At 44.8% G+C, this 111,318-nt stretch overlaps 1 protein-coding gene across 1 annotated transcript; it reads left to right on the top strand.

Annotated features, from left to right (window-relative positions):
• The first annotated feature begins 17,770 nt into the window (after nt 1-17,770).
• Nucleotides 17,771-95,441, top strand: LOC144892176 (uncharacterized). The gene is made up of 5 exons (XM_078777439.1): nt 17,771-18,264; nt 20,893-20,898; nt 89,832-90,091; nt 90,297-90,309; nt 94,604-95,441. Exons 1-5 carry the CDS (start codon nt 17,771-17,773, stop codon nt 95,439-95,441), a joined length of 1,611 nt encoding a protein of 536 aa, XP_078633565.1.
• Nucleotides 95,442-111,318: the final 15,877 nt, after the last annotated feature.

The following is a 111,318-nucleotide window of genomic DNA, read 5'->3' as shown; positions in this document are numbered from 1 at the left end:
AGGGATATGGTGTACCTATTCTAAATCGGGGTACACACCGTGATCATTCATCCCAGCAAGCTGGTACTCAATTTGCAGACCTCGGAAGGATGACAGGCTGAGTCAACCCCCCTGGCATTAATTCAGTGATCGACCGGGATTCTAACCCAGGATCCTAGGATCCCAAGCCTGCACCCTAACCGCGAAGCCAACACCAGGTTTGAACATGTAAGGTGAAGACCTTACATTTGAATGTAGATGCCACACTGGTTAGTGACCCTCTCAGACCACTGCATTTTTGATGAACCCACTCAGTGCACATTGTACATTGAATGGAGTTCACTCCGACACCCTTCCTGCATACAGCACACGGCCCACTTCCCAGTTCTTTCCACCTCACCACATGCTTTACCACTTGCCATCACCTTAGTCTTTCCAATATTCACCTTCCGACCTTTTGTCTCCATACATTCCTTAAACTTGCTCATCTTTTCCTTCAGTCCATCCATACTTTCTGCAATCGACACCAGATCATCTGCATACAACAACTCCCACGGTAAACCCTCCTTTACGTTCTGAGCCAGCACCTCCATCACAGCTACAAATAGTAGTGGACTTAGTACCAACCCCTGATGCAGTCCCACCTTCACCTCAAACTCACCACTGTTCCCCGTCCTTCGTCCTTACAGCTGTGCGCGCTCTTTTGTGCATTGCCATCACTACTCTGAGCAACCATTCCTCCACTCCTAACTTCCTCAATGCCCATGTCAATACTTCGTGTGGAACCTTATCGAATGCTTTCTCCAGATCAACAAACCCAAGAAACAACTTCTTCCTCCTCTCCATGTACTTCTCCTGCAACTGCCTCACAATAAAGAGCGTGACTGTCGGTCCTCTTCTGGCATAAATCCAAACCATTTCATCGATCTTCACCTTCTTCCTTATCCTCCTTTCCAACACCCTTTCCAATACCTTCATTCCATGCTCCAATACCTTTATCGCTCAGTACGAGCCACACTCCAGAGGGTCACCTTTCCCCTTGTATAGAGGGACGAGGGTACTCAGTTCCCAATCCACTGGGATGCGGCCTTCTTTCACCACCAGATTACAGATCTGTTATTCTCTTCACGCCCCAACTTCCTGCTGCCTTCAACATATCTCCCACGATTCCCGTCGGCCCTCCCGCTTTTCTACTCTTCATTGCTTTTATCGCTTCCTCAACTTCCTTCTCAGTTATCTTCTCTGCCGGTCCTAAAACTGGGTTACTCTCTATGTTGCCATCCCATTCATTCTCTGTATTCAACAGCATTTCCATATATCTTTTCCATCTTCCTTTAATTCCATCTGGGTCCACAACGATTTGTCCCACTTCATCCTTCAAGCAACTCGGCCCCATCACATCACACCTCTCTTTCGCTATCTGCTTTGCAATCCTGAATGTCGCTCTCTGACCTTCTTCCGAATCCAAGCGTTCTCCGAACATTTTCCAACATGCCTCCTTCGCCTTTGCTACCTCTTTCTTTGCAGCCTTCTTGGCTGCCTTATAAATTTCATGCTTTGCTTTTTCTGCGCCCATACCCTTCGCCTTCTGCCACTCCTTGAACTTCTTCCTCTTCTCGGCAATCCTCTTTCCAACTTCATCATCCCACCACCATGTTTCCGAGTGCCTCGGTGGTCCTTTTGTCCATCCACATACCTCACCAACGACTCCCAACAGACTAGCTTTCATTGACATCCAACGACTTTCAAGCTCAACCACATCATCCTCTACCCTCTGTGTAAAATGGGTGTCAGGCAGTAGGGATCCGGACTCTAGCGGACACTCGGTGTCCGAGGGTGTTAGATCGACACCGACTGGGTGCAAATTGCGCCCAGCATTTGGATTAAAAAAATTTTTTTTAGTTGGAGGCGATAAAATTTGTATAGTCAATTGGGCGTGCGAGACGCAACATCGCGTTTTCGAAAAATTATAATTTGCTTTTCTGAGGTAAAATTAAATACGCGCGCGGGAAAACGACTTCCTCACCGCGGATGGAGGAAGGGAGTGGTATGGATGAACGAGTTGGGGATGTTGAAGGCTATGTCTGGATGGGAATCTTAACACCCAGCGGTATGTGGATAACATCCTGCGACCTCATCTGCTGCCATTCCTGCTAGACCACCCAGAACTGAGAACCTTTCAGCATGACAATGCTCGTCCCCATGCTGCTCGCTTTACCACTGCATTTCTCCAAGGCGAGAACATCAACACCATGCAGTGGCCTGCGTTCTCCCCTGACCTGAATCCCATAGAGCACCTGTGGGATGAGCTTGGGAGACGCGTAGTTGGCAGGGCCAGGACATGGGCAGAGCAAGTCTGGATTAGAATTTCTGGGCCTTTTATATAATTACAATTTAATTGTGCATATGTATTTCTCCCGGTGCGCCTACATGAAAAGTTAAATCACTTTTTAATTTTCATATTTAAAATCAACCTTTCTGTCAGTTGTCAAGATGGTTTTAAGGCAGTGTTGTTATAATAATAGGAATTTATATCACGTAAATTGCAGGGGCCTCTAAGCGCTTAGAAAAGAGAAGAAAGCCAACGAGATGAATATACAAATACAAATTATACAAGAAGAAAACCTAAGATATAATCAGATGTCGGCATTTTCAAATAAATGAGTCTTTAACAGAGATTTGAAAATGTTCACATTGTCGGCTTTGTGTGCATGCATGCTAGTCAAGAAAGTAAGACGCAAGAGAGCAAGGTAGTCCAGAAAATGATAGGCACTTCCTGGCCCCTCTTTCCCTTTTATTCCTTTTCCCCCTCTCCTCCCTCTCCTCCCCACATAAAACTACATTTCTGAACAAAGATTATTGCAAAAAACAAAATCCGATTCTTATCTTGGACGAAGAGAAAATCATATCACAAGCGAGGGGCACGGTGCAAATCACAAATTACACAATGTAGGCACTCAAATTTTGTACTCGGTTACGCACAATGTATACACACTAGCGGGCAGTGCACTAGTGCGTGGCACAAACAATGGAAACAAAATGGCTTCTCATTCCGGGTGTCGTAACTCTCTCTATGGAGGGACTCCAGTATACCTTTCCCCTCCCTCCTCAACCTTCCCCTTCCACTCCCCTCACTCCCTTCCTCACGCCTCCCTCTCCTGCCTCCCCCCACCCCCACCCCCGGCAAGGCCAGGTACTCCTGTTAGTAATCAATAAAGTTAGACTAGAACAGCACTTGATAGAGCGTATACCTCCGCCAGGCTAAACAGTTTATCTTTCATATCCCAATGATAGGCCAGATATACATTCGGACATGAACCAAAATCCAATCGGCTTGTTCTTGCCTCCTGACCAACTCATCCACCACGTTTTTGTTATAAGCCGTCCACAACTTTTTGAAATATGACGCTATATAGTTTTTGGTTCCATCATTCAATGGTGAAGATTTTTTTTTTTTTTTTTTTTTTTTTTTTTTTTTTGTATACAAGATCGAGGCTCGTGAAAGAGCGAACATTAATCACACAGAAAGACAAACCGACACATAAAACATATAACATCGGGAGCGGTAGACAAGATGGGGAGAGAGGTGGAAGGACACAAACACAACATTTGAGAGCAGGGACCGAGAGACATGGAGACATCGAGAGATCTGAGAGAGGGCGAGGGCTTTGGGGGGGGGGGGGCATGGGAAGGGGGCGGTGGGAGAGGTATAAAACATATGGACACTGCCAGGACTTCCAGGAAAGAAGTTGGAATTTCAAACAAGGTGGATCTGGGGTGAATTAGCGGGGGTAGAAAAGATCAAGGTTTTGGATGGGGGAAGATAAGAGATGGTGGTGAACAGCTGTTTTAAAGACCTGGAGGGAGGAGTGGGATTGAAGGGAGTGAGGGAGTTTGTTCCAGAGGCGGGAGAAAAGAGGAATGAAAGAGTGAAGGTGAGCAGAGAGCCGAGATTTCGGCAGTTTAACCATCAGAGGGTTGCTGGCAGATCTTGTGCGACCTGTAGGAATATTTGGGGGACAGAGCACAGAGAGAGCTGGGAGTGCAAGGCCGGAGAGGAGTCGGAAGAAGACAGAAAGACCGCCTACCTGCCTGCGGTGAGTGAGTGAAAGGCCCTCAGAGATAGCTTCATCGCGGGAGATTCCAATAATTCTGAAAGCTTTGGTTTCAACAGCGTGAAGCCGAGCTAGGTGTGAGGCAGGAGCACCGGCCCATAGGGGAGAACAGTATTCCATTGAGCTGCGGATGAAAGCCTTGTATGTGGTGAGGAGCTCAGGTGTGCCGAGGAAGGACTTCGCACGATGGAGGATGCCCAGTCGGCGACTGGCTTTGGAGGCCAGCTTGGAAATGTGGTTTTCCCAAGAAAGATCATGGCAGATAGTGAGACCCAAAATCTTGAGCGACAGAACTTCTTGGAGAGGATTGTTGAGAAAGTAGATGGGAGGGTTGTCCAGTCGATCTTTTCGGAGAGATATAGTAAGAGTGTGAGATTTGTCAGGATTGAAAGACATGTTCCACTTGTTTGACCAGTCTGTGATTTTGTCCAGGTCTTCAGAGAGTGAGGAGGCAGCAGACTGCCGATCTGAGGGAAGAGGAATGGAGCGGCAGAGAGTGGAGTCATCAGCAAAGAGATAGAGAGGATTTTCGAGAGAGTCAGAGAGATCATTGATGAAGACCAGAAAAAGCACGGGGCCCAGAACACTGCCTTGGGGAACTCCAGCCTGAACAGGAAGAGGAGATGAGAGAAACCCATTCAGGGCCACACGTTGACGACGACTAGAGAGGAAGTCCGCCAGCCATGCGTGGAGATTTCCATGGATACCAAAGGAGGAGAGTTTGGTGAGCAGAGCGGGGTGCCAGACCGTGTCGAAGGCACGTGATATGTCGAGGGAGACAGCTCTAATTTCCTGTTTGGCATTGAGGACCTCCATCCATTGTTGAGACAGCAGAAGCAGCATGTCCAGAGTAGAGTGACCTGGTCTGAAACCAAATTGATGATCAGAGATCAAGCCATTGGAGAAGAGGAAAGATTTCATATCCGAAGCAATGATGGATTCCATGACTTTGCTGATAATTGGGAGAAGGCTGATTGGTCTGTAGTTGCTAGGATCTGTTTTTGCACCTTTTTTGTGCAAAGCGGTGATGTTGGCTGATTTCCAAGCAGATGGCAGTTGACCTTGAGCAAAAGAGAGGGTGAAGAGAACAGAGAGAGGGTGAGATAGAGCAGCAGAGCAGGATTTTAGGACCCGTGGGCTGATGCCGTCGGGTCCAGTTGCAGAATCAGAGTCGAGGGTTGACAGAAACTTTTCCACCTTGTCAGGAGGAAAGGACACGGAGTCCAGGAGCAGCAGGGTACGACTGGGTATGGTGGGTACAGAGAGGGATGGGTTTGGGACACAAGATTTAGAGGCAAACACAGAGTTGAGGCATTCAGCTTTTTCACGTGCGGAGTCAGCTGTGTATCCGTTTGAGGTAAGGGAGGGGATGGAGGGGGAACAAACACCAGAAACGGATTTGACCAGACGCCACCAGGATTTGGAAGAGGGAGACAGATAAGAGAGTTCGGTCTTGAGAACGGAGAGATATTGTTTCCTGGCTCTCCTGAGGGTGGACACACACTTGTTTCGGGCTTTGTGAAAGGAAATGAGATTTCCTTCCGTTGGATTTGCTTTCCAGGAGACGAAGGCAAGTTGTTTCTGGGCAACAGCCTCACCACAAGATTCCGTGTACCATGGACGGGAGGAAGGGTATGACAACTGAAGACGAGATGGGATAAATCTGTGCATGAGAGAGAGCAATTTACTTTGGAAGAATTCCCAGGATGAGTTGATGTCAGAGGTGGTAGAGATGGGAGACCCGTCCAGATGATTGATTGCTGCTTGAAGACCGTGCCAGTTGGCCTGAGTGAAATGCCAGACTCGTCGACGCTGAGCAGGCTCCCTGAGGATGGTCAGAGAGATGTCCACTTTAACAAGGACATGATCAGATGATCCGATCGGAGCAGAAGAAGAGCAGCAGACATTTTCAGGGAAGTTAGTCATAACCAAGTCCAGAAGAGAAGATGTTCCGTTGACTGAGATCCGGGTCGGGAAATTGACAGATTGTGTCAGTCCCAGTGAGTCGCAGAAGTCCTTTGCTGAGGAGCCATGGCTGGTGAGAGAGGTACCCACACCCAGCCAACTGGCATGATGACAGTTGAAATCACCACATATGAGGAAGAGAGAGTTGGGATGAGTAGATAGAAGTTGGTCCATATCATCAGACAGCGAGATGTAGATGGAGTCATCACCGTTTGGTGGACGGTACAACACACATATGAACAAGAGGTGGGAGCGATGGGGAAGCCGTAGCCAGAGGTATTCCTGGGGGTGAGGTGGAGAGAGTGCAGTGCAGGGCGAGTGAGGAAGAGAGTTTTTGATAAAGATAGCAACCCCGCCTCCAGGACGAGGCTCAGGTCTATCATACCGGAGGAGGGAGTAGCCCGGGAGAGATACTATGGAATCAGAGACATCATAAAGGAGGAAAGTTTCTGTTAAGCAGATCACGTCTGGTTTGACAGAAGCAACCTGTATGGAGAGATCAGTTAAGTTTGAACGAAGGCCCCGGATGTTTGAGGTCCATACCGTTAATGAAGAGGAAGGGGGAGCATCAGATACAGAACAGGGGGGAGGAGGGGTAGGGTAAGATGTGGAAGAGGTGGAAGAGGTAGGGAGAGCTGTTGAAGGTGTGTCAGAGATTTCAGAATAGCTCGGAGAAAGGGAAGGATGGGGCGGACAAAAGGTTTGATGGTGATTGGGTGAGCCACAATGAGGTGTTATTTGAGGAGGGGGAAGAGCGAGGCAGAAGGTTGGGGGAGATGGAGGTGAGAGTTTGAAGGGGGAAGAAGCGGGGAGGACGCTTTGAGGAGGGGGAGTGAGAGGGGGGAAATTGAGAAGCAATGAGGGTGGGGAGATTTGAAGGGGAGGGGTGAGGGGGGAGTTTGGGAGGGAAGGGACAAGGGGAGGGATTTGAAAGGGATGGGATATGGGGGAGATTTGGAGGGGAGGGGTGAGGCAGGAGTCTAGGAGGGGAGGGGCGAGGGGGCGTCTTGGCGGGGAGGGGTGAGGGGGTAGTTTAGGAGGGAGGGGGCAAGGGGGGAGATTTGAAAGGGATGGGTGATGGGGAAGATTTGGAGGGGAGGGGTGATGGGGAAGATTTGGAGGGGAGGGGTTATGGGGAAGATTTGGAGGGGAGGGGTGAGATTGGATTTTTGAAAGTGTACGATTTATGGGAAACGAACATTTATTGCAAAATGAGTTTTTTGTGACCTTCGAGTTAAAAATACGTTTAAGGACGCTGGATGGAGGATAGAGTGCAGGAGAGTTTAGGGAATGTAGAAAAAAGGCACTATAGGAGATGGGTATTTTTTTGGGGATGAATTGATTTGGTGAGCATGTCGAAAGCAGCCTTTTAAAGAAGAAGAAGAAAAAGGTGTTATAAAATATGACGGAATACATAACTTGAGGGGAAAGTGTAAACATTGAAGGTTAATGAGTGAAAACTATCTGGGGAAATGGGGGAGAAACACGTGGTCGAAGAACGAACGAACGAATAAGAATGAATAAACGAATGAGAACAGAGAAGGAAATGTTTTTTTTTTTTTTTTTTTTTTTTTTTGAGAATACTTACAAAATCAAAAAATTCTCATGTCCGGATCCATATTGGGATCTTCACCAAAATTCTTCTGTGTCAAACGCCCAAATTATCCATCACGTTTCATCCAAATCCGTCCACATCTTTTGAGATATCTTGTTCACAAACAAACAGACAAACGTTGTGCAGAACATGATACTTGTAAGGTCCACCCCACCCACCAAAAAAACGTTGCCAAAGAAACATCAAATTGTTCATTTCATTAAGACTTAAATTGATGATCTTCACGGTTAAGATGGCTGACTTAAAATATTAGGGTCCTGAGATCGAGCCCCTCTCAAGACGATGAAGTAACACCAGGTGCATTGACTCAGCCTGTGATCCTTCCGAGGTCAGAATTCTTATGAACAGGACAAAGACATTATGGGACATCACTGTACTTTTTTTAGGAAATACAAACATTGCTAGAAAAGGATCAACATCATTTTTGTGATTTGAACATTGGCGACTCCAATATCCTGAGCTATGAGGGTTGTTTAAAAAGTTTAACAAACAAATGACAAACAAAATAGAATGTGTTAGCAAGATTAGTCGAGTAAAGAGACATCGATATAAACCAAGAAAACACACCTCAAAGAATACAGCAATAGAGATAATTGTATTTTGTTTTTTTAGAAAAATAACCTGCCTGACAAATCCCGGGTCATTATGACCCATTAATGCATTAACGTGACGTTTTTTTTGGTAAAAAAAAAAAAGAAAATTCCCCAAATCCTGAGACCAAAAATAAAATAAAAAACCCCCCACATACACAGGAACATTTAGTACACTTCATTTTGAAACATTCATGAAAGGATGTGCATATAAACCTTTATGTAACAAATTGACGTACTCGGGAGGTCAATACGTTCCCCTTTGGTGGGTCGCGCCTTTTAGCACACAGATGTGACCGAGTGAAATTATCCGAGTGCTCAGGCAATCTTACACATCTCCACTTACGATACACCGTGTGCAAATAGATGCCAATCCAGCAATACAATGCAAGTTCAAAAATGAATGGGCCTTAAACTTCCTGATAACATTGCGTACGGTGGACACAGGAACATCAAGATCTCTGGAGATGGATGTGTAGCCTTGAGATTGTCCATGCTTGGCTACAATCTTGTGTCTGACCTCCTCAGACAATTCTCTGGTTTTCTTTCTTTTCTCCATTCTCATTGCAATCCACACAGTGACACAAACCAGCAGAATGACTCCTTTTCTCTATTCAAACTGGTTGAATGAGTGATTTTTATATTGCAGGCACCTGCATCTCACCACAGGTGAGTTCAATTCCAAAGTAAAGGAGAATCACCTGCTTGAAATCTAATTATTTCTATCAACTTCTGAAAGGTGCCAATAATATTGTCCAGACCATTTTAGGATTTCTGTGTGGAATAAGCTAAGATTTAGTAATTTTTTCAGCATTTTGGGGTTTTTTTCCACTGGAAACCAAATAAATACAAATGTGGATACGAAAAGATTTTTTAATTTGAACAATTTTCTGGAAGAGATGGTGCATTATTTGAAAAAATGCAAGGGTGCCAATACTTTTTAGCCGAGTGAGAATGCCAAATTCTGAAGCCTTGGCCTAGTGTCATTTGTGCTTATATCTTCTTTATTTATGGGACATCCTATGGACATAAATGAACACTATTTTACTCTGAGCAGGTTGCACATCATGTGCAGCGAATTTCACCTTCCTGCACCTTGTAATTATTATTATTATTTTTTTTTTTTAACGCTTTTGTACAATGCCCTTGAGGCTGTTTGCAAGCCACCGTCTACAAGTCCAATACAAGAGATATAAGTACTCTTAATGGAAAATGTTTTTTATCTTTTTATATTTTTTATAATCTAATTTTTTTTTTATATGTAATAAATATTTTAAAATAAATATTCTTTATGGAAAACACACATTCGTGTTGAAGTGTTGGCCTTTAAAACCTACCTTTATGAAGGAGGACAGACACCTGTACAAACACACAACTGACATTGGGTTTATTTGGTAGATATGTTTATTTATAAATGTTATTTTATCATATCAGAGCGTTTATTAAAGTCACTTTAGTTGTTCACCAATCCCTGCAATAACTTTTTAAAAGAGAAAATTTATATTCGTCTTTTATGTTTACGAGACAAGTGTGAAATGTCATGGGACGGACATACAAGTAGGAAATGAAAATGTACTGATCGGGGTGAACAGCTGCAGTCCCATGGGTTACTATAAAGATATATGTTCTGCAGGCTGGTCAGGTGGCTGGGGCAAGCTTAAACAATGCCAACAACCACAAAATGCCAACAATACAAAAATGCCAACAAAAAAAGCAGCAACAACAACAACCACAAAATGACAACACAAAAATTTCAACAACAAAAGCAAAAGCAGCAGCAGCAACAACACAAATACTGCCCTGTTATATCAACTCGAAACACACAATTGAAAGGAACAATACCAAAGCATACAACAACACAAACAAATTTCCAGTCCATTCTGTAATCATTTTCATTGCTCTCCATAATTTTTATGCCAAGATACAATCGATTGTGAGTGGATCAAAGAAGTGGATCCAACCTCATACCAAATGGGACAGCTATAGTTAAGTGATGTTTCCTGAAAGGGGAACTCAAACGATGAGACTACCTCGACGATCATCTATCCCTTGATCCTCTAAAAAATAGATATGATGTGTCTTTTTCCGATTTATAAAGTGAGCCACTTTGCTATTAAAAGGCTAAATCTTCTTCTTCTTCGTAAGGGGGAGGAGGTTTCGAATTAATTTTTTGCAGAGGTTTTTCCAAACAGCGAAAAAAATTCGAATTTCTGCAAAAAATATACCGTGTTGATGCATCTTTGGTGTACAAAACATTTGGAACACCTTCCTCATATTGAGTTGCTACCTCTTTTGTCCTCAGAACAGCCTCAGTTCGTCGGGGCATCGACTCTACAAAGTGTCGAAAGTGTTCCACAGGGATGTTGGCCCGTGTTGACTCCAATGCTTCTCAAAGTTGTGTCAAGTTGGCTGGAAGTGGATCTCTACTCGGAATAGCTCATTCCATCTCATCCCACAGATGCCCAATTGGATTGAGATCTCGTGACTGGGCAGGCCACTACAGTAAGCTGAATTCACTGTCATGTTCGTGAAACCATTCCTGGACAAGTTGTGGCATGGGACATTATGCTGCTGAAGAAATCTATTCGCAAATGGATACACTGCTGCCATGAAGGGATGCACCTGATTGGCAATGATGTTCACATATCTTGTGGCATTCAAACGTTGCTCCAATTTTATCAAGGGGCCCAATGTGTGCCATGAAAACACACCCCACACCATCACCCCATCACACCACCACCACCACCACCACCACCACCCTGCAATGTTAGTCCAGTCAATATACAACAAGACCCACCACTAATTGCAACAGAAATGAAACCTCATGTATCTGTCGAAGATAAGTCAACCTTATAACATACCAAAAGTCTTGTAAAGTCTTTGGAGTCGAACATGGTGTATTTCGTGGATGAAAGTTGTCGATTTTAACTCATTTTCCATTAAATTGCCGAATTTTCAGATAGGCACAACTCGACCAATTTTCAAGATAAACCAACAAAATCACCATCTTTCCCTAGGTTTTCAGGGGCAATCTTTCATATGAACCACCTTTAGAGCCCATTTTCCCCACAGAGCGGGGGTTGGCCTTTTTTGGGCACCGTGGTCCCCTTTTTGAAGCAATGTTTTATGGCCCTTTTTTGGGCACCGTCGTCCCCTTTTTGAAGCAATGTTTTATGGCCCTTTTTTGGCACCGTGGTCCCCTTTTTGAAGCAATGTTTTATGGCCCTTTTTTGGGCACCGTGGTCCCCTTTTTGAAGCAATGTTTTATGGCCCTTTTTTGGGCACCGTGGGCCCCTTTTTGAAGCAATGTTTTATGGCCCTTTTTTGGCACCGTGGTCCCCTTTTTGAAGCAATGTTTTATGGCCCTTTTTTGGGCACCGTGGTCCCCTTTTTGAAGCAATGTTTTATGGCCGGATGCCCTTCCTGGCGCCAACCCTGTTCGTCGCCTCTTGCGATACACAGGGAATTACCAGTGAACTGGTACTCAATTTGCCGACCTCAGAAGGATGGCAGGCTGAGTCAACCCTCCTGGTGTTAATTCAGCGATTGACCGGGATTCGAACCCAGGATCCTCGGATCCCAAGCCGGCACCCTAACCGCTAAGCCAACACCAGGTAATCTTTTATATCGAAGTACAAAAAGTAGTGTTGGATAATTCCTTATGCCATATATGGGGGTACCCTTACCCCAAACCCGTTGCTTCACAACTCAGAATTGCAAATGTGCATAACTTCTCAACCATTCATCATACCCCCAAAAACTTGGTGTCTTTACCAATGTTTCTGGAGTCAACCTTTCATTTGGAAACATTTGAAAATACTTTAAGAGTCTTCTAATGCCCGCATTCGGGGTACGCCCCCCCCCCCTTCCCTGAACTTTGACCAGCATCCCAGAATTACAATATGGCATAGCTTCTCATTATTAGTCCCCTACCGGTGTACACCGGAGGGGACTATAGGTTTGCACGCCGTCCCTCCGTCCGTCAGTCTGTCAGGCCGTCAGTCCGTCACGCAAAGAACAGCTTTCCGGACTTTTTTTTCTAAAAGCTCAATGCTAATGATTTCAAACTTGGTACATGGTTTCCTCATGATAAGTTAGATCAAGTTCGAACTTCACGACGTTTCGATGATTTTTAACAAAGTTATGGCACTTTGAACTTTGGGAATTCTGATGATTCTGATGATCCTTAACTCAGTGCCATTTTAAGTTTTAATTTCCTTTAAAAAAGATTTTCTCTGCAATAATAATAGGACCGATTGAGATCAAATTTTCACCCTAGGGGGGGACTTGGTCTGTAGAATATTTTAATGGTAATTATGACGTCACAGGTCACGTGGTTCGGCCGCCATATTGTTTTTCGTGAAAACACAAAAACTCCCTTTTTCTCTGCAACGGCTGAACAGATCGAGGCCAACCTTTGCAGGCAGAATCGCATACCCATGACGAACAAAAACGTCACTGAGCATGACGTCATGTGTCACATGGTTTCAGAGTTATGACGTTTTTAAGCATGAACCTTTAAAACCGAGCTCCTCCGTCATTTTTGATCCAATCAAGGGGAAACTTCACAGATCTGTTCAGCCTGTCAATCTACTAAAATGTCCTTTTGGAATTTGCGATAGGGCACGTGGTTTGGCAGGTATCGTTAATTAAACGAAAATATTTTTAAAAATGGATATGTCTTGTTTATTCTAGAGTTCTCCTCAAGCCGCACCGCGCGCCCTCAGCCTCGTCTCGCGAACGTAAAAAGCGCGACACAGCGCGTGCTTTTGGGAGGGGCGGAGCCAAGCCGAGCAACATATATATATAATATATACACATCGATCATTGATCGTGAACCGGAAAATATAATAAATTACTGATATTTAGCGACTCGAAAGGTTCTTTATCAACAACTTATCAACAACTTATTTTGTCGTGCTTCTGCTGACCTGTCTGCAAGGTGTATAAATCGAAGTCCCGAGTGCGAATCACAGGTGAGCCCGTCCTGAGGTAATTAGCGATTGGGAACGATTCAGAACCTGTGGGTAATAACCTTTGGTAATTTCCCCAACAGTTTTCCGGACGAGATACTGCCGGTAGGGGACATGTATTGCAGCGCAATACTCAGAATGCTTGTTTCATCATATTCCACCCAACCGAGTTTTTTTACCAATGTTTTTGGCATCATTCCTTTCAATGGAAACCGATCTGAAGGTCCTAAAGTGGCCATGAGTAGCATTTTGTGGGGGTAACCGAAAGTGCACGAACCACTAATCAACACTAAAGCTCATCGAAGCTCAGAGAAGTACCGCTCGAAAAGTCACATTTCACTGCCACTGTCCTCGTTATCATCCAAGTCATTAGTCGACATGTTTTGACAAATTCCTTTGCATCCAGAACAAGTACCTGAACATTCCAGTCCCTGTCGGCGGCACCCACACCGTAATGTCCCACAGCCAGTCTTGCAGGAGCATCTCACACGCTCCAGAAGTGATTGAGGCGCAGGGCCAAAGTCCGAGTTCACTGGTTTCAATCTTCTTTCAGAAAGCTTCCAACCCCAATCTTCAGCCTGCAAAGCATTCCCCTGCCACTGTTGGACCTGATGGAACACTCTGAGGCTGTGGTACTTTGTTGCTGCAGACGTTGGTGGCAACATGTTGAGGTGGATGGCCTTTTTTCTGGTGGTGACAAGCTCATGGAAGCGGTGCTATGTCATGGTATCAAGGTGGTCAGTCTGCTTCCCTTTCTGCACGATGGTCATGGCCTTCTCACCATGTTAGGAATGCACTTCTTTATTCCAAATGCAATGTTTATGAAGGTACGGTACCTGTGTTACTTCTCCCAAAATTAAACATGAAATTGATCAGTTTGATGTTTTTCTCAGAACATATCACAGTCTCTGGCAATCGTCGGTGAGCACATCCTAACATTTTGGAGAGGAAACGGACCAGGTAAGTGTGAACACACATATGGACACACAGAGCCCGGATCAGTGTTATGTTATTAGATAGATGGTCCAAATATAGGTGATTCACCTGTTGGGTCAAATCAGGTCTGCATAATTCACCTGTTGGGTCAATTCACGTCTGAGTGATTCACCTTGTTGGGAATAATCAGGTCTGAGTGATTCACCTGTGAGATGTCATCAAATCAGAATGATTCACCTGCTCGGTATCATCAGATCAGAATGATTCACCTGCTCGGGATCATCAGATCAGAATGATTTACCTGCTCGGTGTCGTCAGATCAGCATGATTCACCTGATAGGTATTATCAAATCAGAATGATTCACATTCGAGGTATCATCATGTCAGAATGATTCACCTGATAGGTATTATCAAATCAGAATGATTCACATTCGAGGTATCATCAGGTCAGAATGATTCACCTGATAGGTATTATCAAATCAGAATGATTCACCTGCTTGGTATCGTCAGATCAGAATGATTCACCTGCTCGGGATCATCAGATCAGAATGATTTACCTCCTCGGTATCATCAGATCAGAATGATTCACCTGATAGGTATTATCAAATCAGAATGATTCACCTGCTCGGTATCATCAGATCAGAATGATTCACCTGCTCGGGATCATCAGATCAGAATGATTTACCTGCTCGGTATCGTCAGATCAGAATGATTCACCTGATAGGTATTATCAAATCAGAATGATTCACCTGCTCGGTATCATCAGGTCAGAATGATTCACCTTATAGGTATTATCAAATCAGAATGATTCACCTGCGAGGTATCATCAAATCAGAATGATTCACCTGATAGGTATTATCAAATCAGAATGATTCACCTGCGAGGTATCATCAGGTCAGAATGATTCACCTGATAGGTATTATCAAATCAGAATGATTCACCTGCTTGGTATCATCAGGTCAGAATGATTCACCTGTTGGGTATCATCACGTCCAAGCTGCTTCCATGTTTCACCCAAAGACTTCACCAACATGTTTTTTGGTATAAAAACTCCTGAGGTCCATGATATGATGAGGATGAACTTTGGTGTTTTTCATTGTGGTGTAGCCACTGATCTTGTTCCTTTCATTTGTGGGTATTTTATGTTTTTACAACACCTGGTGGAAGGTCTTTATTCTTCTTGTGTTTTCTTTAAGTCTTGACCCAGTCACGTGACCAGCCTTCAGTACACCTGGCTTTATAACATCCAATGGGCCCGCATTCGTCCCAGCAATGATTATCTGACCCTCTGGATTCACAAAACACACAAAATCAACAATAATGATGTTTAAAAACTACAACATTATTATTATCAAAATCAGGACAACTACAAAAGCCAATAATCCCCAAATATAAAAACAAATAATCAAAACAACAACAACAACAAGCATTTTAAGGCCATTTTCCCTGCTAGAGCGGGGGTTAGCCTTGCGGTCCCCATGACAATCTTCTCCATCTTGCCCTATTTTCTGCATCTCTCCTTGTTAACCCCCTTGCCCGCATTTCTTCTTCCACCATCTTCAGCCAAGTCTTTCTCGGTCTTCCCCGTCCTCTACTTCCTTCTACATTCATTTCCATCACTCTTCTCAACCAGTCACTTTCATCCTTCCTCAACACATGACCAAACCATCTCAACCTGTTCCTCTTCACAGCATCAATCACAGGCTCTATTCCCATCATCTTACGCAATTCATCATTTGTCTTCCTCTCTCTCAACGATACTCCACACATCCACCGAACCATTTGCATTTCCACCCTTTCCAGCCTTCGTTGCTGCTCTACGTTCATTACCCATGTCTCGCTCCCATAAATCATAACACTTCTCACACGTGCAGCATACACCTTTCCCTTCAGCTTCAACGACACTACCCTCCTCGTCAGCATGCCAGTCAGTTCCCGAAACTTCTTCCATGCACACCTCACTCCAGCAACCGTTGCCGAGTCTGATCCACCTTCTCCATTCAGCACATCTCCTAGGTAACAAAATGTTTTCACACCTTCCAGCTTCACGCCGTCTCCAACATCCAACTCAACATTTCCTCCATCTACAGCTCCCTCTTTGCACACCGAACACTTGAATGTAGCTGCCACACTGGTTAATGACCCTCTCAAACTACTACATTTTTGATGAACCCACTCAGCGCACATTGTACATTGAATGGAATTCACTCCGACACCCTTCCTGCACACAGCACACGGCCACTTCACAGTTCTTTCCACCTGACCACATGCTTTACCACTTGCCATCACCTTCGATTTTCCGATATTCACCTTCAGACCTTTTGTCTCCATATATTACTTCCACTTGTTCATCTTCTCCTTCAGTCCATCCATACTTTCTGCAATCAACACCAGATCATCTGCATACAACAACTCCCACAGTAAACCCTCCTTTATGTTCAGAGCCAGCACATCCATCACAGCTACAAATAGTAGTGGACTTAGTACCGACCCCTGATGCACTCCCACCTTCACCTCAAACTCACCACTGTTCCCGTCCTTCGTCCTTACAGCTGTGCGCGCTCTTTTATTCATTGCCGTCCGTGGCGAATCTGCATATGGCGATCCGCAAGTTTCACGTTTAGAAAGTAGAAACCATCCTGGCATGTCCTCATTCACTTGAACTCGATATCTCTTTTTTCATTCCAAACAACATAACTCCAATCACAAATTAAATAGCATTAATATAAAAAACAAGTGAATCCTCTTGGATTGCGCTGAGGTTCGGGCTTGGAATTTCTAGGAGGAAGTATAATTTGTATGCAATGAAAGTACATGTAATATGGGATCGAGTAAGATCGAGGAAGCTTCACCAGTGCGCGTGCGCGAATTTACGTCACGTCGGCAGCGAGAAGGCGTTCCCCAACACGAACCAATCAGGAACTGCCATGCCCACTTATATGATCTCCGAATTCCTGTGACAGGAATTAGCGTTACACTGGCTGGAAGTCAATCGCTAAAGGCGCTTCCTCAGCGCCAATAAACTTTTAACAACATTCGTGACATAAACAAATGTATAAATCCTGATGTGAAGTTCCGTACGGGTGGGTGAATACAATTACGAATTCAAAATCGTAATTGTTTTCACTCAATTCCAATCATCAATTGATACTTTAACAAAATACTGTTTTAAATGACGGTTATGTTTGGATATTATCAAACCCGCACATTGCCGTCATCTGTCCACTTCCACATTCGTGGCAGGTTCATAATTCTCATCAAAATCTAAGCAGTATTTGAAGAATTTCAAAAAAAGCCACATCACTTCATATCGGTAAATATTTTTCCATCGTGTTTGGAAAAACTGGAAAATTGGAAAATTGGAAAACAATACAGCCTATTTTACTCCAGGGGGTCCCAGGATTACCCCCCCCCCCCCCCAAAATATCGTTGCGATCGGTTCAGCTGTTTTTGCGGTACCTGGGAACAGACGGACAGATAGATATTTGGTGAATTATAGCAAGATTATCAAAAACCTTGAAAACTACAAAAGCCAAATAATCTCCAAATATAAAAACAAATAATCACTGAGAGTAAATAATTTAATGTCATTACCGGATGTACTTCAGATATATTTTGCTGTTAAATTTTGAGGTTACCAAACTAACAATCCTGGATCTGGACCAAAACCAGCTGAAGTCTCTTCCTAGTGGAGTGTTTGATAAACTAACACAACTCACACATCTGGAACTGGACCAAAACCAGCTGAAGTCTCTTCCTCGTGGAGTGTTTGATAAACTAACACAACTCACACGTCTGGATCTGGAGCAAAACCAGCTGAAGTCTCTTCCTCGTGGAGTGTTTGATAAACTAACACAACTCACACATCTGGAACTGGACAACAACCAGCTGAAGTCTCTTCCTAGTGGAGTGTTTGATAAACTAACACAACTCACACATCTGGAACTGGACAACAACCAGCTGAAGTCTCTTCCTCGTGGAGTGTTTGATAAACTAACACAACTCACACGTCTGGATCTGGACCAAAACCAGCTGAAGTCTCTTCCTCGTGGAGTGTTTGATAAACTAACCAAACTCACTAAACTGTTGCTGTACCAAAACCAGCTGGGCTGTTCCTGTCCCTTGTCTTGTCAAAATCTGTACGAGCTCCATTGCTCTGATCAAGAGTTAACTTATTCCCAAACAGCTCCTACAAATTATCAGGGAATCGCATTATTCCCATGGGATTAGGCCAGATTAAGAAAAAAGAGTTGGTGATCGTCCCCGCCCGACCCTACGAAACACACCCGACCCGAAACTTTTTTTTATTTTTTATTTTGAAAAAATCATTAAAAAACGATCTTTTCACAGTCAAATTTGGCGCCGTTCTGCACCGCCTGCGCAGTGCGTGCTGTGCAGTGCATGCTGCGCAGAGCGTCGCAAGTGCCTCGGGCAACTTCACCCATTTTACGTTAGCCATTCATGGCGGCTATTGTGTGAGATTTTTCCCGCTGAAATCTATTGATTCGTGCTGCTATGGACACCATTCTCTACAGCTGTGGAAGTGTGTTCACGGAGATCGACAACAATGGTGATGACGATCCTGAACAGGATACCAGACTCGCTGATCTTTATGTTCGTGCCAATCTGAACTGTGCTTCCCCTATATAACTAGCGTACGACTCTGCTGGCTATGAAATGCTCTGCATCCACTGTGGTACTGAGGAGAATTTGGTCGAAAAGGCAGGGCAATACCCTCATTGTAACATTTGTACTGCAAAGCCAGTACCAAAGCGCGGCAGAAATCTTGTTCAACATGCTCGATAGTTTCAAGGTGCCAAGGGCATGGTGTTTATCTGTTTTTCCGATGTCATGGTGGATATGCATGTACAGGTGTCTTGCCCTTTCACTACCAAGCTCAGCTAGGACGTTCAAATCATCCAAAATCACACAAACACTGTGTTTCATAGAGATTTGGGCAATGTCTGTAAATCTGTGAGATGAATGAAGAAATTAAATCATTTTGAGGAGAAAGGAGTCTTTATTTCATATTTTTCCATGTCAACAAAACTCAATGGAAAGTAGGGGAAAAAAAAAAAAAAAAAAAAAAACCTCCCTCCCTTCCCGAACTTTTGAGAAAAAAGGACGATCACCAACTCTTTTTTTAAATCTGGCCTTATGCACATTATGTACAAGTTATTTAAAGTACAAACATTAATGCAAAGCAATGTATGCAAAGTGTGTATGAAAGGAAGTCGTAACCCCCCTGTTGTATTTATGATTGAAAATAAAAGAGTCGGTCGATATGGAATTTCTTTATTTTAATTTTCCACAATTCCTCTCAAAATGAACTCACAAAATCAACAAAAATGATATTTGAAAAACTACATTATTATTACTGGTGAGGTACCCGTGCTATGCACGAGTGAGAGGCCAGAAGCAAACAGACAATGCAGAAACGGCGAATGCTAAAGCATGAAACCAAGAAATTCCACATTCCTGTTTTTTTTTTTGTATACAAGATCGAGGCTCATGAAAGAGCTAACATTAATCGCACAAAAAGACAAACCGACACACAAAACACAAAAAACAAGGGGAGCGGCAGACAAGATGGGGAGAGAGGGGAAAGGACACAAACACGACATTTGAGAGCAGGGACATCGGGAGGACTTGGGGGGAGGTGGGAGAGGAATAAAACATATGAACACTGCAAGGACTCTGGGGTGAATTACCGGGAGTAGAAAAGATCAAGGTTTTCGATGGGGGAAGATAAGAGATGGTGGTGAACAGCTGTTTTAAAGACCTGGAGGGAGGAGTGGGATTGAAGGGAGTGGGGGAGTTTGTTCCAGAGGCGGGAGAAAAGGGGAATGAAAGCGTGAAGGTGAGCAGAGAGCCTAGACTTTGGCAGTTTAACCATAAGAGGGTTGCAGGCAGATCTTGTGCGACCTCAAGGAATATTGGGGGGACAGAGCACAGAGAGAGCTGGGGGAGCAAGGACGGAGAGGAGTCAGTAGAAGACAAAGACCACCAACCTGCCTGCGGTGAGTGAGTGAAAGGCCCTCGGAGTTGACTACATCGCAGGAGATTCCAATGATTCTGAAAGCTTTGGCCTCAACAGCGTGAAGCCGAGCAAGGTGTGAGGCAGGAGCACCAGCCCAGAGGGGGGAACAGTATTTTATTGAGCTGCGGATGAAAGCCTTGTAAGTGGTGAGGAGCTCAGGTGTGCCAAGGAAGGACTTTGCACGACGGAGGATGCCCAGTCGGCGACTGGCTTTGGAGGCCAGCTTGGAAATGTGGTTTTCCCAAGAAAGATCATGGCAGATAGTGAGACCCAAAAGCTTGAGCGACAGAACTTCTTGGAGAGGATTGTTGAGAAAGTAGATGGGAGGGTTGTCCAGTCTGTCCTTTCGGAGAGACATTGTAAGAGTGTGAGATTTGTCAGGATTGAAAGACATGTTCCACTTGTTTGACCAGTCTGTGATTTTGTCCAGGTCTGCAGAGAGTGAGGAGGCTGCAGACTGCCGATCTGAGGGATGAGGAATGGAGCGGCAGGTAGTGGAGTCATCAGCAAAGAGATAGAGAGGATTTTCCAGAGAGTCGGAGAGGTCATTGATGAAGACCAGAAATAGCACAGGGCCCAGAACACTACCTTGGGGAACTCCAGCCAGAACAGGAAGGGAAGATGAGAGAAATCCATTCAGGGCCACACGTTGCCTATGACCAGAGAGGAAATCCGCAAGCCATGAGTGGAGATTTCCCTGAATACCATAGGAGGTGAGTTTGGTGAGCAGAGCTGGGTGCCAGACCGTATCGAAGGCTGATGCCATCTGGTCCAGTTGCAGAATCAGAGTCGAGGTTTGATAAAAACTTCTCCACCCTGTCAGGAGAGAAGGACACAGAGTCCAGGAGCAGTTGGGTTCGACTGGGAAAGGTGGGAACAGAGAGAGATGGGTTTGGGACACAAGATTTTGAGGCAAACACAGAGTTGAGGCATTCGGCTTTGTCACGTGCAGTGTCAACTGTGTAGTCATTTGAGGTAAGGGAGGGGATGGAGGGGGAGCAAGCACCAGAAACGGATTTGACCAGATGCCACCAGGATTTGGAGGAAGGAGACAGGTTTGAGAGTTCAATCTTGAGTGTGGAGAGATAGTGCTTCCTGGCACTCCTGAGGGTAGAAACACACTTGTTTTGAGCTTGGTGGAAGGAACTGAGACTGCCTTCAGTTGGATTTGCCTTCCAAGACGCAAAGGCAAGTTGTTTCAGGGCAACTGCCTCACCACAAGATTCAGTGTACCATGGACGGGAGGAAGGGTAAGACAACTGAAGACGAGGTGGGATAAATCTGTGCATGAGAGAGAGCAGTTTGCTTTGGAAGAATTCCCAGGAAGAATTGATGTCAGAGGCATTAGAGATGGGAGACCAGTCCAGTTGATTGATGGCTGCTTGCAGACCGTGCCAGTCGGCCTGAGTGAAATGCCAGACTCGTCGGCGCTGAGGAGGCTCTCTGAGAATGGCCAGTGAGATGTCCACTTTAACAAGCACATGATCAGAAGAACCGATTGGAGCAGAAGAAGAGCAGCAGACATTTGCAGGGAAGTTAGTCATAACCAAGTCCAGAAGAGAAGATACTCCATTGACTGAGATCCGGGTCGGGAAATTGACAGATTGTGTCAGTCCCAATTAGTTGCAGAAGTCCTTTGCTGAGGTGCCATGGCTGGTGAGAGATGAACCCACACCCAGCCAGCTGGCATGATGACAGTTGAAGTCGCCACATATGAGGAAGAGAGAGTTTGGATGAGTTGATAGAAGTTGGTCCATGTTGTCCGACAGAGAAATGTAAATGGAGTCATCACTGTTTGGAGGACGGTACAGAACACATATGAACAAAAGGTGGGAAGCCGTAGCCAGAGGTACTCCTGTGGGTGGGATGGAGAGAGGGCAGTGCAGAGAGAGTGAGGTAGAGAGTTTTTGATAAAGATAGCCACCCCACCACCAGGACGAGGATCAGGTCTATCGTACCGGAGGAGGGAGTAACCAGGAAGAGATATTAAGGAATCAGAGACATCTTGAAGGAGGAAAGTTTCTGTTAAGCAGATCAAGTCTGGATTTTCAGAAGCAACCTGAATGGAGAGATCAATCAGGTTTGAGCGAAGGCCCCGGATGTTTGAGGTCCATACCGTTCGTGAGGAGAGAGGGGGAGCATCGGGTGCAGGACAGGGGAGGGGAGGGGTAGGGTCAGATGAAGGGTGAGAGGGGGATGTAGGAAGAGCAGTTGATAGTGTGTCAGAGATCACAGAAGAGTTACAAGAAAGGGAAGGATGAGGAGGACGAAAGGTTTGATGGTGATGGAATGAGGCACAGTGAGAGTTTGTTTGAGGAGGGGCAGAGGAAAGTAGAAGGTTGGGGGAGGTGGAGGTATAACATAGGAGGGAGAGGAAGTGGGGAGGAGGCAGCTTTGAGAAGGAGGTGGGAGGAGGGAGAATTTGGGAGGGATGGTTGGGGGGGGAGATTTGAAGGGGAGGGGCAAGGGGGGAGTTTAGAAAGTGGATGATTAATGAAAGATGAACATATATAACAAATTGGGTTTGTTGTGATTTTCAAGTTAGCGATTCGTTTAAGAACGATGGAGGAGGGATGGAATGAATGAGAATTTAGAGCATGGAGTGATTTGGAATCATAAGAGATTGAATATTTTTTTGAAATGGAATGAGTTGAAGAGGAAATTGAAAGGAGCATTTTAAATAAGAAGAAAAACAGCGTGTTGTAATAAACCACTGAATAAAACACTGAAGGGGATAGTTGAAACATATTTAAACAGAACTGTGAAGAACAATCTTATATTCACAAAAATACCAATGGGGAGAGGAAGCCTAGAGCGACGACCACGAGTCACTTGAACAGGGCAAAAGGTGGAAGGCAAGGGGAAAATGGGGGCGGGGTGAGACAGCGCACGTGGGCAGAGGCAAAAGCACACGAGGAGAAAGGGAAATAAAAGTTTTTTGGTTTGTTTTTTGTTTGTTTTTGGGGGGGGGGTGTGGGGGTTACAACGTCAGACAAATAGTAGATGTTTGGTGAAGCTTGGTGGAGAAGGGGAAATCAAAAAAGCTAGCAAAACAGCGAAGGAAGGAACAACCTTCGACGGGGGAAGCCTGAGGCTGCAAGGCCTTGCTCGCGACGCGGCAAACAAACGATTAATTTATGAAAGATAAACACTGAGAAACTTCCAAGGGGGACACTATAAGTTCACACACCGAACGATAAATACAGTTTCGACAAAATACAATTGTGAACAGACTTAACTTTGAAAAACGTGGAGACCGTGTGGCCCGCCGAAAACCCCTGCCACCGTCTCCAAGATCTCGCGAGATCTCTCAAAGATCTCTGTAGCACCTTTAGTCACACATCAGACATGGACAGTAAGTTTGTGAAGGACTTCCATGAAAAACGGACCCGTTCACAAACAAACGGGTGCGTTCACGTATAGAAACATTGATCGTGGGTCCGTGGCGAATCTGCATTTGGCGATCCGCGAATTTCATGTTTAGAAAGTAGAAACCATCACGGCATGTCCTCATTCACTTGAACTCAATATCTCTTTTTTCATTCCAAACAACATAACTCCAATCACAAATTAAATAACATAAAAAAAATTAAAAAAAACTTTTAACAACATTCGTGACAAACAAATGTTGAAATTCTGATGTGAAGTTCCGTACGGGTGGGTGAATACAATTACGAATTCAAAATCGTAATTGTATTCACTCAATTCCAATCATCAATTGATACTTTAACAAGATACTGTTTTAAATGACGGTTGTATTTGGATATTATCAAACCCGCACATTGCCGTCATCTGTCCACTTCCACATTCGCGGCAGGTTCATAATTCTCCTCAAAATCTAAGCAGTATTTGTATAATTTCAATAAAAGCCACATCACTGTTCATATCGGTAAATATTGCTGCGGTTTTGTGGTTCTATAATAAGGGTTAATTTCCCCTCCTAGTTAGTTACACTACAACATGTAGCCTCGCAATAGTTCAGTTATTTCTTCGTAAATGTAAGCGTCGTCCTTTTCCTGTGTTAGTTTTGCGTTGAGTAGGCCAGTGAAAATTAGGTGCCCTTATTATGCTTCGATGCTTTTGGTTTTGGTGCAAAATACCATGAGGCAGGCCTGAACAAGTCGACCGAGGCCGAAGGAAGGCGGGGCAGGAGGAGTGGGAGTGACCGGTAAGAACGAGCCGCCAATTAGGGCTCGAGGGGAGTGGCTCACCACTGGTGCAAGAGGCGGGGTTTGGAACATTTGATGCGGGCTAGGGCGGGCTGATATAACCCTGTGCCCAGAGCCCCCCACGTCAGACCACAGAGGAGACACGCTGAGTTATGAGTTGAGAGTCAGAGCAGTTCGGGTGAGAAGAGTTACGAATCGGAGTTGTGAGAAGATGCGCGTGAGATTGCGTTGTGTCGAGTCATGTCGGAGGAACTGAATAACTCTGTGTATACGAACTTTTCCCTGTAGTCTAGTCAAATTTCTGGGAAACGTGAATTCATGAGGCATTTTTGAGTAAAAGCAAGCAAACCACTTTTTCTGGGGTAGTTTTTCGTGCTGAATACGAATCTGTTGTTTGCCAAGCCCAAAAATGCGTAATTAGGTCACTAATCAAGGTCAAAGGTCAATGAGTGCAAAATTCAAAATTTTTGAAAAAATGTTTTATTTTACATCACCTATCTGTACATTTCAATTATTTTACAGTATTTTGTCTGGTAAGGTTACTACAGCTTTTCACAATTATGAAAGTAAAGGGAATTGTGAAGGGAAAAAATCAGATTTTTGTGAATATATCCGTAATGAAGCAACTTTTCGTTTTTTGACATACTGTTTTAATTCACTTGAATTGTTGCCTTAAATACCATCAGTGAAGTGGTTTACCTGAGTCCTATATAATAGCAAGATTGTTTTCTACACTAAATGTCAATATTTGACTAATTAGCCACTTAATTAAGGCTAACGGTCACAAGGCGCAAAGTGCACTTACATGGCACAAGGCGCAAAATGCACTTCATGGCAAACATGTTTGGAGTGCAGGCAGTTGATCATTATCACATGTATTCTTAATTAATCCTGAATCAATTGCAGTCTGTCAGACTGATTGGCTGGAAGGAGGAGCCATCCAGGGGAATGCCAATTAGCTTAACTGTGTAAGCTCTGACCCCCCCCCCCCCCCTACTTTGGCCTGTTTCGACATGGTGTTTCACTGGCATTGCACTTGCAGGCCTCAGTGCAGAACTGTTTCCCCCACTTCCGACAAGAGCAACTATCAGAACTGCAACCTTTCTTGCAACCACACTCAGTAAGTTCTCGGCATCCCTTTGGAATTGACGGTAAAGTTGTAAGAACCGGTGACAACTTGTCATCAACGAGTTTCCATCCACAATCAGTCGGCGGTGGCAGATCTGTCATTGGATTACTGGCCTCTCTCCAAATGAAACTTTGGTAGTTTGCACGCTCTATGTGGAACTTTGCTGCATCACTAGATGGAGGTAGGGTCTCCGTTGCATGGCATTTGTTGAACAGTTTAATGCGGGCTTGATTACAGTTCTCAGATGGTTCCTTGTAGATATGGCAAATGAACTTTTCAGCATCTTCTGTGACCTTCTTTGATGGTGTCGGAAACTGCTGTTGTTGGATCTTTTCAACTGCTGTTGGTATATCCAACGTTGACGTATTGGATGGTTTGATGTCTCCAAGACCGCTTTCAGCAGATGGCCCCCTCTGCCAGGCAGCTAACTGAGTAGCGTGAAATGTATTTTTGCCATCTAGGGTAGAGTCATTGATGTCAATATTGTCGCCAGAAAAATGCACAAATCGTCCCGAAACCAGGTTGCTGGTAACAACTGCCCCAGTTTCTTGATCAAGCGCTTTCAGAGTGTTTTCAGCCATGGCAGTGTCATACCTAAGAACCCGGTTATAGCTGATTATGTGCCCAGCATTATGGAATAGCTCAACTAATTTCTTTGATCGAGTTGACTGGTGCAGCGTCATACCCATTCCAACGTGTTTAGGCGGTGCCTTCTTGTCTCCACATACACCATAGACCATGTCTTGTCCAATGCTAAGGACCCTTGTCTTCTTCACCCAACCAGTTTCAGACATCTCACTTTCGTCAAACTCAGCATCGACACTACTTTGGCCTCCAAGCAAGATATTCACAAACATGAGTACAGATGGTGGTACACTTGTCAACTCTGCTTTTTCGCTTACATCGCAACCTTCGAATGCAGGATGTGACATGATATCACTGCGGAGTTGCAGAGCAACGTGCACTAAAGACAGAAAATGATCATCCTGTTGTCTAAATATGGGAATATAGTCTGCACTGTTCTGACCGCACACCATTTCTGAAAGAGGTATGTGACTGAAATGTCGTGGAAGAAGCAAAGTTTGTTTCTCTGAAGGCGCCAAATTTCTTAGCACAAGAAATTCATAAATGTCCCCAATGCAATTCGACAAAGTTTCTTTAAAAGTCCCCAGTCTACTAAGATACGATGTAGGAATTGTGCCGTCGCACTCACTGGCTAACTCTTTGTACCTCTCGAACACTGCAGATAGTTCAAATACGTGCCCTTTCTCAGCAGAGTGACGCAGCTCTTGACACAACCATGATATCGCCATGTCTGCTGATTTGCTTTCAGTTTCCGCCCTTTTGACATCCCTAAAGAATTTACTAAGACAGTTAACATGGTAACATGCCTCAGCTGAGATTAAATCATTCTCATTTGCAGTACGGACTAAGATGTTATGTACAAATTTAGCTTTTTCCGTAATTTCATTACTCATTTTGAAGGTTGTGACACGACTTGTCTTCTGCTTCTTGTCAAAGTTCTGGCAGAACATACACAATGTCCAGTTCATCTTAGTAGTACTACTGCGTAAAAACGGACATGCTTCAGCCGAAACACTCTTTCTTTCAGGATCTTTTTCGTTTTTCGATTGTTCCTTGGCTAGCTTAGCATTTATTTTCCCCTTGTGTGTGTATGCAGAGTAACACAGCTTATGCCATTTAAGTTTGGGGAGACTTTCTGGAGGCTCTGCAAAGAGAGTCGAAAGCCTGTCCACGGCTGATCGAAATTCATAGTGTCTAAGTTTGCATCGGAGCTCGGTCGCCTCTCTGATGGCAGCAATACCCTGGTTTGTCTGGTTGAAAATCGTATCTTTGACCTGGCTAGTTCCCTGACAAATGATACAAAGTTCAAACGACACATCCTCACGCTGTCGCTTGAGGCTGGCAATAGGTTCCATGGTTGGCCTGAGGGGAGAAACAGAAACCAAACTAAGCACCAGGCACGCATGTTCTGACCATGAAAACTACAACGTTGTATGATATACTGCAACAGCCCTTAAATGATCGAATAAGCGCAGGCAGTGTTGGCCCGGGTTTTAATCTTATTCTCAAAGACACAAAGTAAAGCTTCTTCAAGACAAAACATCTAACCGATATCACGAATTCATTAGTGGTAGATGCATTAGGCACTCATCGTCAATGCCCATGCCCTGCCTGTCTTTTTGCTACTGTTAGGTAAATGTACATGTATGTAGGCCTGCCTATGATGTGAGATGTCAAGCATACATTACACATTTGTATGTACATGTATCTCACCAAAGAAGAATGCATTCCTTTACTTTCATTTGATTTTATATTTCATTTTTTAACAATCTTAAAAAGACCCTTACCTGTACTCCTGAAATGTTTAATGCCTGATGCCTAGGGTACGAACTAGATGGCTTATGCTAGGCTATTAGATTCATTCTTCATCATTAAGGGTCTATTGAAGAACACCCTGCTCTGTCTGAATGGAAATGATTTGACAAACATGGCAAATGCATTGGGGTCAGAAAGATGAAGCCACTTTCACTGTTGAGTGAAAGGGATGGTTTCAAGTGCATCTTGAAAGTGCAAGTAACTGTTACGTCATTGCAAGACTTTCGCACTCATTGACCTTTGACCTATGTTGTTTACCGGTGACATTTAGATTCTGTCTTTATAAAATCTATCTCTAGACCATCAATAGGAGCATAAAAACTCTGCCCCATTGTGCATTTAGAGGTTAAACTGCAAGCAAATTACGCAAAAACTAATTGTCGCCCCTTACAGAGATAAAGGCAAATGAGCATAGATGTGTCCTCACGTTTTCCTTTAAAAATAAGATTTTGAAAAGCTTTAGCAACCTTACTAGACAAAATATTGTAAAATAATTGAAATGTACAGATAGGGGATGTAAAATAAAGCATTTTTTCAAAAAAATTGAATTTTGCACTCATTGACCTTTGACCTTGATTAGTGACCTAATTACGCATTTTTGGGCTTGGCAAACAACAGATTCATATTCAGCATGAAAAACTACCCCAGAAAAAGTGGTTTGTTTGCTTTTACTCAAAAATGCCTCAATCATTCTATAAAGGCACATTTTCAGATTTTTTGACTAGACTACTGCTCCCCGTACTCCGCACAGTATTAATCGCGCTGTAAAGACGACCCGCACCGGGCCACAGACGCACGTATTTTCCTTCTGCCTGCCTTTGGGGATATACGCGCCACGAGGATTTTCCCACCTGCCTGCCTTCGCCGGGACACGTGCTGTGACCGCCAGGGGGCCACACCAGGTGAGCTGTTCCCAGAGCGACCGAAGTAGGCGTGCTTTGCGCATGAACTCCTCTTCCTCCATCTCCCTGTTTGTGTATGTGGGCCCATTGTCTGGGCTTTATACAGTCACGTGAAAAAGTAAGTACACCCCATGTAAAGTTTTGACTTTTTCAACATATTTCAACATACAGATATGTAGTCCATTGTATAATTTAAATAAACATAAATGCAAATTTCGCATGTGGAAAAAGGAAGTACACCCTTGGATCTAATAGGTGGTATTGCCCCCTTTTGCAGAAACAACCTCAAGTAGGCATTTCTTATAACTGTGTACCAGTCTCTGACATCGACTGGGAGAAATTTTTGCCCACTCCTCCATGCAGAATTATTTCAGCTGTGCGATGTTTGAGGGGTTTCTTGCATGCACAGCTCGTTTCAAATCCTCCCACAACATCTCGATGGGATTTAGACCCGGGCTTTGACTTGGCCATTCCAGAACCCTCCATTTCTTTCTTTTCAGCCATTCCTTGATGGATTTACTGGTATGTTTAGGGTCATTGTCATGTTGCAAGGTCCACCTTCAGTTGAGATTCAACTTTCCGACAGATGGCCTCACATTATACTCAAGCACCCTCTGGTACAATGAAGAATTCATAGTGCATTCTATGATGGTGAGCTGCCCAGGCCCTGATGCAGCAAAGCAGCCCCAAACCATAATATTTCCACCACCATGCTTTACAGTTGGTATCAGGTACTTGTGGTCAAATGCTGTCTTTGATTTTCGCCAAACATGTCTTCTGGTACTGTGGCCAAATAGCTCTACCTTTGACTCATCTGTCCAGAGCACATTGTTCCAGAAGTGCTGGTCCTTGCCCAGGTGTTCATTGGCAAACCTTAGTCTTTCCCTGATGTTCTTTCTGGACAGCAAAGGTTTCCTCCAGGCACACCTCCCATGGAGATCAAATTTGTGCAGCCTCTTTCTAATGGTAGACTCGTGCACTTTGACATCAACAGTGGCAAGAGCTACCTGTAGGTCCCGTGATGACATTCTGGGGTTCTTCGAGACTTCTTTCAGCATCTTACGGTCTGCTCTCAGGCTGAACTTGCTGGGGCGGCCTGGCTTGAACAAGTTGGCAGTTGCTTGGAATCTTCTCCACTTGTGGATGATCGTCTGGACAGTCGAATGATTTATTTCAAATTGTTTGGAGATCTTTTTAAATCCCTTCCCAGACTCGTAGGCATCTATAACCTTCTTTCTGAAGGCCTCAGAGCGCTCTTTTGATCTAGGCATGGTGACGCTGCACACTTCAACAACAAAGAGCAAACCAAACTAAATGTCTGAGGTTTAAATAAGACAGATCCCTCCGAGATCCTCTCTAACGATGTTCTAATCATTTGCACCTGAGCTGGTGCACCTGATTCTAATTTTAGGTATTTGAAGTAGTGACAAATGTAGGGGTGTACTTTCTTTTTCCACTTGCGAAATTTGCATTTATGTTTATTTAAATTATACAATGGACTACAAACGGTAAATGCTTCATGATATTTGTTATATTATATCACCTTTATCTATAAATATTGCTGAAATGAAGATCAAATAGCTGTATGTTGAAATATGTTGAAAAGGTCAAAACTTTACATGGGGTGTTCTTACTTTTTCACGTGACTGTAAGTAAGACTGATTAAGACTGCCCTGTGTCTCTTCTTCTTCCCAATCATTGTAAATAGTATATAAATCTGTTCTTCCTTTTGATTCGACCATCTTGTGTTTTCCATCATTGGCTTCGCATGGTACGAATTAGATCGCTCTGATCAGGTTCTATAAGAAAGGTAACAGCACGGGTCACGTGATACGCCATCTGCTTGGGCATACGCAATCACGCGTGGTTCGTGTGAGACTCAATCCCCGCTTCCACTGCGGCGTGGGTACTCAAGGTACGTGCGAAATTGTCCCGAGACCCTTTTCCACGTCTGCCCGGAAGTGGCGACTCAGTCTCGCGGTTTCGAAGACCCAGAGAGAAAAAGGGGCTTAATCTCCCCTTTGCAACGGGAACGGGCTTTGAAGACCCGCAACAATATTATTCCATCGTGTTTGGAAAAACTGGAAAATTGGAAAAACAATACAGGGATTTTACTCCAGGGGGTCCCAGGATTACCCACAAAAAATATCGTTGCGATCGGTTCAGCCGTTTTTGCGGTACCTGGGAACAGACGGACAGATGGACATTTGGTGAATTATAGCAAGATTATCAAAATCCTGGACAACCACAAAAGCCAAATAATCCCCAAATATAAAAACAAATAATCACTGAGAGTAAATAATTTAATGTCATTACCGGATGTACTACAGATATAATTTGTAGTTTAATTTTGAAGTTACCAAACTAACAATCCTTGATCTGCAGAACAACCAGCTCCAGTCTGTTCCTGATTCCATGTGAAACTTCGATAACAAACTCATTTGAAACTAGAACGGCACGCAGTAGAGAGCATACCTACGCCAGGTGAACAGTTTACGTTTTGTATCCCAGAGTTGCCCAGAAAATCACAATACAGAATCACATTGAATCAAAATCAATCACAAGCATCACCATAGCAATGAACAACACAATACCCCGGACTAGTGTTCACACCCCGATCTACTCTTTCAAAGGTTCGGCCGAATAGTCATGGATTTTATATGAACACCAGGCTTACAGTGGTTGGAGGAAGTCATAAGAAATGTTTCAATGTTTGAAGAGCTCTTAATCAAAGTTTTAATGATATATGATCTGGGGGGCATGCACCACCTCCCCACTCCCCACCACCCCCGCCCACCCCCATCATATATCATCACCCTGTTGTCATCGTTTCAGTTCCCCCCAATTATCAAGTGTGATAACTCGCCCCAACCAGATGTATGACGTAATATATGAACGTTCCCTAAAGGGTGTTGAAAGAAACATAACTGGCAAAGCCAAATGGAATTACATTCTACCTTTCAGAAGTGTAATTGTGGGTATAAAACACACCCAATATGTAGGATAAATATGTGAGGGACATACATACATACGGAGAGACAAACGCTGTAAACACAGAAACCAAACATCGACAACATAAAACATCGTTTGTTTAATCACCAATTTGCCAGTCCGAAAAACCTCTTTGCGAGTATAAAGAACAAGAAAAAGCATTAAAGTGTGGGTATGAATTTTGGGGTAGTAATATATAGATTCAGTTAGATCTGTATCGGTAGATGCTCCGATGATTGGGGGTAGGAGGAACCTTTTCGATGTACGTAAGTCAGGAACCTGTTCAGCCCGGATGTTGGATTAAGCTTGTATATTTGTGGTTATACGAGGATGGCCTTGTGCTAATTATCATAGGGATTATGCTAATTTCCCTGTTCGTGAGACCTTGTAATTTATCCATTGTCCCTTATGGCACTACACCAATAAACACTCGGCAGGCCTTATAGCACCACCCATACTAATTAAATTCCCCCCCCACAATAATACTCAGCGGATGTGCAGCCAGGAAGCGCCCACGCATTGTGCCAACATGGCGATAAAACATTGTTCAGGCCAGCTGAGGCCATGCCCACCTCGCGACGGATTGGTTGAGGGGTTTGATTGCGAGATCACACCAATGGTACGGAGGACCAATCGGCATGCAGCTGAAGCCCAGAGGCAAGAAGGAACCAGCTGATTCACCAAGGGGAGATTATATAAAGGGAGGGCATTCAACATTTTCTCTCTCTCTGCTCTCTTGCGTTGGACATTCTCTTGCTTTCTGACCATCGCTGGCCCTCCGATCTTGCCCTCCGCTGGTTCCCTTCTGCTTCTCCCTCGTGCTCTTGTGCTTGGACCGACCGTGTCGAAGACGCCACCGGGAGACATGCAGAGGCAATGGGAAGAGCCGCAGCCTGGGAACTGCGGTTCTCCAAGCGGACGATGCATACAAGGGTGGCTTGCCGCTGGAGCGTGACGAGGTTGGGGCGAGCGAGATGTCCGGTGAGGCCTTGCAGCACGCGAACGAGGCGGACTGAGGCCCACTTCCCGCCAACGACCGGGCGGTTTCTGCCAAAGCTCCGGACGAACCCCGATGAGACCGAGTGGTTGAGCTAAGCCCACACACACGACGCTTTTTTTTCATTTAAATTCTCGCATCGTGTGTGTTATCAGTCTGGTGTGAGGGATCCCAATTTAGGAGTTTAGTTCATTGCATTTCCTTTGTATTCCCGACATTCCGTTGTAAATAAATCCGTACATTATTTTCCCTATATGTTCTAAATCCGTTTGAGTTACTTTTTGCAGGATTGAAGACTGCTCGGCGGATCACGTCAGGTTAAAGCTTCCAGCTTCTTCTTCGTGTTTCTTCTGCCCGCGTGTGGATATAAAATCCGCTCTTGAACTGAACGCTTCGAAGTAACGCTCGATTGCTATTCGTGATTTCCCGTTCTTCACTGAGGGGAATCACAGGACAGTATGGTTTGTTCACACAACAGTTTGAATGGAAACATTTATTATTCTATGACAGTAGAAAATTTTTAGGACACGAAATGAGCAAAAAAATTATATATACAGTGCATTAGTGATATTTGCGAAGCAATAGAAAAATTTATAAAACAACACAGAATTGATTCACAAACAACAACAACCACATACACGATCACAATCGAGAGTTATAAAAGATATTATTTTATTTTAGACTTATTTTCATGTGTTTCACGTCTTGTTGTTTTTTAGGTGTTTGTTTGTGTTTCACAATGAATGAAAAACATAAAGGTGGAGTATGCAGATTATGATACATGACAGGTTCAACGATATGTTCGGCCTGAACAGCATAGGAATCAAAATGGCGGTGTGTGGAGTCAGCCGCCGTAATGACATCACATCACCCCTGTCATGTGACCAGATCCTCAGCTCTGATTGGTGTACGTTTGAGGATACACACATACATACATACATACATACATACATACATACAGACAGGCAAACACTGTTCTGGATGACTTTGCCCTATGGGCTATGCCGTAAAAAGGGGAGGGGTATCTTATCTCGGCCTAGCCATGGGGGTCCCTGGAATATTTTATTGGACACATGGGTGCCGTGGAGGCACAAAGGTTGACAAACCCTGATTAAGAGGATTCAAATGGTAATTCTGAAGTGTTGTAAAGGGTAATTCTAAAGGATTATAAAAGATAATTCTAAAGGATAATTCTAAAAGGGTAATTCCAAAGGGTAATTATAAGGTGTAATTCTAAAGGGTAATTCCAAAGGGTAATTGTAAAGGATAATTCTAAAGGATAATTCTAAAGGGTAATTCTAAAGGGTAATTCTAAAGGGTAATTCCAAAGGGTAATTATAACGTGTAATTCTAAAGGGTAATTCCAAAGGGTAATTATAAGGTGTAATTCTAAAGGGTAATTCCAAAGGGTAATTCTAAAGGGTAATTCTAAAGGGTAATTCTAAAGGGTAATTCTAAAGGGTAATTCCAAAGGGTAATTCCAAAGGGTAATTCTAAAAGGTAATTCTAAAGGGTAATTCTAAAGTGTAATTCTAAAGGGTAATTCTAAAGGGTAATTCTAAAGGGTAATTCTAAAGGGTAATTCTAAAGGGTAATTCTAATGGGTAATTCTAAAGGGTAATTCTAAAGTGTAATTCTAAAGGGTAATTCTAAAGGGTAATTCTAAAGGGTAATTCCAAAGGGTAATTCCAAAGGGTAATTTCAAAGGGTAATTCCAAAGGGTAATTTCAAAGGGTAATTTCAAAGGGTAATTCCAAAGGATTATAAAGCGTAATTGTAAAGGATTATAAAGGGTAATTCTAAAGGGTAATTCTAAAGGGTAATTCTAAAGAGTAATTCTAAAGTGTAATTCTAAAGGGTAATTCTAAAGGGTAATTCTAAAGGGTAATTTCAAAGGGTAATTCCAAAGGGTAATTCCAAAGGGTAATTTCAAAGGGTAATTTCAAAGGGTAATTCCAAAGGATTATAAAGCGTAATTGTAAAGGATTATAAAGGGTAATTCTAAAGGGTAATTCTAAAGGGTAATTCTAAAGAGTAATTCTAAAGGGTAATTCTAAAGGGTAATTCTAAAAGGTAATTCTAAAGTGTAATTCTAAAGGGTAATTCTAAAGGGTAATTCTAAAGAGTAATTCTAAAGGGTAATTCTAAAGGGTAATTCTAAAGTGTAATTCTAATGGGTAATTCTAAAGGGTAATTCTAAAGTGTAATTCTAAAGGGTAATTCTAAAGGGTAATTCCAAAGGGTAATTCCAAAGGGTAATTTCAAAGGGTAATTTCAAAGGGTAATTCCAAAGGATTATAAACCGTAATTGTAAAGGATTATAAAGGGTAATTCTAAAGGGTAATTCAAAAGTGTAATTCGAAAGAGTTATTCTAAAGGGTAATTCTAAAGAATAATTCTAAAGTGTAATTCTAATGGGTTCTAAAGGGTAATTATAATGGATAATTTTTATGGGTTATGAAGGGTATTTCTAATTGGTAATTCGCAAGGGTAATTTGGAAGGATAATTGTAAAGGGTTGTTAGCCGCGTCGCAGACGCTGCTCATAGAGTGCCCTCTGCTGTTGTTGTTGTTACCACTGCTTCTTTTTCTTCTTCTTCTTGTTGTTCTTGCAGAGAAGACAAAACCTCAAAGCTCCACCCATTCTGGGAACCATAGCTAAACCCATTTTGGGAGAGGCTTCATATAAACAAATATCCACCATTTTATTAACTCGCATAGCTTTGAGGCCTGTTTTGTAGGCCCGTGGTGTCTTCCTCTCTCACACAGTTTTATTTCAAATCAAATTCGATATATCATTTCATTTTTCACAGTCGCTAACATAGTTTTAGACTCGGTTGAAAAAAAACGGGAAGAAAATCCGATGAAGGTTGCCCTTTATAGAACGAAATGAATTCTCAAAGGCCTGTAACTTCAAGTCCATTGAGATTTTTTTTTTTTTATCGCGGCATGCTCAGTCATACACCGCCCGAAATAACAGATGGGAAAATGCCGAGATATATTAAAAATTCGTCCATTTGATGACAATCGTCACGATGAAATATTTAATTTATACGTTGTCACAATAATGTGCAGAGAGGAGCATAGCTTCGTTCACGTGTCGCCACATAGGGGAAATTGCCGAGATATATATTTTTTTTACATCGCGGCATGGTCAGTCATACACTGCCTGAAATAACAGACGGGAAAATGCCGAGATATATTAAAAATTCGTCGCCACACACGGGAAATTGCCGAGATATATTTTCACTTTGCACAAAAATAACATCAAGTAATCGAATCAATAGGAATGTCCTGTGCTTATAACATCGACGTTATAGGCACAGCTGCATCTACGCATTGTGTAACAACGACGCGGCTTTTGTTTTAATTAAAACTTTTTGTACTTGTTTTTATGGGTTATAAAGGGTATTTCTAATGGGTTATAAAGGGTAATTATAAAGGGTAACTATAACTGCCACTTTATAACTGCTGGCAGTGATCACCGATTTCCTCCGCCTTCCCGCTTTCATACAACCCTTTTTTGACACAACCCCGCTTTGACACAATCCCGCTTTGACACAACCCCGCTTTCACACAACCCCGCTTTCATACAACCCCACTTTCATCATCATTAAAGCAACACTGAAGAGTCACATGGCTGGAGAAGATGTAATGTCGAGCTTCTTATACTTCACATTATAACAACTGCAACTTTCCAGACCATGAACCAATCATACTGAAATTTTAAACGCTTGTTCCACTTGACGATATCTACATTCCATTTCAAGTTTTACTTTGATCAATCTGGTGGTTCAAGAATTTTTTTTAAATATATCTCCCTTCAATTTTTATTAGCCTGGTGTTGGTTTAATGGTTAGGGTGCCGGCTTGGGATCCTAGGATCTTTGATTCGAATCCCATTCGATCGCTAAATTAACGCCAGGGGGATTGACTCAGCCTGTCATCCTTCCGAGGTCGGCAAATTGAGTACCAGTTCACTGGTAATTCCCTGTGTGTCACAAGAGGCGACTAACAGGGTTGGCAGCAGGAAGGGCATCCGGCCATAAAAACATTGCTTCAAAAAGGGGACCAAGGTGCCGGAAAAAGGCCAATCCCTGCTCTGCGGGGAAAAATGGTCCCTAAAGGTGGTTCGAAAGGTAGTCCCTTCAATTTTTATGGCTGCCAAACCGAACAACCTATCATGTTGAAATTTTACACACTTATTTCACTTGACCCCTTCTTCATTACTTTCAGGTTTCACATCTATTAATAACACGGTTCAATAGATACAAGGTTTTTAAAATTGCCGTTGAATTAATTATTTATCGCTGCTAAAGCATGTGATCTGTCGAAAATTCCAAAAGGGCATTTTAGCACGAAAACATGTGGAACATACTTGTGAAGTTTGCACTCGAAATGATCAAAAATGAGGGAGGATGTAGGTTTTAACCCTTTGGGTATGGATGACATCCAGTGCCGCAACCCATGAAAAAGTTTTTTGTACGGTGACGTTACGACACGTCATCGACTATACCGATAAATAGATCGTCAGTACGTGGTTGCATTCCCGTACAAAAATGCCAAACTAATCCCGTACCGGGGGTATTTTTATCAAAAAAAATCCCGGACTCAAAGGGTTAAAGGTTTATGCTTCAAAAAATTATAGCTCACAAACCATGTCACCTACGGCGTCATCACCCAGGAACTATTTGTTTGTCATGGGTATGCGGTCATGCATGTAAATTTGGCCTCGATCTGTTCAGTCGTTTCATAGAAAATGGGTTTTTCGTGTTGTTTCAGGCTTCTCCCTTAAAACAATATGGCGGACGAACCATGTCACCCATGATGTCATTATTATTTTTCTTCTCCATCAATTTATACCGAGATGATGCTCAAAAAATTTCATCCTGAACGGATTAAGTTTTTTACTTGTCGAATTATGAAGTTTTTTCCAAGATGGCGCCTGTACCACGTGACCTATGATATCATAATTACAAGTAAAATATTCTGCAGACAGAGGCGCAAATTATGATAAAAATTTCATGTTAATCGGTGCAACTATTGCAGAGAAAATGATTTTTAAAGGAAATAAATCTGAAAAATGGCAGTGGCACAGTCAGTTAGATGGCCTGAGAAGTGTTGTGTTTCTTCTTCAAAAAATAACGACTTTAGGCTTCCAGACCGTACAACCAATCATGTTGAAATTTTAAACAATATTCCCCTTGATAACAGAACAGCTACATTACATTAAAGGTTCAGGTCAATCAATGCAGCGGTTCAAGACAAAGATTTTTTTAAATTTCCGTTTAATCATATAATGCGGCCAAACCACACGACGTGACACAAATTCCAAAAGACTATTTGAGCTTCCCAAAATGGGGAACATTCACTACATGCCCAAAAGTATGCGGACACTCCTAATCAGTGGATTCGGTATTTCAGCCACACCCATTGCTGACAGGGTATATATAATCAAGCACACAGCCATGGAATCTCCATAGACAAACATTGGCAGTAGAATGGGCTGTACAGAAGAGGTCAGTGACTTTCAACACAGCACCGTCATAGGATGCCACCTTTCCAACAAGTCAGTTCGTCAAATTTCTGTCCTGCTAGAGCTGCCTCGGTCACCTCTAAGTGCGGTTATTCTGAAGTGGAAACGTCTATGACCAACAACTGCTGAGCTGCGACGTGGTAGGCCACACAAGCTCACAGAACGGGACCGCCGAGTGCTGAAGCGTGTGGTGCGTAAAATTTGTCTGTCCTCAGTTGCAACACTCACTACCAGGTTCCAAACTGCCTCTGGAAGCAACGTCGGCACAACAACTGTTCATCGGGAGCTTCATGAAATGGGTTTCCATGGCCGAGCAGCCCCACACAAGCGTAAGATCACCATGCGCAATGCCAAGCGTCAGCTGGAGTGTTGTAAAGCTCGCCGCCATTCGACTGGAGCAGCGTAAACGCGTTCTCTGGAGTGATGAATCATGCTGATTGATTGGCAGTCCAACGGACGAATCTGGGTTTGGCGGATGCCAGGAGAACGCTACCTGCCCAAATGCATAGTGCCAACTGTAAAGTTTGGTGGAGGAGGAATAATGGTCTGGGGTTGTTTTTCATGGTTCCGGCTCGGCCCCTTAGTTCCAGTGAAGCAAAATCTTAATGCGACAGCATACAATGATATTCTAGACGATTGTGTGCTTCCAACTTTGTGGGAACAGTTTGGAGAAGTCCCTTTCCTGTTTCAGCATGTCAATGCCCCCGTGCACAAAGTGAAGTCCATACAGAAATGGTTTGTCGAGATCATTTGTCGATGGAAGATCTTGACTGGACTGGACAGAGCCCTGACTGCAACCCCATCGAACACCTTTGGGATGAATTGGAACGCCGACTGCCAGCCAGGCATAATCGCCCAACATCAGTGCCCGACCTCACTAATGCTCTTGTGGCTGAATGGCAGCAAATTCCCGCAGCAATGTTCCAACATCAAGTGGAAAGCCTTCCCAGAAGAGTGGAGGCTGTCGTAGCAGCAATGTGGCGACCAACTCCATACTAATGCCCATGATTTTGGGATGAGATGTGTGATGTTCGGGTGTCCACATACATTTGGTCATGTTGTGTATGTTTCAAGTTTCCACTTGATATCTTCAAAATTGAGGGAGAAGTTTATGCTTTAAAACGTCATAATTCCGAAACCTTTTGACCTACGACGTCATGATCGCTAAAATTTTTGTTCGTTGTGGGTATGTGATAATGCTTGCAAAGTTTGGGCTAAATCTGAAAGGGCTTTTCGTATTTTTCACGAAAACAATATGGCGGCCGAACCATGAGACGTATGACGTCAAAAAACTTTGGATTCTTATTTTTTTTTCACTTCGGTCATGTAAAAAATAAAATAATATTCGTGGCATTAAGGGTTCTATTTGTCGAATTCTAACCTCATAATGTCAGCAGCTTCAATATCCTAAATAAACATTTTTTCCGTCCCATTTCAGAGTTCTTGATAATGAGCCATGAATCAATTTTTCCATTCAGCCGTTTGAGATATAGCGGGGCTTCTCCGTTTTCGGAGAAGTTGAAGGTTTTTTTCTCAAGATGGCCCCATACCACGTGACGTATGATGTCATAATTAACAGTATAACATTCTACATGTATAGCCAATCACTTGGTGAAAAATGTCATGTCAATCGGACCAACGGTTGCTGAGAACATTCATTTTAAAGTTTTTGGACGTGAAAAACGGGTGGAAGAATAAGAAGAAAAACTATAGCAGAAACAATAGGTTTTCTTCCACACTATGGAGAGGAAACATAATTTGAAAGGGTAATTAATTCTAAAGGGTAATTCTAAAGGGTGATCCTAAAAGGATAATGCTGAAGGGTTTCTAGTTTTATAGTCTGAGGACAGTTATAGAATTTAGTGAAGGACACTTGCAGAATTTAGTGAAGGACACATGTAGAATTGAATGAAGGACATATGCAGAATTTAGTAAAGGACACATGTAGAATCTAGTAAAGGACACGTGTATAATTTAGTAAAGGACACTTGCAGAATTTAGTGAAGGTCACTTGCAGAATTTAGTGAAGGACACGTGTAGAATTTAATGAAGGACATATGTAGAATTTAGTAAAGGACACATGTAGAATCTAGTAAAGGACACGTGTATAATTTGGTAAAGGACACGTGTAGAATTTAGTAAAGGACACATGTATAATTTAGTAAAGGACACTTGCAGAATTTAGTGAAGGACACATGTAGAATCTAGTAAAGAACACATGTATAATTTAGTAAAGGACACGTAGAGAATTTAGTAAAGGACACGTGGAGAATTTAGTAAAGGACACGTGGAGAATTTAGCAAAGGACACGTGTAGAATTTGGTAAAGGACACGTGTAGAATTTAGTAAAGGACACGTGTAGAATTTGGTAAAGGACACATGTAGAATCCAGTAAAGGACACATGTATAATTTAGTGAACGACACGTGTATAATTTAGTAAAGGACACGTGGAGAATTTAGTAAAGGACACATGTATAATTTAGTAAAGGACACTTGTTCTTAAAATGGTGCAGTTATAACTGCAGTTTTACTCTCAAATATTTATTGGCAGTTTAAGTGAACTTTACAATAACTAAGGGTATGAAGGAGTGGCAAAACGTCACCAGATCTGCATCTATATTATAAAACAGGAGTGTCTGTCTGTCTGTCTGTCTGTCTGTTCGTCCGTCCCCAAAACACTCCCTCTGTGTTGGGGCGAGCCCCGCCAAACTTCCTGTGGAACGTTTTGGGGTCCCAGCGGATGTTCTAAGGTAGGAAGGAGGTTAAAAAAATTCCTCAATAAAATTATGATTTTGAAATTAACTTGATACGAATCGCCCGCGAATCCGGAAGTCGACAGATGACGGCAATGAGTTGGTTTGATAATATCCCAATACAACCGTCATTGAAAACAGTATTTGGTTAAACTATCAATTTATGATTGGAATGACGTTTGGGATTGAGTGAATACGATTTTGAATTCGTAATTGTATTCACCCAACTGCACGGATCTTCTTCACATCCGGGTTTAAATATTTGTTTTTGTCACGAATGTTGGTAAAAGTTTATTTTTTATATTAATGTTATTTAATTTGTGATTGGAGTTACGCTGTTTGGAATGAAAATAGAGATATTGAGTTCAAGTGAATGACGAAATTACATGAGGGTTTATACTTTCTAAGCGTGACATTCACGGATCGCAACATGCAGATTCGCCATTGACTGGGTATGGAACCATTCAAACGGGACATTCTTGGATCGCCATATACAGATTCGCCATTGACTGGGTATGGAACCATTCAAACTGGTACGTTTTTCGTGGAAGTCCTTCAAGAACCTGCTGACCTTGCTTTATGTTCGACTACAGGTGGCACAGGAATATGGAATTTATTGGTTCCATGGTTTAGCGTTCACCGTTTCCGCATTGTTTGTTTGCTTATGGCCTCCCACCCATGCATAGCACGGGAACGGTACCTCGCTCGTATATAATAGATAACCAATAATTAATTACCTTCACCACCAAAGGTGGATGTAGGTTATGTTGTCACCCCTGTCTGTCTGTCTGTTTGTTTGTCTGTCCGTTTGTGAACTAAATATCTCAAAAAAGTTTTGGACGGATTCGGACGAAATTTGGCAGAGATGTAGCGGATGTGACAAGGACTAAATGATTAGATTTCGGTGAAGATCCGGATCCGGCTACAATAATTTTAAAAGTGATTTGTCACCATTGAGCCAACCAGGTGGAGGTATACTTGTGAAGAATCAGCTCTTCGTTTGCAAAAGAAGTCCACAATAGCCTGGAATGGCGCAGCTTTATTAAAGACCAACTTATACAGATCCGGAGGAGACAAGACATCTACAGCAAGCTACAGCAAGAACATGCCAAGTCAAGCCTTCCTGAAAACGCATTGATTCTCATTCACTTATATACGAATACGATTATCAGAAAATCTCCGAGAGAACGAAGCGACTGGCGAGAGTCCCTCCCACCGTTATCATTCGGGGGAGTCAGCCCTTCCTTATCATTTGGACCAATTGTTTCTCTGGGCTCCGAGAAAACAGAAATATAACTCACAAAGAGGAGAGTGTATGCTTAGCCAAACAAACCCATATATTTTATGGGTTTGTGTACATGAGTAATCCAAAGCATGTTTATACAGAGTCATGCGTTGCTGAGATTAAAACAAAATATATATGGTTAACGATCATGTCATTCTACTAGCATTACGCAAAAACAAGCGCATGTGGGCGTGGTTTTACGACCAGCCTCGAAAAAAGCACACGTATACAATTTGTTCAGCATGACCTCAGCGAGCCTTTTCTCATCCAAAACTAAAACGAAGCAAAAACCCTTTATTAACTTTATGAAATAGCATTTTTAAACATCATATAAATCATAACACATTAGCACCCAACGTCTATAACTGAACTTTAGGCAATAACAAATCTACTACTTGACATTCCTTCCTCTTGTCTCGTCGAGACAAAGTATCTTAAGAGACAACGTGCCACATCGGGTTTTATTGAAAAATAATTGTGTAATGCGGGTATTGAAAAGATAATTGTGTAATGCGGGTATCTCCCAAGGGCATATCGTGCGCCCAAAGCGCCTCGCCCGTGCATTTGGCGAACGTGTCGTGTGGTGCGTGCTCGGAGCCTGAGGGCTCAGAACATGAAAGTCCATTAACGTTTCGGATCCACAACGAAGAGGTCTGGTCCAGATGAGGTTCTGCTCCGCCAGAGGGCCCATCACCTCCCCTGCGGAACTTGCTCCCCCCACCCTTTGCAGACCCAGTCCTTGCAGATCTTCGAAGTTAATCAACGATCATGCCCATGAGGTCCCTCACGTGCTGCTGTTCTGGGGAATACATAATATTGTCAGTATCTCGTGTCTCAATTTCCTGGTCAGGGTACAGAGCGTAAAAATCCGAATCCGAATCCGAATCACTTGAAGCAAAGAGATCCGAAACATGTGGGTCAAAGAGATCCGAAACATTTGGATCAAAGAGATCCGAAACATTTGAAGAAAAGAGAGGGACTTCCTTTATGTCAAAGTCTCCCATGGGCGCCTGGTCGGCTTGCGGGTCTAGGACATCCGCGTCGGGTCCCTCAACCGCCAGACCCAGTGTCGCAATCAGATCCATAGTTGGGTCGGAAGGGGGCGTGCAGCTGTCAGCTTGTAATACATAAGCAGCGTTAGCCAGTACACGCAAGGGGTTTATAGCACAAGTATCACAGTCATCACATACACCGTTACAGGCAGCAGCCAGTTCCCACATGGGATCCACACAAGTATCACAGTCGTCACAAAATTCAATACAATTTTCTGGAGCGCCGGTCGCAACTGCCTTGTTGAAGGACCCGTTCAGGTCGACGGCCTCTGTGGTCAGAACCATAGTCGTTGTCGGCGGCTTCTTCACTTTCCATCCTGTAAAGTACTTTCTCATACAGAGGAGGACTAGAGATTTCATTAGTGCCCCCCAAATTACTACCCCGATTATCACAGCCAGTGCGGTCAATAACCACTTCACTATGGTGCCCGTCCATCCCTGGAACCAGTCAGTGAGCCAGCTAAATGTATAAGAATTTTCGCGCGCGATCCGATCGATCGTCAGGGCGTGGCTAGTTTCCCTTAGTCTCACTTCTGCATCACCATTGTACGCATGTGAATTACCGTGTCCAATAGTATGTCATGAGCCGTAGCGGTGTCGTTTGCCACCTTTTCTAGGGCCAAAGCCAATTTGTCTATCCGGAAACTATCCATGACTGTGCCCGCTCCTGGGAAGAAGAAACCAAACACCTTTTCCCCTAGGCTCCCGTGTAGTTTAGTGGTTCCATCTTCGTTCATGACTGACCTCTTATAACGCCTGTCCAAGGACTTTGGGTCTAGCTCATCCAGTATCTCAACGTCAGGAAGGACTGAACCCAGATAACATGTGCCCCCCCAATTATTTGGTAAATAGGGGTAAGCCTTGTCGCCGCATATAAACATTGTCCCATGGGGTGGGACCAGGTGGGTGGATAAGCACTGGAGTCCCTTTACCACCCCATTAATCCTACTAACCCCCCTAGAGAATGTTATAGCCGTTATGTTGTGGTTGTGTTTATCTTGCAGTACTATTCGTAATGTAATCCCCGAGCTCCCTTGTCCCAGCTTCCCGGGGAGAGTGTAGGCGCATTCTGATTCTCCCATACGCAAGTGGCCGGAACCCTGGAGGCAGACCTTCCCTTTCTGTGGTTTGACCCAGACGGGGGCAGGCCTCTCGGCCACATGGGCAATCATTGACGGGCGATAATTAAATTGTCGATTGCAACTCTTGCCGTTGTCAACCCCTTCTCTTTCCAGCGTGGTGACTAAACATGGGGAATCGATAGGTTGTGAGCAGAGGTCATTGAGGGACAGAGGTAGCACTATCATGTGTATTCCTGTGGTGCCTGCTTGGGGAAAGCGCATGCACGACCAGCAGTGTGTCCTATTTTGAATTGTTGCCACTTCCCTGGCCACTTTCCAATATGTGTTTTCACCCTTCTTTGGGGCCTTATTCTGGGGTTGTGGCGTGAGTATGTATTCGATGCATGGTATGTAGTTCTTTTCGCCACCGGCCGCGCCAGGGGTCCAGACGCTGCACCGGACCTGCATAGTCATGCCTTTCTCTAGGCGCGTGCGTGTTTGTAGCTTAAAATCAGGGGTTCCCCATTTGTATCCTGGTTGGGCCAAGGTCTCAATGCTAGCTCGCCCGTTTTCCCGGAACTCTCGTACCTTTTGTAGTACAATGCCAACGCGTCCAGGCCCTGCCGACAGTGCTAGCCATTTTACGCTTACCCAATTTGTGTGCAGGGCTTTCTGTTCGAAACATGGTAGTGATACTCTTTGTCCCCATGTTACGGTGAGGTGTCGGGTTTCGTTTTCGCATCTATTGGAATCGGAGTTTCCCCTAGCTGCTGTCGCTATCAATAGTATTGTACCTATGATTAGGCCCATCCTTACTGTGTTCTGGGGGTGTGGTGTCTGGTGCTTGTATGGCCAACTTACAGTGCGTGGCGTGGATCCACAAAGTCTTGCCCTCGCAAAAGACTGCCGTTGGTGTAGTCAGCAACACCTGGACTGGTCCCTTCCACCTTGGTTCCAAGGCGTTCTTGCAGGTGAAGTGCTCCACGAACACCTGGTCTTTTTCCTCCGGTGGAACACCTGGTCCACAAGTCTCCTGGGAGCGCCTGGTCTACAGGTCTCCAATTCATAGATTCAATTCATTCAATTCATAGTTTCATAGAACACCTTTTCTCCAATTTCCTAATCCACTTTTTTTCAAGTGGATCCAATTTTATCCAATATTCAATTTTTAAATTCAATCCCATTTAATCCAGTCCAATTCAAATTAAATTCAATCCTTCTCTCAGCATCCCATTACCTGTTTCCTACATCAATAAAAATAAAATTATAAAATTAATAAAAAATCAATCATCTCAACTCTCAAATCGAATCAAAAAATAAAAATAAACGAAAATTACTTCAGCACAAACCACCATTAACCTCCATTAACACAAACAAACCACCATTAACCTCCATTAACCTCCCCCTATTATTTATTTATTTTCACGAATAAACAAATAATAGAAATAACCTGGTCTACTTCCAATTTCAATTCTGGTCAGTTCTGGTGTCTGGTCACACACAATGTTTTCCTCACCCACTGTGATTCGCTCAAAATAGATTCTCACTGTTATGTCTGAAATTCGTCTCATGAAAACCCATTCAAGAGTCCGGTGTGACAGACAGCCAAACACATAGACACGCCGAAGACCCCAGGGTACCCATCAAACTAGCTTGTCCCCAGATCGACAACACAGCGAAACATGTAAGTTTACTAAAATAATCACTTACTCATAACTAATACTCATACCACTAATTACTCATAATAACTCATAATTACTTATGTAATTACTCATGCCAATACTTACTCAAAATAATGTAATATCCCAATCTTCACCCTTTATGCAAATCGAAGCACCCCGGACAACCCACAACCAATATCAACCACTGTAGCCGCCTTCCCCTCCAGGCAGCCACACGCAGCCACATACATCTCCATCCACGTCACACAAGACAACAGCCAACGAGTGTGTCCACCACACAGAAACCTTTGGCAATGCAACAACCGAACTCCCAGACAACCAACAACAAAACCCAATCCATCTCCATGGCTCATCAAGCAGTTCCAACTTAATCCAGCTTCACATACCGATTTCCCCAAAAACTCGTGAAACTTCACCCCCATTCTGGAAAAACCCTGGACTAAACCCTGACACCCTAAATAACTTCAGACCCATCTCCAATCTACCCTTTCTGTCAAAAGTTTTGGAACGTGCTGTGGCCACTCAACTCAAACATCACCACTCTGCCAATAACCTGTATGAAACATCCCAATCCGGATTCTGCTCCAGCCACAGTACTGAAACTGTTCTCCTCAAAATCACCAGCGACCTTTTCTCTCCTCTGATGCCGGCAACCTCAACATTTTCATCCTCCTCACCTCAACGCCTCCTTTGACATCATCAATCACGCCATCCTCCTCACCCTGTTTAGACCAGCTTGTGCCTATTAAACCCAAATCAGTTCACTCCCAAGCTTCACATGGACCACCTACTACTCTCAAATTATCCACTCTGGCTCCGGAATCCCAAAAGCACTCTTCTCTACAATAAACAAACTAAATAAACAAACTTTACAACGTGAACAAACTCCTCAGCGCCCTGGATACCGCCACCTGTCATTCAGAGTAGACAACAGCATCTCCTTTCTGGCTTTCAGCATCTCCTTTCTCCTTTCTGGCATCCAAATAAAATTCTGGCTTCAAATCAACTTCCTCGAACTTAACTATGATAAATCTAAATTAATCTTCGTTTGCCCACAACCACTCATAACTTTGCCCCCCAAAAAACAAGTCACATTCTTTGTATATTGCCAACATTGTTCATCGTTTAAGTATCATCCAGAACTAAATTTTTTATAAACCATCAACTTGTAGATGCATTTATTTATATCCCATTAACCCAAGAACTCTCAATTGCTTGGTTATATTTTAGTAATGTCATATATCCATATTTCTTTTCCAAAATGTTCCTGATATACACATTAATCCCATCTGTCTTTGTTTCCAGATCAACTCAAATCAGGAAATCAACACAAATCCTTATTACCTCCAATCAATTCAAAATTAAATCAAACAATTCAAAACCAGATCGGATCAGCGATCAGAAATCACTTTTCCAATCAACACATTCCAAGCAACAATTCATTCAAAGACCAAGCTTAAAAACACAACTCTCATCTTACTGTGACAAATAAGCAACCAACCTACTTCACACTAAAACAAATAACTTTTCATCACCCCTTTCTTCTCCACCGCCTCTTACACTTAAACAGATCATAATTACTCACTCATACACTGTTGCCCATCACCCAGTTGCCCCAGACCCAAACACAGGTTTGAAATCCCAGTAGGTTGTTCTTCAATCCCAACCATCATGTGATCCCAACATCTCTCCATTTATTTCGTTCCTCATGGGGTTGGTGTTTTATGGCCTTTACCTCTTACCCAATCACACTGCACATTATTCCCCGTCCTTGATGGATAATTTTACATCCAGATGGGCACAGCATCCCATTTTTGGCGACCCAGCCCTAAAACAAGCCCCTGGACTCCTTGCAGGCTGGACCAAAACCCCCGGACCTGCCTCCATGGAACAATGACGCCTGAGCACTCAATTAGCCCTCCCAGTACCAAAGACTTACAATCAGACCGACAGACAGACAAATAACAGAGGCATGTCGCCAGCCCCAGCACAGGACATCACCTTTCCGGGCAGGCACGATATAATCCACAGCATCGAAATGCCAATGCAACACCCTGTAGACTGACTCCGCCTGTCGTTCTTCCAAGGTTAGTGAATTACCTCTGACCTTTCCCTTGCATATCTCGAACAAAGGTCAACTAAACTTTAAAAGGTCAAACTTCGAATTGGGGTAACCAGCGCTTTATTTTTCCGCAAATAATACAAGTCCGGCGTCATTCCCTGCAAGAACCACATCCAGACAGACAAATGACCCTTATTGAGGCTCTACATCGCAAAATGCTAGCTCCTACGAATCCAACAACCGTCACAATCCGTCCAGGAACTTCCGTACGAGGCGTGCTTCACAATGCAGCACCTCTCTACCTGGTGCACCTTTCGCACATCCCTCTACCCAAACTTCCACGGAGCCGCACGGCGGAAACACAGGTTTGTACCACACTTTAGTTAAACGACCATTGCCAGGATTCTCGGATAGACGTTTAATTTCACAACACACATGACAAAAATCCGATTTAAATTCAGAGATCGCCGATCGACCTGGCACAACCATCTCAACGCGACGACGCCACGCCGCCGCCCCCCCCGTCTTGGCGCGCACCCTCGTGCCTCCACACGAATCCCAACACTCCCTGCACGCCGCTCTATTCGCGTTCGCGGCGGGGTTTACATCGCAAAAAAACAGGATCTCCGACGCTTGACCTCTCTGATCCAAAATGCACTATATGACACCAATTCCAAAGGTGAGCTGCCTCAGCGATACATCCCACACATACAATACACAATATCTGCCATTGAATGAACTCTTCAATTCAAGTAAAACACACATATTGATTCGAATTCTGCAACCATCTCCAAGAAACCGCTTCATATCAACAGTAGATCGACAAGGGCACTCCGGGTGCTTTCCTGACCCGATTTATATCAATTCGCTTCCCAAACAACTCCCAAACAGATGAAAATCCGGACTCAGTTCAGGACCTCGCCTGTTCTCTCGGATAGACGTTAAAATGGACATTCCCGGCCTGAATTTCCCCCAAGTCGAGCAGATCGCTTACAAAGTTTCACACCGAAACCCTCTGCTTTGCACATGACACACAGACAAACACATTGGCCAGACACACACGTCAATTAACATCCCAATATACATTCATTCCTCATTCATATACGAGTGAGTCTCCCATTCTTCGCGCGAAACTCAGATCGACTCAAATCATGCCTTTCTCCAGCCACTCCCAAACAATCTTTGCTCATTCATGTTACGTCTCTCATTCAAGGAAAAGGATTTTTGGGACGGGTTTGGACGGGGGGTGGGTTGAGGTGAAAAAGGGGAAGGCAGGGCGGGGTGTTGGGGTGTTGCCTAGAGCCCCGGGACTGAGCTCAGGTCTTGGGGGGGGTGGGGGGTGTTGCCTAGAGCCCCGGGACTGAGCTCAGGTCTTGGGGGGTTGGGGGGTCTTGGTCTGGTATCTGGTCCAGCGGCATCACTCGCTGATTTACTTGTTTAACTACCTCCTTAATTGTTTTGTCCTGAACTTTGCTTCCTGAACTTGCTTCCTTTGGCTCTGAAGCTTCAAATTCCTACAATGCAGCTCCTGCTTCAATTTTCAATATTTCAAAACCTAACCTGTCCTTCTCACCCTGTGGCCACCTGGCCCATTTCCTGTGAGCTTATTTATTTTCTCTTGTCCACCAGATCCTGGCCTGCTTTATCTGGACCTCTTGTCTAGAACTTAGTCTAGAGCTTCCTGGCTTGACCTCGTAGTTGTCACTACCTTCTTGTCAAACCTACCTGGTACCTACGCATTTCACCCTTCCTGGCCATGTCCCTTTGGCCGTCTAAGTTTAGCCACAGCCCTTCGTTCCCTGGCATGCAATGGCATACCCCATCTTGTCTCTGGGCTGTTCCTTCCTGGAAAAATCTTGGCCACCTGGTTTCAACCTATGGCTGTCCGACCTCATTTTCCCCTCCTGGTGCTAACTGTAACTTTAAGCTTACTGTTAAGTCCTTACTTGTATCCTTACTTGTTTATCCTGGCTTTAACAAAGCTACGTCATTCTGAGGCCTAAATGAGCCTCTACTTACAATTTCTGTTCGAGTGCAGACAGCGCGGAAGACAAGGAGACTGAACCCGCTCGAAGGAGGAAGGTACGAATTTGGAATAATAGCCCTCTGATATAAAACAACTCCCACCTTTAATCAAATCAACGTGCCGGCGCCGGCCTCAAGCAGCCTTCCTCCTGTCCTTCGGGCTCCGTTTCCCGTCCTCCGTGTCTGTTGACACCCCACTCCTGGTACCATCTGTGAAGAATCAGCTCTTCGTTTGCAAAAGAAGTCCACAATAGCCTGGAATGGCGCAGCTTTATTAAAGACCAACTTATACAGATCCGGAGGAGACAAGACATCTACAGCAAGCTACAGCAAGAACATGCCAAGTCAAGCCTTCCTGAAAACGCATTGATTCTCATTCACTTATATACGAATACGATTATCAGAAAATCTCCGAGAGAACGAAGCGACTGGCGAGAGTCCCTCCCACCGTTATCATTCGGGGGAGTCAGCCCTTCCTTATCATTTGGACCAATTGTTTCTCTGGGCTCCGAGAAAACAGAAATATAACTCACAAAGAGGAGAGTGTATGCTTAGCCAAACAAACCCATATATTTTATGGGTTTGTGTACATGAGTAATCCAAAGCATGTTTATACAGAGTCATGCGTTGCTGAGATTAAAACAAAATATATATGGTTAACGATCATGTCATTCTACTAGCATTACGCAAAAACAAGCGCATGTGGGCGTGGTTTTACGACCAGCCTCGAAAAAAGCACACGTATACAATTTGTTCAGCATGACCTCAGCGAGCCTTTTCTCATCCAAAACTAAAACGAAGCAAAAACCCTTTATTAACTTTATGAAATAGCATTTTTAAACATCATATAAATCATAACACATTAGCACCCAACGTCTATAACTGAACTTTAGGCAATAACAAATCTACTACTTGACATACTCTCTACTGAGTGCCGTTGTAGTTTATCCTGTGTATACAATCCAAACATAAAACATGATACATGTTTCAATAACCACGATCGATCACTTCAATCCAGATTACCCAGAGTGGCAACATGTGGGAACCATAGCTCGGATACACAGATTGTCTTTTACGTGATCAATGGTTGGAGGAATGGATGGATGGATGAGTGAATGAGGGGAAGTAGAGATGGATGGATGAGTGAATGAGGGGAAGTCGAGATGGATGGATGAGTAATTGAGGGGAAGTAAAGATGGATGGATGAATGAATGGGGGGGAAGTAGAGATGGATGGATGAGTGAATGAGGGGAAGTAGAGATGGATGGGATGAGTGAATGAGGGGAAGTAAAGATGGATGGATGAATGAATGGGGGGGAAGTAGAGATGGATGGATGAGTGAATGAGGGGAAGTCGAGATGGATGGATGAGTAATTGAGGGGAAGTAAAGATGGATGTATGAATGAATGGGGGGGAAGTAGAGATGGATGGATGAGTGAATGAGGGGAAGTAGAGATCGATGGGATGAGTGAATGAGGGGAAGTAAAGATGGATCGATGAATGAATGGGGGGGAAGTAGAGATGGATGGATGAGTGAATGAGGGGAAGTAGAGATGGATGGGATGAGTGAGTGAGGGGAAGTAGAGATGGATGGGATGAGTGAATGAGGGGAAGTAGAGATGGATGGATGAATGAATGGGGGGGAAGTAGAGATGGATGGATGAGTGAATGAGGGGAAGTAGAGATGGATGGATGAGTGAATGAGGGGAAGTAGAGATGGATGGATGAGTAATTGAGGGGAAGTAAAGATGGATGGATGAATGAATGGGGGGGAAGTAGAGAGGGATGGGATGAGTCGAAGGAGGGATGGATAATCTTGAAGGAATAATTTTGTTGGCTGCTGAATCTAGGGTAAGATGACCTGGATCAACCTTCGATGGATCAAACTATTTACGTACAACATTGAGCTTGGAAAGGACATTGACAGCAGGTCCATGGATCCCATGTTGTTTGCCATGTGGAAGAACAACAAGATCATGAAAGGGATCCGTTGTGATATTTGTCTTAATTCCAAAGAATTCAGGTCTCTCAGTTCTGTTGAAAGTGGTTTTAGTGTCATTTTGTTACATTTGCCTTGTCCTGGCATCTTTCCTCCTTTCATTATCAAATGACATGCTTTGCAGATCCACATTTTTCCATCTGCAGAACTTCCAGACAAGTGTAATATTTCATTTGAAAGATCTACAGGAGCTTTATTAAAGCTGTTTTTTTGGAAAGCAAAACAGAAACTCCATACATGAGGTGGTGACATGAGCAACATGTGTGTAGTCAGCATCAGCTCACACTTTCATGAGAAAATATGAAATTACTTTGTCAAATTCAGGAATAAACGATTGTTTTTTTAAAGTTATTTAAAATGCACGGTTTCGGAAGGTACGGTACCTGTGTTACCTGTGTTACTTCTCTCAAAATTAAATATGAAATTCATCAGTTTGATGTTTTTCTCGGAACATGTCACAGTCTCTGGTACTCGTCGGTGAGCACATCCTCACATTTTGGAGAGGAAACGGACCGGGCAAGTGTGAACACATACACACATACGGACACACAGACACTGGATCAGTGTTATGTTATTAGATGGATGGTCCAAACATCGGTGATTCACCTGTGGGTCAAATCACGTCTGAGTGATTCACCTTGCTGGGTATAATCAGATCAGAATGATTCACCTGCTAGGTATCATCAGGTCTCAATGATTCACCTGCGAGGTATCATCAGGTCTGAGTGATCCACCTGTTGGGTATCATCAGGTCCAAGCTGCTTCCATGTTTCACCCAAAGACTTCAGAAACATGTTTTTTGGTATAAAAACTCCTGTGGTCCTTGATATGATGAGGATGAACTTTGGTGTTTTTCGTTGTGGTGTCGCCACTAAGCTTGTTCCTTTCATTTGTGGGTATTTTATGTTTTTACAACACCTGGTGGAAGGTCTTTTTTTTTTCTTTTTTTTTTCTTTTTTTTTTTGTATACCAGATCGAGGCTCGTGAAAGAGCTAACATTAATCACACAAAAAGACAAACCGACACAGAAAACACAAAAAACAAGGGGAGCGGCAGACAAGATGGGGAGAGAGGGGGAAGGACACAAAAGAGAGGGGGAAGAGGGGGAAGGACACAAACACAACATTTGAGAGCAGGGACATCGGGAGGACTTGGGGGGAGGTGGGAGAGGAATAAAACATATGAACACTGCAAGGACTCTGGGGTGAATTACCGGGGGTAGAAAAGATCAAGGTTTTCGATGGGGGAAGATAAGAGATGGTGGTGAACAGCTGTTTTAAAGACCTGGAGGGAGGAGTGGGATTGAAGGGAGTGGGGGAGTTTGTTCCAGAGGCGGGAGAAAAGGGGAATGAAAGAGTGAAGGTGAGCAGAGAGCCTAGACTTTGGCAGTTTAACCATAAGAGGGTTGCAGGCAGATCTTGTGCGACCTGAAGGAATATTGCGGGGACAGAGCACAGAGAGAGCTGGGGGAGCAAGGCCGGAGAGGAGTCGGTAGAAGACAGAAAGACCACCAACCTGCCTGCGGTGAGTGAGTGAAAGGCCCTCGGTGTTGACTACATCGCAGGAGATTCCAATGATTCTGAAAGCTTTGGCCTCAACAGCGTGAAGCCGAGCAAGGTGTGAGGCAGGAGCACCGGCCCAGAGGGGAGAACAGTATTCCATTGAGCTGCGGATGAAAGCCTTGTATGTGGTGAGGAGCTCAGGTGTGCCAAGGAAGGACTTCGCACGACGGAGGATGCCCAGTCGGCGACTGGCTTTGGAGGCCAGCTTGGAAATGTGGTTTTCCCAAGAAAGATCATGGCAGATAGTGAGACCCAAAAGCTTGAGCGACAGAACTTCTTGGAGAGGATTGTTGAGAAAGTAGATGGGAGGGTTGTCCAGTCGGTCCTTTCGGAGAGACATTGTAAGAGTGTGAGATTTGTCAGGATTGAAAGACATGTTCCACTTGTTTGACCAGTCTGTGATTTTGTCCAGGTCTGCAGAGAGTGAGGAGGCTGCAGACTGCCGATTTGAGATATGAGGAATGGAGCGGCAGAGAGTGGAGTCATCAGCAAAGATATAGAGAGGATTTTCCAGAGAGTAGGAGAGATTATGGATGAAGACCAGAAAAAGCACAGGGCCCAGCACACTACCTTGGGGAACTCCAGCCAGAATAGGAAGGGGTGATGAGAGAAAACTATTCAGGGCCACATGTTGACTACGACCAGAGAGGAAGTCCGCAAGCCAAGCGTGGAGATTTCCATGGATACCATAAGAGGAGAGTTTGGTGAGCAGGGCGGGTGTCAGACCGTATCGAAGGCACGTGATATGTCAAGGGAGACAGCTCTGATTTCCTGTTTGACGTTGAGGACCTCCATCCATTGTTGAGACAGCTGAAGGAGTATGTCCAGAGTAGAATGACCTGGTCTGAATCCAAATTGATGATCGGAGATCAAGCCATTGGAGAAGAGGAAGGATTTGATATCCGAATTGATGATCGATTCCATGACCTTGCTGATGATTGGTCTGTAGTTGTAAGGATCTGTTTTTCCACATTTTTTGTGTGATGCGGAAATGTTGGCTGATTTCCCAGCGGCTGGCAGATGACCTTGAGCAAAAGAGAGGGTGAAGAGAACAGAGAGAGGGTGAGTTAGAGCAGCAGAGCAGGATTTTACGACCCGTGGGCTGATGCCGTCTGGTCCAGTTGCTGAATCAGAGTTGAGGCTTGACAGAAACTTCTCTACCTTGTCAGGAGAGAAGGACACAGAGTCCAGGAGCAGCTGTGTTCGACTGGGTAAGGTGGGTACAGAGAGAGATGGGTTTGGGACACAAGATTTTGAGTCAAACACAAGGTTGAGGCATTGGCTTTGTCGTGTGCGGTGTCAACTGTGTAGCCGTTTGAGGTAAGGAAGGTGATGGAGGGGGAACAAACATCAGAAACGGATTTGACCAGACGCCACCAGGAGTGGTTTGTGTTCATATAATGTTGTACTGTATAGATGTTCACGTGTTCATGTAAAATCCATGACTATTCTGCCGAACCTTTAAAAGAGTATATCGGGGTATGAAACACTCGACCGGGGTATTGTGTTGTTCATTGCTATGGTGGTTCTTGTGATTGATTTTGATTAAATGTGATTCTGTATTGTGATTTTCTGGTCTTCTCTGGGACACAAAACGTAAACTGTTCACCTGGCGGAGGTATGCTCTCTACTGAGTGCCATTTCTAGTTTTAAATGAGTTTGTTATCGAATGGAATCAGGAACAGACTGGAGCTGGTTGATGTGCAGATCCAGGATTGTTAGTTTGGTAACTTCAAAATTAAACTACAAATTATATCTGAAGTACATCCGGTAATGACATTTAATTATTTACTCTCAGTGATTATTTGTTTATATATTTGGGGATTATTTGGCTTTTGTAGTTGTTCTGATTTTGATAATAATAATAATAATGTTGTAGTTTGTCAAATATCATTGTTGTTGATTTTGTGAGTTTATTTTGAAAGGAATTGTGGAAAATTAAAATAATGAAATTCCATATCAACAGACTTTTATTTTTAACCATGAATACAACAGGGGGGTTACCATTTCCTTTAATGCACACTTTGCATACATTGCTTTCCATTAATGTTTATATTTTAAACAACTTGTACATAATGTGCATAATCCCTTGGGAATAATGGGATTCCATGATAGTTTGTAGGAGCTGTTTGGGAATAAGTTAACTCTTGATCAGAGCAATGGAGCTCGTACAGATTTTGACAAGAGAAGGGACAGGAAGAGACTTCAGCTGGTTGTTGTACAGATATAGATGTGTTAGACTTGTAAGTTTATCAAACACTCCACTGGGTAACGACTGGAGCTTGTTGTTGTCCAGACCTAGGATTGTTAGTTTGGTAATCTCAAAATTAAACAGCAAATTATATCTGAAGTACATCCGGTGATGATATTAAATTATTTACTCTCAGTGATTATTTGTTTTTATATTTAGGGATTATTTGGCTTTTGTAGTTGCTCTGATTTTGATAATAATAATAATAATAATAATAATAATAATAATAATGTTGTCGTTTTTTAAAATATAATTGGGGCCCGCAGAAATTTGGGTACATTGGGATGGATCTGCAGGTAGCGTTGGGTATTGTGGCATCCACCGGGTGTGGGGGATTCATTGATGAGCACGTGAAGATTTTGTAGTACTCTTGCGCCAGGGACATTGGACGTCTGGACGATCGGGCGGATGAGCGCGGCTGAGTGAACGAGGGCGCGCTGAGGCCTAATTCCCTTCAGAGCCTGTGCCGCGCTCGGATTGCGCTCTTGGGGCCTGGACGATTCCTGATGAGGTTCAAGAGCAGCTTAGACCAAAGTGCCCACACACACACACATATTTACTTTCGTTCTATTATATTACCCTTTATACAGGTCTGTGTGGGGATGACCCATTTAGGAATCATAGTTTTTATTGTGCATTATTTTGTTTCCGGCATTTCTTCAACTAGGGCATTGCCCGTACTATATCTATATCTAAAATTATATCCCCCCCCCTCTATTTACATGAAATGGTTTGGTCCAAAGCGAACGGCTTCCGGAGTTTGGTAAAGCAATCGCCATCGCGTGCACAAACGCGCAGGAAAGCGAATGAATCGCAAATTCGTTTTTATTAGTTTTAAAACTTTATTAAAACATAGTTTAACGGCAACATAGTTTTCCAACGTGAAATAAATGAATACGCTGTCAAATGTGCCATCCGAGGCAGAGTGTGTCCGCCACGTTCGGCACACGCGATCGTTCGCTGCTCTCTGATTGGTTGAATCGTTTTTTGGACATAGCTCGGTAAGTAATTGTCCGATTAATATGAAACCTTGAAAAGGCACATCCTCGGGTCCCCAGCAATATACCTGGCAAGTTAAAAGTATATCGGACCCGTGGTTGTCGAGAAACAGCGGTCACAGACAAACAAACGTACAGACAGACAGAGATTACTGGAATTATAGATAGATAAAGGCAGTATTTTAGTACATTTTAAATCCTGTGTCGGCTTGGAGTTAATTATCGCAGATTTGCAGACGTCTGGTGGAAGCCATCCAGTTCAGTTCGTCATTCTCCTTTCCCTCGCGTGTAAAGAACACCGTCATTTTTCACTGAACGCCTCGGAGTTAAAGCTCGTTTGGTCATGTGTCGCCCTGCAGTGTTCACTACAGGGTAGACACATGACAGTATGCTGTTGCATCAAGATTTCCATTCACTGGAACCAAGTGGCCTAGCCCGAACCATGAAAAACAGCCCCAGACCATTATTCCTTCTCCACCAAAATTTACAGTTGGCACGATGCATTTGGGCAGTAGCGTTCTCATGGCATCCGCCAAACCCAGATTCGACCGTTGGACTGTCTAATGGTGAAGGGTGATTCACCACTCCAGAGAACGCGTTTCCACTGCTCCAGAGTCCCATGGCAGCGAGCTTTACACCACTCCAGCCGACACTTGGCATTGCACATGATCTTGCTTGCCGCTTGTGTGCGGCTGCTCGGCCATGGAAATCCATTTGATGAAGCTCCCGACGAACAGTTGTTGTGCTGACACTTGTGCAACAACAGTTGTTGTGCTGACACTGCTTCCAGAGGCAGTTTGGAACTCGGCAGTGATTGTTGCAACCAAGGACAGACGATTTTTACGTGCTACTTGCTTCACCTTCAGCACACTGTGGTCCCATTCTGTGAGCTTGTGTGGCCTACCACTTCGCGGCTGAGCTGTTGTTGCTCCTCGACGTTTCCACTTCAGAATAACCACACTTACAGGTGACTGGGCAGCTCTAGCAGGACAGAAATTTGATGACCTGAGTTGTTGTAAATGTGGCATCCCATGACGGTGCCACGTTGAAAGTCATTGAGCTCTTCAGTGCAGCCTGTGCTAGTGCCAATATTTGTCTATGGAGATTGCATGGCTGTGTGATTGATTATACTAGGGCATGCCCGTACTATATATATATCTAAAATTATATCCCCCCCCCCCCCCCCCCCTCTATTTACATGAAATGGTTTGGTCCATTCGCAAAGCCAAAGCGAACGGCTTGCGAGTACGGTGACAATCCCCCCCCCCTCTATTTACATGAAATGGTTTGGTCCAAAGCGAACGGCTTGCGAGTACGGTGACAATCCCCCCCCCCCCCCTCTATTTACATGAAATGGTTTGGTCCAAAGCGAACGGCTTGCGGAGTTTGGTAAAGAAATCGCCATAGCGTGCACAAATGCGCAGGAAAGCGAAAGAATCGCAAATTAGTTTTAATTAGTTTTAAAACATAGTTTAACGCCAACATAGCGGCAACATAGTTTGCCAACGTGAAATAAATGAATACGCTCTCAAATGTGCCGTCCGAGGCAGAGTCTGTTCGCCACGTTCGGCACACGTGATAGCTCGCTGCTCTCTGATTGGTTGAATCGTTTTTTGGACATAGCTCGGTAACTACTTCTCCGATTAATATGAAACCTTGAAAAGGCACATCCTCGGGTCCCCAGCAATATACCTGGCAAGTTTAAAGTATATCGGACCCGTGGTTGTCGAGAAACGGCGGTCACAGACATACAGACATACAGAGATTACTGGAATTATAGATAGATACAGTATACCTGTCAGCAATGGGTATGGCTGAAATACGGAACCCACTAATTAGAAGGGGTGTCCACATACTTTTGGGCATGTAGTGTATGGTTCTCATTTGGGAAAGCTCGAATAGTAGTAGAGGAAGAATGGGGGTTCTAGGACACATTAAATTTAACATTGAAGTCAATGGGGAAAATTATGGAAACTTATTGACTCAAACCCCCTCTCTTGAAAAATTACACCTTTTTCTACCTCTTTTAACTGACTAACTCTCCCCATTTTTCATTAGACTCGTACAGAGACCCAACGAATATTTGTGTTTCATTTTTAGGTAATAGCTTAATTTTCTTAAAAGCAGAATCACCATCGAAGATATTGTTGTGGTTTTGCAAATAAAGACAACCCCCCTATACTTATTGCACCACAACATGTAGCCTCGCTTAGTCAGTTATTTCTTATTAAATGTGAAGTAAAGTCTCCTTCCCAGTGTTAGTATGCGTTGAGGCAGGTAGAGAAAGGGTAGGCCTCATTGAAGCCCAGAATGCCATGTCATGGGCCTAGGACAAGTCTAGGAGGCCCGAGGGAGGAGCTGGAGGACGTGGCTGGTAAGCAGCGAACGGCCAATGGGAGGTAAAGGGAGTGGCCAGGAAATAACGGCCAATGGGAGTTAAAGGGAGTGGGCAATAACGGCGGCCAATGAGAGCTAAGGGGAGTGGCCAATAACGGCGGCCAATGAGAGCTAAGGGGAGTGACTAATGAGGGGCTGTCACGACACGTGACCCCCCGGCAGCCAGTGGAGGCCCGTGGAACATTCTAGTGGGGCTCCGGGGGCTATAAAACCCGGCCCGGACCCCCAAACTCTCTGGCAGGACGATCTCTCTGGCCCTGGACTCTGACGATCTCTGGCTCTGGATTAGCCCTCAGGTCTCTCTCTGTCCCGGGATTCTTAACGCGCTCTCTGCCCTGACGACCTCTGTCTGGACTCCCTGCACGTGCGCTTTGCCTCGCTGACATTGGGACACGCTCCGTGGATTCCCGTTACGTGCACGACTGAGATCGACGTCCCTGCCGCGAACATCCTCGGGGGGACCCGCCCAACGAGCCGTCCGGGCGAACTGCACCAAGCGGCCGCGCTTTGTGCGCATTCCCCTCTTCCTCCCCTTCCCCGAACGAATCTGAGGGCCCTTGTCCGGGAAACGTAAGTAAGGCTGTTAAGGTTCTCCTCTGTGTCCATTTTATATCACCATTGTACATTTGTGAATAAATCCTGTGGTTTGTTTCCAACTTGGCCGTTTTTGTCCCTTCACCATTGGCCTCGCATTGCACGAGTTAAAACCGCTCAATCGGGTTCATAGTGATTAACGGCACGAGTTACGCGACGCACAAACGGCTCGGGCATACCATACCCGCGTGACTCGTGCGAGGTTCAGCCCCCGTTCTCGCAGCTGCGTGTGTTGAAGGTACTCGGGTTGTGACCGTTAACCTTTCCACGTGTTAGCTGTGGGTTTGGTGGCTGGAATTGCTCAGCAATCCGCCCCCATGAGTGTAGAGTGGGTAGGGGCCTCGTGGACTCAAAGCTCGAGGGGGAGCAGGGCTTAACCCCCCCCCCCCCCCCTCAGTATGTCAACGAGCTCGATATCCACAACAATATTGATAAATATTACATTAGAATTTGACTCTACATGTCGCTGTTGAGCTAATATGAAATTATATACTTCTCTTAATGATCTCAGCTCATCATCATCATCATCTCATCCCCGGTGTGTACCCCAGTTTAGAATAGGTACACCGTATCCCTACGTGTCGTAAGATGCGACTAAAAGGGTTGGCGTCAGGAAGGGCATCCGGCCATAAAAACATTGCCTCAAAAAGAGAACCATGACAATTACAACTAGATATGGGCAGGGTACAACCCGAATTACACCGTGGGGGACCCCACTCCCTCTCGTCAAAACTCAAGGTGGGGAACCCGATCGAAGCAAGGGTGGAAATCACTCCATTTATGACGACGAAAAGTGTGATGCCCGACGTGGAGATCGGTTTCTGAGGTTTGGGACATGGATTCTAGAGACAATGACAGGGAGATCAGGAGAAGTGGTGGAAGTATTGGTCAGAAGAAGAGTGGACATATGTTGTGTGCAGGAGACAAGATGGAAGGGAAGTGGTGTGAGAATGGTGAAGGGTAGGCAGGGACAGAAATACAAGTTTGTGTGGCAAGGGTGCCCAGAAGGCGTGAATGGTGTTGGTGTCCTGTTTTCTGAGGAGTTTGTAGACAGTGTGGTGACTGTGACCAGAGTGAGTGAAAGGTTGATGATGGTGAAAATGATGATTGGAAAGCTCTTGGTGAACGTCATCTCGGGATATGCTCTGCAGGTTGGTCGGAGCGATGAAGAGAAGGACAAGTTCTGGTGTGCAATAGAGAAGCTGATGGAAAACGTGAAAGATAAGGAAGTTGTTGTGGTAGGAGGAGACCTAAATGGACATGTGGGAAGGAGTATGGACGGTTTTGAGGGAGTTAATGGGGGTTACGAATATGTTGTGAGAAATGGAGAAGGTGAAAGGATTTTGGAGTTTGCTGATGGAGCTGATTTGTTGATTTGGAATACTCAGTTCCAGAAAGAGGATAATAAGCTTGTTACATACACGTCAGGTGGGTCGACGACAACCGTTGACCACCTGATGGTGTGTAGGCGAAATAGGGGGCACCTCCGGGACACAAATGTGATCCCGGGGGAGGAGGCTGTTTCACAGCACCACTTGGTTGTCTGCGACATAAGGTTGAAAGGTGCGAGGAGAGCTCAGCGGGTGAAGTACCAACCGAGAATGAAGGTGTGGAGGTTGAAAGAGGTGACAGTGAGGGAGGCATTAAAAGAGAGGCTGAGTATGGTGGAGGATGATGTGGTTGAGCTTGAAAGTGGGTGGATGTCAATGAAAGATAGTCTGTTGGGAGCCGTTGGTGAGGTATGTGGATGGACAAAAGGACCACCGAGGCACTCGGAAACATGGTGGTGGGATGATGAAGTTGGAAAGAAGATCGACGAGAAGAGGAAGAAGTTCAAGGAGTGGCAGAAGGTGAAGGGTATGGGGGCAGAAAAGGAAGAGCATGAAAGTTATAAGGCAGCCAAGAAGGCTGCAAAGAAAGAGGTAGCAAAGGCGCAGGAGGCGTGTAGGAAAATGTTCGGAGAACGCTTGGATTTGGAAGCGGGTCAGAGAGCGGTATTCAGGATTGCAAAGCAGATAGCGAAAGAGAGGTGTGATGGGGGTGAGTTGCTTGAAGGATGAAGTGGGACAAATCGTTGTGGACCCAGATGGAATTAAAGGAAGATGGAAGAGATATATGGAAATACTGTTGAATGCAGAGAATGAATGGGATGGCAACATAGAGAGTAACCCAGTTTTAGGACCGGCAGAGAAGATAACCGAGAAGGAAGTTGAGGAAGCGATTAAAGCAATGAAGAGTAGAAAAGTGGGAGGGCCGACGGGAGTTGTGGGAGATATGTTGAAGGCAGCGGGAAATTGGGGTGTGAAGAGAATGACAGAGATCTGCAATCTGGTGGTGAAAGAAGGCCGCATTCCAGTGGATTGGGAACCCGCGTCCCTCTATACAAGGGGAAAGGTGACCCTGTGGACTGTGGCTCGTATCAAGCGATAAAGTTATTGGAGCATGGAATGAAGGTATTGGAAAGGGTGTTGGAAAGGAGGATAAGGAAGAAAGTGAAGATTGACGAAATGCAGTTTGGATTTATGCGAGGAAGAGGAACGACAGATGCACTTTTGATTGTGAGGCAGTTGCAAGAGAAGTAGAGAAGAGGAAGAAGTTGTTTCTTGGGTTTGTTGATCTGGAGAAAGCATTCGATAGGGTTCCACGTGAAGTAGTGACATGGGCATTGAGGAAGTTAGGAGTGGAGGAATGGTTGATCAGAGTAGTGATGGCAATGTACAAAAGAGCGCGCACAGCTGTAAGGACGAAGGACGGGAACAGTGGTGAGTTTGAGGTGAAGGTGGGAGTGCATCAGGGGTCGGTACTAAGTCCACTACTATTTGTAGCTGTGATGGAGGTGCTGGCTCGGAACGTAAAGGAGGGTTTACCGTGGGAGTTGTTGTATGCAGATGATCTGGTGGTGATTGCAGAAAGTGTGGATGGACTGAAGGAGAAGATGAACAAGTGGAAGGATGTATGGAGACGAAAGGTCTGAAGGTGAATATCGGAAAAACAAAGGTGATGGCAAGTGGTAAAGCATGTGGTGAGGTGGAAAGAATTGGGAAGTGGCCATGTGCTATGTGCAGGAAGGGTTTTTTTTTTTTGGTTTTTTTTGGATACTGAATCCAGGCTCGTGAAAGAGCTAACATTTACTTCACAAACAAATCGACCAGACAAACAAAATATATTGTTGCGGATATGGGATTTGGGCTCCATCCATATCCGCTTGTAAATATTCCCCTATTTCCCCAATACTCCCCAACTATCCCCAATCCCCCATTCCCTAGTCCCATTGTCTGTAAACAACACTCTGTAGAACCGACCTTCCCCTTTTCCCCCATTAAATGTCGTGCCCAGGTTCACCGCATCTCACGTAGACAACTATAGGACATCTTGCTAGTTATTCTTAGGCTATGTCAGTTAAGGACTCGTTTCCATTAATTCTGACTCTTCGTTGCACCAGAATGTGATTGTATGGCACCAGTAGTGAGTTTAGGACCTCCCCATACCTCCTCCCATCATCTCATGGAACTACAACAACAACAACAACTACAACCACAGTGGGGGCGGCGCGGCGGCGGTGCGGGGAGTGGGCGTCCTCACTCCGGCTTGGTTAGCCGCCATTGCCCATGCGCTCCGACGGGGTTACCACGAAGGGGCTGACTGTCAGCTCCTCGTCAAGGGCGGAGCCCGGTAACCCCCCCGCACCCAATAAGAAGCGGCGGGCCGATTCCATCTGGGGCGGAGCTAACGAGCCGAGGGCGTGTCACTCCCCGCTGGATATACGCAGCCACTTACCGGAGGTGACGTCAGATGCGGCCCCAGCTTGAAGAAGAACCTGACGCCACCTCCAGCGCGACGATACCTCCCTGCATCTTTTGGATCGCGCTATCCTGTCCCTGAGCCAAGGTGCACCTTGTGCTGTCCATCGACTACCTGCCCTTCCTTGCCATCAATCCCTGTGTGAGTCAGTCTTGTCCCGTTTATCTGTGGTCTGTCGGGAATAAGATAAGTGTGTCTAAGTGCCTACCTTCCTATGCTGTACCTCTTGTCCTTGTAATCTAAACGTTCCGCATACAAATATTATAACCTCCTCCGGAGGTCTTGAGAACTGTACCCCTGGTGTCGTGTCATCTAACCCAGCCGTTGTGTCCTTTCCTTAATTGATTTAGCATAGCGCGATTTGGCCAACGTTCGAGTGGAATCGGGTAAACTGTGCAGACGCGGTCATACCAAACCGCTCGGTAAACTAACATCCAAAACCGCGTCTGTAACAATATAAAAAGAGGGAGCGGAAGACAAGATGGGGAGAGAAGAGGAAGCACACAAACACAACATTTGAGAGCAGGGAGATGTGTGGAAGGGAGAGGGCTTGGGGGGAGGAGGCGGGGGGGAGGGAGAAGTATAAAACACAAGGACACCAAGGACTTCCAGGACAGAAGTTGGTATTTCAAAAAAGTGGAATTGGGGTGAAATTAGTGGGGGTAGAAAAGATCAAGGTTTTGGATGGGGGAAGATAAGAGATGGTGGTGAACAGCTGTTTTAAAGACCTGGAGGGTGGAGTGGGATTGAAGAGAGCGAGGGAGTTTGTTCAAGAGGCGGGAGAAAAGAGGAATGAAGGAGTGAAGGTGAGCAGAGAGTCTTGATTTTGGCAGTTTGACCATAAGAGAGTTGCAGGCAGATCTTGTGCGACCTGTAGGAATATTTACGGGACAGAGCCCAGAGAGAGCTGGGGGGGCAAGGCCAGAGACGAGTCGGTAGAAGACGGAAAGACCACCAACCTGCCTGCGGTGAGTGAGTGAGAGGCCCTTGGAGTTAGCTTCATCGCGGGAGATTCCAATGATTCTGAATGCTTTGGTTTCAACAGCGTGAAGACGAGCTAGGTGTGAGGCAGGAGCACCAGCCCAGAGGGGAGAGTAGTATTCCATTGAGCTGCGGATGAAAGCCTTGTATGTGGTGAGGAGCTCAGGTGTGCCAAGGAAGGACTTTGCACGACGGAGGATGCCCAGTCGGCGACTGGCTTCGGAGGCCAGATTTGAAATGTGGTTTTCCCAGGAAAGATCATGGCAGATAGTGAGACCCAAAAGCTTGAGTGACAGAACTTCTTGGAGAGGATTATTCAGAAAGTGGATGGGAGGGTTGTCCAGTCGGTCTTTTCGGAGAGACATCGTAAGAGTGTGAGATCCAGGGTACTTACGGGCTGCAGACTTGTCCCCACTTGCCGCCTCGCCAGATATCTTAACACTTTTCACTTTATGATGGGACATGAACTTATCTACCCACCATTTGGATGCAAGAAAGACTGTAGGTTGTTGCACACACATCTTACGAGCCACAGCAGCATAAATGTCCTTGGCAGTGTCCATAGTTTGTCAGGATTGAAAGACATGTTCCACTTGTTTTCCCAGTCTGTGATTTTGTCCAGGTCTGCAGAGAGTGAGGAGGCTGCAGACTGCCGATCTGAGGGATGAAGAATGGAGTGACAGAGAGTAGAGTCATCAGCAAAGAGATACAGAGGATTTTCAAGAGAGTCAGAGAGATCATTGATGAAGACCAGAAAAAGCACAGGGCCCAGAACACTGCCTTGTGGAACTCCAGCCTGAACAGGAAGAGGAGATGAGAGAAACCCATTCAGGGCCACACGTTGACTACGACTAGAGAGGAAGTCCGCCAGCCATGCGTGGAGATTTCCATGGATACCAAAAGAGGAGAGTTTGGTGAGCAGAGCGGGGTGCCAGACCGTATCGAAGGCACGTGATATGTCAAGGGAGACTGCTCTAATTTCCTGTTTGGCATTGAGGACCTCCATCCATTGTTGAGAAAGCAGAAGCAGCATGTCCAGAGTAGAGTGTCCAGGTCTGAAACCAAATTGATGATCAGAGATCAAGCCATTGAAGAATAGGAAAGATTTCATATCTGAAGCAATGATGGATTCCATGACTTTGCTGATAATTGGGAGAAGGCTGATTGGTCTGTAGTTGCTGGGATCCGTTTTTGCACCTTTTTGTGCAAAGCGGTGATGTTGGCAGATTTCCAAGCAGATGGAAGATGACCTTGAGCAAAAGAGAGGGTGAAGATAACAGAGAGAGGGAGTGAAAGAGCGGAAGAACAGGATTTTAGGACCCGTGGGCTGATGCCATCAGGTCCAGTTGCATTCCCAGGATGAGTTGATGTCAGAGGCGGTAGAGATGGGAGACCAGTCCAGATGATTGATGGCTGCTTGAAGACCGTGACAGTTGGCCTGAGTGAAATGCCAGACTCGTCGACGCTGAGGAGGCTCTCCGAGAATGGTCAGAGAGATGTCCACTTTAACAAGCACATGATCAGAAGAGCCGATTGGAGCAGAAGAAGAGCAGCAGACATTTTCAGGGAAGTTAGTCATAACCAAGTCCAGAAGAGAAGATGCTCCGTTGACTGAAATCCGGGTCGGGAAATTGACAGATTGTGTCAGTCCCAGTGAGTCACAGAAGTCCTTTGCTGAAGAGCCATGGCTGGTGAGAGAGGTACCCACACCCAGCCAACTGGCATGGTGACAGTTGAAATCACCACATATGAGGAAGAGAGAGTTGGGATGGGTAGATAGAAGTTGGTCCATATTCTCAGACAGCGAGATGTAGATGGAGTCATCACTGTTTGGTGGACGGTACAACACACATTTGAACAAAAGGTGGGAGCGAAGGGGAAGCCGTAGCCAAAGGTATTCCTGGGGGTGAGGTGGAGAGAGGGCAGTGCAGGGCGAGTGAGGAAGAGAGTTTTTTTATAAAGATAGCAACCCCACCTCCAGGACGAGGCTCAGGTCTATCATACCGGATGATAGGAGGGAGTAACCTGGGAGAGATACCAAGGAATCAGAGACATCATGAAGGAGGAAAGTTTCTGTTAAGCAGATCACGTCTGGTTTGTCAGAAGCAACCTGTATGGAGAGATCAGACAAGTTTGAGCGAAGGCCCCGGATGTTTGAGCGAAGGCCCCGGATGTTTGAGCGAAGGCCCCGGATGTTTGAGGTCCATACTGTTAAGGAAGAGGAAGGGGGAGCATCGGATACAGAACAGGGGGGGGGGGGGGCGGTAGGGTAAGATGTGGAAGAGGAGGAAGAGGTAGGGAGAGCTGTTGAAGGTGTGTCAGAGATTACAGAATAGCTTGGAGAAAGGGAAGAATGGGGCGGACAAAAGGTTTGATGGTGATTGGGAGAGGCGCAGTGAGGTGTTATTTGACGAGGGGGAAGAGCGAGGCAGAAGGTTGAGGGAGATGAAGGTGAAAGTTGGAAGGGGGAAGAAGCGGGGAGGACGCTTTGAGGAGGAGGGGTGAGAGGGGAGTGTAGGAGGGGAGGAGCGAGGGAGAGTCTTGGAGGGGAGGGGTGTGGGGGGAGATTTGAAAGGAATGGGTGATTGGGAAGATTTGGAGGGGAGGGGCAAGGGGGAAGTTTTGAAGGGGAGGGGTGATGGGGAAGATTTGGAGTGAAGGGGTGATGGGGAAGTTTTGGAGGGAAGGGGTGATGGGGAAGATTTGGAGGGGAGGGGTGATGGGGAAGATTTGGAGGGGAGGGGTGAGATTGGATTTTGAAAAGTGTACGATTAATGGGAAACGAACATTTATTGCAAAATGAGTTTCTTGAGACATTCGAGTCAAAAATACGTTTGAGGACGCTGAAGGATGGGTGGAGTGCTGGAGAGTTTAGGGAATGAATGAAAGATGCACTATAAGAGATGGAATTTTTTTTTGGAATGAATAGATTTGGTGAGCAAGTCGAAAGCATCCTTTTATGGAAGAAGAAGAAAAAGGTGTTATAGAATATGACAGAATACAGGTCTTCAGGGGACAGATTAGACATTTTTTAACAACGTGATCACGTGATCACAAACAACGTGGTCGAAGAACGAACGAACACATAAGAACGAATAAACGAATAAGAACAGAAGGAAATTTTTTTTTGGTTTTTTTTTTTTTGAGGAGATTTTAAAACAAGGAAGTATGGGGTGAAAAGACCAGGAAAATCAGAGACCAGAAAGTAATTGCAGCGCGATCGAAGAACCGCTGAGACAAAAACAAAGCCTCAAGCCAAGGTCGGACACGGTAGCCTAGTACTACACTTCGGCCTCAGAATACGCGATATGAAAGCCCGACGATTCTGTACACAGGTTTTTTTTTTTTTTTTTTGTATACAAGATCGAGGCTCGTGAAAGAGCTAACATTAATCACACAAAAAGACAAACCGACACACAAAACACAAAAAACAAGGGGAGCGGTAGACAAAATGGGGAGAGAGGGGGAAGGACACAAAAGAGAGGGGGAAGGACACAAACACAACATTTGAGAGCAGGGACATCGGGAGGACTTGGGGGGAGGTGGGAGAGGATTAAAACATATGAACACTGCAAGGACTCTGGGGTGAATTACCGGGGGTAGAAAAGATCAAGGTTTTCGATGGGGGAAGATAAGAGATGGTGGTGAACAGCTGTTTTAAAGACCTGGAGGGAGGAGTGGGATTGAAGGGAGTGGGGGAGTTTGTTCCAGAGGCGGGAGAAAAGGGGAATGAAAGAGTGAAGGTGAGCAGAGAGCCTAGACTTTGGCAGTTTAACCAGAAGAGGGTTGCAGGCAGATCTTGTGCGACCTGAAGGAAATATTGGGGGGACAGAGCACAGAGAGAGCTGAGGGAGCAAGGCCGGAGAGGAGTCGGTAGAAGACAGAAAGACCACCAACCTGCCTGCGGTGAGTGAGTGAAAGGCCCTCGGCGTTGACTACATCGCAGGAGATTCCAATGATTCTGAAAGCTTTGGCCTCAACAGCGTGAAGCCGAGCAAGGTGCGAGGCAGGAGCACCAGCCCAGAGGGGGGAACAGTATTCCATTGAGCTGCGGATGAAAGCCTTGTATGTGGTGAGGAGCTCAGGTGTGCCAAGGAAGGACTTCGCACGACGGAGGATGCCCAGTCGGCGACTGGCTTTGGAGGCCAGCTTGGAAATGTGGTTTTCCCAAGAAAGATCATGGCAGATAGTGAGACCCAAAAGCTTGAGCGACAGAACTTCTTGGAGAGGATTGTTGAGAAAGTAGATGGGAGGGTTGTCCAGTCGGTCCTTTCGGAGAGACATTGTAAGAGTGTGAGATTTGTCAGGATTGAAAGACATGTTCCACTTGTTTGACCAGTCTGTGATTTTGTCCAGGTCTGCAGAGAGTGAGGAGGCTGCAGACTGCCGATCTGAGGGATGAGGAATGGAGCGACAGAGAGTAGAGTCGTCAGCAAAGAGATAGAGAGGATTTTCAAGAGAGTCAGAGAGATCATTGATGAAGACCAGAAAAAGCACAGGGCCCAGAACACTACCTTGGGGAACTCCAGCCTGAACAGGAAGAGGAGATGAGAGAAACCCATTCAGGGCCACACGTTGACTACGACCAGAGAGGAAGTCCGCCAGCCATGCGTGGAGATTTCCATGGATACCAAAGGAGGAGAGTTTGGAGAGCAGAGCAGGGTGCCAGACCGTATCGAAGGCACGTGAAATGTCAAGGGAGACAGCTCTAATTTCCTGTTTGGCGTTGAGGACCTCCATCCATTGTTGAGAAAGCAGAAGCAGCATGTCCAGAGTAGAGTGACCAGGTCTGAAACCAAATTGATGATCAGAGATCAAGCCATTGGAGAAGAGGAAAGATTTAATATCTGAAGCAATGATGGATTCCATGACTTTGCTGATAATTGGGAGAAGGCTGATTGGTCTGTAGTTGCTGGGATCTGTTTTTGCACCTTTTTTGTGCAAAGCGGTGATGTTTGCTGATTTCCAAGCAGATGGCAGATGACCTTGAGCAAAAGAGAGGGTGAAGAGAACAGAAAGAGGGAGTGAAAGTGCAGAAGAACATGATTTTAGGACCCGTGGGCTGATGCCGTCAGGACCAGTTGCAGAATCAGAGTCGAGGGTTGCCAGAAACTTTTCCACCTTGTCAGGAGGAAAGGACACAGAGTCCAGGAGCAGCTGGGTACGACTGGGTACGGTGGGTACAGAGAGGGATGGGTTTGGGACACAAGATTTAGAGGCAAACACAGAGTTGAGGCATTCAGCTTTTTCACGTGCGGAGTCAGCCGTTTGAGGTGAGGGTGGGGATGGAGGGGGAACAAACACCAGAAACAGATTTGACCAGATGCCACCAGGATTTGGAAGAGGGAGACAGATAAGAGAGTTCGGTCTTGAGAATGGTGAGATATTGTTTCCTGGCTCTCCTGAGGGTGGACACACACTTGTTTCGGGCTTTGTGAAAGGAAATGAGATTTCCTTCCGTTGGATTTGCTTTCCAGGAGACGAAAGCAAGTTGTTTCAGGGCAACAGCCTCACCACAAGATTCCATGTACCATGGACGGGAGGAAGGGTATGACAACTGAAGACGAGATGGTATAAATCTGTGCATGAGAGAGAGCAATTTACTTTGAAAGAATTCCCAGGATGAGTTGATGTCAGAGGCGGTAGAGATGGGAGACCAGTCCAGATGATTGATGGCTGCTTGAAGACCGTGCCAGTTGGCCTGAGTGAAATGCCAGACTCGTCGACGCTGAGGAGGCTCTCTGAGAATGGTCAGAGAGATGTCCACTTTGACAAGCACATGATCAGATGAGCCGATTGGAGCAGAAGAAGAGCAGCAGACATTTTCACGGAAGTTTGTCATAACCAAATCCAGAAGAGAAGATGCTCCGTTGACTGAGATCCGGGTCGGGAAATTGACAGATTGTGTCAGTCCCAGTGAGTCGCAGAAGTCCTTTGCTGAAGAGCCATGGCTGGTGAGAGAGGTACCCACACCCAGCCAACTGGCATGGTGACAATTGAAATCACCACATATGAGGAAGAGAGAGTTGGGATGGGTAGATAGAAGTTGGTCCATATTATCAGACAGTGAGATGTAGATGGAGTCATCGCTGATTGGTGGACGGTACAACACACATATGAACAAAAGGTGGGAGCGAAGGGTAAGCCATAGCCAAAGGTATTCCTGGGGGTGAGGTGGAGAGAGGGCAGTGGAGGGCGAGTGAGGAAGAGAGTTTTTTTATAAAGATAGCAACCCCACCTCCAGAACGAGGCTCAGGTCTATCATACCGGAGGAGGGAGTAACCTGGGAGAGATACCAAGGCATCAGAGACATCATGAAGGAGGAAAGTTTCTGTTAAGCAGATCACATCTGGTTTGTCAGAAGCAACCTGTATGGAGAGGTCAGTCAAGTTTGAGCGAAGGCCCCGGATGTTTGAGGTCCATACCGTTAATGAAGAGGAAGGGGGAGCATCGGGTCCAGAACAGGGGGGGGAGGGGTAGGGTAAGATGTGGAAGAGGAGGAAGAGGTAGGGAGAGCTGTTGAAGGTGTGTCAGAGATTTCAGAACAGCTTGGAGAAAGGGAAGAATGGGGCGGACAAAAGGTTTGATGGAGATTGGGTGAGGCACAGTGAGGTGTTATTTGAGGAGGGGGAAGAGCAAGGCAGAAGGTTTGGGGAGATGAAGGTGAAAGTTGGAAGGAGGAAGAAGCAGGGAGGATGCTTTGAGGAGGAGGGGTGAGAGGGGAGTCTAGGAGGGGAGGAGCGAGGGAGAGTCTCGGAGGGGAGGGGTGTGGGGGGAGTTTAGGAGGGAGGGGAGGGAAGGGGCAAGGGGGGAGATTTGAAAGGGATGGGTGATGGGGAGGATTTGGAGGGGAGGGGTGAGATTGGATTTTGGAAAGTGTACGAATCATGGGAAACGAACATTTTTTGCAAAATGAGTTTGAGACCTTCGAGTCAAAAATACGTTTGAGGACACTGGAGGAGGGATGGAGTTCTGGATAGTTTAGGGAATGTAGAAAGGAGGAACTGTAAGAGATGGTATTGTACACCGCTCCTTTCCTATGCCACCTCCAGGCATTGCAAATCGTCATTGCCGGGCACCGAAGGGGGCTCGGCAGTGACGCACGCTGAAAGAGAGTACTCAGTTTTCACTCTGGTTTCTTGTTTGTTTTCTTGGTTGTCCGGACGATATCTCAGCCATCCTTTGAGCTAGGAAGCTGAAATTTCGGCACAGTAGTGAGCAAGTCCTTTGTCAAATACGGTATTTTTTGTTTTTTGAATAATCAATTAATTGAGGAGTTATTTAATTATTAGCGTTTAATTAAGTACTTATTTAATTAATTAAATTTCATTTATCTTCTGACCATTATTAACTCAGGCACCTTTTGAGTTAGGAAGCTGATATTTGGACATGCCAATGACCAGGTGATTTGGCTGCAAAGGATATTTTTGATTTATTAATTAATCAATTAATCGATTAATTATTTAATTATTCGATTAATGACAAAAAAATTTTTTTTTTTTAAGTTACAGATTCTGATGAAATAGTGGTAGTTTATGTGTTCTCTGACCAAATTGATTAATAATTTAATTTTTTTATGATTATTATTTATTTATTTTCATTATTAATCATTTATTTATTTTCTTTCTCATTTGGCCAATATCTCAGGCACCTTTTGAGCTGGGAAGCTAATATTTGGACATGAGTGACCAAGTGATGTGGCTATCAAGGATATTTTTGATTTATTGATTAATCATTTCATCTATTAAGTATTTATTGATTAATCGATTAATTATTTATTGAGTAATCAATTAATTATTTAATTTTTTATAAATGACTTATTTAATTAAATTTCTAAAAGATACATCTTCGGATGAAGCACTACTGGTTTAGTTATGCGATTAGCCAATTGATTATGAAAATATTTTGTGATAATCTTTTATTGATTTTAATTATACAATTAATCAATCAATTAGTGTACACCTCTCCCTCCCAATGCAGCCTCAATGAGCTGCACTGCGGTATTGCCGGGCGCCGGAGGCGCCCCGGCAATGCCGCGCTGCAGCATATTTAATTATTTGGCATGGGGCGGTGTACTTTGAATGTATGTGTACTTGTTATATATATTTTTTGGAATGAATAGATTTGATGAGCAAGACGAAAGCATCCTTTTGTAGGAAAAGAAGAAAAGGGTGTTATAATATATGAGAGAAAATAGTTGTTCAGGGGAGAGATTATACATTTCTAACCGCGTGATCGCGAACGAAGAACGAACGAACAAAAAGAACAAATAAACGAATAAGACCTGGGAAGGAAATAGTTTTTTTGGGGGGTTTTTTTTTTTTTTTTTTTTTTTTTTGTGAGTACAGATATTAAACAAGGAGGTACGGGGTGAACGACTGGGACGAAACAGTGAACGAAAATAATTAAATCGCTGAGAGAAAAACAAACCACAAGGTCGGAGACGGTACGGTAGTCCAAGCCTACGAGTACTAGGCCGCAGAATACTCGATACCATTAACCGACGATTGTGTATACATGTACGAAAAATTAGCACCGAAAATTTTCCAAAAGATACGCTATAGGTACATACACCGAAGGATAGATACAGTCTCGACAAAAACACGATTGAGAAATATCACTTAGCTTCGAAAGCGTGAGCGCATGGAGCAGCTTCGAAAAGACGTGACCTCGCCGTGATCTCGCGAGACTTCCCTTAATCAAGGGAAGTCTCGCCAATAGTTACATACCAACACCAAGTTGGGGTATGAAAAACCAACACCAAGAATCTATCTATAATTCCACTAATCTCTGTGTGTATGTTTGTTTGTATGTTTGTATGTTTGTATGTCTGTGACCGCTGTTTCTCGACAACTACCGGTCCGATATACTTGAAACTTGCCAGGTATATTGCTGGGGACCCGAGGATGTGCCTTTTCAAGGTTTTAAATTAATCGCAGAAGTAGTTACCGAGCTATGTCCAAAAAACGATTCAACCAATCAGAGAGCAGCGAGCTATCACGTGTGCCGAACGTGGCGAACAGACTCTGCCTCGGATGGCACATTTGAGAGCGTATTCATTTATTTCCCGTCGGCAAACTATGTTGCCGTTAAACTATGTTTTAAAACTAATTAAAACTAATTTGCGATTCATCGTAACTGCGATTTGCGACCTTCCGGACAGTCAAATGAGGACGTCACTTCCGGACTTACGTAGCGGCTAGCGGGCACCATTTGGAGGAGCTGGGAGGACTCAGTCGTGATAGAGTGAGCCTGAGTGAGTATATCAAGACAAGAACAAGATCTAGAAGGAGGTATGTACGGTGCGATTCATATAATATATTGTTTAGTTATCGTCGATGAGGAATTTGGGGGCCCGATTAACTGCAGCGCCATCCGAGCTGCGGCGTCGGGACGATACATTCATTGTACGGTAACATCACGCACTTACGGGCACGTCCTATATATATAGTACGGGCATGCCCTAGTACTATTAAAGACACCAATAGTTACATACACCGAGAGAAAGATACAGTTTCGACAAAAACACAATTGTGAAAAGTTACTCAACTTCGAAAGCGAGCGCGCATGGACAGCTTTGAAGAGACGAGACCTCCAATCTTGCGCATGCACAGAAAAGCCGCAGGGTGTCAGAGTGAACTCAATTCCTTGTACAATGTGCGCTGAGTGGGTTCATCAAAAATGTAGTGGTTTGAGAGGGTCATTAACCAGTGTGGCAGCAACATTCAAGTGTAAGGTGTGCACAGAGGGAGCTGCAGACGGAGGAAATGTTGAGTTGGATCTTGGAGACGGCGTGAAGCTGGAAGGTGTGAAAACATTTTGTTACCTAGGAGACATGCTGAATGGAGAAGGTGGATCAGACTCGGCAACGGTTGCTGGAGTGAGATGTGCATGGAAGACGTTTCGGGAACTGAGTGGCATGCTGACGAGGAAGGGAGTGTCGTTGAAGCTGAAGGGAAAGGTGTATGCTGCATGTGTGAGAAGTGTTACGATTTATGGGAGCGAGACGTGGGTAATGAATGTAGAGCAGCAAAGAAGGCTGGAAAGGGTGGAAATGCGAATGGTTCGGTGGATGTGTGGAGTATCGTTGAGAGAGAGGAAGCCAAATGATGAATTGCAAAAGATAATGGGAATAGAGCCTGTGATGGATGCTGTGAAGAGAAACAGTTTGAGATGGTTTGGTCATGTGTTGAGGAAGGATGAAAGTGACTGGTTGAGAAGAGTGATGGAAATGAATGTGGAAGGAAGTAGAGGACGGGGAAGACCGAGAAAGATTTGGCTAAAGATGGTGGAAGAAGAAATGCGGGCAAGGGGGTTAACAAGGGGAGATGCAGAAAATAGGGCAAAATGGAGATGATTGTCTTGGGGACCGCAAGGCTAACCCCCGCTCTTGCAGGGAAAATGGCCTTTAAAATGCCTGTTGTTGTTGTTGTTGTCTTAATTATCTCATCTGACCCCCTCCTAAGCCCCGCCCACTATTACATCATTTCCTGTTATGTTCTGTCCCACAAGGCTGGGAATTTCCCAGGGAATTTCAAAAGGAAACCACACCCACCAGTCTTATATAAAGGGTTGAAGCACAGGATAAATTTAAACAACTTCCTGCTTCTCTTGAGAATGGACTGCTGTGCTGAGCTGGAGTGGGATAACTTTGGCCTCCCTTGGGGTCAAACTACCTTATGGAACTCAACCTTCAAATTGATGAACTGGATTCAAACCTCCTATCAATGGAGGTAAGAGTTTATTTATTTATTTATTTATTTTTACAAAGTTTGATTTATATACAGACTTGGCATTTAATATGGAATTTTTTTTTTTTCTTGACTTGGGTTTACTTTCTGAACTCAGTATATCAATCTGGTGAGTTTCTTTTACCCTTCGGTGATGTCTTTGTTGAAAGAACCATGTCACTGATTGTCTTTCGCAGCAAGAAGTCAATAACAGGATTATATCACAGGTGGCGTGACAAAATGTAAGGACAGGTACATTTGACGATTGGCTTCACAATCAGGTATATAAGGGTTGTTGCGTTCTGTATTAGTGGAAAACAACTGCTGCACGTCTACAAAAGTTATTGCCGCTTCCTCTGGAAATGGTCCGTCAACTTGACAATGCTGTTTGTCATGGAGTGGTGGCTTCACAAAATTCTGGCATGAAACAGCGTGCTATTGCTCGGCAGTATGGCATCACTCAAAGTCAGGTGTCAAAGATCCTGAAACGAAATGCTCAGAGGGGTGCCCCTACTCCAATACCGAGGCCAGGACGTCCACGCAGAACCACAAGGAGAGATGATCGCCAGCTGCACCGGTTAGTCTGCAATGGCCGTACCAAGTCAGTTAATCGGCTTAGGGCTGAGTGGCAGCAACTGAGAAATGTGCCTGTATCCAGAAGGCTAGTCAACCAACGACTGGTTCAAGCAGGTTATCGTGTCAGGCGTCCCCTGAGAACGCCTGACCAGCCAACACAGCCAGCGCCGATTGCAGTGGGCCAGAGAGCACCGTCAATGGCAGCCAGGACACTAGAATCACGTGACCTTCAGTGACAAGTCTAGATTTCTGGTCTATCGTCAAGATGGCCGCGTCCGAGTGCGCAGACAAGTGCATGAAGCCCACAACGAAGATTGTATCGTGCCAAGAGTCCAAGCTGGAGGTGGTGGGGTGACCGTTTGGGCTGCTTTCCATGCAGGGGGCAAAACTGACCTGGTTGTTCTGAATGGAAACCTGAACCAGTTCAAGTACAGGGTCATTCTGGAAGAAACATTGCTTCCATTTGCTCGTGCAGCATTTCGAGGAAACGTTGTCTTCCAAGATGACAATGCACGGCCTCATCGTGCTCACATGATCCAACACTTTCTTGCTGACCGTGGTGCAGAGCATATGGAGTGGCCTGCCATGTCCCCGGATATGAATCTGATAGAGAACCTGTGGGCAGAATTAACGCGTCAAATCGACAACTTGGACCAGCAGCCTACCTCTGTGCGTGAATTGCAGCAGACTATTGTCACTGCATGGCAAGCGATTCCTGTCCAAACCTTGGCAAATCTCGTGAACAGCATGCCTCGACGTGTACGTGCTCTCCTGAATGCTCGTGAGGGTTACACGAAGTACTGAACTGTAATTTTACTGTCCGTAATCCCAGTCATAATTTAGCTTTTGTTTTTGTTGAATTTTTTTTTGGCTAATGTGCAAAATAAAGAGATACTTCTGGAAAACGTACAGAAGTTTAACACAGTACTGTCCGTGAATTGAGTTCGATATCAGTTTACATCACTTTTAAGGATCAATTTATTTGCTGCGAAATGTCAAATGTGGTTTTTGTTTCTTTTAAAGGTCACATTAACAAAATCTAGAATAATTTCAACATAATTCCAATGAACTTTTGGTTCTAAGTCATCTTGAAAAGTAAGTTCACCCCCACAAAAAAAATATTCCATATTAAATGCCAAGTCTGTATATTGGAATCAGTTGAAGATATCAAAAAGTATCAGAAACATGTTCCTTGTGGATTTTGTTTTTATGTTAAATCATCGGTTGGTGAAGAGTATAACAAGTTAGAACTTTACAGGGGAGAAGATGCAGCTGAGGAATTTGTTAAGAGACTTGAGGATGATTGTGTAAGACTTGTTAATATAATGTATAAAACAAATAAAGAAATGTCGCTACCTAATGAAGAAGAAGAAGATTATAAAAATAGTAATACTTGTCATATATGTTCAGAGAATATTGAAAATAAAAAGGTCAGAGATCATTGCCACATATCAGGAAAGTTCAGAGGAGCAGCTCATGAGTCTAAATTATAAAACACCATCATTTATACCCGTACTCCTTCATAACAACTCACATTATGACACCCATTTATTCATGAAACAACCCAGCAAAACACCCCGTGATATTTCAGCGATTCCAAAGACAGATCAAAACTACATTTCATTCAGAAAAATATAAATACAAATCCCAGAACAAATATTAGATTTCTTGATTCATATAAATTCATGACAAGTCCTCTAGCTTCTTTAGTATCAAACATGGTCATTTCCGATTCTTTCAAGTCACTTTGAAGATATCAACTTGTTAAATAAGAAGGGTATTTATCCTTATGATTTTATGAGTTCATTTGAAAAGTTTAATGATGCAAAACTTCCATCAAAAGAAAATTTATATTATAAACTTAACAAGTCGAAGTGTATAAAAGAACACAGGAAGTATGGGATAAATTCAACATATTTAATATGGGTGAATATCATGATCTTAATGAAAAAACGGATGTATTACTATTAGCTGATGTATTCGAGACATTCAGAGATGTTTGCCATAATAAAGAATCATATGGTCTCGATCCTGTAAATTATTTCACAGCACCTGGTTTAGCTTGGTCTGATATGTTGAAGATGACAAAACAGCCGTTGGATTTGTTCATTGATGTTGATATGTTATTGATGATTGAGAAAGCAAAGAGGGGTGGTATATCACAAGTATGTATACACAAAGAATTAAGTTAAGCACCCCTACACAACGAATTAAGGTAAGCACCCCCTAATATATATTCTTTGTGTATATGTATACATTGGCATATATTCTAAGGTATGTGAGATCAAATAATGATTGGTATGACATTAGCAATTATCCATTGATGAAATTGAGTGATCAAAGTGAAAAAAAGTGATTGGTCGAGTCAGTGATCCGATCACGTGGGTCCTACACACGTTATTGACGCAAAGATCGCTAGAGGTCTTCTCAGAACAATGACTGTACGTTAGAAAACATAAACGTCATCCACACTGTCCGTGATGGACCTATAGCTCCATACTTAAATTGAGGTGAAAATATGCCTAAAATTCCCAAAAAATTTCACCTTAAATTATTCAGAATAAAATATTGAAAACGGCATGATTGTTATGTTTTTATGTGACCATAATATCACTTCTCCAGAAAATATAGCAATATCATGGGTATATTACACTGTTTTGACGACAACAAACTTGTAATGTGCGAGGTTGTAAAAAAACGGGGGGGGTGCTTAACTTAATTCTTTGTGTATAGTAAGAGGTATGCTAAAGCAAATAATAAATATCTTCCAGATTATGATAAGGAAAAAGATTCATCATATCTTATGTATTTTGATGCTAATAAACTTTATGGGTGGGCAATTTCGGAAGCATTACTTCCGTGGTTTTAAATGGGTTAATGAGAATAAGCATTAAGCATAATGAGTTATTGAGAGATGTTCTAAGGCATACTCATAAAAATTTAGATAAAAGAGGTCTGGAGGTCAGCAACCTGTGACCCAGTAATACAATTTGTAACCTTCTCCTCGTCCAGAGGTCAGCAACCTGTGACCCAGTAATACAATTTGTAACCTTCTCCCAGTCCGGAGGTCAGCAACCTGTGACCCAGTAATACAATTTGTAACCTTCTCCTCGTCCAGAGGTCAGCAACCTGTGACCCAGTAATACAATTTGTAACCTTCTCCTCGTCCGGAGGTCAGAAACCTGTGACCCAGTAATACAATTTGTAACCTTCTCCTCATCCGGAGGTCAGCAACCTGTGACCCAGTAATACAATTTGTAACCTTCTCCTCGTCCGGAGGTCAGCAACCTGTGACCCAGTAATACAATTTGTAACCTTCTCCTTGTCCGGAGGTCAGCAACCTGTGACTCCGGAGCCGCATGTGGCTATTTAAGGACTTGTGTGTGGCTCCCAAGCCTGATGAATAAAATCTCCATTTTCTCCTTATAAATGAATCTTCAGAAAAATATTTCAGTGTCGTAAAAGGATAAAATAATACTTGAGAACTTTGACAGTGAAAAACAGGAGAATACATCTGATTACCGGCGAAATCTGCGAGCAAGGCATACACATTGTGCTCTCGGGGCCTTCTCTCCACTACGTGGTTATTTCCACCATCTTGTCGGCAATATGTCTCCAACCTGCAGCACAGCCTCAGTTTAGAATTTGAACCCCCTTCTAAAAAGCTGGTGACATCCTGATCCTCACTGGGCAGGTAAGCGAGAATTTAAATAACAAACTTGTGTGTAAATAACAAACAGGATGTTGTTTTGATAACTCACATTTCAATAGAGGGTGCATGTGCAATTGACGTCATCACATTTGCTGTCCGCCATCTTGGAGTACAAGCAAGGAAAACTACACGTGGACTGCATCATTGTAAGTGCATTTGATAAAATGGTGAATTTTTGGGCATTTCTTTTGTTGTGGTAATTGTACTGATAGGGAGGATCGGATGTCCTATCATAGACTGCGTACGGTGCAACAATACAAACATTTTGATGTGGTTTGACTTGTAGTTATGAGGGACGTTCGAGAGGGATTTGGAATGAGATTCTTACAGTAGTTAAAAGAAAAGGCAAGTGTGTGTGTGTGTGTGTGTGTGTGTGTGTGTGTGTGTGTGTGTATGCATGTGTGTGTGTCTGTATGTCTGTCTGTGTGTGTATGTCTGTCTGTCTGTGTGTGTATGTGTGTGTGCCCGTGCGTGTCTGTGTATATATGTATGTGTGTGTGTGTGTGTGTGTGGGTGCATGTATGTGTGTGTGGGTGCATGTATGTGTGTGTGTGTGTGTATGAGTGTATATGTGTATGAGTGTGTGTGTATGTGTGTATTTGTTGCCATCTTTCACTGGGCTCTGAGAGAGAGTAATAAAAGCAAAGCACAACGGAGCTGGTGTCAATCCATTTACTCTAAAATGGCGGATCGTTGCAACAGCCCGAGCCACGTGATTAGCGGTGTCCAACCCCGTGATCGACCAGCCGACTGTTGTAATACGACACACAAGAAATGTTCCTTTTTGGTTGGACAAATGAACAAATACCGGTTCATTGGAAAACTATGTGTTGACGTCGTTCCCTTTAGAAATTTAATATACATTGTATATCTATCTATAATTCCACTAATCTCTGTGTGTATGTTTGTATGTTTGTCTGTGACCGCTGTTTCTCGACAACTACCGGTCCGATATACTTTAAACTTGCCAGGTATATTGCTGGGGACCCGAGGATGTGCCTTTTCAAGGTTTCATATTAATCGGAGAAGTAGTTACCGAGCTATGTCCAAAAAACGATTCAACCAATCAGAGAGCAGCGAGCTATCACGTGTGCCGAACGTGGCGAACAGACTCTGCCTCGGACGGCACATTTGAGAGCGTATTCATTTATTTCACGTTGGAAAACTATGTTGCCGTTAAACTATGTTTTAAAACTAATTAAAACTAATTTGCGATTCATTCGCTTTCCTGCGCGTTTGTGCACGCGATGGCGATTTCTTTACCAAACTCCGCAAGCCGTTCGCTTTGGACCAAACCATTTCATGTAAATAGAGGGGGGGGGGATTGTCACCGTACTCGCAAGCCGTTCGCTTTGGACCAAACCATTTCATGTAAATAGAGGGGGGGGGATATAATTTTAGATATATATATAGTACGGGCATGCCCTAGTACATTTAAATTTAATATACTTTAGAATTTAATGAAAATGTAATATACATAATATACATTGTGGTTATATAGCTTGGATACAAACAAAAGTTCCTTTTTTATTAAGAACTAGCTGAAGTACCTGGTGTTGACCAGGAAATTCAATGAAACATGTATTTAAATATTTCCTGCATGACAATGACAAAACATATTGCTCGATCATTCCTGGGAAGAACCCAGGCAGGGTATAAGAACATACTCACTCGAGGTCTGAACATGGAAGTGTTTATAACAAACCTGTGTAAAGCAATCTTTTTAAGAATAGGTGCATGTGAAACACTGACAATTAAATACGTGTTGCTGAAAAAAAATCACTCGATAGAACCTCAACATACGATCTTCACAAAACATATTACTCGATTGCTCCCAGGAAAAAAATAAAAAAACACAGGCTGTGTATTAGCATAATACCCGACAGAGGCCTGAAGGCCAACTATGTCATAAAAAAAGTAATTCAATTTTACTTTTTATCCGAACAGCCCTTGACCTTCCTCTGGCTGAAAGAGGAGGCTGTGCAAAGTTTGGTTGCACTCGTTCCTGCAGGATCTGAATGCATAAACAAACACACAAACTTTCTTCTTTCTATATTAGATGTGTGAAGGTATTGTTTCCCGAAATGTGGTGTTAATTTACCATATAAATGAAACTGATATATTTACAAAACTCAATTATAGTCTAAAAATTATATTATTGGACAAAAACAATTAATATTCTTTTATTTCACCTTTCATCCTTTGAACGTCACTCTGAGCATTATATTTTCATTCTCTACTTCTATGTATATCCCATGACCTTTCACACTTGTCTCATGTTTCACTTATAAAACGTTATTGTAGGGATTGGTGAAGAACTAAAGTAAATTTAATAAACAATCTGATATGATGAAATAGCATTTATAAATAAACATGTTTTATAAAAATATAAAGTAATAAAGTTAAAGTACACGAATTGTTAACAACCATATACGTGTTGCTGAAATATGTATCTGTTTATTTTAATGAGGATTTTTTGAAATTTAATAAACAAATAAAGTAATTTTATAAGCAATACTGATTAGTTAAATATTCATTTCCTATTAGTTTAAATTATTTCACAAAAATAAGGAAAAAATGTTAATCACACTTTGTCATGAGAAGGGACAGGAACATATTTCAGCTGGTTGGTCTGCAGAACCAAAGTAGTGAGACTGGTTAGTTTATCAAACACTCCATGAGGGAGAGACTGGAGCTTGTTTGCCCCCAGATGCAGTAATGTGAGACTGGTTAGTTTATCAAACACTCCATGAGGGAGAGACTGGAGATTGTTTGTCTCCAGATTCAGATATGTGAGACTGGTTAGTTTATCAAACACTCCATGAGGGAGAGACTGGAGCTTGTTTGTCCCCAGCTGCAGTAATGTGAGACTGGTTAGTTTATCAAACACTCCATGAGGGAGAGACTGGAGCTTGTTTGTCCCCAGATGCAGATATGTGAGACTGGTTAGTTTATCGAACACTCCACGAGGGAGAGACTGGAGCTGGTTTTGGTGCAGATATAGCTTCTTTAGTTGATATATATCGATATATATATTGTTGTGGAAATGCCTTGGAGGGTTAATAATGCAGAATATCGTGTAAATGTATCCAGGATTAAATGCAATAACGTAAACGTGACTTAATTACTTATGATATTAGAAATGCATCACTTATGTAATGGTTAGAAATTGTCTCCCTCTCCCAGTGTCTGTGTCTAAAAATCTCAACCATTTTGACCCGAATTTTAATGTTCTCACATTTGTAAATCTGTCTCTATGTTCTTTTGAAGTGTTCGATGGGCCATGAGCACCTGATGGGTGGGAAATTGAAACTTGGTGTTAACACCAACAGAGGCAACGGCAGCTCAAGGGTCACAGACGAGTTTGCCCCGTCCGCAGACTAGACCGTGGGCCAATGTTGAGTGAGAGGGGAGGGGCATGGCATGTCATTGATTAAATATGGGCCCAAGGGGATAAAATGGTGTAGTGTGGACGGAAGCCAGAGGAGAAGCCGAATCAGCTTGGTGCGAACTGGTGTGCGCTTGGTTCACTCGAACCATACTACAGCCATACCCTCCAGATCGGAGAGATCTCGCGAGATCTTGGAGACGGCGGCAGGGATTTTCGAAGCTCCACACGGTCTCCACGTTTTTCGAAGTTAAGTCTGTTCACAATTGTATTTTGTCGAAACTGTATTTATCTTTCGGTGTGTGAAGTTATTGTGTGCAACTGTGGTTGTTTCTCGGTGTTTATCTTTCATAAATCGATCGTCTGTTTGCCGTGTCGCGAGCAAGGCCTTGTACAGTGTGCACTGTACAACCTTGAGGCTTTGTTTTTCTCTCAGTGGTCCGTCGTTTGTGATCCAATAACTTTCGTTCTCTGTATTCCCAGGCTTTTCACCCATAGCCTACTTCCTTGTGTAAATCTCAACTCAAAAAAAAAAAAAAAAGTTTTCCTTCTCTGTTCTCATTCGTTTATTCATTCTTATTCGTTCGTTCGTTCTTCGACCACGTGTTTCTCCCCCATTTCCCCAGATAGTTTTCACTCATTAACCTTCAATGTTTACACTTTCCCCTCAAGTTATGTATTCCGTCATATTTTATAACACCTTTTTCTTCTTCTTCTTTAAAAGGCTGCTTTCGACTTGCTCACCAAATCAATTCATCCCAAAAAAAATATCCATCTCCTATAGTGCCTTTTTTCTACATTCCCTAAACTCTCCTGCACTCCATCCTCCATCCAGCGTCCTTAAACGTATTTTTAACTCGAAGGTCACAAGAAACTCATTTTGCAATAAATGTTCGTTTCCCATAAATCGTACACTTTCAAAAATCCAATCTCACCCCTCCCCTCCAAATCTTCCCCATAACCCCTCCCCTCCAAATCTTCCCCATCACCCCTCCCCTCCAAATCTTCCCCATCACCCATCCCTTTCAAATCTCCCCCCTTGCCCCCTCCCTCCTAAACTACCCCCTCACCCCTCCCCGCCAAGACGCCCCCTCGCCCCTCCCCTCCTAGACTCCTGCCTCACCCCTCCCCTCCAAATCTCCCCCATATCCCATCCCTTTCAAATCCCTCCCATTGTCCCTTCCCTCCCAAACTCCCCCCTCACCCCTCCCCTTCAAATCTCCCCACCCTCATTGCTTCTCAATTTCCCCCCTCTCACTCCCCCTCCTCAAAGCGTCCTCCCCGCTTCTTCCCCCTTCAAACTCTCACCTCCATCTCCCCCAACCTTCTGCCTCGCTCTTCCCCCTCCTCAAATAACACCTCATTGTGGCTCACCCAATCACCATCAAACCTTTTGTCCGCCCCATCCTTCCCTTTCTCCGAGCTATTCTGAAATCTCTGACACACCTTCAACAGCTCTCCCTACCTCTTCCACCTCTTCCACATCTTACCCTACCCCTCCTCCCCCCTGTTCTGTATCTGATGCTCCCCCTTCCTCTTCATTAACGGTATGGACCTCAAACATCCGGGGCCTTCGTTCAAACTTAACTGATCTCTCCATACAGGTTGCTTCTGTCAAACCAGACGTGATCTGCTTAACAGAAACTTTCCTCCTTTATGATGTCTCTGATTCCATAGTATCTCTCCCGGGCTACTCCCTCCTAGGGTATGATAGGCCTGAGCCTCGTCCTGGAGGCGGGGTTGCTATCTTTATCAAAAACTCTCTTCCTCACTCGCCCTGCACTGCACTCTCTCCACCTCACCCCCAGGAATACCTCTGGCTACGGCTTCCCCTTCGCTCCCACCTCTTGTTCATATGTGTGTTGTACCGTCCACCAAACAGTGATGACTCCATCTACATCTCGCTGTCTGATGATATGGACCAACTTCTATCTACTCATCCCAACTCTCTCTTCCTCATATGTGGTGATTTCAACTGTCATCATGCCAGTTGGCTGGGTGTGGGTACCTCTCTCACCAGCCATGGCTCCTCAGCAAAGGACTTCTGCGACTCACTGGGACTGACACAATCTGTCAATTTCCCGACCCGGATCTCAGTCAACGGAACATCTTCTCTTCTGGACTTGGTTATGACTAACTTCCCTGAAAATGTCTGCTGCTCTTCTTCTGCTCCGATCGGATCATCTGATCATGTCCTTGTTAAAGTGGACATCTCTCTGACCATCCTCAGGGAGCCTGCTCAGCGTCGACGAGTCTGGCATTTCACTCAGGCCAACTGGCACGGTCTTCAAGCAGCCATCAATCATCTGGACTGGTCTCCCATCTCTACCACCTCTGACATCAACTCATCCTGGGAATTCTTCCAAAGTAAATTGCTCTCTCTCATGCACAGATTTATCCCATCTCGTCTTCAGTTGTCATACCCATCCTCCCGTCCATGGTACACGGAATCTTGTGGTGAGGCTGTTGCCCAGAAACAACTTGCCTTCGTCTCCTGGAAAGCAAATCCAACGGAAGGAAATCTCATTTCCTTTCACAAAGCCCGAAACAAGTGTGTGTCCACCCTCAGGAGAGCCAGGAAACAATATCTCTCCGTTCTCAAGACCGAACTCTCTTATCTGTCTCCCTCTTCCAAATCCTGGTGGCGTCTGGTCAAATCCGTTTCTGGTGTTTGTTCCCCCTCCATCCCCTCCCTTACCTCAAACGGCTACACAGCTGACTCCGCACGTGAAAAAGCTGAATGCCTCAACTCTGTGTTTGCCTCTAAATCTTGTGTCCCAAACCCATCCCTCTCTGTACCCACCATACCCAGTCGTACCCTGCTGCTCCTGGACTCCGTGTCCTTTCCTCCTGACAAGGTGGAAAAGTTTCTGTCAACCCTCGACTCTGATTCTGCAACTGGACCCGACGGCATCAGCCCACGGGTCCTAAAATCCTGCTCTGCTGCTCTATCTCACCCTCTCTCTGTTCTCTTCACCCTCTCTTTTGCTCAAGGTCAACTGCCATCTGCTTGGAAATCAGCCAACATCACCGCTTTGCACAAAAAAGGTGCAAAAACAGATCCTAGCAACTACAGACCAATCAGCCTTCTCCCAATTATCAGCAAAGTCATGGAATCCATCATTGCTTCTGATATGAAATCTTTCCTCTTCTCCAATGGCTTGATCTCTGATCATCAATTTGGTTTCAGACCAGGTCACTCTACTCTGGACATGCTGCTTCTGCTGTCTCAACAATGGATGGAGGTCCTCAATGCCAAACAGGAAATTAGAGCTGTCTCCCTCGACATATCACGTGCCTTCGACACGGTCTGGCACCCCGCTCTGCTCACCAAACTCTCCTCCTTTGGTATCCATGGAAATCTCCACGCATGGCTGGCGGACTTGCTCTCTAGTCGTCGTCAACGTGTGGCCCTGAATGGGTTTCTCTCATCTCCTCTTCCTGTTCAGGCTGGAGTTCCCCAAGGCAGTGTTCTGGGCCCCGTGCTTTTTCTGGTCTTCATCAATGATCTCTCTGACTCTCTCGAAAATCCTCTCTATCTCTTTGCTGATGACTCCACTCTCTGCCGCTCCATTCCTCTTCCCTCAGATCGGCAGTCTGCTGCCTCCTCACTCTCTGAAGACCTGGACAAAATCACAGACTGGTCAAACAAGTGGAACATGTCTTTCAATCCTGACAAATCTCACACTCTTACTATGTCTCTCCGAAAAGATCGACTGGACAACCCTCCCATCTACTTTCTCAACAATCCTCTCCAAGAAGTTCTGTCGCTCAAGATTTTGGGTCTCACTATCTGCCATGATCTTTCTTGGGAAAACCACATTTCCAAGCTGGCCTCCAAAGCCATTCGCCGACTGGGCATCCTCCGTCGTGCGAAGTCCTTCCTCGGCACACCTGAGCTCCTCACCACATACAAGGCTTTCATCCGCAGCTCAATGGAATACTGTTCTCCCCTATGGGCCGGTGCTCCTGCCTCACACCTAGCTCGGCTTCACGCTGTTGAAACCAAAGCTTTCAGAATTATTGGAATCTCCCGCGATGAAGCTATCTCTGAGGGCCTTTCACTCACTCACCGCAGGCAGGTAGGTGGTCTTTCTGTCTTCTACCGACTCCTCTCCGGCCTTGCACCCCCAGCTCTCTCTGTGCTCTGTCCCCCAAATATTCCTACAGGTCGCACAAGATCTGCCAGCAACCCTCTGATGGTTAAACTGCCGAAATCTCGGCTCTCCGCTCACCTTCACTCTTTCATTCCTCTTTTCTCCCGCCTCTGGAACAAACTCCCTCACTCCCTTCAATCCCACTCCTCCCTCCAGGTCTTTAAAACAGCTGTTCACCACCATCTCTTATCTTCCCCCATCCAAAACCTTGATCTTTTCTACCCCCGCTAATTCACCCCAGATCCACCTTGTTTGAAATTCCAACTTCTTTCCTGGAAGTCCTGGCAGTGTCCATATGTTTTATACCTCTCCCACTGCCCCCTTCCCACGCCCCCCCCCCCCCAAAGCCCTCGCCCTCTCTCAGATCTCTCGATGTCTCCATGTCTCTCGGTCCCTGCTCTCAAATGTTGTGTTTGTGTCCTTCCCCCTCTCTCCCCATCTTGTCTACCGCTCCCTATGTTATATGTTTTATGTGTCGGTTTGTCTTTCTGTGTGATTAATGTTCGCTCTTTCACGAGCATCGATCTTGTATACAAAACAAAACAAAACAAAAAAAAAAAACTCCTTTCAAGGCCAGATCAATGGGACACAGCAGCACATTAACTGACAGAGCAGCCGGGACCGGATCTTGGCCATCCTGCAGTGGTGTCTCGCCAGACACCGCATGGTATTTCTCTCTCGTGATTCCCTCTGTCTCTCTATAAACCGATTTGGTGTCCCCAATCTGCAGAGCAGCACGAAATTTGGATGGGAGATCCAGCAGGGGGAAAAAGGTCTTCAAAGACAGTTGACCTCATCGTCAAATTGAGACGACTCCCTGGATTCAAACCAGGTAACTGAGACCACCGGAGGGCTACATTAATATGATTAAACATTCCATGATATACAACGTAGAACAGCTGATGACATGCAACAATCTACCACGTAAAAAACAATGTCTGTTTGTGTGTTTGTACTGATGTCTGCAAGGGGAGGTGTTAAAGGCCAATCGTTTAACATGAATGTGTGTTCACTACGGTCTTTTCTTCGCCGACGAAGTCTCTTACCTGGGAAATCCCCTCATTGCAGCTTTCTGAGTCAAAAGTCCAAAGCACTCCTCAAAACAGCCACACCCTCATCATCTGCATCAGCTTCCTGTCTCTCTCCTGCCCCATACCCAATCACTCATGGGCTGAACCACATAAGTCAAACTCAGTGGGGGAGGGGGAGGAAGAAGAAGCATCAGCGAGGAAAAGAGGTCGCAACCATAACGAGTCAAACCCAGGGGTGAGGTGGAGGGGGAAGGGGGGGGGGGGGGAAGATGAGGGTGAGTGGTGAAGAAGAAGTCACAGACCGTAACACCCCCTCCCTCCCACCCCACCCCTCTAAAAGAAGAAAATTTTACCCCAAGCAAAGTTTTCTTTTACAAAGGCAGGTACACAATTGTTAGTCTCAGCACAGCATAATGCAGTGCAGTAAACAAACAGCCACATCTCGTTGTGACATTTACAGGCAGCAGGGCTAATACACATGTGCATCACATAACCTTTAAGCAAGGCTATTTTGCTAACATAAGCAGCCTTACTTACCATGTCTATGCAATCTTCCATTCCCAGGATGGGATCCAAATCGGTGCGGGACTGCGGGTTACCGCATTCACCTCCCGATAGTCCATATATAATCTTGTGGAACCATCGGGTTTGGGTATGAGTACAATGGGCGAACTCCTGCTGCTCTGACTGGGTTTGAGGATGTCATGCTCTCGCATATATAGTACCTCTTCGTGAACCTTAGCTAACTTGTCAGGATTTAGACAACATGGGTGTTGCTTAATTGGTCGAGCATTCCCAACATCAACATCATGTGAAGCAAATGATGTGCACCCTGGCTCATTAGAAACAGGCATGGTTATAAGGGGAGCTGGTTTAATCGATGGCTGTGGCTTCCCTATCATTTGACAGGTATGACAGGTCTAACAGTGCGCCACGATGTCCTGATGCAATTTCGGCCAATAAAATTGCGCCATGATCCTAACCTGAATTTTCCTGATTCCCACATGTCCTGCCATAGGAATTTCATGGGCCAGCTGTAAAATTTCAGGATAATAAATGGGTGGTACCACTACTTGGTGCACAACAGACCTTGTCACATGACCAGCCTGCAGTACACCTGGCTTTATAACAACCAATGGGACTGCAGTTGTCCCAGCAATGATTATTATCTGAGCCTCTGGATTCACAAAACATACAAAATCAACAACAATAATATTTTAAAAACTACTACATCATCATTATCAAAATCAGAACAACTACAAAAGCCAAATAATCCCCAAATATAAAAACAAATAATCACTGAAAGTAAATAATTTAATATAATTACCGGATGTAATTCAGATATAATTTGGAGTTTGATTTTGATTTTACCAAACTTACAATCCTGTATCTGCAAAGCAACAAGCTCCAGTCTCTTCCTAGTGGAGTGTTTGATGAACTTACACAACTCGCATATCTGAATCTGCAACAAAACAAGCTTCAATCTCTCCCTAACCGAGTGTTTGATAAACTAACCAAACTAACAGCGCTGGTTCTGCGCAACAACCAGCTGAAGTCTTTACCCAGTGGAGTGTTTGATAAACTTACCAGACTAACACATCTAAATCTGCGCACCAACCAGCTGAAGTCTCTTCCTGTCCCTTCTCTTGTCAAAATCTGTACGAGCTCCATTGCTCTGATCAAGAGTTAACTTATTCCCAAACAGCTCCTACAAACTATCATGGAGTCTCATTATTCCAGAGGGATTATGCACATTATGTACAAGTTATTAAAAATATAAACATTAATGTAAAGCAATGTATGCAAAGTGTGCATGAAAGGAAACTCCCCCACCTCTCCCCACCCCCCCTGTGGTATTCATAGTTAAAAATAAACGGTTGATATGGAATTTCTTTCTTTTAATTTTCCACAATTCCTCTCAAAATAAACTCACAAAATCAACAACAATATTTGACAAACTACAACATTATTATTATTATCAAAATCAGAACAACTACAAAAGCCAAATAATCCCCAAATATATACTGAAACGCAAAAGACCCTTACCACCTTTGAAACCTTTAAATATCAACAATAACACTGCGTGTAGTAAATGTGTGAACTTATTTGTGGACAATAGTGTCCTTACTGTCAGACAAAACGGTCACGGATGGTCACTTGAACCTTCAATGGTCACTTCATAGCACAGCTGTTGAACAGCCGTTTTGACTGTCAGTGATTAGCCAAGGGGTATGGGATGATTTTAATGAGCTGCACGTGATGTCTTGATATTGGCTTTAAAAAGGCCAGTGCAAAATGGGCATTTCAATCAACATGCCACGATTGTCAAGGGATCAACGGCAGCGTGCCCTGGGCATGCTGCAAGGCGGACTGAGCTACCGTGAGGTGGCACGTCGCCTTGGCTGTTCACACCAGACAATATCGGCCCTGGTGGACAGAGACACCCTCCACAACTCTGCAGATGACAGACCTCGATCAGGGAGGCCAAGAGTCACCACTGCAAGGCAGGACAGGCAGATGGTCCGAAGTCACCTGCGGGATCGATTCCGTCCAGCATCCCACACTGCGGCAGAAACTCCGGGGCATGCAAACCCACGGATCTCCAATGATACTGCACGAAGACGACTGCATGACTATGGTCTGACTGCCAGAAGACCATACAGAGGCCCCGTGATGACGGCAGCCCATCGCCGCAACCGACAGAGATGGTGCCAGCAGCATCAGCGGTGGACCTTGGCGCAGTGGAACAAGGTCGCTTTCAGCGATGAGTCAAGGTTCTGTGTGGACAGTCCTAAATTGTAACAGTTCAGAATAAAACAAACCAACAATTGCTAATTGAAATATTGGCATTTTATTGATGACATGTCAAGTTTTTGACCAAGATACACCATTTCATCAGTTTGTTCTACAGTACAGAACAGCACAGGGTGCAATGTCAGTCCCCTTTCAATAGCGTGTGTGGCCACCATTGTTTTGGATACAGGCAGTGCATCGTCAGCGTATACTGCCTACCAGTCTTTGGATGGAATGCTGCTGGATTCTGTCCCACTCAGTCCTCAATGTCTGAAGCAGCTCTGCTCGTGTCCTGGCCCTGCCAACTACGCGTCTCCCAAGCTCATCCCACAGGTGCTCTATGGGATTCAGGTCGGGGGAGAGCGCAGGCCACTGCATGGTGTTGATGTTCTCGCCTTGGAGAAATGCAGTGATAAAGCGAGCAGCATGGGGACGAGCGTCGTCATGCTGAAAGGTTCTCAGTTCTGGGTGGTCTAGCAGGAATGGCAGCAGATGAGGTCGCAGGATGTTATCCACATACCGCTGGGCATTAAGATTCCCATCCACAACCACCAGTGGCGTCCTGTACCGGCCTGATATGACGGCCCACACCATCACACTTGGGCCACCCCACCTGTTGGCTGGACGCACGCAACAATCGGCATATCGCTCGCCAGTTCTTCTCCAGACACACTCACGCCCATCAGGACTGTCCACACAGAACCTTGACTCATCGCTGAAAGCGACCTCGTTCCACTGCGCCAAGGTCCACCGCTGATGCTGCTGGCACCATCTCTGTCGGTTGCGGCGATGGGCAGCCGTCATCACGGGGCCTCTGTATGGTCTTCTGGCAGTCAGACCATAGTCATGCAGTCGTCTTCGTGCAGTATCATTGGAGATCCGTGGGTTTGCACGTCCCGGAGTTTCTGCCGCAGCGCGGGATGCTGGACGGAATCGATCCCGCAGGTGACTTCGGACCATCTGCCTGTCCTGCCTTGCAGTGGTGACTCTTGGCCTCCCTGATCGAGGTCTGTCATCTGCAGAGTTGTGGAGGGTGTCTCTGTCCACCAGGGCCGATATCGTCTGGTGTGAACAGCCAAGGCGACGTGCCACCTAACAGTAGCTCAGTCCGCCTTGCAGCATGCCCAGGGCACGCTGCCGTTGATCCCTTGACAATCGTGGCATGTTGATTGAAATGCCGATTTTGCACTGGCCTTTTTAAAGCCAATATCAAGACATCACGTGCAGATCATTAAAATCATCCCATACCCCTTGGCTAATCACTGACAGTCAAAACGGCTGTTCAACAGCTGTGCTATGAAGTGACCATTGAAGGTTCAAGTGACCATCTGTGACCGTTTTGTCTGACAGTGAGGACACTATTGTCCACAAATAAGTTCACACATTTACTACACGCAGTGTTATTGTTGATATTTAAAGGTTTCAAAGGTGGTAAGTTTCTTTTGCGTTTCAGTATATAAACAAATAATCAAAACAACAACAACAACAAGCATTTTAAGGCCATTTTCCCTGCTAGAGCGGGGGTTAGCCTTGCGGTCCCCATGACAATCTTCTCCATCTTGCCCTATTTTCTGCATCTCTCCTTGTTAACCCCCTTGCCCGCATTTCTTCTTCCACCATCTTCAGCCAAGTCTTTCTCGGTCTTCCCCGTCCTCTACTTCCTTCTACTTTCATTTCCATCACTCTTCTCAACCAGTCACTTTCATCCTTCCTCAACACATGACCAAACCATCTCAACCTGTTCCTCTTCACAGCATCAATCACAGGCTCTATTCCCATCATCTTACGCAATTCATCATTTGTCTTCCTCTCTCTCAACGATACTCCACACATCCACCGAACCATTTGCATTTCCACCCTTTCCAGCCTTCGTTGCTGCTCTACGTTCATTACCCATGTCTCGCTCCCATAAATCATAACACTTCTCACACGTGCAGCATACACCTTTCCCTTCAGCTTCAACGACACTACCCTCCTCATCAGCATGCCAGTCAGTTCCCGAAACTTCTTCCATGCACACCTCACTCCAGCAACCGTTGCCGAGTCTGATCCACCTTCTCCATTTAGCATGTCTCCTAGGTAACAAAATGTTTTCACACCTTCCAGCTTCACGCCGTCTCCAACATCCAACTCAACATTTCCTCCATCTGCAGCTCCCTCTTTGCACACCGAACACTTGAATGTAGCTGCCACACTGGTTAATGACCCTCTCAAACTACTACATTTTTGATGAACCCACTCAGCGCACATTGTACATTGAATGGAATTCACTCCGACACCCTTCCTGCACACAGCACACGGCCACTTCACAGTTCTTTCCACCTGACCACATGCTTTACCACTTGCCATCACCTTCGATTTTCCGATATTCACCTTCAGACCTTTTGTCTCCATATATTACTTCCACTTGTTCATCTTCTCCTTCAGTCCATCCATACTTTCTGCAATCAACACCAGATCATCTGCATACAACAACTCCCACAGTAAACCCTCCTTTACGTTCAGAGCCAGCACATCCATCACAGCTACAAATAGTAGTGGACTTAGTACCGACCCCTGATGCACTCCCACCTTCACCTCAAACTCACCACTGTTCCCGTCCTTCGTCCTTACAGCTGTGCGCGCTCTTTTATTCATTGCCGTCCGTGGCGAATCTGCATATGGCGATCCGCAAGTTTCACGTTTAGAAAGTAGAAACCATCACGGCATGTCCTCATTCACTTGGACTCGATATCTCTTTTTTCATTCCAAACAACATAACTCCAATCACAAATTAAATAGCATTAATATAAAAAATAAACTTTTAACAACATTCGTGACATAAACAAATGTATAAATCCTGATGTGAAGTTCCGTACGGGTGGGTGAATACAATTACGAATTCAAAATCGTAATTGTTTTCACTCAATTCCAATCATCAATTGATACTTTAACAAAATACTGTTTTAAATGACGGTTGTGTTTGGATATTATCAAACCCGCACATTGCCGTCATCTGTCCACTTCCACATTCGCGGCAGGTTCATAATTCTCATCAAAATCTAAGCAGTATTTGAAGAATTTCAAAAAAAGCCACATCACTTCATATCGGTAAATATTTTTCCATCGTGTTTGGAAAAACTGGAAAATTGGAAAATTGGAAAACAATACAGCCTATTTTACTCCAGGGTGTCCCAGGATTACCCCCCCAAAATATCGTTGCGATCGGTTCAGCCGTTTTTGCGGTACCTGGGATCAGACGGACAGATAGATATTTGGTGAATTATAGCAAGATTATCAAAATCCTTGAAAACTACAAAAGCCAAATAATCTCCAAATATAAAAACAAATAATCACTGAGAGTAAATAATTTAATGTCATTACCGGATGTACTTCAGATATATTTTGCTGTTAAATTTTGAGGTTACCAAACTAACAATCCTGGATCTGGACCAAAACCAGCTTCCGTCTCTTCCTAGTGGAGTGTTTGATAAACTAACACAACTCACACGTCTGGAACTGGACTATAACCAGCTGAAGTCTCTTCCTAGTGGAGTGTTTGATAAACTAACACAACTCACACGTCTGGATCTGGACTATAACCAGCTGAAGTCTCTTCCTCGTGGAGTGTTTGATAAACTAACACAACTCACACGTCTGGATCTGGACCAAAACCAGCTTCCGTCTCTTCCTAGTGGAGTGTTTCATAAACTAACACAACTCACACGTCTGGATCTGGACCAAAACCAGCTTCCGTCTCTTCCTAGTGGAGTGTTTGATAAACTAACACAAGTCACACGTCTGGATCTGGAGCAAAACCAGCTGAAGTCTCTTCCTAGTGGAGTGTTTGATAAACTAACACAACTCACACATCTGGAACTGGAGCAAAACCAGCTGAAGTCTCTTCCTAGTGGAGTGTTTGATAAACTAACACAAGTCACACGTCTGGATCTGGACTATAACCAGCTGAAGTCTCTTCCTAGTGGAGTGTTTGATAAACTAACACAACTCACACGTCTGGATCTGGAGCAAAACCAGCTGAAGTCTCTTCCTCGTGGAGTGTTTGATAAACTAACACAACTCACTAAACTGTGGCTGTACCAAAACCAGCTGGGCTGTTCCTGTCCCTTGTCTTGTCAAAATCTGTACGAGCTCCATTGCTCTGATCAAGAGTTAACTTATTCCCAAACAGCTCCTACAAATTATCAGGGAATCGCATTATTCCCATGGGATTAGGCCAGATTAAGAAAAAAGAGTTGGTGATCGTCCCCGCCCGACCCTACGAAACACACCCGACCCGAAACTTTTTTTTATTTTTTATTTTGAAAAAATCATTAAAAAACGATCTTTTCACAGTCAAATTTGGCGCCGTTCTGCACCGCCTGCGCAGTGCGTGCTGCGCAGTGCATGCTGCGCAGAGCGTCGCAAGTGCCTCGGGCAACTTCACCCATTTTACGTTAGCCATTCATGGCGGCTATTGTGTGAGATTTTTCCCGCTGAAATCTATTGATTCGTGCTGCTATGGACACCATTCTCTACAGCTGTGGAAGTGTGTTCACGGAGATCGACAACAATGGTGATGACGATCCTGAACAGGATACCAGACTCGCTGATCTTTATGTTCGTGCCAATCTGAACTGTGCTTCCCCTATATAACTAGCGTACGACTCTGCTGGCTTTGAAATGCTCTGCATCCACTGTGGTACTGAGGAGAATTTGGTCGAAAAGGCAGGGCAATACCCTCATTGTAACATTTGTACTGCAAAGCCAGTACCAAAGCGTGGCAGAAATCTTGTTCAACATGCTCGATAGTTTCAAGGTGCCAAGGGCATGGTGTTTATCTGTTTTTCCGATGTCATGGTGGATATGCATGTACAGGTGTCTTGCCCTTTCACTACCAAGCTCAGCTAGGACGTTCAACATCTATCTATAATTCCAGTAATCTCTGTGTGTATGTTTGTATGTATGTATGTATGTATGTATGTATGTATGTATGTTTGTCTGTGACCGCTGTTTCTCGACAACTACCGGTCCGATATACTTTAAACTTGCCAGGTATATTGCTGGGGACCCGAGGATGTGCCTTTTCAAGGTTTCATATTAATCGGAGAAGTAGTTACCGAGCTATGTCCAAAAAACGATTCAACCAATCAGAGAGCAGCGAGCTATCACGTGTGCCGAACGTGGCGAACAGACTCTGCCTCGGACGGCACATTTGAGAGCGTATTCATTTATTTCCCGTCGGCAAACTATGTTGGCGCTATGTTGGCGTTAAACTATGTTTTAAAACTAATTAAAACTAATTTGCGATTTATTCGCTTTCCTGCGCGTTTGTGCACGCGATGGCGATTTCTTTACCAAACTCCGCAAGCCGTTAGCTTTGGACCAAACCATTTCATGTAAATAGAGGGGGGGGGGGGATTGTCACCGTACTCGCAAACCGTTCGCTTTGGACCAAACCATTTCATGTAAATAGAGGGGGGGGGGGATTGTCACCGTACTCGCAAGCCGTTCGCTTTGGACCAAACCATTTCATGTAAATAGAGGGGGGGGGGGATTGTCACCGTACTCGCAAGCCGTTCGCTTTGGACCAAACCATTGCATGTAAATAGAGGGGGGGGATATACTTTTAGATATATATATAGTACGGGCATGCCCTAGTCATCCAAAATCACACAAACACTGTGTTTCATAGAGATTTGGGCAATGTCTGTAAATCTGTGAGATGAATGAAGAAATTAAATCATTTTGAGGAGAAAGGAGTCTTTATTTCATATTTTTCCATGTCAACAAAACTCAATGGAAAGTAGAAAAAAAAAGAAAAAAAAAAAAAAAAAACCTCCCTCCCTACCCGAACTTTTGAGAAAAAAGGACGATCACCAACTCTTTTTTTAAATCTGGCCTTATGCACATTATGTACAAGTTATTTAAAGTACAAACATTAATGCAAAGCAATGTATGCAAAGTGTGTATGAAAGGAAGTCGTAACCCCCCTGTTGTATTTATGATTGAAAATAAAAGAGTCGGTCGATATGGAATTTCTTTATTTTAATTTTCCACAATTCCTCTCAAAATGAACTCACAAAATCAACAAAAATGATATTTGAAAAACTACATTATTATTACTGGTGAGGTACCCGTGCTATGCACGAGTGAGAGGCCAGAAGCAAACAGACAATGCAGAAACGGCGAATGCTAAAGCATGAAACCAAGAAATTCCACAATCCTGTTTTTTTTTTTTGGTTTTTTTTTTGTATACAAGATCGAGGCTCGTGAAAGAGCTAACATTAATCGCACAAAAAGACAAACCGACACACAAAACACAAAAAACAAGGGGAGCAGCAGACAAGATGGGGAGAGAGGGGGAAGGACACAAACACAACATTTGAGAGCAGGGACATCGGGAGGACTTGGGGGGAGGTGGGAGACGAATAAAACATATGAACACTGCAAGGACTCTGGGGTGAATTACCGGGGGTAGAAAAGATCAAGGTTTTCGATGGGGGAAGATAAGAGATGGTGGTGAACAGCTGTTTTAAAGACCCGGAGGGAGGAGTGGGATTGAAGAGAGTGTGGGAGTTTGTTCCATAGGCAGGAGAAAAGAGGAATGAAAGAGTGAAGGTGAGCAGAGAGCCTAGACTTTGGCAGTTTAACCATAAGAGGGTTGCAGGCAGATCTTGTGCGACCTGAAGGAATATTGGGGGGACAGAGCACAGAGAGAGCTGGGGGAGCAAGGCCGGAGAGGAGTCGGTAGAAGACAGAAAGACCACCAACCTGCCTGCGGTGAGTGAGTGAAAGGCCCTCGGAGTTGAATACATCGCAGGAGATTCCAATGATTCTGAAAGCTTTGGCCTCAACAGCGTGAAGCCGAGCAAGGTGTGAGGCAGGAGCACCAGCCCAGAGGGGGGAACAGTATTTTATTGAGCTGCGGATGAAAGCCTTGTAAGTGGTGAGGAGCTCAGGTGTGCCAAGGAAGGACTTCGCACAACGGAGGATGCCCAGTCGGCGACTGGCTTTGGAGGCCAGCTTTGAAATGTGGTTTTCCCAAGAAAGATCATGGCAGATAGTGAGACCCAAAAGCTTGAGCGACAGAACTTCTTGGAGAGGATTGTTGAGAAAGTAGATGGGAGGGTTGTCCAGTCTGTCCTTTCGGAGAGACATTGTAAGAGTGTGAGATTTGTCAGGATTGAAAGACATGTTCCACTTGTTTGACCAGTCTGTGATTTTGTCCAGGTCTGCAGAGAGTGAGGAGGCTGCAGACTGCCGATCTGAGGGATGAGGAATGGAGCGGCAGGTAGTGGAGTCATCAGCAAAGAGATAGAGAGGATTTTCCAGAGAGTCGGAGAGGTCATTGATGAAGACCAGAAATAGCACAGGGCCCAGAACACTACCTTGGGGAACTCCAGCCAGAACAGGAAGGGAAGATGAGAGAAATCCATTCAGGGCCACACGTTGCCTATGACCAGAGAGGAAATCCGCAAGCCATGAGTGGAGATTTCCCTGAATACCATAGGAGGTGAGTTTGGTGAGCAGAGCTGGGTGCCAGACCGTATCGAAGGCTGATGCCATCTGGTCCAGTTGCAGAATCAGAGTTGAGGTTTGATAAAAACTTCTCCACCCTGTCAGGAGAGAAGGACACAGAGTCCAGGAGCAGTTGGGTTCGACTGGGAAAGGTGGGAACAGAGAGAGATGGGTTTGGGACACAAGATTTTGAGGCAAACACAGAGTTGAGGCATTCGGCTTTGTCACGTGCGGTGTCAACTGTGTAGTCATTTGAGGTAAGGGAGGGGATGGAGGGGGAGCAAACACCAGAAACGGATTTGACCAGACGCCACCAGGATTTGGAGGAAGGAGACAGGTTTGAGAGTTCAATCTTGAGTGTGGAGAGATAGTGCTTCCTGGCACTCCTGAGGGTAGAAACACACTTGTTTTGAGCTTGGTGGAAGGAACTGAGATTGCCTTCAGTTGGATTTGCCTTCCAAGACGCAAAGGCAAGTTGTTTCAGGGCAACTGCCTCACCACAAGATTCAGTGTACCATGGACGGGAGGAAGGGTAAGACAACTGAAGACGAGGTGGGATAAATCTGTGCATGAGAGAGAGCAGTTTGCTTTGGAAGAATTCCCAGGAAGAATTGATGTCAGAGGCATTAGAGATGGGAGACCAGTCCAGTTGATTGATGGCTGCTTGCAGACCGTGCCAGTTGGCCTGAGTGAAATGCCAGACTCGTCGGCGCTGAGGAGGCTCTCTGAGAATGGCCAGTGAGATGTCCACTTTAACAAGCACATGATCAGAAGAACCGATTGGAGCAGAAGAAGAGCAGCAGACATTTGCAGGGAAGTTAGTCATAACCAAGTCCAGAAGAGAAGATACTCCATTGACTGAGATCCGGGTCGGGAAATTGACAGATTGTGTCAGTCCCAATTAGTCGCAGAAGTCCTTTGCTGAGGTGCCATGGCTGTTGAGAGATGAACCCACACCCAGCCAGTTGGCATGATGACAGTTGAAGTCGCCACATATGAGGAAGAGAGAGTTTGGATGAGTTGATAGAAGTTGGTCCATGTTGTCCGACAGAGAAATGTAAATGGAGTCATCACTGTTTGGAGGACGGTACAGAACACATATGAACAAAAGGTGGGAAGCCATAGCCAGAGGTACTCCTGTGGGTGGGATGGAGAGAGGGCAGTGCAGAAAGAGTGAGGAAGAGAGTTTTTGATAAAGATAGCCACCCCACCACCAGGACGAGGATCAGGTCTATCGTACCGGAGGAGGGAGTAACCAGGAAGAGATATTAAGGAATCAGAGACATCTTGAAGGAGGAAAGTTTCTGTTAAGCAGATCAAGTCTGGATTTTCAGAAGCAACCTGAATGGAGAGATCAATCAGGTTTGAGCGAAGGCCCCGGATGTTTGAGGTCCATACCGTTAGTGAGGAGAGAGGGGGAGCATCGGGTGCAGGACAGGGGAGGGGAGGGGTAGGGTCAGATGAAGGGTGAGAGGGGGATGTAGGAAGAGCAGTTGATAGTGTGTCAGAGATCACAGAAGAGTTACAAGAAAGGGAAGGATGAGGAGGACGAAAGGTTTGATGGTGATGGAATGAGGCACAGTGAGAGTTTGTTTGAGGAGGGGCAGAGGAAAGTAGAAGGTTGGGGGAGGTGGAGGTATAACATAGGAGGGAGAGGAAGTGGGGAGGAGGCAGCTTTGAGAAGGAGGTGGGAGGAGGGAGAATTTGGGAGGGATGGTTTGGGGGGGAGATTTGAAGGGGAGGGGCAAGGGGGGAGTTTAGAAAGTGGATGATTAATGAAAGATGAACATATATAACAAATTGGGTTTGTTGTGATTTTCAAGTTAGCGATTCGTTTAAGAACGATGGAGGAGGGATGGAATGAATGAGAATTTAGAGCATGGAGTGATTTGGAATCATAAGAGATTGAATATTTTTTTGAAATGGAATGAGTTGAAGAGGAAATTGAAAGGAGCCTTTTAAATAAGAAGAAAAACAGCGTGTTGGAATAAACCACTGAATAAAACACTGAAGGGGATAGTTGAAACATATTTAAACAGAACTGTGAAGAACAATCTTATATTCACAAAAATACCAATGGGGAGAGGAAGCCTAGAGCGACGACCACGAGTCACTTGAACAGGGCAAAAGGTGGAAGGCAAGGGGAAAATGGGGGCGGGGCGAGACAGCGCACGTGGGCAGAGGCAAAAGCACACGAGGAGAAAGGGAAATAAAAGTTTTTTTGGTTTGTTTTTTGTTTGTTTTTTGGGGGGGGGGGTGTGGGGGTTACAACGTTAGACAAATAGTAGATGTTTGGTGAAGCTTGGTGGAGAAGGGGAAATCAAAAAAGCTAGCAAAACAGCGAAGGAAGGAACAACCTTTGACGGGGGAAGCCTGAGGCTGCAAGGCCTTGCTCGTGACGCGGCAAACAAACGATTAATTTATGAAAGATAAACACCGAGAAACTTCCAAGGGGGACACTATAAGTTCACACACCGAACGATAAATACAGTTTCGACAAAATACAATTGTGAACAGACTTAACTTTGAAAAACGTGGAGACCGTGTGGCCCGCCGAAAACCCCTGCCACCGTCTCCAAGATCTCGCGAGATCTCTCAAAGATCTCTGTAGCACCTTTAGTCACACATCAGACATGGACAGTAAGTTTGTGAAGGACTTCCATGAAAAACGTACCCGTTCACAAACAAACGGGTGCGTTCACGTATAGAAACATTGATCGTGGGTCCGTGGAGAATCTGCATTTGGCGATCCGCGAATTTCATGTTTAGAAAGTAGAAACCATCACGGCATGTCCTCATTCACTTGAACTCAATATCTCTTTTTTCATTCCAAACAACATAACTCCAATCACAAATTAAATAACATTAAAAAAATTTTAAAAAACTTTTAACAACATTCGTGACAAACAAATGTTGAAATTCTGATGTGATGTTCCGTACGGGTGGGTGAATACAATTACGAATTCAAAATCGTAATTGTATTCACTCAATTCCAATCATCAATTGATACTTTAACAAGATACTGTTTTAAATGACGGTTGTATTTGGATATTATCAAACCCGCACATTGCCGTCATCTGTCCACTTCCACATTCGCGGCAGGTTCATAATTCTCCTCAAAATCTAAGCAGTATTTGTATAATTTCAATAAAAGCCACATCACTGTTCATATCGGTAAATATTGTTGCGGTTTTGTGGTTCTATAATAAAGGTTAATTTCCCCTCCTAGGTAGTTACACTACAACATGTAGCCTCGCAATAGTTCAGTTATTTCTTCGTAAATGTAAGCGTCGTCCTTTTCCTGTGTTAGTTTTGCGTTGAATAGGCCAGTGAAAATTAGGTGCCCTTATTATGCTTCGATGCTTTTGGTTTTGGCGCAAAATACCATGAGGCAGGCCTGAACAAGTCGACCGAGGCCGAAGGAAGGCGGGGCAGGAGGAGTGGGAGTGACCGGTAAGAACGAGCTGCCAATCAGGGCTCGAGGGGAGTGGCTCACCACTGGTGCAAGAGGCGGGGTTTGGAACATTTGATGCGGGCTAGGGCGGGCCGATATAACCCTGTGCCCAGAGCCCCCCACGTCAGACCACAGAGGAGACACGCTGAGTTATGAGTTGAGAGTCAGAGCAGTTCGGGTGAGAAGAGTTACGAATCAGAGTTGTGAGAAGATGCGCGTGAGATTGCGTTGTGTCGAGTCATGTCGGAGGAACTGAATAACTCTGTGTATACGAACTTTGCCCTGCTCCCCGTACTCCGCACAGTATTAATCGCGCTGTAAAGACGACCCGCACCGGGCCACAGACGCACGTATTTTCCTTCTGCCTGCCTTTGGGGATTTACGCGCCGCGAGGATTTTCCCACCTGCCTGCCTTCGCCGGGACACGTGCTGTGACCGCCAGGGGGCCACACCAGGTGAGCTGTTCCCAGAGCGACCGAAGCAGGTGCGCTTTGCGAATGAACTCCTCTTCCTCCATCTCCCTGTTTGTGTATGTGGGCCCATTGTCTGGGCTTTATGCAGTCACGTGAAAAAGTAAGTACACCCCATGTAAAGTTTTGACTTTTTCAACATATTTCAACATACAGATATGTAGTCCATTGTATAATTTAAATAAACATAAATGCAAATTTCGCATGTGGAAAAAGTAAGTACACCCTTGGATCTAATAGGTGGTATTGCCCCCTTTTGCAGAAACAACCTCAAGTAGGCATTTCGTATAACTGTGTACCAGTCTCTGACATCGAATGGGAGAAATTTTTGCCCACTCCTCCATGCAGAATTTTTTCAGCTGTGCGATGTTTGAGGGGTTTCTTACATGCACAGCTCGTTTCAAATCCTCCCACAACATCTCGATGGGATTTAGACCCGGGCTTTGACTTGGCCATTCCAGAACCCTCCATTTCTTTCTTTTCAGCCATTCCTTGATGGATTTACTGGTATGTTTAGGGTCATTGTCATGTTGCAAGGTCCACCTTCAGTTGAGCTTCAACTTTCTGACAGATGGCCTCACATTATACTCAAGCACCCTCTGGTACAATGAAGAATTCATAGTGCATTCTACGATGGTGAGCTGCCCAGGCCCTGATGCAGCAAAGCAGCCCCAAACCATAATATTTCCACCACCATGCTTTACAGTTGGTATCAGGTTCTTGTGGTCAAATGCTGTCTTTGGTTTTCGCCAAACGTGTCTTCTGGTACTGTGGCCAAATAGCTCTACCTTTGACTCATCTGTCCAGAGCACATTGTTCCAGAAGTGCTGGTCCTTGCCCAGGTGTTCATTGGCAAACCTTAGTCTTTCCCTGATGTTCTTTCTGGACAGCAAAGGTTTCCTCCAGGCACACCTCCCATGGAGATCAAATTTGTGCAGCCTCTTTCTAATGGTAGACTCGTGCACTTTGACATCAACAGTGGCAAGAGCTACCTGTAGGTCCCGTGATGACATTCTGGGGTTCTTCGAGACTTCTTTCAGCATCTTGCGGTCTGCTCTCAGGCTGAACTTGCTGGGGCGGCCTGGCTGGAACAAGTTGGCAGTTGTTTGGAATCTTCTCCACTTGTGGATGATCGTCTGGACAGTCGAATGATTTATTTCAAATTGTTTGGAGATCTTTTTAAATCACTTCCCAGACTCGTAGGCATCTATAACCTTCTTTCTGAAGGCCTCAGAGCGCTCTTTTGATCTAGGCATGGTGACGCTGCACACTTCAACAACAAAGAGCAAACCAAACTAAATGTCTGAGGTTTAAATAAGACAGATCCATCCAAGATCCTCTCTAACGATGTTCTAATCATTTGCACCTGAGCTGGTGCACCTGATTCTAATTTTAGGTATTTGAAGTAGTGACAAATGTAGGGGTGTACTTTCTTTTTCCACATGTGAAATTTTCATTTATGTTTATTTAAATTATACAATGGACTACAAAAGGTAAATGTTTCATGATATTTGTTATATTATATCACCTTTATCTATAAATATTGCTGAAATGAAGATCAAATAGCTGTATGTTGAAATATGTTGAAAAGGTCAAAACTTTACATGGGGTGTCCTTACTTTTTCACGTGACTGTAAGTAAGACTGATTAAGACTGCCCTGTGTCTCTTCTTCTTCCAAATCATTGTAAATAGTATATAAATCTGTTCTTCCTTTTGATTCGACCATCTTGTGTTTTCCATCATTGGCTTAGCATGGTACGAATTAGATCGCTCTGATCGGGTTCTATAAGAAAGGTAACAGCACGGGTCACGTGATACGCCATCTGCTCGGGCATACGCAATCACGCGTGGTTCGTGTGAGACTCAATCCCCGCTTCCACTGCGGCGTGGGTACTCAAGGTACGTGCGAAATTGTCCCGAGACCCTTTTCCACATCTGCCCGGAAGTGGCGACTCAGTCTCGCGGTTTCGAAGACCCAGAGAGAAAAAGGGGCTTAATCTCCCCTTTGCAATGGGAACGGGCTTTGAAGATCCGCAACAATATTATTCCATCGTGTTTGGAAAAACTGGAAAATTGGAAAAACAATACAGCCATTTTACTCCAGGGGGTCCCAGGATTACCCACAAAAAATATCGTTGCGATCGGTTCAGCCGTTTTTGCGGTACCTGGGAACAGACGGACAGATGGACATTTGGTGAATTATAGCAAGATTATCAAAATCCTGGACAACCACAAAAGCCAAATAATCCCCAAATATAAAAACAAATAATCACTGAGAGTAAATAATTTAATGTCATTACCGGATGGACTTCAGATATAATTTGTAGTTTAATTTTGAAGTTACCAAACTAACAATCCTTGATCTGCAGAACAACCAGCTCCAGTCTGTTCCTGATTCCATGTGAAACTTCGACAACAAACTCATTTGAAACTAGAACGGCACGCAGTAGAGAGCATACCTACGCCAGGTGAACAGTTTACGTTTTGTATCCCAGAGTAGCCCAGAAAATCACAATACAGAATCGCATTGAATCAAAATCAATCACAAGCATCACCATAGCAATGAACAACACAATACCCCGGACTAGTGTTTCACACCCCGATCTACTCTTTCAAAGGTTCGGCCGAATAGTCATGGATTTTATATGAACACCAGGCTTACAGTGGTTGGAGGAAGTCATAAGAAATGTTTCAATGTTTGAAGAGCTCTTAATCAAAGTTTTAATGATATATGATCTGGGGGGCATGCACCACCTCCCCACTCCCCACCACCCCCGCCCACCCCCATCATATATCATCACCCTGTTGTCATCGTTTCAGTTCCCCCCATTTATCAAGTGTGATAACTCGCCCCAACCAGATGTATGACGTAATATATGAACGTTCCCTAAAGGGTGTTGAAAGAAACATAACTGGCAAAGCCAAATGGAATTACATTCTACCTTTCAGAAGTGTAATTGTGGGTATAAAACACACCCAATATGTAGGATAAATATGTGAGGGAAATACATACATATGGAGAGACAAACGCTGTAAACACAGAAACCAAACATCGACAACATAAAACATCGTTTGTTTAATCACCAATTTGCCAGTCCGAAAAACCTCTTTGCGAGTATCAAGAACAAGAAAAAGCACTAAAGTGTGGTTAGGAATTTTGTGGTAGTAATATATAGATTCAGGTAGATCTGTATCGGTAGATGCTCCGATGATTGGGGGTAGGAGGAACCTTTTCGAATTTCGATGTACGTAAGTCAGGAACCTGTTCAGCCCGGATGTTGGATTAAGCTTGTATATTTGTGGTTGTACGAGGATGGCCTTGTGCTAATTATCATAGGGATTATGCTAATTTCCCTGTTCGTGAGACCTTGTAATTTATCCATTGTCCCTTATGGCACTACACCAATAAACACTCTGCAGGCCTTATAGCACCACCCATACTAATTAAATTCTCCCCCACAATAATACTCAGCGGATGTGCAGCCAGGAAGCGCCCACGCATTGTGCCAACATGGCGATAAAACATTGTTCATAGACAACTCTTGTATGGTGCTGTTCTCTATTGCGTTCTCATCTTGTGTAATACTGCGCATTGTTATTTGCATATTCTGTATCTATTATCTTATTCTAATATCTACCATCGCTTTCTTTGTCTTGCAGATTGATTGTTCATCGCTGTTGCTAATAAACCTGCATTCAATTGATACATTCTTGTTTATGAACAATCAACTCATCTGAAGATGCCTGCTGCAGTCTGCCCCTTCCCGAGCTGTGTCTACGTTACTGACAGCACTGACAATGCCGTTGCTGCTATCCAGCTCTCCATCCACGCCATGACCCACACGTCCATTGCACCAGCCAAACCGGACAAAGTCAGCCGTCCTCGTATCCAAACCGGCGGTACCAGCGAAGATTGGCAATATTTCACCAGAAGATGGGATGGTTACAAGGCAGCGACCCAGATAATCGGCAATGATGTTCGCGTTCAACTCCTTGAATGTTGTGATGATAACCTACGACGTGACCTCCACCGCAGCAACCCACGCATTGAAATCAAGGACGAGGCAGCTATACTACAAGCCATTCGGTCCCTTGCTGTCCGAGAGGAGAATACCATGGTGTCCCGCGTAAACCTCCACAACATGCGACAGGACCGAGAAGAACCAATTCGTACCTACGCAGCCCGTCTGGCTGGTCAAGCTGAGATCTGCAAGTTTTCTGTTGTATGCTCATGCAATCCCCCTACTGATGTCAACTACACCAAGGACATGGTTCGCGATGTCCTATGTCGGGGACTCGCCGATCAAGATATACAACAGGACATTCTCGGCGATCAAAATCAGAACATGAGCTTGGAGGAAGTTCTCATTTTCGTCGAGGCCAAGGAAGCAGGGAAACGTTCCCAGAATGCCTTGCTCGATAGTGAAGGCGCTCATGGCGCAAGCCAATACAAAAACTGGAAGAACAAAAGAGCCCTGATCACTACCGACAAGCAGGCGGCCATTTGTAGTTATTGCGGCAAAACTGGTCATGGCAAACAGCCGAACATCGACCAAAGGCGTCAATTCTGCAATGCCTACGGGAAAACATGCAGTTAATGCGCCACTCGCGGCCATTTTGCACATGTCTGCCGGGGAGGCACGAAAAAGGCGGACAACAAACCTACGGACAAATCAATGGATGCTCATGATGTGGATGAAAGCAGCCAGGTCCACGATCTCCTCTGCTCTGTCACGGAACGAGAAACGGCCATTTGGAAGCCGCAAATTAAAAGGGCCATGGCCACCTTGTCAACTCCACTACACCTCGACCACCATATATTTGACCACCTCTCTGGCTGGACCAAGAAGAAGTCTCAACCACAGCCGTACATAAAACTCATAGCACGGATCGATAAGGAATCTTATGACCATTTCGGCCAGCCACTGTCATCCCGACCAAAATCGGCCAGGCTCCAGGCCATGGCCGACACTGGCTGTCAAAGCTGCCTCACAGGACTTAATATTTTCCACAAACTCGGGCTGCGTAATGAAGACCTGTTACCTGTCAACCTGAAGATGAATGCTGTTAACAGTGGAAGGGTCCGGATTATCGGCGCCATGCTCCTACACCTGTCTGGTCGCACAGCCAATGGCGACATTATTGAAACCCGACAAATCTGCTACATCTCACCTGACACACGGAACATGTATCTCAGTCGTGAAGCATGCGTCGATCTAGGCCTCGTGTCTAGTAGCTTCCCAACCATTGGCGAATCCAACACAGTTGGTGCTGCAGTGGCAGCAGTTATCGATGCAAATTGTAACTGCCCGGTAAGATCGCTTCCCCCTACACTGCCTACATCTATCCCATTTCCGGCCACTGACGAGAACCGAGAGAGGCTGGAGAAATGGCTACTGGAGTACTACAAAAGCAGCACATTCAATGTCTGCGAACACCAGCCACTACCCCACATGGAAGGTCCGCCTCTCACACTGATGGTTGACCCCGAGGCAACACCAAAAGCGGTGCACACCCCAGTGCCTGTCCCCTTACACTGGCAGGCAGAAGTCAAGGCTGGTATCGATCGCGACATCAGGTTAGGGGTTCTGGAACCGGTGCCAATTGGTGAACCAGTGACATGGTGCAGCAGAATGGTCGTCTGTCCAAAGAAGGATGGGACCCCACGGAGGACAGTTGATCTGCAACCACTGAATGCGCACTGCACACGTGAGACCCACCACACCCAGTCACCCTTCCATCAAGCAATGGCGGTGCCACATAACACCAAAAAGACGGTAACAGACGCCTGGAATGGCTATCACAGCGTTCCAATCAGAGAATGTGACCGCCATCTGACAACGTTCATCACACCATGGGGCCGATACCGTTACTGCACCACTCCCCAAGGTTACATCGCTTCAGGTGATGGATACTCCAGACGATTTGACGAAATCGTATCGGACTTCAAAAACAAGTCCAAATGTATTGATGATACCATCATGTGGAGCGACACATTGGAAGAGAGCTTTTTTCAGACATGCAACTGGCTCGACCTGTGCGGCCGTAATGGGATTACGCAAAATCCGACGAAATTCCATTTTGGTCAGGACACGGTCGAATTCGCTGGATTCGAGATCACCATGGACAGTGTACGACCATGCCAAAGGTATCTCCAAGCGATACAGGACTTCCCCACACCAAAAACAATTACTGACATTCGCTCCTGGTTTGGGCTAGTCAATCAGGTAACATACTGCTTCAGCATGACCGAGAGGATGCGACCTTTTCGGGACCTCCTAAAACCATGCACCCCCTTCTACTGGGATGCAACACTACAATCCCTATTCGAAGAATCAAAACGACTCTTCATATCTGAAGTCGCAAATGGGGTCCGGATCTTTGACAAGGAACGGACAACATGTCTCGCAACTGACTGGTCGAAGGATGGGATTGGCTTCTGGCTCCTCCAAAAACACTGCAGATGCCCTGGTGAAACCCCACAGTGCTGCCCCGATGGCTGGAAAATCACCCTTGCTGGAGGCCGCTTCACCCATGCAGCGGAGTCGCGCTATGCTCCGATAGAGGGTGAAGCTCTAGCAGTGGCGGACAGCCTGGAAAAAGTAAAGTATTTTGTGTTGGGATGCAAGAACCTGATTATTGCCGTCGATCACAAGCCCTTAATCAAGCTTCTTGGTGACAGACGATTAGAGGACATCCATAACACGCGGCTTGCCAACTTGAAAGAAAGGACCCTAGCATATCGTTTCCGAATTATCCACATCCCGGGAAAACGACACTGCGTACCAGATGCGATTTCACGACATCCGTCGGGTGCCAGACCATCGGAACGACTGCCACTGGTGGATGACATTTCCTCCATTATGGATGTGGCCACATCGACTACACTAAGACAGCACACCTTGACTGGGCTGTGGACCACAGATGACGACTCTGGCATGGAAATGGCAATTTCTATGGCAGCCATCAAGACACTCGATTCTGTGCGGTCCGTCACTTGGGACGATGTTCGGGACGAAACAGCAAGTGACACTCAGATGCTGCAGTTACTCAATTCTATTGAGCAGGGTCTACCTGCCAGTCGGGACGATTTCCCTGTGTCCATTTTGGAATACTTTCCCTTCCGTGAACACCTCTACACTATTGATGGCATAGTGGTCTACAAGGGGAGGATTATCATCCCACCGAAGCTACGGAAGCTTGTCCTTGAGAATCTTCATGCTGCTCACCAAGGAGTCACGGCTATGACCACCCGGGCCAGCAGCTCGATCTTTTGGCCTGGAATCACTCCCCAGATTCATGAGATGCGCAATCGCTGCTCACACTGCAATCGGATGGCCCCATCGCACCCAAGTGCTCCACCTACAGCCTCAGCTGAACCTGCCTACCCTTTCCAGTACGTTTGTTCAGATTACTTTCATCACAAGGGTCGGAGTTATTTGGTCACCGTTGATCGTTACTCTAATTGGCCAATCATTCAGCTAACTACTGGCGGGGCACAAGGCCTAGTGAAATGTCTGCGGTCGAACTTCGCCACTTATGGTATCCCCGACGAATTGGCATCTGACTGTGGGCCAGAATTCACGGCACATGACACCCAAGACTTCTTGCGTCGGTGGGGCGTTAACCATCGGTTGTCATCCACTGCCTTCCCACACAGCAACTGTCGTGCCGAGATCGCAGTCAAAACATCGAAAAGAATGATCACCGATAACACTGGTTCCAATGGTGAACTAGACACTGATCGGTTCCAACGTGCAATACTCCAGTACCGGAATGCACCGGATCAGGACACTAGGTTGTCTCCAGCCATGATCATCTTCAAGAGGCCAGTCAAGGACTTCATACCCATCATCCCAGGCAGATACTTGCCATCGGACACCTGGCGGGAAACACGCAACAATCGTGAGGAAGCTTTGCGCATTCGGCATGCCAGGGAGATCGAAAGACTCTCTGAACACACGACAAAACTACCTCCACTGGCCGTCGGGGACCATGTCCGGATCCAGAACCAGACCGGCCTGGAACCACGAAAATGGGACCGGACCGGAACCGTGATTGAGGTAAAACAATTCGATCAATACGTTGTCAAGGTGGATGGCTCCGGAAGAATCACTCTCCGGAATCGTAAGTTCCTGCGACGTTTTACGCCTTTCAGCATGACAACTCCCACTACGACTGGCAAAAGTGGCATGCTGCCAACCGTTATGCCAAGTGTTATGCCAATCGTACCGAAATACTTAATGTCTGGTACCCAACCCGTCACCGCTCCAAGAGTCTGTCTCAATCCTGTTACCACTCCCCAGAAGGGTGAACCCCAACATGTCATTGCGCCGGGCTTACCATCACAGACACTCCGCTCCACCACCGCGATGACACCACCCGCGAGAGTCGCTAACCAACCACATGTGCAGACCACCGCCACACCTCCACGGTCACTGCCTATTTCTGCCCCCTTGACGGTTCGGGTGATGATGGACCAGCTGGAGGGGACTCCGGCGTCGGACAGGGCGATAGTGAACCACCCACCGGAGACTCCCACAATGGACCAGGAAATTACGAACTGCCCTCAGAGGACTCCGACGATTGATCGGGTGGTGACGGGCCGCCCGAAGCGAATTATCAAACCACCAGCCCGATTCAATTCAGAAGAATATCAATTATAAA

This window comes from Myxine glutinosa, chromosome 5 (genome assembly GCF_964187855.1).
Source record: "Myxine glutinosa chromosome 5, kmMyxGlut1.1, whole genome shotgun sequence".
In the NCBI taxonomy this organism is placed as follows: Eukaryota; Metazoa; Chordata; class Myxini; order Myxiniformes; family Myxinidae; genus Myxine; species Myxine glutinosa.
The sequence above is the reverse complement of the archived record's forward strand: the minus strand, read 5'-3'. Positions and strand labels throughout refer to the sequence as shown.

What these genes read in the sequence shown, in the direction of transcription:
- LOC144892176 (XM_078777439.1), top strand. Translation starts at nt 17,771, where the DNA reads ATGTACTTCAGATATATTTTGCTGTTAAATTTTGAGGTTACCAAACTA.